The following is a 144,179-nucleotide window of genomic DNA, read 5'->3' as shown; positions in this document are numbered from 1 at the left end:
TGCGTGTGATCATTGCTTGTACAGCCCTCTCGCAGTGTCCGGAGCAAGTATGGTGGGTCTGACACACCGGTGTCAATGTGTTCTTTTTTCCATTTCCAGGAGTGTATAAGTTGAATAACAGGGAAACAATAGATTCCTACAGCACATAATTAGTTATGAACAACAACACAGCTCGCGAGTAATTCACTTCTAAACGCACACTACGTCTTCACTGTAGAAGTCACGGAAATCTCACAAGTTCACAAGTCGGCACTCCGAAGTCTTTCTATCTCTCGCGACCACGCGCAAACCGCTTCACTCTGCAAGTCAAACGGTTCAAATGGCTCTGAGCACTATGGGACTTAACATCTTAGGTCATCAGTCCCCTAGAACTTAGAACTACTTAAACCTAACTAACCTAAGGACATCACACACATCCATGCCCGAGGCACTCTGCAAGTCTTTCCGTGCGTCAGACGCGCCGTCGCGTCCAGCATTTCCCGTGTCCAGAGCCGTACCCTCCAGAACTGCCCTGTCCTCCCCGGAAACGATGCTCCTCCCCACTTCATTACAGTCTCTCCACTTAACGAATGCTGTGATTGGCTAGAGCGAGCCCACCCTGTCTTCAAGCCAACGTTCACTCAGAAACATATTGAAACACATACGAGATGCTGGATTTACATTTAAGTGACTTGAAAGTAAATAAATTTTCCTACGGCTGGATCATAAACACGCTCTAACACACATTATTAAAAACATAAACAAATTAATAAACATATATCAAAGGAATAGAACAAAAGGTAGGCCAGCAGCCTAGTGTCTCTGTGTTCTCTGAAACTCAGTAAATACTTAACCAATTTCTTCATGAATAGTATATATCGAATATAAACAAAGACACAGACGAATAAATATATTTATAAGCATGCTGCTACCGTTTCTTCGTGAAACTGTGGAGTACTTACGGCCTGACGTGATCGATAGTAATCGGCCTCTTTGACCTGCAATAACTCACGTACAATTCAAGTTACATGCGTGTAATTCATACCAATTTATGTTTACACTAATAGCTTTCTAAAGACACGGCGATCGACAAAATCAGATGAAGCGTTTATATTTTGGAAATTCGTTGCTGGGTGTTACTTGTACAATTTACCGTCGGATTCTAAACTTTGAACTAGTAAGGACATTGAAAACCTGATTACACCATCAGGATCGTTGTGCAAATAATATTAATGTACATGTTTCTTTTTTAGGTATCATCATTCATCTGGCTACTGTTAATTTCTATATGAACTGTGAAATGTCTGCCACTAAGGTTTCACAAAGTCGGCCATCTTTGGCACTCCCGGCATACAAATCTCCTTCATCGACACAAAGCACCGTCCTCGTCACAGTGTCAACATGGAATTCCCAGCCACGCGGCCGCTGGACCCATCTTGCTTCGGCCAGTGTCCGGCACCACGTGGCCGGCCCGCCATGCGGCCCGTGCGGCCACTGCTTCCTCCGAACTTCGAATATTTTCAGGGCGCGACGACTCGCCCGTTACCTCACATGTTGCCCATGTGGTTGTTACGGAACCCCGGTCTGGTACGAAGCAATCACTTGTTGGTGGATGGCAGGTCCTGCCCATATCTGTAGCTGTTTCACAGGAAAAAACTGTAAGTGGTAAACAGCAGAAAATCTACCCTCTTACCTCTAAGAAATAGATTTGAGACACTTCTTTCAGATTAACGTGATGCAGAGCCACATGTCTTTCCGACAAACAGTCTCTTCTATGTCTACACAGACAGAGAAAAGGAAGGAGCCGCTGAATGTTGATTGTAGGCCGTTTAATGGCGTCTCTTAAGGAAATAGCGCCACTAGAGGGGGACGGAACCAATATGCACTCGGTGTGGATCCTGGGAACAATCGTCTTCTGCATTAGAGTTTTCGTATCGGAAGCAATCGAAAGGATGCATTGCTGTCTCACGGCGGCACCACTTACGACAGATTCCGGAATATGGCACTATTTTTATTTCTTTGCGGAGACTTGCGGAACTGGCGAAGATGGGTAGCCTCATTTGTCTGATCTCAAGACAGGTGCCTAATTTTCAGCGAGTCCAGTTGACGATGCAACAAAGACACTGACTCAGCTGCAAATTTCTCGCTCTCTCGGCGCTACAGGATGGAAAGAAGAATGGGTTAGGATTTAACGCCCCATCGACTACGAGGACGTTAGCGACGAAGCACAAACTCGGACTCGGGAAGGATGGAGAAGAAAATTGGCCACGCCCTTTCAAAGGAACCCTGCTGGCATTTGCTTGAACGATTATGGCAAATCACACAAACCCTAAACCTGGATTGCCCGACGAGTATACGAATCGCCGTCCTCCCGAATACCGGTGCACTGTTTCGCCACTGCACCACCGCCCTCGGTCTGCAGGTGGAGACTCTTAAGGAGGTTATGCGTGATCTACCAGCTGAAGTGACCACATAGATTCCAGAGTAAGTGTGGCACACACATTGCTGTAATTTACGTTATACGTATCTCCGAGATCCAAGCATGAATAAACCACTGTCTGTGGTTTCAGACACTATGAGATTGTATGTCAGATATTGAAACTGAGAATGTTAAAATACTAGTTGTTAACTGAAAGGTAGAGTAGCAAACCTTCCACAAGACAGAAAGGTTCTCCATAAAAAGAAATAGCTGTCGGCATGCAAAAAAATACAAGCTTTGATATGTTTGGATCACAGATCTACATGGGTGAAAGATGGGCAATAAAGCAGACTGGAACTTAACGATTGGAATCCTCTGTCATGTGGTTTTACGGGAGACTGTTGATGACCAGCTGGATTGAATGAGTGCGGAATGAAGACACACTAAGACAAGTCAACGAGTAAAATGAGTATAAGAAACAGCAGAATGAATCGAAGAGACAGACTAGGGGGGGGGGGCATATATTACTGCAAGAGCCGTTGTAGGAGACTGTAGTTTAAGGATCGATTGAAGGGAAACAATTTCAGGGATTGGCCAAGATACTGTAGACACGAGATGCAACAGATAACGCCGAACTAGAGAAGTTAGCCGCCAAGCGAGAAGACTGAAGAACTGTATCACACGAACTATAACGTCTCGTGGTAAATGCTTCAATTTTTTTGTGCATTATTCTGTGGCCCTACCATGTCCAAAGCATCCGGTGACACTCTTCAGTAGCATATCTCCCGCAGTTAAATATTGTTATCGTTGAACAGTCTGTTATTGTGTTGGCTGTCAAAGGAATAATGGTCACCCTGTGCTTCGTGCATTTGTGAGCAGTCCACGTGTACTTCTCGTATGTGGCTGTTGAACCAAAATATGTCATCAGACTCATGCGATGAGCACTAATGACGAAAAGCTAAATTTTGCGTAATACAATGGTGACGATATAGACCTGCGCTGAAAGGAGTACTCAAATGTAAGAGACATTTACTATACAATATATTTTTGAACTGTAATAATTCTTTCGTAATTAAATAACTGAAACTGCATTACATTTGTGTCTGTTCGTAACTGAGTTGAACAATTATCTTGTTTCAGAGCAAATAACACCTTTACTTAATCTACGAAGTCCATATTTTCAAATGACAAGGTTTAAAACCAGCTGTCCAAAATCGAATGCTTTTTTACTTTTTCTAACGATTCTGTGTTTAAATTACGAAAGTTCACTGCACTCCTACTTAAAACACATTGTCACAGGTTATAAGATCTCAGAGTTTTTTTCTTTTATCAATCCGTGTTATTATGTCCAGTCTTGTCGACAAATATGAGGTGTCTAGAAACCCTGCATAAAACATTCAAACAAATCGTATTAATGAGTTTTATTACAAAATTAAAAGAGACAATACTTAACTTTGACAATTACACAGATGTGTCGCAAGCGAAGGGCGACATACGAAATAACGAATCTTCTTTAGTACAAACTATCACATGTTTGAGCTACATAGAATGTATAAGCAAAGTAACTAGAGTTGACGATTCTATACAATTGCCTAGTCTTGAAGCTACTACTGAACTGGGCCGCGATCAGTTGGACCGGCGCTTATGTCCTTTTCGCACAGGGGCCGCTGCTGTTGCGTTGTCGTGCTGGAGAGGGGTCGATCAGCGTATGATTGGCTGACTTCTCACAGCCATCTCTGCTCTATCGTTCCCGACTGGGATGCCGGCGCTTCGCTTTACGCCGTAGCACGTGTGATTCTGTGTTTTCAAAGAATCCACTCTTAGCACTTATCGCCGGCCGATGTGGCCGAGCGGTTCTAGGCGCTTCAGTCCGGGACCGCGCTGCTGCTACTGTCCTGCCTAGGGCATGGCTGTGTGTGATGTCCTTAGGTTAGTTAGGTTTAAGTAGTTCTAAGTCTAGGGGACTGATGACTTCCAATGTTAAGTCCCATAGAGCTTAAAGCAATTTGAACCATTTTTTTGAACTTAGCACTTATCGTTCGCAGATTGGAATATGAATGTAGCATTTATCGTCTCTGGATCAGGGATTGCGCTCTGTCGGCAAATATTGTAACTGTTCCTTGCGCTCTCTTTCGTCTCAGAGTACACTGAGCTCGCTTTACCTCACGTCGTTCATATCACAAACAAAACAAAAAAAATGGAATCTTATATCGTGCACGAATATACATTCGTATTCATTCCCTTCACTTTACTAATAACACGGTAGAGAGCAAAAGGAAAGAGAAAAAAATTAGGGCCTATCTTAGAGTCGTTGGCAAAAATTACATTTGTTAATTGTTTAAGTATGTGGATCACAATTACAGAAACAAGCTCTATCTAAGAAAGCAGTTACTCTTACTAAACAGAACCGAGAGGTGGTTGAAAACACAATCAGAAAGTAACGACATTTTAACAACAGATGGTACTATATCAGAGATATAGGTAAGATCCTCAGGTTTTGCAGTGTTTTCAATAAGAAGCAGAAAGATTAGTTGTAGCGAGAAGAAAAATAAACTCGACTGTGCAGCGCCCAGAATGCCGCCATTGAACGATATCATTACTAAAAACCTTGCAAAGGCTAGACAGATTGGCTTACGAATCTGCATTTGGTACGTTAGAGGTCTATATTGCCCAGGAGCTGCCGAAATTGTAACATCAGAGATGGATAAATAGGAAGTTGGTGTCACTGCATTACAAGAAACTAGACGCTGTAGAGAAGGGAGCTTGTGTGAGAATAAATCGGTGATCCTTTATGGAGGCTCCGAAGAGAGTGGAAGGCGTGACCGTGGAACAGGATTTGTGATGAGTGGCTGCTTGACAAGGCATATGAAGAACTTCAGTGCAAACAACAAGAAGGTATCACTATAAGGCGTAAGTATGGAAATTTAAGACACGAGGAGGATAAAAATGAGTTTTATGAAGAACTAGAAAGAACATTGGTAGTCATTGGTACCAGAAATACAGTATTTAGATCGTTTTGGGAAATATCAGTGCCGATGTGGAACAGGAAGACATGTATAGGCCAACATTCGGGAAGAAGAATAGACATGCGAAGACAAATGACAATGGACCGCGTTTCCGCGCTAAGCCAGAACTTGTGGTGAGCTCGACAGTCTTTATCCCAAATAGATACACAAAGGGACCTGGACTTCCCCAGTGGTAATGCAGTCAATCAGATTACTCATATGCTTACCGATGAGAGGTAAAGATATTAGATCATACGGAGTAGCTGATGCGGTCACGGGCTATTACCTAGTAATCGGCAAACCATTACTACAGTTATGTTGTAAAGGAAAGAGGGACATATTGCCAAGAGAAAATTTAATGTTGAGAAGCTTAAGGATCCAGAATTGTGTCACCAGAGGGCGCATTAAATTTTAAGTCTTGGCAATAAACCACAGTAATGAAAGAAGTTTCAATGACCAGTAGGAAGGTATAAAGACCATTGTAACTGGAGTAATAAAGAAAATGCTATGAGAAAGAAAGCCAGCAACCAAGAAGAATGGTTCAAGAAGACCAGGGAGATAGCAAGGATACACCCATTCCGGACAGAAATTATGCAGAAAAGTAGGAAGCAGCCGAGAACATCAAAAGAGCAACAAATGGGATTCTGAGGAGAGAGAAAAAGAAAATCCATGACCAACATGATTAATGAATTGGAGAGAGCAAATACAATATTTGACAGCAAAAAAATGTCTCGCATGATGAAACATGCGAGGAATGTTTAAATAAATGAGGAGTTAGTTACTAATGATAAGGATAGAAACATGCTAACGGGCAAGGAAAAGATAATGGACAGATGGTGAGAAAATTTTGAGGAGTCGCTGGATGATGAAGATCCTAACACTATCTTTGCTGAAGGAAGAATTGCTGAGGGTGTAGAGGAAGAAGAAATTAATGTAACTCAACAGGATGTAGACACACCAGTTAAGAAACTGAAGAACAGTAGGGCACCAGAAGAAGAAAGGATAGCGGCAGACTTGTTGAAGGCAGGATATGGAACACTTCAGAAGAAGATATGTAGCCTCATAAGTGAGATACGGAGGGAAGAGTATAGCCCAAAAGAGTGGAAGTCAACTACTACTTGTCCGCAGTACAAAAAGAACAGTAAAAGGAATTGTAGTAATTGTAGAGGTATTTCTCTGCTTAGTGTACCGTACAAAGTGTTAACATTAATAATTCTTGAAAAACTGATACCTTTTTCTGAAGACATTGTTAGAGAGTACCAGGCAAATATTCTGGCAGTAAGATCAATAGTGGGTCAAATTATGACCATGGAAACAAAACTGATAGTGTTGTGGATTGGCAAGACAGCCAACCCACTATGAGAGGAAGCCGAAAGGCACGCGTTTTAGCTCATGCAGGCTGGCGTGAGGTCTGGAACAGGTCAAGGAAATTAGACTAGCAAAAAACGTACGTAGCTGCTGGAATACTTAACTTTAATCCATAATTGGTGAACATCGCTCTTGACGGTACATGTTTTGCAGCATCAATAGTAACTGGTAATGGCGCCTTGCTAGGTCGTAGCAAATAACGTAGCTGAAGGCTATGCTAATTATCGTCTCGGCAAATGAGAGCGTAATTTGTCAGTGAACCATCGCTAGCAAAGTCGGCTGTACAACTGGGGCGAGTGCTAGGAAGTCTCTCTAGACCTGCCGTGTGGCGGCGCTCGGTCTGCAATCACTGATAGTGGAGACACGCGGGTCCGACGTATACTACGGACCGCGGCCGATTTAAAGGCTACCACCTAGCAAGTGTGGTGTCTGGCGCTGACACCACAGATAGAAGTGCTGGGAAATCAACCATCGATTCCTGGTGTCATTTGTAGATAACTCAAAGGCTTGTGACAGTATATAAGGATTTGTAGAATATCCTGAGGTAGCTCGGTAAAATGGTTCAAATGGCTCTGAGCACCATGGGACTTAACAGCTGGGGTCATCAGTCCCCTAGAACTACTTAAACCTAACTAACCTAAGGACATCACACACATCTATGCCTGAGGCAGGATTCGAACCTGCGACCGCAGCGGTCGCGCGGTTCCAAACTGAAGCGCCTAGAACCGCTCGGCCGGGCTCGATATACCAAGGAAGTTAATTAACTTCGTAAAGGTATGTAGAGCGGAGACAAAACCGAGGTATACCAGGAGAAAGTATCAATGGAATTTATAATTAGAACAGAAGTGAGACAAGAGTATGACATTTCACTATAGCTTTTTATTTTGGTGATGGAGAAAGCAATTCGAGGAATGAAAAGTGAAGGCAAAGGGGTGAAGCTAAGTGGAAGAACACAGTTGTTGGGATATACAGACGACATTGTAGCCATAGCAGAGTCAGAGGAAGAGATTCCCGGAACCGTATAGGACTTAGCGAAGAATTCAAGTAAGACAGGCCTGAGGATTAATGCGGAGAAGACTGACACGTTAGAAGTATCCAGGATATCCCCTAATAACGCCCCAATACATGGTGGAATATGGGACACAGCCAAAGTGGAAGATTTTAAATACCTTGGCACCCAGTCCAACTAACCTGAAACAAGAAATTAATCAGAGTAGTGTCAATGGATCTCAAACTTATTTCAGTCTGAAGCAGATAACGTCATTAAAATATATCAGTTAAGACCAAACTTACAACTTATAATGCAGTGATAGCTTCGGTGTTATTAAATGGGCCAAGAACCTTAAACACCACAGAAGAAATGAAGATGTTTGAACGGAAAATCATGAGAAGGGTCTTTGGATCAGTCAACGAGGAGATTATCTGGAGACGTAGAAAGGAGTAGGAGCTTTACGATCTGATGAAACATCCGAACATCATGCACAAAATGAAATCGCGGAGAATAAGCCTCTCAAAGAACATTGGCAGGAGGTCAGACACGTGCCGGGCCAAAGCTGCGCTTATGGGAAATCACGATGGAACTCGTCCAATTGGAGGGCCAAGGAAGCGATGGAAGGCTGAACTACAGAAGGACCTTCAGCAGCTGGGTGTCCACGAGAACTGGATCCTAAGTGAACAAGATCGCCAAATGTGGAGGGACGTAAGGTCGGTGCATGATCTTCAGGGTCCGTGATCGCCGTTATCGTATGCTGCTGCTGCTACTGATGATGATGATCTGTATTGGCATATTAATAGTCTCGATTTATGACGCTGGAACGTCAAATAGGACGTCTTTACACTTTGCCAGATTCATAACTGGGGTAGGCATGAATTTGTAGTTATCATCTCAAAAAAGTTAAACTGCGACCACAAAACTTGATGATAGTGTAGTAATTCTCCATATATTTACTATTCTCAACGATAGATGACTCGACGGAGATCTTGGTTGTAGAAGTTTGCTTTCTGGCTGATGCAGGAATGTCCCACCCCAAATCATACCGAGTCCAGTGGTTAGCACACTTGACTCGCATTCTGGATGTCGAAGGCACGAATCAGCGTCCGACCATTCAGATGTAGGTTTTCCGTTTGTTGGTTGATTGGCTTGGGGGAGGGACCAAACAGCGAGGTCATCGGTCCCGTCGGATTAGGGAAGAAAGTCGGCCGTGCCCTTTCAAAGGAACATCCCGGCATTTGCCTGAAGCGATTTAGGGAAATCACGGAAAACCTAAATCAAGATGGCCAGACGCGAGCTTGAACAGTCGTCCTCCCGAATGCGAGTCGAGCGTGCTAACCACTGTACCACCTCGCTCGGTAGGTTTTCCGTGATTTCTTTCAATCGCTCCAGCCAAATGCCGGGATGATTTCTTTGAAGGGGCACGAGAGATTTCCTTCCCCATCCTCTGCCCTCGATGTTGACGGGACGTTAAACCATAATCTTTCTTCCTTTCTTCAAAAATCACCGCGTTGTCGTTCTGGTAATGGCTGAAACACAATGGTTTCGTTATCTGAGGAAAGAGAAAGAAGTCGCTTGTTGCCACTACAGGAAGATACGGGTTCAAATGGCTCTGAGCACTATGGGACTTAACATCGGAGGTCCTCAGTCCCCTACATCTTACAACTACTTAGACGTAACTAACCTAAGGACATCACACACATCCACGCCCGAGGCAGGATTCGAACCTGCGACCGTCGCGGTCGCGCGGTTCCAGCCTGAAGCGCCTAGAACCGCTCGGCCACAGCGGCCGGCTGAAGATACGGGAGTAACTCAAAAATTGAAGGGCCAAAGAAACAGTGACTGTGCTTTGTGCATAATGAGTTGGGGCGACGTTGAGCAAATACAGCCTATAGGGCAGCTTTCCATGACGCTTTGTTTTGACAGCCTCCTATAACACCGTCAGGAGGTTTGGGTAGTATGCTCCTGGGACTGTTTGCTCTTTACGAGCGTAACATACTAGAGTGGCTGTCACGTAAGTAGAAACATCAAGATCACATCCACCTCCTGCTGTCCTTAGGGGCTAGAGTGCTGTGATTCACACGTCTCATAGCTTTGTTGGCACATACTCACTGTAAACACTATAGTAGGTCAGTGAGGCTGAATTTTCACTTTTTCCGTGCTATATCGTGTGTTCACATATGGTTTCAGTTTTCCGTCAAACGGTGCCTTGACGTTTGTTTAGTAGCGAACGAAATGCAGGAACAGGGGTCTATAAATAGGACAGTGTGCATAAATGGCGGAAAGACAGTCTAAAACAATCTAAAACTGTAGTACCGAATATACTGAAGTTTTTTACAGATTTGGGTAACAGAGAAAAAGCCACAAATAATATAAAATTCGCATAAGTTTATAAAATGAAAACAAAGTCTTGTGGTATTTCCGAACCGACATTGCAGTAACGTTGGTAGAGTCTCTAATGTGGACACATGTTCTGATTGTCCAAGAAATGGATATAAATGAAACCGTAAATCTGAAGAATTTGACGATTTAGTCAAAACGTTATTGCGTGGGACTGTGCTTGGATACTATGACACAGGAAAGAATCCGACGGTTAGAAAAATACGTGGTGCTTGCGCTGAAAAAATTAACTATTCTAGCTCAGAGACGCCCCTTCTCTGTCTTCTCCACTCACGTGGTTTTTGATTCAGGAAGTGTAACGATGAACGGAAATTTTTAATGGAAAGCAGAGACATTGCAACAGCAAGAACGAAATTTGTGTGCAATGCATTGATTGGGCACTGAGGACAAGAGTCTTGTAGTATACTTCGGTAAAACTTGGATTTCACAGAACCATACACACAAATACGTTTTGCTCGTCTTCACCGGAAATATTGGCCTGAAAGTATCAACAGGTACTTTTGTGTAGTATATATCGGCGATTTTTATAGTGAGTGCAGCTGCCAATAAAAAATTTACGGAGTTAGGGAATATTTTCGTTCGTATTTTGGGGACCCGTCAGAACTAAAATCCTGTTAGCGGCTTACAAGTACTCCGCACTGTCACGCATGGACTTCCTCGTAAATAAAATGCGTTCATATAGGACACGGTACAGTAATGCTGTATCAGATGTTACGAAAATTAATTTTGTAGTTTTCTTAACAACTTTTTTGCTGGAAGTTGCTAAAAAGCCCGACAGAACGCAAATTCATCACTGACGACATTTTTCGTTACAAAAGTGGAACAGTTTCACATCTCTTACGGTGTTTTATTTTTTGTATCCGTACACTTATATTTTATAACAATAAAATATGTATCATTTGCTTCTATATACATTGAGAATGTTCATAAATTTTTTCATTCCAAATATGTCAGTGGTTCTCTTTTTCCCACCGATAGCAGTAAAGAAATATTTTTCTTCAGAATTTCTTGTAGTGTTAGATTTTGTTTTGTTTCGTAGCAGCTAGCGAGAGGTTTCTTTTAGAAAGTAGTCCATCGTATTCTAGACTAAAAATAGAGATGTCTAATATTTTTTTCGCAATTTTTACGCACATTTATAATTTTCACCAACTGGCAATAGTGTATGGCGGTGAGATGACCTCGACGCGCCTATTTTCGTGATGGTTTCTATAGCACCACACCATGGCACACCCAAAAAACGCGCAGCGTCATCTTGTCCGATAACTGGTGGGTGCTTACCTTTTTTCAGTGATTCTGAATCCACCTGTTTCCACCGCATTTTTTTCACCTTAGTCCCAGGACCGTAATAATTCACGCAACATTTGTCGATGGTGATTAGGCAGCTAAAGAAGGCATCGGGATATCCCTAATTTTCAATGCTGAGATTCTGCGGGTCTTTTGCATCAGTGTGAGGTATCACGGAACCCAAATGGTGGAGACTTCTGTCATGTTGAAAACATCGCGCAAGAAATTGTAAACTGATCAGTGACTGTGGTTTTTTAATTTTTTTCAGTGTCGTCGAGATTGTGCTTATCGTAGAGCACCAGGGCCTCCACTTCTCTGGCGATTCCCGAAGGAGATATGCCACATTGTTTTTTTGTCATTCAGGCTTGTTAGGTGCATTGGTATTATCTGCACCTCTTAACCACTGTGTCATACACGTACAATGGCCCCTTGGTGCTGTACATTGCAACCAACTCTCAGTGGATCGTTGCGGCGTTGTTCTCCTTCAAATGCAGACAAAGAATTACTTTGTCGGCGGGTTCAGCATTTTGGTTTGACTCCTCAGCGGTGTGATACTATGCTACGACTGTGGGATTTCAGCCTGTGCCATGACTGCAGACTTGTGCTTACAAGAAAATATAAATTAGCTTCGTCACTTAATTTTTCTGAAGTGATATCCTACTTATAGCTACTCCTGTTACCCATCATTAGGTCATTAGCACTGAAAGACCAAAGTCGAAACAACGCCACGGAAATAGGCGATAGTCTATCAGACTACTGATTGCCTTAGAAGAGCCAGCCATGAAAAAACACTTCCATCTGGTTTGCGAGATGTATGAGATAGGCGAAGTACCCTTAGACTTCAAGAAGAATTTAATAGTTCCAATTCCAAAGAAAGAAGCAGGTGCTGACAGGTGTAAATACGACCGAACTATCAGTTTAAGTCATGATTGCAAAGTAACACGAGTCCTTTGCAGAAGTACGGAAAAACTGTTAGAAACTGACCTCGTGGGACATCAGTTTGGGTTCTGGGGAAATGTTAGAACTGGCGAGGCAATACTGAGCCTACGACTTTTCTTAGAAGATAGGTTAAGGAAAGGAAAACCTACGTTTGTAGCGTTTGTAGACTTAGTGGAAGCTTTTAACTCTCTTCGAAATTCCGAAGGTAGAATGGGTAAAATACAGGGACCGAAAGGCTATTTACAACTTGTGCAGGAACAAGACGGCAGTTATAAGAGTCGAGGGGCGTGAAAGGGAAGCAGTGGTTGGAAATGGAGTGTGAAAGCGTTGTAGCCTGCGCCCTATGTTATACAATCTGTGCATTGAGCGAACACTAAAGAAAATAAAAAAAAGATGTAGATTAAGAATTAAAGTTCAAGAAGAAGAAATAAAAACTTCGAGGTTTGCCTATGACATTGTAATTCTGTCAGAGACAGCAAAGGACTTGGAAGAGCAGTGTCTTGAAAGGAGAATGTACGACGAACATCAGCAAAAGAAGAACAAGGATAATGGAATGCAGCCGAATTAAATAAGATGAGTTTTGTTATCTGGTCAGCAGAATAACTGATGTTGACTGAAGTAGAGAACATATAAAATGTATGAGGTTCATTCAAATGAAACCTGGTCAGTGCGCATACCTTTGCTTTACACGTAAGGTGACACCACGTAACTGCGGGTATGGTGGCGCCGTCTATTGGTAGAGAGACTGACATGTGCACACCGTTTAATGCTGCATAGCGCCAGTGTGCTTTCACGCCGAAGAGAGGGTGGTCACACAACTTATCGTCCACTACCGAACATGCAGGCGAGTAAGCAGGAACAACGAGAAGTGATTCGATTTTTAGCGGCGGAGGGAGTTGGAGGCCGTGAAATGAATCGACGGATGAAGGCTGTGTACGGTGAGTACAGTGTGAGTCGTTCAAGTGTGATGGAATGGTGCAAAAGATTCACTGAGTGGCGCGAGCCACTGGAAGACGATGATAGTCCTGGACAGGCTCATCGTGTCATCACACCGGAAATGATTGCGGAAGTCAATGCTTTAGTCTTGGATAACCACAAAGCTATTCGCGCGGCTAGTGTCGCAATGGGATAAATGTGCAAACAGTTTTGGCGACTATTTTTCAGCATTTGTACTGTGTACAACTACATTTTTGAGTTAATAAAACCGTTACCGTTACTTTACACTAGTGACAGGGTTTCATTTGAATGCCCCTTATAGACTGGCAATGACAAGAAAAGCGTTTCTGAAGAAAAGAAATTTGTTAACATTGAATATAGATTTATGTGTTAGGAAGCCTTTTCTGAAGATATTTATCTTGAGTGTACGCTTGTTGTTGTTGTTGTGGTCTTCAGTCCTGAGACTGGTTTGATGCAGCTCTCCATGCTACTCTATCCTGTGCAAACTTCTTCATCTCCCAGTACCTACTGCAACCTATATCCTTTTAAATCTGTTTAGTGTATTCATTTCTTGGTCTCCCTCTACGATTTTTACCCTCCAAGCTGCCCTCCAGTACTAAATTTGTGATCCCTTGATGCCTCAGAATATGTCCTACGAACAGATCCCTTCTTCTAGTCAAGTTGTGCCACAAACTCCTCTTCTCCCCAATTCTGTTCAATACCTCCTCATTAGTTATGTGATCTACCCACCTAATCTTCAGCATTCTTCTGTAGCACCACATTTCGGAAGCTTCTATTCTCTTCTTGTTAAAACTATTTATCATCCACGTTTCACTCCCATACATGGCTACACTCCATACAAATACTTTCAGAAACGACTTCCTGACACTTAAATCTATACTCGATGTTAACAAATTTCTCTTCATCAGAAACGCTTTCCTTGCCATTGCCAGTCTATATTTTATATCCTCTCTACTTCGACCATCGTGAGTTATTTTGCTCCCCAAATAGCAAAACTCCTTTACTACATTAAGCGTCTCATTTCCTAATCTAATTCCCACAGCATCACCCAATTTAATTCGACTACATTCCATTATCCTCGTTTTGCTTTTGTTGATGCTTATCTTATATCCTCCTTTCAGGACACTGTCCATTCCATGTATGGAAATGGAATATGGACTAGGGCGTCTTGTCGCGGTTCGTGCGGCTCCCCCCGTCGGAGGTTCGAGTCCTCCCTCGGGAATAGCTGTGTGTGTTGTCCTTAAAATAAGTTAGTTTAAATTAGGTTAAGTAGTGTGTAAGCCTAGGGACCGATGACCTCAGCAGTTTGGGCCCATAAGACCTTACTACAAATTTCCAAAATATGGACTATAAACACTTTAGACAAAAGAGAATAGAAGCTTTCGAAAAGTGGTGCTGAAGAATGCGGAAGATGAAATGGGTAGATCAAGTAACTAACGAGGAGGTACTGCATAGAACTGGACAGAAAAGCAATTAGTGGGACAAAGTTACTAGAAGCAGGGATTGGTTGATATCAAACATTCTCAGATATGAAGGGATCACAAATTTATTAGTAGCTGGAAGGGGAGGGGGGTTGTAGAGGGGGACCAAGAGATGAATGCAGTAAGCAGATTCGGAAGGATATAACTTGCAGTATTTATTCGGAGATGAGGAGGCTTGCACAGGATAGAGTATCGTGGAGATGTGCACCGCCAGTCTTTGCACTGAGGACCACGACAACAGCAGTATCGACTTGGACAGCTACTCGTTCATTGCTGTCATTCCTCGCAGCTGAAGAGGAGCGTGCGGCCGCAACGCTCTGCAGACGGCGGTCGGCTCGGTCGGCGTGGGGCAGCCCAAGGCCCCTGGTTAATTGCAGTCGTAACCGCTGCGCCGGCGCCTCTCCCCTCTCCTACCACACCCCCCTCCCCCACCACCCACCGCTACGGCTGCAGCCACGCACTGCAAAAACCTAATTGACAATACTTAAAACCGCCGGCCGAATAATTACTTTTCCGAATGTAATTTCGGCAGACAGGTTCTCGGCGCCCGGTCTGCGAAATGAGCCTGCCCCTTCCTTCACGGCCGTGTCGTGCGCTGCGCTTTTTCGGACACCGACCGCTTGTTTTCCACGTATCCGTTCCTCGGGAGTGCCAGACGTCCGCTTGGTTACTGTCTGTCCCATTAATGAACGCTTTTACTTTTGAACACTAGTGACCACTTCAATGCCGCAGAAAAGTGTTCGCTTTCCACATGGTTGGTTTTATGAGACGACTTGTCAGCTATACTCCCCCATGTATCCGCCAGTGCGACCCGACGGTAAACTGCTTCCAATCCCGATAAAGCAAGAATTTTTCGTTACCTCTGTTTGTCTGACAAGAGAAGATATAGTGGCAGATCGTGAGAGCTAACCAAGCGTTGCGACAGAATCCTGGATGAAATTATAAGGGTTGTGGCTGCTCTCTTTCTTCAAAATGAGGCTTCAATTAATTTAAAAATATTTAAGATTGTCTCTAGTTCCAAGCACATCATTCAGTGATAATATAATTTTTTTCTTCTTCTCGGATGAATCACCACAATAAAGTGCCTGAAATAAAAATCTCCTGCAAAAAAGTTACCAGTTTAAGAGCCATAACTCGAAACCAATATATAGCATCTAACGACATTCAAAAATAAATGTTCTCTTAGCTACGCCCAATCCAGTGACTCTGAAGTTCATCGGTTTGGTAGCGACGAACATCGATGCTCCACTGAGAGGGTGCCCCATGATATTGCAAGATGAAACTCTCGGGATCAGAAGTCAGTTGTGGAAACAACCACAACAGCAACATATCGAGGTAAGAGGTACCCGTCTCAGTTTTCTCACAGAGCAGCCCACACAGCTTCGTCTGTTACAGTGCACAAATGGCATGAACCTTCTGCGAATCTCGTTGATGCTCCACAATTTCAAGAGGAAGTTCAGTCCTCCACACTCTCACAATGTGGCGATAAACCTATCCATAAATGGAAGGTAGCTGAATATCGGTTTGGGGGCGAAATGTTCATCCCAGGTGCTTCCTGCATTGAGATGCAAAATGTTGCGAGAGCTGCAGACGGTCCGATTTCAAATGTAATCACCGTCACAAGGGATTTCACAGAATTTTCTGTGGTATTCCAAATTTGTGGCTTTCACGGATCGCTGATTTTTCTCGACTGTACAGGAAACTTCCCTCACCCCCTTCACTACTGCGTCTCGCATACGTACTGTACCGGTACTTTTCTGCCAATGTCCCTAAATTTTTGATATCACTGCACAATGCTCCGTTTATTTGCCGTTTCTTTTCCATAATTCCTTCGGAATGCATGCTGCACAGTTTTAACAGACAGAGAGATCTTGCATATTGGAACAGTTAAAAGCTCTTTTCTTTGTTTTGTCGCCATTTGTCAAGCCGTTGCACTCGTAACACATACTGGTGGGCACAATACAGACTCGGTGAGTTTACGGCTCATGCATGAGACATATTTGTACATGTAACACATTGGTAAATATAGAACTCTGGAAACAAATGTTTTACATTTTATAGTTGCCCTCTGCATTCTCCCCGTAAATTATAGGCACCGTGACTCGTGCTAATCACTTCTTAACAGTATTTAAAAAAAATATTAATAATTATTGCAATAGCCGTGGCGTAGTTCCAAACCAGTCAGTCCAGACTGAATGTACAGGGCGTCCCTTTCGGACCTTCCACGTCTCACAAGCTCAGGAAAAGCTGCAGTAGATATGATACGGAAATTATACCGTGCGCTGGAGCATCTCAAGGAATTTATTTAATAACCATCAGTACACCTTTACATGTGAACCATTTGTAGCACGAAGAATATCGCGTCTGTATTCAATTTCTTGTCATGTCCTTCGTAAAATGTCTCTCAGTGCTTCATCGCATCAGCGACACGACGTCTTAACATAGGAATATCGTCCACTTTGGTCGCATGCACGCGGTCTTTCACAAATCTCCACAAGAAGAAATTCAGCGTGGCAATGTCGGGGGAACGCAATGGGTCCTCCGTGTCCCATCAAGCGATTGAGAAATTTCGTATCCAGGAACTCACCAACAAATGTTGAACAATGCAAGGGAGCTCCACCTTGTTGAAAGATGATGTTGGGGTGACAGTCTTTTATCTGAGGGTATACAAACTGCTCCAACATATCCAGATACATTGATCTGGTCACTGTGTTTTCTGCCAATAGGAAAGATCCAGCATCCTGCCATGCATTAGCCCTCATCACACATTCACTTTTGCGCTGTCACGAGTATGTTCAATGACAGCGTGCCCCAAATCCGAACATTATGCCGATTAACCGTTCCTGATACATGAAAGGAGTCCTGATCTTAAAATAAACATCTTTCCAGAAAGGTGGCATTCATGTCAGTATGCTGCAGCATATCCGTAACAAATTGTTGTCGGCATTATTTGTCGTTCGGCTTCAGAGGTTGAATAATTTGTATTGTAAGCATACAAACGAAGACGCTGGTATACTAGAGACGCAGTATTGCTCGAGGTACATTAACTTGTCCAGCTGCCTGCCGAATTGACTTCTAACAAAGGCTTATGTGATGTCCCCACTGTCTCTTCCGAAACATTACGATGTGCACCGCCAGAATATTCAGAACACTTCCAGTTACTAGATACCATTTCTTAATTGTTTTCACATCGGGTGAAGGATTTCGAGAGGGGTCCGATGATGACACTTTAGCCCAGTTGAATTGCATCCATACAACCTACGATAATTTCTTTGCTCAGTAATTGGCGATTTTGTTTCTGCAAACCACATTAATGCTTTGCGCGGCTTGCTGTGGAGTCTCCATTTTCACTTCATGCGATCGTGCTGCACTCTGGCGACGATAGTTGGCACCTCTGACGCGGGAATATAATTCTTTGCTATGCTCTAGCATATGGAGCAATTTCATTATCATATTTACTGTAGTTTTTTTCCTGGACCTTTGAAATGCATGAGATTTGAAAGGGACGCCCGATATTACAATGACTATTACAGTGTCTTACTCGTCTTAATTTTTAGAAATGCAGAAGGTGTTGGATCTTGTGCCTCTTAGGTTACTGCTGCACGCCTCCATTGCATTTACATATTTTTCTTGTACTGTGTTCCCCGAAACGTGCAGATGGATGGTAGCTGGTCGTTCTTTGTAGTGTTTATGTCACAATTTCTTTTAAACTGCCACTTGTCGCCCTTCTCCTAAGAGTTTCAGATTCATTATCCTAGTTTTTCATATCAAATTAATATTTTAACGATGAATAAAACATCATAAACAACTAGAACGTTAGAACGTTCCAGCAGTATCTGATGGAGTGACGGCATGTGGCGTATTGGTGGTGATACGTTCGTCGGAGAATGTTTATCCTGGCCTCATTATTGATGTTATTTAACAAGTGCAAGCTGTGTGTCAGCATTAGGTTTCACCCTCGCTCACCGCCATCAACAACACAAACCCTTGACTACTCTCTACATGCACACTTTTCAGCCACTTGACAAGAGATGCACTCAAACAAAGTACTGCACTCACGTTTCTCGAGCGAAAGTGACCATTATCACAAACGAAGGATCCCTTGTTGTAAGGGGAGTATTTAAACGTTATGTCAAAGCAGCTTGTAACAAGGGCTACCACAGATTTAAAAGTCATCATATTACAAGACTGTGATATCAGATGTGGATTTTTTCTTCCTCTGAACAGGAAACAAAATTTAAGATGTTACTTAATTGCAGTAAATCTCAAATTTCGAAAATACCTTCCGCGAGATTCCTAATCGCACGCCACCCTGTATGTTAACCGTTCGCGACAGTTGAGCAAGTGTGACAGCCACAGAGACACGAATTTTTGAAAAGGGAAATGCTAAACGACCAAAATGGCAGCTCTGTGTATTATTGAGTTACTTAGACATTGCAAAACGCTTAGATCTAGCAAAGTAGCTTCGCGTCATCTAATTGGGACGTGACCCTGCAGTCTGAACTGGATTAAGATTTGCTGGCACTGCGACGGCATGGGACGTTTCTTACTCTCTTTTATGTTCCACAAATGTTCGATACGATTCATGTCGGGTGATCTGGGTGCCAAATCATTCGCTTGAATTGTCCACAACGTTCTTCAAATCAATCAACTACAGTTGTGACATACCGCAGTAGCATCCGTAATAATGCCAACATTGTTTTGGCACATGAAGACCGTGAATAGCTGATAATGGTCTCCAAGTGGCCGAACGAAACCATTTCTAGTCAATGATGTTTCATCTGGACCAGAGGACCCAGTCCATCCCATGTAAACATAGACACACCACCAGCTTGCAGGCCGGCCGGAGTGGCCGTGCGGTTCTAGGCACTACAGTCTGGAGCCGAGCGACCGCTCCGGTCGCAGGTTCGAATCCTGCCTCGGGCATGGACGTGTGTGGTGTCCTTAGGTTAGTTGGGTTTAATTGGTTCTAAGATCTAGGCGACTGATGACATCAGAAGTTAAGTCGCATAGTGCTCAGATCGATTTGAACCATTTTGAACCAGCCTGCACAGTGCCTTGTTGACAACTGGTCCAAGAGCTTTGTGAGGTCTGCGCCACATTCGAACCCTACCATCAGCTCTTACCAACTGAAATATGGACTCAGATGAACAGGCCACGGTTTTCCAGTCGTCTAGAGTCCAACTGGCATGGTCACGAGGCCTGGAGAGAAGCTGCTGGCGATGTCGTGCCGTTAGCAAAGGCACTCGCGTCGGTCGTCTTCTACCATAGTCTATCAACACCAAACTTCGCCGCCACTGTACTAACGCATACGTTCGTCGTACGTCCCACATTGATTCCTGCGGTTATTTCACGCAGTGTTGCTTGTCTTTTAGCACTAACAACTCTACGCAAACGTCAGTTGTAAAGTGAAAGCCATCAGCTGCGTTGTCAGTGGTGAGAAGTAATGGCTCAAATTTGGTATTTTCGGCACACTCTTGACACTAGATTTCTGAATATTGAATTTCCTAATATGCGTCTGGCTCCAACTACCATTCCGCGTTCAAAGTCTGTTAATTCCCGTCATGTGGCCATAATGCTGTCGAAAACCATTTCACACGAATCACCTGAGTACAAATGACAGCTCCTCCATTGCACTGCCCTTTTATACCTTGAGTGCGAGATACTTCCGCCATGTATGTATGTGCATATCGCTTTTCCATGACTTTTGTCACTTCAGTGTAAGTACACTCTGTTCGCCACAGTACATTTTAGTAACTTCCGTAGTGTTCTTATGGATCGTCAGCTGAGTTGCTGTTTGTGGTTTACGCACAATAATTTAATGACGCACTCAGTCGGCTTCCTCAGGTGCTGCGAGTTATTCTGTTACGTATAGTCGCTGCCTGGATTTCAGCTCGACTGGATACCCGTAAGTACTCACTCACAACAAGAAAACCTGAGACATTACGACTTTTACTGACGTCAGTCGAAATATGTTAACATCTGTGGACTGCGACCACCTGTATAAGCTTCGGCGAGTCGATCAAATTGTGTGACAAAAGTCGGTTGAAAGTACCTACCTCTTACTCAGTTATTTTTTATGAATGATGGGGTTAACATTGCTGAGTCCCTCTGAGTTCTTCTCCCAGTCCCTCCGAAATTTGAATCAAAGACTGTCGTTTACTTTGTGTTAATATCTGTGGCACTCATTCACAGGCGTCCGTTGCCATACCTGTTAGCCAGCAACCTGAATGCGTCGCATCTGTCAGCAGTTTCCCTACCGTTCGGAACGTGCTTACGTGCATTTTCTGCCCAAATCAATATTGCACTCTCCTTACGACCCGCTCCGCACCAGTGCCTTATGATAGCCGTTTTCTCAATCACCATGTTCTATCGGTCACAACAGTCAAATCTGCTACTGAACAGTGTGTCAGACGTAACCTTGTGCCACATATACTGACGGAAAAAAATAATTAATGTAGAGTAATGAAGCTACGGGAATACATTTGTGTGGGTTCCATATTTAAGTGATTAACATTGCAGAAGGTTAATATAAGCGCGAGATACGCCACTGCAAATGTGAAATTCTGGTAAATACACTCCTGGAAATTGAAATAAGAACACCGTGAATTCATTGTCCCAGGAAGGGGAAACTTTATTGACACATTCCTGGGGTCAGATACATCACATGATCACACTGACAGAACCACAGGCACATAGACACAGGCAACAGAGCAAGCACAATTTCGGCACTAGTACAGTGTATATCCACCTTTCGCAGCAATGCAGGCTGCTATTCTCCCTTGGAGACGATCGTAGAGATGCTGGATGTAGTCCTGTGGAACGGCTTGCCATGCCATTTCCACCTGGCGCCTCAGCTGGACCAGCGTTCGTGCTGGACGTGCAGACCGCGTGAGACGACGCTTCATCCAGTCCCAAACATGCTCAATGGGGGACAGATCCGGAGATCTTGCTGGCCAGGGTAGTTGACTTACACCTTCTAGAGCACGTTGGGTGGCACGGGATACATGCCGACGTGCATTGTCCTGTTGGAACAGCAAATTCCCTTGCCGGTCTAGGAATGGTAGAACGATGGGTTCGATGACGGTTTGGATGTACCGTGCGCTATTCAGTGTCCCCTCGACGATCACCAGTGGTGTACGGCCAGTGTAGGAGATCGCTCCCCACACCATGATGCCGGGTGTTGGCCCTGTGTGCCTCGGTCGTATGCAGTCCTGATTGTGGCGCTCACCTGCACGGCGCCAAACACGCATAGGACCATCATTGGCACCAAGGCAGAAGCGACTCTCATCGCTGAAGACGACACGTCTCCATTCGTCCCTCCATTCACGCCTGTCGCGACACCACTGGAGGCAGGCTGCACGATGTTGGGGCGTGAGCGGAAGACGGCCTAACGGTGTGCGGGACCGTAGCCCAGCTTCATGGAGACGGTTGCGAATGGTCCTCGCCGATACCCCAGGAGCAACAGTGTCCCTAATTTGCTGGGAAGTGGCGGTGCGGTCCCCTACGGCACTGCGTAGGATCCTACGGTCTTGGCGTGCATCCGTGCGTCGCTGCGGTCCGGTCCCAGGTCGACGAGCACGTGCACCTTCCGCCGACCACTGGCGACAACATCGATGTACTGTGGAGACCTCACGCCCCACGTGTTGAGCAATTCGGCGGTACGTCCACCCGGCCTCCCGCATGCCCACTATACGCCCTCGCTCAAAGTCCGTCAACTGCACATACGGTTCACGTCCACGCTGTCGCGGCATGCTACCAGTGTTAAAGACTGCGATGGAGCTCCGTATGCCACGGCAAACTGGCTGACACTGACGGCGGCGGTGGACAAATGCTGCGCAGCTAGCGCCATTCGACGGCCAACACCGCGGTTCCTGGTGTGTCCGCTGTGCCGTGCGTGTGATCATTGCTTGTACAGCCCTCTCGCAGTGTCCGGAGCAAGTATGGTGGGTCTGACACACCGGTGTCAATGTGTTCTTTTTTCCTTTTCCAGGAGTGTACAGGGTGTAACCGTCGAAATATTGAAGGCACACATGCCGAAGTGCATGCAATGTGCTGTACAGGTGCAGGATGTCAGTTTGTGGCATGGACTTCCAAGCCTGTTGCACTTGGTCGGTCAGTACAGGGACAATGCTGTTTGTGGATGACTCTGGAGTTGTCGTCCGATGATGTCCCGTCCCACATGTTCTCGACTGGAGACAGATCTGGTGATCGAGCAGGCCAAGGCAACATGTCGACATTCTGTAGAGCATGGGTTACAATAGCGATATGTGTTCGAGCGTTATCCTGTTGGAAAACTACCCTGGAATGCGTTTCAGGAATAGCAGCACCACAGGCCCCTTGAATACTGTTGTCGAAAGGCAACACAACAGGTCGAATTATCAGACTGAAGTGCAAATTTGTAGTCAGGATGCATGAGAGAACCACGACAGTTCTCTTGCTGTCATACGAACTCGCAACCCAGACCATAACTCCAGCTACAGTGCCAGTGTGTCTAGCACGAAGACAGGTTGGTTGCAGGCCCCCATCTGGCCTCCTTCTAACCAGCACACGGCCATCACTAGCACCGGGGCAGAACCAGCTTTCAGAAGAAAATACAACTGACCTCCACCATGCCCTCCAGTCAGCTCTCGCTTGACACCATTGATGCCGCAAATGGCGGTGGTTTGGGGTCAGCGGAATGCACGCTACAGGACGTTGGCTCGGAGCTGTCCTTGAAGTAACAGATCTGTAACTGTTCGTTGCGTTACTGTGGTGCCAACTGCTGCTGCAGATACAGTACACTGCACCAGAGCCACACGCCGAACACGACGGACTTCCCTTTCGGTAGTGCCACGTGGGTATCCAGAGCCCGGTCTTCTTGCGATCATACATTCCCGTGACCATCGCTGCCAATAATCATGTACAGTGGCTACATTCCCTGTCAAGTCTTTCTGCAGTAGCTTTTAGCAGAAAAACGTCCTTCTTCTCACATCCGTGTTACACGACCTTATTGAAACTCAGTGAGATGTTGATAATAGCGTCTTTGTTACCTTAAAGGCATTCTTGACAAAGCATCAACTCACCAAGTCAAATTTCAAAGGTAACTAACCCTGACAACCGTTACAAAGTGAATTTAAAGCAAACCTGATCTGCATCCTTATAGTGGCGCTACTAGCATCATCCTTATGCGAATAGACTTATCATATGCAGAAACACGCCTACCAACTTTCGTTTATGTCGCACAACACCTTCTTGGTAGGAGTCACGGACAAGGCAGTAGCGTGTTTACGCACGTGGGAGGCTGCAGTCTCCACAGACCACTATCCATCTAAGGCGTACCAACATGATGAACACGGTCACGTTAACGGAACGAGGGAGCACGTCGGGTGTTGTATATTTTTCGAAAAACATAATTATAAGAACTAAAATAAGAGTAGTGGGAAAATTATTTTTGCCCGCAGCTCGTGGTCGTGCGGTAGCGTTCTCGCTTCACGCGCCCGGGTTCCCGGGTTCGATTCCCGGCGAGGTCAGGGATTTTCTCTGCCTCGTGATGGTTGGGTGTTGTGTGATGTCCTTAGGTTAGTTAGGTTTAAGTAGTTCTAAGTTCTAGGGGACTGATGACCATAGATGTTAAGTCCCATAGTGCTCAGAGCCATTTGAACCATTTGAAAATTATTTTTACTAATTAAGTTCCTTCTCAGGTCACTTTTCTGGCAGTATAAATTTCTATCTCTTCAGTTACAAAAGGATACCACCCCTTTTGGCTCTAAGCAAAATTTTGCGTGTTACTGTCGATACCAGTGACTGTATCGTTATGTGTTGATAAGTGTGTACTTAGTGCAGTTTTACTTTGTGTAAGAGTATGTTCAATGAAGATAGTTTTAAGTACTTGACCCGTCTGCCCAATACAATTTTTGTATAATGTTCGATAACGTAACAGGTAATAAACACAAAAAAATTAAAGAGCAACGGAGATGGTGAACTACAGTTCCCTTAAAGTATAAATATTTGTGACAGCACATGTATGCGAAATATTCGTAAAATTGTTTCTTTTCCGGTCGCCTTCTTCTCGGCTACGAAACACGAGTCCGCGCACATCGTTCCCTTTCACTGAAGCCGCAGCGATACGGGTGCTTGTCGAGACTAGGATCGCGTGTTTAGTACGCGCATAGTGATACCGGGAAAACACCTGCGGTGTCCTTCGTTAGACTATCCGGTACCTGGCAGTTGTCTTATAAGAAGGAAATTGTACCTATTACAGCCGTCCATCCAATTTGCTCGATCACAGTCGTTAACCGTCCGGCGTCGTATTACCACTTAATAATGCCGGAATTACTCCGGCCGCCATTTGTTCCGGGAGGGGAGATAAGGGGAAAAAAAGTAAAGTAGGAGGGAGAGGAGGGAAAACGACACCAGGCGACTCTGTCAAGGTAGCAACCATCATCCCCCCCCCCCCCCTCTTCTCCTTCATAACAGATGCCGGCACCTTTGAGCATTACTGCGCTCGTCAGAGTTAATGTTATGTACAGTCCTTGCCAAATCAATTCCTCGGCCGCAAGCAGATACGCCAATATCGTCTGTAGTAATGTAGCATCCGGGTATGCGGGAACACACTGGAGCATGGCTGATTACTTCTCGGCGCAGCTAAACCCATGCCGTTGACGGAAAGGTTTAACACAAGACCCTTTTAGAGCACGCCTGTGTTCGTATCAAGGTAGACGTTGCTTGTGCAGTCATTTAAGGCATCTCACACGCTAGCACACATACCTATGTTTTCACCTTGAAGAACAAGACTGCGAACAATGTTTAGAAAGCTACTATTACTTTCAGACAAAATTCTTGTTAGGTGTACTTGCATCAATGACGTCCCCTTCGCGTGGATCGAAAATTACCTTCATAATAGAAGGCAGAGGGTCTCACTAACAGGCTATATTTCAGGCACGAAGAATGCCTGAGAATAGAAGAACATGATGTGTCGAATGTCTTAAGAATCGGTATTGGGCTTGCTCGTGTTCATAAGCAACATACATGATCTTCCAGTCACTCTGGAGACCAATTTAAAAACTATGTCGTTTGCTGATGATATAAGCATACTAATCAAGGATCTGTAACGTATCTTCCCTTACAGGTAGACACAGAATTAATAAAAAAATATGCTATACATGAAAATAAGTTTGCTTGGAGAAAGACACATTACAAATGCGATGGCACGATTTGATTAGTAACTTAACGCACAGATTATGGAAGCACTAATGTTTCAGACCTTTTTATCCTCACCCGTTTTATTCTTTCGATGCATCAAGCCCTGGTGGTTATTCAGCGTCATCATTGTTTGAAGATTCGTAGAGCATAAAAATACTATTGTGACATCCACTGTAAAACTGGTAAAGAACATTCAGTTGGACTTCTTAAAAAACTGATCTGCATGTTCTGCTTGTGGAGAACAAAACAAAACACGTAAACGCCACGACGCAATGAGCATTCAGTTGCTTAGACTTCATACAATGAGAGCATAGTTTTCCAATTGATCTATCTGCAACAGATAAATTCATTAAAGAAGTTCAGTATGATGATATCAAAAGGTTCGCTACACTACTGGCAGACACCGATATTTGTGAATGGAAGTATTATTATTCCATATGACTACACAACACAGGATTTCAGCAACATTGCTGGGAAGGCTAAAGCAGAAATAAAACATAAGAGACGAAGTCTCCACTTCCTTCAAAAATCATTTGTGTCTTTCAGAAAAGTAAATGTAGTTTTCTTACAGAGATTTCCTTTTAAGTTTAATATACAAAGTCTCTGAATTTCCATTATGATTTGATAGTTAATGATGGATAATATCCACTATTCGTGGTATAATAACCATTAATAGATGGAAATTTCCCCTCGTAGTAAAAATCTTTTATAAGATAAATTTTAAGTAGAGGGTCTCACTAAGCGACTACATTTTAGGCAGGAGAAATACCTTAGAATGGGAGAACATAGTATGTTCAGTGCCACAGTGCTCGGTACGGTGCGCGGTCTTGTTCCTAAGCTACATAAATCATCTCCCAGAGACTTAGAGAGGAATTCAGAAACTATCATGTTTTTTAATGACACAAGTATACTAATCAAGGCTCCAAACTCAACCCTAGGAGACACTCAGATAAAGGTTGAACAGGAGTACAAGTAGTTAAGTCTTACTTTCACACAGATTCATATCAAACCATTTCAAACAAGCAATAAAGACCTTTTAGCACCAGAAGTGGACATCAATGGTCATAACTGTATAACACGTTAACATGGAGTCAACAGGTGGATAAACAAACCAAAAAGCTCAACTGACCTTAAAGACAAAAGTGTTGGCATATTATATATATTTTCACTCTCTCTTTACTTATGGAATTATTTTGGGGTAGTGCACCTGAAGGTAAATGTACTGAGGTGACAGAAGTCACGTGATACCTCCTAATACCATGTCGGAGCGCCTTTTACACGGCGTAGTGCAACAACTTGATGTGGAATGGACTCAACAAGTTGGAAGTTCCTTGCAGAAATATTGAGCCATGCTGTGTCTACAGCGGTCCATAACTGCGAAAGTGCTGCCGGTGCAGTCACGAACTAATCTCTCTATTATGTCCCATAAATGGAATTCATGTCGGGCGACCAGGGTGAGCAGATCATTCACTCGAACTGTCCAGAATATTCTACAAACCAATCAACAACTGCGGCCAGGTGACATGGCCCATTGTTATCCACAAAAATCCTGTCTTTTTTTAGGAACATGAAAATGGTCTCCAAGTAGTCGAACATAACCATCTCTAGGCAATGATGGGTTCAGATGGACCAGGAGACCCAGTCCATTCACGTAAACACAACCCATACCATTATGGAGCCACCACCAACTTGCACAGTGACTTGTTGACAACTTCGGTCCGTTGATTCGTAGGATTCTGCGACACACTCCAACCCTACCTTCAGCTCTTGCCAACTGAAACCGTGACTCGTCTGACTGGGCCAAGGTTTTCCAGTCATCTAGAGTCCAACCGATATGGTCACGAGCTCAAGAGAGAGGTTGCAGGCGACGTCATGCTGTTAGCAAAGGCACTCGCGTCGGCCATCTGCTGTCATAGCCCATTAACGACAATTTTCACCACTCTGTCCTAATGGATAAGTTCGTCGTGCGTCCCGGATTGATTTCTGCTGTTATTTCATCCAATGTTGCATGTCTGTTAGCACTGACAACTCTATGCAAACGCCGCTGCTCTCAGTCGTTAAGTGAAAGCCGTCGGCCAACGCGTTGTCCATGTTGAGAGGTAATGCCTGAAATTTGGTATTCTCGGCACACTTTTGACACTGTGGAGCTCGAAATATTGAATTCCCTAACGACTCCAGAAATACAACGTTCCACACGTCTAGCTTCCACTATCATCCCGCTTCAAAGTCTGTTAATTCTCGTCGTGCGAACATAATCACGTCGGAAACTTCTTCACATGACTCACCTAGAGTACATATGATTACAGCTCCGCCTGTACACTGCTCTTTTATACCTTGTGTACGCGATACTACCGCCATCCGTATACGTGCATACCGCTATCCCACGTCTTTTGTCCCCTCAATGTAAAGTGTTTATTCAGCACATCTTGCAGAACCCTCTTTTAAGGATCTTAGAATACTTATATTCATTTTCCAGTATATTTACTTCCTAATTATTTCTTTTTTCACCGATAATAAAAATCAATGGCAGCCGAACTGCGACGTACGCAGCCACAATACAAGACACAAAAATAATTTTCATGTAGATTTTGCCTCGTTGTCTAGTGTTCAGAACGGAGTTATGTAGTCTGGACTATACACGTACAGTGAGATGTTTATAGCAGAAGGTACATCATACTGTACCAGTTACTGGGCTTTTTCCCGATCAGTTCTCGTATGGAGTGCATAGAAAGTGATTGCTTAAAGGCGTCTGTGCCTGTTTTAATGAATCTTGCCCTGACGATCCCTACGGGAAAGATATGTAGAGGGATGTAGTACATTCCCAGAATCATCATTTACCGCCAGTTCTTGAAACTTAACAAGCAGGCTTTCTGGGGATAGTATACCTCCATCCTCAAGAGTTTGCTATTTCAGTTCCTTCAGAATCTCTGCGACACGGATCAAATAAACCTGTAACAATTCGTGCTGCCGTTTTCTGTACACCCAATATCCCTGTTAGTCATATTCCGTACGGGTCCCACACACGTCAGCAAAATTCTAGGATGGGCCCAACGAGTGATTTGTAAGTAATTTCCTTTATAGACTGATTGATTTTCCCCAGAATTCTACCAATGAACCCTATGAATGAACCGTAGTCTACCACCTACTTTTCCCACCACTGAGTCTTTGTGCTAATTCCATTTCATATCCCTACAGGGTGTCTCACCCAGGTTTTTGTGTGAGTTAAACGAGTCCAACTGTGTCTTATTGAAACTGCAGTCACAGGATACCATGTTCTTTCGTTTTGTGAAGTTCACTGTTTTAAATTTCTGAATGTTTATAGTAAGTTCCTAACCACTGCGGCGTTCCTGGTCATGACTCTATAACGGCTCAGTAACGTGTCCAGTCGTATTATAAGTTAGGAGATCATCTTTTCGAGGCCACCACCTACGTCTGTTCCTGTAGCCCACTCTCGGATGTGATTTCCTCATCCTTCTTTGTGGAATCCCTACATAATGTCCCTAAGTCTTCTGTCAGTGGAGTATTTTGTATGAAATGTTAGTGGCCTGGTCTCTCTTCCAAGCATTTCTTGCAAACGAGGATCTGTACTTATCTCATGGAAAGCCAATAAAGTTGCTACACCACGAAGATGACATGCTACAGACGCGAAATTTAACCGACAGGAAGAAGATGCTGTGATATGCAATTGATTAGCTTTCCAGAACATTCACACAAGTTTGGAGCCGGTGGCGATACCTACAACGTGCTGACATGAGGAAAGTTTCCAACCGACTTCTCATACACAAACAGCAGTTGACCGGCGTTGCCTTGTGAAACGTTGTTGTGATACCTCGTGTAAGGAGGAGAAATGCGGATCATCACGTTTCCGACCTTGACAAAGGTCGGATTGTAGCCTATCGCGATTGCGGTCTATCGTATCGCGACAATGCTGCTCGCGTTGGTCGACATCCAATGAATGTTAGCAGAATATAGAATCGGTGCTGGATCCCAACGGCCTCGTATCACTAGCAGTCGAGATTACAGGCATCTTATCCGCATGGCTGAAACGGACCGTGGAACCACGTCTCGATGCCTGAGTCAACAGATGGGGACGTTTGCAAGACAACAACCATTGGCACGAACTGTTCGACGACGTTTGCAGCAGCATGGTTGGTGTACTCAACGACGAACCTGGGTGCACGAATGGCGAAACGTCATTTTTTCGGATGAATCCAGGTTCTGTTTACAGCATCATGATGGTCGCATCCGTGTTCGGCGACATCGCGGTGAACGCACATTGAAAGCGTGTATTCGTCATCGCCATACTGCCGTATCACCTGGCGTGATGGTATGGTTCCACGTCTCGGTCACCTCTTGTTCGCATTGACGACACTTTGAACAGTGGACGTTACATTTTAGATGTGTTACGACCCGTGGCTCTACCCTTCATTCGATCCCCGCGAAACCCTAGATTTCAGCAGGACAATGCACGACCGCATGTTGCAGGTCCTGTACGGACCTTACTGGATACAGAAAATGTTTGACTGCTCCCCTGGCCAGCACATTCTCCAGATCTCTCACCAATTGAAAACGTCTGGTCAATGATGGCCGAAAATGGCTCTGAGCACTATGGGACTCAACATCTTAGACCTAAGTCCCCTAGAACTTAGAACTACTTAAACCTAACTAACCTAAGGACATCACACACATCCATGCCCGAGGCAGGATTCGAACCTGCGACCGTAGCAGTCCCGCGGTTCCGGACTGCAGCGCCAGAACCGCACGACCACCGCGGCCGGCAATGATGGCCGAGCAACTGGCTCGTCACAATACGCCAGTCAGTACTCTTGATGAACTGTGGTATCGTGTTGAATCTGCATAGGCAGCTGTACCTGTACACGCCATCCAAGCTCTGTTTGACTCAATGCCCAGGCGTATCAAGGCCGTTATTACAGTCAAAGGTGGTTGTTCTGGGTACTGATTTCTCAGGATCTATGCACCCAAATTGCGTGTAAATGTAATCACATGTCAGTTCTAGTATAATATATTTGTCCAATGAATACCCGTTTATAATCTGCATTTCTTCTTGGTGTACCAATTTCAATGGTCAGTAGTGTATAATACCAAAAAGGTGACGGAAATAATTAGAAGTGACCTTGTCGAAAAAACTGTCTGTACATTTGATAAAAGTAAACAAAGAGAAAGAAGGCGGCAGTGCTCACTAGGGACTACCGAGAGATAGTTTCAGTCGCTTAAACGGAAAGAGTTTCTTAGTCCCCGCAAAACGGCCCTTTTCTCACGGTGTTTGAGAGTTGTGTTTTAGGTATATCTATTGTGTGTATCTAACTGATGTATTCGTGTATAGTGTGGTGTCTTTTCGCAATGCATCAAGGAGGTGGCCAGGCGTAATGTTCCCATAAAACGTACGGGTCGTACACGTCACCACCAAAAGTGTCCCATGCCCTCAATTCATGAGACGCTGAAGACAAGTTTGTAATATAATGTAGGACATTGGTACGAAGCTTGACGGTTAGGAACGTTAAGCCAACACTTCTCCGCCCGTTGGCAGCCAAGCAGTGGCGGTGAAAATTTATTCCATCGCCAAGATTCGAACGGGCTACCTCATCATAATAGTCGTTGTTCTCTACAACTACCACCAAAGGAAGCAAGTGAACTTAGGTAAGAATCACAGTAAAACCACTGATGCAGACCGGAATATGAGGTTTCCAATTTTGCTCTTCTGTTGCTCCGTATAGGCTTAGGTAAACCACCTGCTGAAGAGACTAAAAGTCAAATTGATCTTCAGGCCTATCGAAAGTCCGGCAACTATTGAGACTAGTTAGAGACGCGGCAGGCCTTAGAACTGCCGGTGGTGGCAAAACACCCTGCCAGTCTTACGATGGAGAAACGGTGTACTCTCTAGAACAACGCACGATGGAGCATGAGAAGTTTTTACCGCCTGCGCTACCCCAGAAAGCCTGCTTTAGCTGAGCATGCTGTTGAATGTATAAAAGGTCATCAGACCCTTCTGTCGCAACAGCGGCTTCTGGGGCGTTGTGATTAAAGAAGTCATTAAAATTAAAATCAGTGACAACATTCTCGGTAGATACGGCGGCTTACAGCTTGGCGAGGCATGGGTTCCTTGCGTTGCGAGGGATCAACATATGCCCATATGTGGCGATTCCGTGGGCACCAGTCGCACCACACCAGGTTGTTAAGGCATATCATGACGTATTAGAAGCCTATCATCAGCAGTCAGTCCACGTGACGATAGCCAGGCACCATTTGGTCGAAAGCTCGTGGCATTTTAACCACTTGAGGCGACTGGAAGCCCGAAAACATTATGTTAAATGTTACTACCGCGAAGCTATGCATTGTTCACTATGTAAATGCCTATGGATGTGTCACAGTTTTTTTAGTGTTGATAACCAGTCAAATTCTGAAGGTGGCAGGGGTAAAATACAGGGAGCGAAAGACTATTTAGAATTTGTACAGAAACCAGACGGCAGTTATAAGAGTCAAGGGACATGAAAGGGAAGCAGTGGTTGGGAAGGGAGTGAGACAGGGTTGTAGCCTCTCCCCGATGTTGTTCAATCTGTATATTGAGCTAGCAGAGACAGCAAAGGACTTGGAAGAGCAGTTGAACGGAATGGACAGTGTCTTGAAAGGAGGATATTAGATGAACATCAACAAAAGCAAAACGAGGATAATGGAATGTAGTCGAATTAAGTCGGGGAATGCTGTGGGAATTAGATTAGGAAATGAGACACTTACAGTAGTAAACGAGTTTTGCTATTTGGGGAGCAAAATAGCTGATGATGGTCGAAGTAGAGAGGATATAAAATGTAGACTGGCAATGGGAAGGAAAGCGTTCCTGAAGAAGAGAAATTTGTTAACATCGAGTATAGATTTAAGTGTCAGGAAGTCGTTTCTGCAAGTATATGTATGGAGTGTAGCCATGTATGGAAGTGAAATATGGACGATAAATAGTTTGGGCAAGGAGAGAATAGAAGCTTTGGAATTGTGGTGCTACAGATGAATGCTGAAGATTAGATGGGTAGATCACATAACTAATGAGGAGGTAGTGAACAGGATTGGGGAGAAGAGAAGTTTGTGGCACAACTTCACTAGAAGAAGGGATCGGTTGATAGGACATGATCTGAGGCATCAAGGGATCACCAATATAGTATTGGAGGGCAGCGTGGAGGTTAAAACTCGTAGAGGGAGACCAAGAGATGAATACACTAAGCAGATTCAGAAGGATGTGGGCTGCAGTACGTACTGGGGGATGAAGAAGCTTGCACAGGATAGAGTAGCGTGGAGAGCTGCATCAAACCAGTCTCAGGACTGAAGACCACGACAACAACAACCAGATTCCATATTAAAAAACGTAATCACAAATTAACTGAGAATCATTGTCTAAACCTACTCTCTTCGGTGAACAAATATGGAAAATACATGTTACTACCTTCAAAAACGCCGTAAAGGCAGCAGAATAAATGTTCTACTTGAAATTACGACCATAATCCCAACACCGTCATCGAAAGAAAGCCATGAATGAAATATAACGGTGAAATAAATTAGATTTTGTGGTTAAAAATGTGCTAGAACTAATTACGATATTACAACTACGAAATTATTCTGCGTTGTTAGTTATTAGCTTGAACAACAGCCCGATGAACGCAAGGTAAGTATGTCTCAAAATAGCGTACTACTTAGAAATGGAGAGACTGTTCGTGGCACATAAAGTAGCAGAATTACAGTAAGTAGTAGAATTACAGTGAAACGCGGAAGGTGACAGATAATGGAGGCAATCGTCTATCTCACGCACACGTTCTCAAGCAAATCAGCAATTATACCAAATCATCCTCTCATGAGATTACTGCGAAGTATGAGGAAGAAGACTTTGTTTGCGTCAGCAAATGTCTGAGAGATGGATCTCACTCTCGTTTTAAGAGTGAATTGTGTAATTTCAGGAAGCAAGAGAACAGGAACTGGGGCCAGGTGCATCTGAACACTAAAGTACTGATTTTTTAGGGCGATATAGTACGAATGATACATTTTCAAGAATTTGCAGTAAGTACAATTTTGTTTTAAAACTTTCCTGTAAATATGTGTATAGTTTTGCCTAAGTGTGGAATTACAAATAATTATACGTCACATATAAGAGAATCCACACAATAATAACCTAGAGCATATGAATAAATTGATGGGGTAGTTTATTAACACAAAAAACATGCGTAATTTTCAGTAACTTAAATCACTTTTTTGAAAACATTAGCTCCTCAGTTCATGTTTCAGCTGCTTTACTAGTATCATTTGTAGCTCTTCAGCTGAAGAGGTAGTAAGCTGTCACGAGGGTAACATGTTTTTGTTGCAGGATATTTATATATCTTCTCTACAAAATCCAATTTTTATCCATATCCATAGACAGATCTTCTGGTGTGAGCCGTCTTGTTCGATCGCATTTTATCGAAGGCTCTCTGTGAGCAAACAAATTTAACGAGGATATTCACATTTTTGTAAGTAGTTTCTATTACCAGAGTAATCTCAGAACTCTCTCTAGCAGTACGGTGCCATAATATTCAATTTGCAATCTTCTACGTTGAGTGACTGTAGGAAGATACAAAATGACTTAGAAAAAATTTCTAGTTGGTGTGCTGAACGACAGCAAGCTCTAAATGTAGAAAAATGTAAGTTAATGCAGATGAGTAGGAAAACAAACACATTATATTCGAGTACAGCATTAATTGTGTGTTGCTTGACCGAATCATGTTGATTAAATACCTAGGGGTAATGTTGCAGAGTGATATGAAACGGAACGACCTGTAAGATTTGTAATAGGGAAGATTAATGCTCGACTTCAGTTTACTGGGAGAATTTTAGGTAAGTGTGGTTCATCTGTAAAGAAGACCACATATATTACGGTTGTCCGATCCATTCTTGATGACTGCTTGAGTATTTGGAATCCGCACTAGGTCGGATTAAAGGAAGACATTGAAGTAATTCAGAGGCTGGCTTCTCGATTTGGGGATGACTACATCAAGGATTTCGAATTAGTGATTGATCAGCTCCATCACTACTTAATGAAGATGGTACCAGCAAAATTTTTAATGAATTGTGAACCAGAGTAGTGGTTGAGTTTCCGAGGCATCAGCCGGTAAGGCATAGATAGGTGATTGCGGAAGCAGCTGCCAACTTCAAGAAAGTGGCGCTGTAATAGCAGAGGAGGAATGCTAAGAACATGAAGCAGCTTTTCTTCTACCCAGAAGAGAAGGTTCTGTTCAGCAACGACCACCTCTCCAGCAAAGCAAAGAATAATTAGCACACGTTATTCTGCCTGTACATTGGCCGAAGTGGGTAAAACGCTCGGTTTTCGCAAATGCGGCCGCTCTATAGACGTTGCGACTGAAGAAAATACTTGCAACAAACCACTTCTCAAACCTGAAAGCATTTGTACAGTAGGGTTGCTTGGTTTTACGTGTTTTAACTAATGTTAATCCTGTAATTTGCTTAGTAATGTGCTTCTTAGCCTAAGTTCTTATTTGTGTTTAGGAGTAACATTTTGTTTAGTATACCTTTGATACACCTAGTTGCAATAGTTTGTACATAAATGCCCCTTTCTGGGGGTAGATTACGTTGTTACTGGGACACTCCTGCAGCCAGCAGGCAGGCATAGTAGTAAGTGAAACAAACTCAGTAGCAGAATTATGTGTAGGGTGTTGAAACTACAAGCGCCACACCGGCCATTTTGTGGATATGAGTGTCTGTATGCCAACGTTTTCCTGTCTGACAATAGCATGCTGTTGTAATCCCGCATTGCATGAGCCTAATGCCTGTTTTACAAATGTTTTAGATGTTGAAGTGCAGCTACAATCAGCGAGAATCTTCGACGGATCTGATAAAACGTCCATTTTTCTCTTTCAGGAGCGTCAGGGGAGCAATGTATAAGATGACAAAGTGATATCTATCGTTCCAATAAAAACGTATTTTACCCACAGTACCTCACCTCATTTTCTTTTGATGTCTTGTCTATAGGTTGTGTAAAGCAAGTGATTTTATTGTAAGAAGATAAACTTCTTCTTGGGGAAACCGTTAGTTTCTGCCTCATGTGATAGCTTCTAATTGTATTTTGACGTGAGAGGTGACTTTATGTGCGTGGAATGAGAAGGATGTACGGACTTTATGTTTAGTATGGTCACAGAACGTCCTGCAGACTATTTTATGAGGTTTTTGCCTACTGTCAGTTGCAAATTATGTCCACGGTACTTCCCAAGATATTTAGAACGTTTGTTACACGCCAGCTTTTGCCAATAGCGCACTGAGCAATATTGGTCATATTTATGTCAGGAATTTTGTTTCCCTCTATGTCACTCTTGTGCATTCGCCAGTCTGTGTTGCTAGAACGTGTTGTCTAATTTGGAGTACACCACCGTTTTTCAGCTTACTATGAATAGTGAACAACTGACTTAAATCACTGCATGGACACACCTATGAAGGATCACCGGAAATCTGTTAAACATTAGATTTTTTCGGCATAACGGGATTTGTTTAAGATATGAGCGAAGAGATTCCCAGTGTCAGGGTTTGTACTTAACGTTTCCTGTGGAAACCATGTTTTGCTTTGCTTCGATTTGTGTCCAAGTAAATTAAAGAAAGACGTCAAGGTAAAGTCCTGTTTTATTAAATTTTTCACAGCGGCAAATTCACATTTATTATAATGTTCACTCGTGAGGAATATTTCATGTCAGGATTATCATGTACCTTTGTGATATTGTTTACAGGTGTAAAATTTGGTAATTAAATCTCATAACTCTAGCAGAACCAGATGGGTCGTGGAGCAGACGAGAGAAAAGGCTCAACCAGCAGCTGGAGTGACAGGTTCCCTCGCCTTTGGGATGGAGCAGGTTAGTGATCAACCTACGTGCTACGCCCCAAATGAGCCACTAGCACCCGCTTGATGTTATCGCCATACCAACCAGCACAGTACTTGTATTGACATGCACCGGCCATTGGTGAACTTACAGCCACACAAGAGGCCACCGTTTCAAATGAGTGTAGTTTTGTGCAAATGTATATTGTAACTGGGATAAGATCGAGAGGAAAAAAAATTACCACAAGAACTGTAAGTAATTTTCCAAACCCATTTAATTTGCTACTTAAAAGTGTGGCCGATTCCATCATTGAGTGATGCAAAATATAGTCTCATCTACTACTCACTAAATCTTAGTTACTAGATGAGAATTGAAAATGGCCGATTGAGGCGCCACTAGCTTTCATGCTGAGATTAATATTTTGTGCTATTTTGCAATCAGATTAATATGTTATGTACACTACTGGCCATTAAAATTGCTATACCACGAAGATGACGTGCTACAGACGCGAAATTTAACCAACAGGAAGACAATGCTGTGATATGCAAATGATTAGCTTTTCAGAGCATTCACACAAGGTTGGCGCTGGTGGCGACACCTACAACGTGCTGACATGCGGAAAGTTTCCAACCGATTTCTCATACACAAACAGCAGTTGACCGGCGTTGCCTGGTGAAACGTTGTTGTGATGCCTGCGTACCATCACGTTTCCGACTTTGATAAAGGTCGGATTGTAGCCTATCGCGATTCCTGTTTATCGTATCGCGACATTGCTGCTCGCGTTGGTCGAGATCCAATAACTGTTAGTAGAATATGGAATCGGTGGGTTCAGGAGGGTAATACGGAACGCCGTGCAGGATCCCAACGGCTTCGTATCAGTAGCAGTCGAGATGACAGGCATCTTATCGGCTTGGCTGTAACGGATCGTGCAGCCACGTCTTGATCCCTGAGTCAACAAATGGGGACGTTTGCAAGACAACAACCATCTGCACGAACAGTTAGACGACGTTTGCAGCAGCATGGACTATCAGCTCGGAGACCACGGCTGCAGTTACCCTTGACGCTGCATCACAGACAGCAGCGCCTCAACGACGAACCTGCCTGCACGAATGGCAAAAGGTCATTTTTTTCGGATGAATCCAGGTTCTGTTTACAGCATCATGATGGTCGCATCCGTGTTTGGCGACATCGCGGTGAACGCACATTGGAAGCATGTATTCGTCATCGCCATACTGGCGTATCATCCGGCGAGATGGTGTGGGGTGCCATCCAAGCTCTGTTTGACTCAATGCCCAGACGTATCAAGGCCGTTATTACGGCCAGAGGTGGTTGTTCTGGGTACTGATTTCTCAGGATCTATGCACCCAAATTGCGTGAAAATGTAATCACATGTCAGTTCTAGTACCTATAATATATCTGTCCAATGAATACCCGTTTATCATCTGTATTTCTTCTTGGTGAAGCAGTTTTAATGGCCAGTAGTGTAGCTTGCAAATAGAATGGACAAATTAAAAGAATTTTTATAGTGTAAGGGACATTACATACTACATCAGACTATGTTAACTGATACGTTCACATGAAGTTCACGTGCCCTTCTGAAGAAAACCGACAGGAGATAATTATTTCTTGTGACACGTTTATGAAAAGAGGAAACGCTATTACTCCAGTCATGACACCCTGATGTGAGAAAGTATTATTTTAGAACATCTCATGAGTTTTAAAAAAGGGAGTTTCACTTTCAGTTTCGCTCACGTAAAAAAAGAAATGAATGTAGTGATAATCACGTAGCATAAGTTTGACATTGCGTATTTCAAGGAGATTTTGTATAATGTAACACAAAAATTTGATTAATGAAGCTGATCAAGACTATCCTCCTAGTAGCAAGCCTGCAGTGTAAGACCAGTCGAAGAGATAACTTTAAGATTCTTCGATTTATATTATGTGGAACAGAGAATCCTGGTATTATGTTCTGAAATTGCTGACACATTTTGTCCATTATGTAAAAGCTTGAGGGACCATGTTTATCCTAACAGCATATCATTAAGCAGGTGATGTGAAACCTTGTCATTTTCTGTATGCGCATGGAAGACTTTTCTGATTCCATTGGTTGTTCGAGCTAGTTAATTTCTGGGGTGCCTAAACAGGGTGAGACATGAATATTGAAATTTGGTAGCTTACCATCCTTTTTTGAAAAAGGGTCCATGTGACAAGACTGTCACATATTGATATGAGTTATTGTTTCAGTTTTTGCCACTATTTCATGCTTTTTTATTGGAAGTACTGAGCATGTTTCATTGTGTGGGAAGATTTGCATGTTTCTCGCTGGAAAGGTATGCTGTTGGTGTGATCTCTACTTCCTCTTTGCCGGCAGAAGACCTTCAGTGAATATTATTAGGAGAATCAAACATCCACAGCCAGTCCAGCAGTTTCGCAGGAGTGGAGTGTGACCTGCACCTGTCCTCACCGAGGCCAGAGACCGCCATGTTGCCACTACTGTCTACAGAGAGTAATTGAACATGACTTTTCTGCCTTTTTTGTATGGACATCAGTGGACGTGACACACTGGCACCACCTGAGCAACATGAGAGAGTCGCTTGCTTTTCCTGCAAAGTTTTGGATTTTCCTGTCACCATGCTTGGCACGAAGAATTTGACCAATGGGTGGCATACTGCTCCAGGCCAGTTACCAGACTCTTGTTCGTTAATGTGTGTTTTGTACTCCAAGAGTGGGAAGTGTTTGCAGCATTCCCCTGTTTTTTGGTGACATACGCGATATTCTGCATTTCTTTTATTTATTGTTGTTATTGCACTGAGTGTTGCCCACCATGTGATGTGTTTTGAAAGTTGGGAGTTGAGGTCGGAGAAGGAAGCTTGTGGGTTGTTTGTCCACTAATCACTGCCTAGTACTGACTGGTGCACTGTTTTTTGGGGGAGTGTGTCACAGTTGAGGTTACGCAATCTATACTTACTTGTTCTGCGAGTCAACTGTGTTGCTTATTCGATTATAATTTTTGGGCTCTTTTTGCCCCGTTAATTTTGAATACACGATCAGCCCAGACGAAGAAATCATACTGCACTTTCTCCGTAAAGACTTCCTTATAATTCACTATCATTCCACATGGTTTCAAGATCCCTTAATTAAGGACCGTTTTTTCAAAACTCACTTTATGAATTTTTTTGAAAATAGATTCTTTTTCTTAACACATACTATTCAGCGTCTTCTACAAGCCTTTGCAGTTAGCTTTAGCAAAGCTTGCTTTACTCCGAATCTGTAAAGACAAGACAACCCGTTTTTGCTAAACTCGTCTCATGCGAATGTTAGGGTCTTTTTAAAACTCGCTGTATGCTACTTAGTTGGCCAAAGACATTAGATGCATTGCTGGGTTGTCTTATAATTTGTTTAATGTGCGACAGATGACGGAACAAGTATTTTTCTGACTGTTATTGCGCTCCTGGAATAATTGTTTTGCTCGACACTAGATGGCAGGGTGATTACTGTGCTGAAAGGCGGTGCAGTGGCTGATGGGAGATCCTACTAGCTGCCGCACTAGGTGTCAAATGGTTCGCGTATGTAGTATTTTTAACTACGTTTGTCGACGAGAGCTGTTGTGAGAGTTGGTTGCGTTTCTGTCGTATTATGGAAGTTAAGTGTCACGACTACACTTGTGTTAAATAGTGAATGTGGAAGGTGATGGTGAATATAATATTCCTGTGAGTGAAACATGTGGTAGAGCGTTCATATATCTCCAAAGCAAAATTGTCCCGATATTCAAAGCAAAATGCTGTGCCTGATACTGACTGCCGGCATTCTAGAAGCAGAGAGCAGCAAACAACAGTGGAGGGAAAGACAGCCAAGCAGGCAAACTCTCCTTATGCTGACTTATCATATTTCAATAATCTACTATATTCTTCAGGAGATAAGAGCAAGCAAGATGCAATCCTTCTGTTATGCATGGATATCTCAGCGTCAGATAGATATGTTGTAGATCCCACTGAAGCTACAGCTTGTAAATCATTGTCTATCAAATATAAGATGACACTTCGAGGTGGATCTCAAGTGCCAGTTTGCGCTGCTACATATCAAAAAATAGTAGGTGTATAGCGGGATAGCTTAGCCCAGATTGCTCAGCTCTATCAAGTACCTGGGGCTGCACTACAGGAACGAAAAGGTGACTCAACAGCATCTCAAGCAGACATAATTACCATCCAACAACTGAATAGCATATTTTGAAGTGTAATTGTAGACAGTGTTATTATTGCAGAGGAAAATGAGTAGGTAATATATGTCCCAACATTAGATGTAAATACACTGTGGGAAACTTTTTTGCAAAGAACGAAGACAAGCAGGCAATAAAACCTGTTTTTAAAAATTTAAGACAGTGTTTTATAACAATTTTAATACCGGCTTTGATAACCCTTACAATGACACTTGTTCCACATGCAAGGAGCTCACATTAAAAATAAAGGCCACATAAACCAAAGAATGGCGGGAAGTATGTAGAATTAGCCTGTGGTTGCGTTCCGTTCCACAACATCATGAACAAACACTCTGAAAACAGTTTAAAAGTTGTCTCTGACATACAAAAAAAAAAAAAAAAAAAAAAAAAAAAATGAACCTATGTGAAACCTCTACTGCGGAGTCTTTTCTGCACGACAGTTATGGTTCTATAACTCGACTGTGGTGATACATGAAGCAAAACAGGGTACTGGAAGCGTTTTAAAAAGTACATAGAATGGAACGGAAGCAGGAAGAGGTGTAAATTGAATCATATCTGCACTACAACATTTTCTCCTACATTATTTGGAAGAGATGACTAGAGTTATTGGTTTCACACTCAAGCACTAGACAGAATAAGAATTCCATACTGTTCTGTTTGCTGGCATGTTTTATGGAACGCATTACAGTAGTCTCTGAACTTCGTGGACATAGCTTCATGCCACCAGATCGTGCATGTATTAGCGCTGAGAAGGAATATCGGAAGGAAGAAGAGGTTATATCACGTTGCGATTACAGGAATATTCTAGCGAAAGTTGGAAAAGGGCTGGTGTGGGGTAAGGCTGGTTTTCCTTCGACTTCAAATGGATTTCTAAGCAAATATAGTAGTCTACATTGTCTTTCTAGATGATGAGTGTACGAGCATAACTTACAGAAAACCCAGTGGTAAGAGTCAATGTGCTGTTACAACGACACATTTCTCTGGATCAGAAGTATTTTGTGATGTTTTGCAGAAAGACCATCTTCGTTCAAAGCCATGAAAAGTGCTGCGATTATCCCCAAGACAAACCATATGAGTGCAGAAAAGAAGAAGGGTGTAATGAAGCTAACGTGTTTCCTCACCATTGCTGAGGAAGTGGCAAGTTTCTGCAATGACATACTCCCTGCAGGTGCTGAGGAATATGAAGATCATCACAGTTAACGGACAGTTTATAAGGATGAAGAATCCAGAGAAGTTATGTAGACGGAAAAAAAGAAATATTATTTTAAAACTTTAATATAAAAACCAGGCATTTAATATTCAGGCGTCTCTGAACTAGTTTGAGCATAAAGCGAGTTTCAAAAAAGGAAACAATTTTTCTATTCCCACTACTTGGTGAACTGTCTAAAGTATTATGTATATGCAAAGACTATCTTAACATTTTCAGAACTGTATGGAATATGTTAATTGTAAAAAAGGTTTCCTCTCAAATTGCTTGTTAATTAAAATCTTATTTTTTTCATAAAGTAAATTTTGCAAACACGGGCCTCAATTGTCCTAAAAATTTTCCATTGTTAGGCGATCCACAAGTAACAGATACAACAAGTTGTATACACAAGTTGTTGTCACTGTGACGGTGTTTTCGTTGTTGTTCAGTGGACAAACACAAGCAACTGCTGTTAGGAGGTAAAGAGATAGCAACAAGTTTCACTTTCGTATCTCAACGGACTATATGCTGCACAAAAGTATTACCCTCAGTAATGGCAACCGGAAGCATTAAAAAGCGCAGCTGCATCAGATCCTGCCAGCCGTTTATTTGATTACTAATAATTTCATAGATGACTGCCTCATTGTGGAAATACACTGCTAGCTCGGAATCTGGCTCATTTTCTTGTACAGTTGGCAAATTTTTTCTCGTCTATATTGCTGTTTATTTTAAGTTACTGCTGCTGACTTGGACGTTTGACAACACAACTTATTACTGTATTAATGAAGGAATAGGTATGGGCTCACAATTGTAAAACTACAATGGAATGGGACGAAGCAATGTTGTTTGTGTTTGGCGTACTTTATATATAGGCGCTCCCACTCGAGGTTTAAGGAAGAATAGTTTGTACGAGAGTTGTGCATATTAGGCGGTTAATGTTCAGAATACTTTCTATATTTAATCTGCCCGGTAGCCGTGCGTGTTAAAGCGCGCGGTTTCCGAGACAGGGATATTTGTCGGCTCGATCGAATCCAACCGCCAGATGAATACAAGGGCCGGTGTGCTGGCCAGCCTGGATGTGACTTTTGTGTGGATTCTCACACCAAACTAGATGAACACTGGACTGGTACCAAAGTCCCGCCTGTTATACAATTCTCATACATTAGGAAACTTTCGCCCAAATGAATAACACGCAGACAAGTCGCAATACACATATTCTGGCTCAGTGGGTAGCGGAATGGCGGCAGAAAGAGCACCCGGGGCCCCTTTAGGTTTACCATGCTCAGTCCTTTAATAAACATGCGCCGATACGGAACAAAGGCACTACAAAAAGAGAATACTTTCTATAGCCACATTTTAGTAGATTTTAACGCTGGCTGGGAATACGAGAAACAGCATCGCCAATTGACGGTATAATGTACCGGAGGCTTTCAGAACCAAGAGAAATATTGCATTTTCAGTTGCCAGCCGAATAGCGGCGAGTGGTAAACATTTGCAACTAGTGGTTCATGGTGCACTTATTTCTGTTCAGTATCTACTACACTCAAACTGAACTTCTGTGTATGGCGGGACAGTAAACGAATTTGGTTTGCGAAGAGCATATTTTTTTTAGGTTATGAGGCGGGAATGACGGGAAGCTGAGGACAGACAGCTGCCTCGCTGGATACGCCTTCGACATTTGACTAATATACATACGAGTCGCATGGTTAGTAACAGTCTCTAACAAAGCAGCAAGACAGTAATTGTGTGAAATCACCCTGTCGTACCACAATCGTGTATTACAAAGAGAGAAAAAAAAGTAAACGTTGTACCTAATTCGGTTAGTAGTGAATAAAGCTTGACACTGGGATTACGAGGGCTTAAACGAGAGCCCCAAGAATTGTTTGGAAAACTGGAGGGTCGAGCGGTTATTTGCCTGTAATTCTTGTCAGCGGAGAGACAGCGATAGGTGGTTTTGTAAGCTGCAGATCACTACTGGAGACAGCCACTTACAACGCAGTCACAGCGGGAAGGCGACCAATGCGAATTACCTCCACGCGTCTCCTGCACAGCAGCCAGAGGCGGCGCATGCGCGCAGTCGTCCACTGACGCGATCGCAGGGAGCAGGAGGGGAATCCCCTATTTCCCAGGCCGAGGGCATTGTGGAGTACAAGCCAGCCGCGATATTGTTGCCTTTGTAAGGCCGCCGCGAGCGCGGCCGCCTGCCTACCGGGGTGGTGAATGGCTGCGCCAGGCCGCGGATGTTAATAGCGCATAATGGCTCCATCTGTATGACTTATGGTCGCTGAATAATGCCCGCGCCCCGGGAGGGACGCCTTGGGCAAACATCGCCCTTTTCTCCCCCGTCCCGGCTTCTGCCCATTCCTGCTATCGGAGCAAAAGCAGCCAAATAAAATGGGCAGTTGTGTATTTAAGGCCGCAGCACACACAATAAACGCCGTGTCGCGACACGCAAAATAGTGATGGGAATAGCAGTGTGTCGGAAGCGTGAAGGCTCTCTGAAGAGCACCCAGCCCCTAAGCAGGCTGTGGTGTAAGTAGTGCTAGATGTTATTTCCTCTACAAACAAGGCGAACGGTTCCGCCTGTATCTACTGGCTTGTTGAGAGCTGAAGTGCTGAACAAACAGCTCGCGCGGCGTGTGTAAACAGAGGTACGGGAAGCGAGGAAGATGCCCAATAACAGTGCTCGTACGACCACTTCTGGACTCGAATGTGTAAACAGTTGCGACAGTCGTCGCAGCTATATGAAGGTCCTTGCAGAAGCAGTCGTAAACATTTCAGAAGACTTTTGTTGTTTGGGCAATTTTGAGATACGCAGTTCATATAACCACTCGTCAGGTTTTCAGTGGGCTAGGGGATGAAGATGACTTAGGTTTACACGTCGCGTTACTGAAACACATTACTAAACTAACGCTTGCAGAGTGAAACGAGGATGCAGTTTGTAGTGCTGCTATGAGTTTAGGCCGGCCGGAGTGACCGAGCGGCTCTAGGCGCTACAGTCTGGAACCGCGCGACCGCTACGGTCGCTGGATCGAATCCTGCCTCGGGCATGGATGTGTGTGATGTCCTTAGGTTAGTTAGGTTTAAGTAGTTCTAAGTTCTAGGGAACTGATGACCTCAGATGTTAAGTCCCATAGTGCTCAGAGCCATTTGAATATGCGTTTAGGTCTGCGGAATGTAGTGGGAGTAGACTGCAAACCCTCGTAACGTTTTCACTACGTTAGTTCAGAGATATTCTTTCTGTAACCGTCCAGCATAATTATTCAGGGTGTAAGGGGTATAAGTCCAGATATTTCTATTGGTGACTGAGGACGATATACTGAACAACTTAAATCAGTATTTACTACATTTGCAGACTAATAATTATAGTTACTAAGAGTTGTATGTTTTTAGGTTGGTTAGTACCTCCACGTGAATGATTGAGGCAAGAGCAAGCCATTACTGTTATTTTCTCTGGGTAGCGCATCAGATGTTGGAAATGTGGACACGTGGACGCAGAATGGTTAGTCTACACTGACACGCGTGGTTCACGTAGTAATGCGGTTACGGCCTTGCAGAAAACATCTGTTGCAGAGTTTGCGACGTGACTGTGGGAACACTTTTCGGCGCAGAGCAAAATCATTCAACACACTGAGGGAGATGCGTATTAAGGTACCATATATAAGAATATTTCCGCTTCTACTCGTTACATCCTCTATTTGTCACCTACTCGCTGCACCTTTCATTAGGCTCACACAGAACTGAGTGGGAAGAAAAAACTTTCTGTCGTTGAAAAAAAACAATGTTTTTGTAGTATTCCGTTTATTGCAGCTGTCCTATGACCTTTCTGCTCCAAATATATTCCATAGATTTTGTACTGCAGTCCAAGTGATGTTAATGATTTTTTGTATATAAAACTTTTATTACCGACTATGTTCTTTCTTAGCGCCTTCATAAAACTGAAGATTTACTTACTCACTTACTCCTTGGCGCTACGGCCTCTGTAGGGCCTTGGTCTCCTGGGTCTCCTGGACAGTCTCCTCCAACTATTCTCTGCTGGCTGGCTTGGCTCTCCATCTTCTAACTCCTCCTCCACACTGTCTAGCCATTTGGCCTTTGGTCTGCCCCTTATATGGCGTCCACCTGGTTTTCCTTTGGTAACTTTCTTGGTTGTGCTGCTTTCCAGCATTCTTTATACACGTCCCAACCAACGATGTCTATTGCTCTTTATTTCTGTCACGATATGTGGTTTGTTGTACAACTCTCTGATATTATTTCTGATTCGCCACAACCCCTATCATTCACTGACCCGAAGTATCTTCCTTTCCCATCTCTGCAAGAACTGCTCAACGTTTTGCGTCTTTTCAAGTTTCCGAACCATACATCACCACACGTCTCACTACTATACCATACACTGTCAGCTTCAGATTTGTACTAAGTGACCCGAGATATATAAAGCTCTCACAGAGTTCATATTCTTTCCCATTCAAAGTCATGCTTTTTTCTCCTTCACTATACTTTTTCCTAGATGTTAATATATACTTGATCTTTGACTGATTAATTGTCAGTCCCATCTCCGCTCCATATCTTTCTAATTTTTCAAGCTTTTCTTCCAGGTCCTGTTTCCTCCTGAATAACACATCAGTATCATCTGTATATGGAAGATCCTGCGTCACTCTATTAAACAACGTTTCCCCAGGGTTGTCGCTTTGAGTTCTTCGCATTACTCTCTCTAAGGCGACATTAAACGGAACAGCAGAGAGCACATCACGCTGTCGCAATCCTTGGTTAACATCAAAAGCCTTTGATAAATTGCCCTCAACCTTTACTTTACGTACTGTTCTTCTCAAAGTCATTTGAACCATTCTTATTAGTTTGTTGGCTACACCCTCCTCTTGCATTGCCTTCCAGGTTGATCCCTTTTGATACTATCAGAAGTTTGTTTGAAGGCAACGAACAGCTGGGGGACATCAATGTTATAACATTTTTCAGTGATCTGTCTGATAGTAAAATCCTGATCTGTAGTGGATGTATCAGTGATGGTAGTCTCCTAGATACTCTTCCACATATGTTCTGAGTCGCCCCGCCATGATTTTTTTTAATACTTTATATACTCTACAGAGCAGTGCAATTCCCTTATTAGTTTTTCTCCGCATATTTTATCATTTCTGTTGTAATATTGTCGTCTCCCGGAGCTTTAGTGTTTTAAGAGTCTTGATACTAGCTTTAACGTCTTCCAATGGAGGTTATATGACAGATTCCTGGTACTCTTCTTCTGTGTTTACTTCCTGCTCCACCTCTTTTACAATAACAGCATCTGCTTCACCTTTCTTTTCCCAATTCTGTATTCAAAAGTTCACTAAACTACTCCATCCACCTGTCTAACATCTGATTTTTCCCTCCAAACAGGTATCTTTACAGAAAACTGCTCTGGGTTGGAATCCTTTCTTTATATCTTTCACCCTCATATCGAAATTCCTTGTTTCCTGAGCAGTCTTTCTCTCTTCTAATTCATCAATCCACCGATTTTTAAATTCCCTCTTTTTCCTCCGACATTTCTTATATGCTTCCTTTCTCTTCTCCTTGTATTATCGTTCTCTTCTGCAGCATTCGTTTTCTCACCTCATTCCTTTCTTCTGTCTTCCTCTTACAGTCTTCATCAAACCAGACCTGGGTTCTCATCTGCTTTTTTCTTCCCAGTATAGTTTCAGCTGTCTCCTCTATTATAGCTTCGACCGTTTCCCATCTTTCTTTATTACCCTCTCCTGCCCGATCTTCAGCTTCGTTAAGTCTATTTGTCAAAATAGATTTATACTGCTGTACAGTATTTTCATCATTTCTTAACTTGGCATAATCAAACCTTGGCACAATAGTTTTCTTGGTCTGTCTGCAGTTGGCTATCCTCTGTCTGTATTTGATTCTTACTAAACAGTGACCACTATCTCTATCTGCACGACGACAACTATCCGCTACTAGTGTATCTGAAGCATATCGTCTATGAGTAGGTGATCAATCTGATTTTTTGTGATCTCATCTGGGGAGCACCATGCAACTTTTCTTATATACTTCCTTTTCATCCACGTGCCTTTAATAATCATGTTATTGCCCATAGCAAAGTCAATTGGTCTGACACATCAGAAGCTTCGTGCAGACTCTCCTTATCAGCTGCTTTCCCATATGCAATTCTATTCCTACTTGCGCACTGAAGTCCCCCATAACCACCTTAACTTCATGCGTAGCCACCCTATCTACTCTCTGTTTCAGTTGCTTGTAGAATATATCTTTCCCACCGCCTCTCCATACGTACATATAAAGGATTTACTGAAGAAGAGGTCTTTCATTCGTAATACGCTGATTCTTTCACCAACTGGCATAAATTTCAATACTACAGACAGACCAAGAAAACTGTTATGCCAAGGTTTGATGATGCCAAGTTAAGAAATGATGAAAATACTGTACAACAGTATAAAGCTATTTTGACAAATAGACTTAACAAAGCTGAAGATCGGGCCCGAGAGGGTACTGAAGAAAGATGGGAAACGGTCAAAGCTATAATACAGGAGACAGCCCATGTAAAATCACTTCTTCAGAGATATTCATTTATAGTTCTAAGTAAACTTTTCTAATAAAATCGTACATAGTAAAAAATAAATCTTGAGTTTCAACTTTGTTGTAGTCTTCACAGAAAATCACACAAAACAAATGACACAACTTGCTGTCCTAAACAAAGCTGTTCAAAATTGGTAATAACGCGCTAGATGGACGTAGACTGACACACGACATACTATGACACAGTTGAAATAAAATATTTCATTCTTTTTATCAACATTGTACAATAATTAAATATCGGCGACAAAGATGAGGCCAAAAGTAACTTCTCTTGTGGGCTCGCCGTCGGGTCGTAGGTTGACCACGACATTATGTATTTACATATACATGACTACATTGTGATTCACAATTAAGAGCCTAACAGTCATCTTCAGACTATCTTTCTACCGTTCCAATCTCGAACAACCTGCAGGAATAACGAACACTTAAATTTTTTTCGTGCGAGCTCTGATTTCTCTTGTTTTATTACAATGATCATTTCTCCCTGTCTTGGTGGGGGCAAAAAGAAAAAAAAAAATTTCGAGTTGGGGGGAGAAAGTTTGTAACCGAAATTCCGTGAAAAGACCCTGCCCCAACGTCTCATGTTCGTGACCCTCTCTCCCCTGTATACAAAACGAGCTGCCCTTCATTGAACTTTCTCGATGTTCTCCCTCAGTTTTATCTGATGCAGTTCCCGCACTGCGATGCAATACACGAAAAGAGGACGGACAAGTGTAATGTAAGCAGTCTCTTTAGTAGACCTGTTGCATCTTCTAAGTGTTATACCAACAAAACCCATTATTTGGTTAGTTTTCCCCACAACATTATCTATGTGATAGTTTCGATTTAAGTTATTCCTTATAGTAATCCCTATTGTCTGATGTATCCTTAACGACCGGCGCTAATCAGACTCGTCACAGAGTAAGTGTATGACGCTGGTCTCCTCTGCACTCGCTCGGTGACATGAACGCAATTACGCAGTTTCATTTACTCTCTTGAAGTGAATATATTAAAGAAACCGCTTGGAAAAAATAACACTCATAACGTCATTGAGCTCCCCCAGATCATAGTACGTGAAACATCCACATGGAAAAATTAAACATGACTGTGCTTAAACTGACACACAATATTTTTAGCGCAACGCAATCTGACTTTCAAAAATCGCTACAAAAGAATGGCCCTGACTAACATTAACCTATACCTTTCACAAATCACTTACCTCACAAAAATCTTGGTTATTTGAACTACTGCAATAAAGCGAGCGCCACTACTGCCAGCTAAATAAAAGATTCAAACTACGGAAGGCACTAACTACTGATAGGCATAGTTAGCAAATGAAAGATTTTAATAGAGAACAAACAATGTATTTACCTTAATAGTGTTGAAAAATCATAATATACATAGCAGTTCACGACATCCAGTCTTACAAATTTCAAAACTCCGCCATTTCTCACCTCCTCATAAACAAAAGTGAAATGCTTTCCGTATAGATATCTTAGTTATTACGCTTATTGCCGTGATGAAGAAAATACTGTGCTGTAATGTATTGTTGTGCTACGAAAAAGGCTGTCTCATTGTAGCTATACCACAAAAGACACTACTACAACATGTTTTACTTGCCAGAAGAAATCAGAAAAACTGTGCAGATATAAAGCAGATACAGCACAAAAGCAACAATGTAAATTGTGTCAAACATTAGTAGCGTCGTGATAAAATCGTGTAACTGTCAAAGAAACCAAACACTAAGTCATCTTTAATCTCACAGAAAGTACTTCAAATAAAGAATGTCTTTTCAAGTAAACCAAAATGTTGCATTAATATCTCATTAGCAGTACTGGTATATTCTAAGTATGTGAGCCTTATGGTCATTACGTAATCGTAAACTAACAAGCAAGAATGTACAAATATCAACACTGTGTCGTCGGTTCACTATAACAATGCATTCGTAATTTATTTTTAAATAAGTTCTCTTGGTTCTTGACTGGATATTTAACTTCAAACATTGTTGTATGTTAACAGTTTCTTAAGTCTGACAAAGCGTACTAGTAACGTAAAGTGAAAAGTTATATGGCACAGACAAAGTTAAAAAGCAGATCATCTTTCAATAAAAGGTTTTACATGTGAAATGTGGTGTAAACCTTTACTCTTCCTAGTACGCAGAATTTCAACTTCAACGCAATTATCATGTTGTATACGTCGGTAAGGAATGCTAAAATTTTTCTCAAGGTTAGCGTCTATGTTACTTTTCGCTGAGCCAGCCGGCGCATGTGGCTGCCTGCGGTGCGAGTCATTATCTGTCTCTTTGTTGGCGCGCGTCGTTATTGGGATTAGGAGACCTAACTTCTACAAATTCACCTTGACGAGAAGGCCCTGCCCTGTTTGAAGCTCGCCAGTTCTGATGAAATTCGGGTCTGTCGTTTTGTCGGTAGTTTACATAGTTTCTTGTTTGTGGGTCATGTGGTGGAGAATTTCTCCCGGAATCGTAACTGCGTGGTGGACCGTTGTGTCTAAAGTTATTCTGTCTCCCTTGATAATAATTATTTTGGTTCCCGTATAGTCTGTTTCTCTGTTGTCTCTGTGATAGTCATTACCGCGGAAATGCGATCTTTCTCTGTAATTATTACTACTCTGCCAACGGTTGTCATACGGGTGGTGTCTGTTTTGGTCACGATTTGTGTTGTGAGAATAGCCTTGTCGTGTCCAGTTATTATTTCTTTCATCGCGGAATTGCGACGGATGTGACCTGTAATTGCTGTGTTCCTGTTTTCGCGTTCCGCGATTGTCAGTGTCAATTTCTAAATCTTGTAAGAGTCCCTGAAAAGCTTCAATGTCGTCTTTGCAACGTCCTGCCAAATAAATATGTCGTAAATGTTCAGGTAATTTGATTAAGCAAATGCGGATGAGTTCTGAGGGGCTGTATGGGTTTGACAGGTACTGATTCTTGTGCAACATGTCTTCAAAATATTTCGTAAGACTGGAAAATTCAGATTGTTCGAAACGTTTCATCATTATGATGCTATGTTTTACTCGGTCTTGTGCAGCTTGAGACCAATACGCCGAGAGGAAGGCATGATAAAATTCTCCCTCACTGTGACAATTGTGAATGACCGATCGCATTCTTTCAGCTGGTTCATTCTCTAAGTAGCCACACATAAATTCTAATCTGTGCTCCAACGACCAGTTGGGAGGAAAACAATGAGAGAATTGATGGAGCCATGCTTGTGGATGAATGTCGTTGCCAGAATTCTTAAATGTTTTGAATTTACTGGCATCAATGAACAGCTAATAGCCAAAATCATCGTGTCGGTGAGTCGCATGTCGGTCATTGGTCGGTCATTGTTGCGTCGTTTCGGCGGTTCCATTTCAAAATTCGGTGCACCTTGTCAATTTCTTTCATAATCTCCGAAATGCGCTGTGTTATTATTTTGCTGCTTTTCCGTATTTCTAAGTCCCTCTTCCCGTATTGGGGCGCGAGTGTCCTCTGAAATACGTTATTCTTGTATTACCTGTGTCAGCTGATCTTGTACTTCCCGGATTTCTCTTTGGTGTTGCGTATTAATTTGATTCTGATTTTGTTTGAATTTCCTAATTTGTTCGCACTCTTCTGTGTCATTAAAGACAACCGGTTTTGTTTCATTCAGATTATCATCTACCTTCGTAGATAAATTATTTAGCTGATCCGAAAGTTCAACTACTTTCTCTGATAATGAACTAATTTCCTCCATGTGTCTTTCTGAACCAATTTTCAGAGTATCTACTGTGTCCTTTAAGTTTTCCTGAGTTTTTGCAAGTTGCGTAACCGAATCGGTAGATGCAACTGAGTCAATTTTAGCTTGCAAGGTCTCATGATTTTCATGAACAATAGTTTGCAGTTCTTTTATGGCTGCTTCGTGATTCTGTAATGCATTTTCATGACGCGAAAAAATAGGTTGGAAATGCTCACAAATTTGTGTTTTTACGTCATTACAGACTTTTTGACATTTCGATTCGATTTTATGTAACTCAGTAGTTAAATCTTCACGTGTTTGTTCAAGCGTGGTGTGAAGATTTTGTTCCATTGCGTCTAACTGTTGCTGTGTTTGTCTCTGGTGTTGTTCCATTGTGCCTAACCTTTGAAGATTTTGTCCCATTTGTTTCTGATTTTGTTCAAGTGTTGTGTCTAACTTTTGTAGCCTTTGTCCCATTTGTTGCATTAACTGTGATAACAATGCACTGGTGTCTGAAACATGTTCCTCAGTGCTTTTCAGCAGTGAAGTTGCACCGGCAACATTCACATTTTGACAAGCAGAAAATGTGTCTTGACTTGTTTGAGAAAACGGTGAGGACCCAAAACCTGAATCTACAGTATTTGCAAGATAGTGTACTGTCATTTCGGATTCCTGAGGCGGACTGTTGCTGACCGATCGATCGATAATGCTTCCCTGTTCACTAATTGTTTCACTACACCATTATTTGCCGCCCGCTCCATTTCCCTATGCACAATTACCAAATTACTACTTTGAATATTAGTTAATTCATTACTCGGTGGCGCTAACACACTGCTTTCGTCTTCACTGTCATTTCTCAGTTTACTGTGGAGCCTAGTATTACGTTTTTCACACGCCATTATTGTCACAATAACACAGAAAACCACAATTTGAAGAGCAAAATAAGAAAACACATTAACATAGCACTGAAAATAATATCTAGTTAATTGCAAGCGCAGCTGCGAAATACTTGGTGCAAATCTACATGCATGCCACAACAACAATGAAAGACTGCAACTACAAAGGAGATTCTCTCTACAATTACGTGCTAGCAATAAACAATAGTTACACTAATTACACAAACTACAAGAAAAAATCAGAAGATTCCAGTGAGGCATCTTGGCAGGTTCGCCATATGAAACGTCCCCATGCAAAAATTAAACATGACTGTGCTTAAACTGACACACAATATTTTTAGCGCAACGCAATCTGACTTTCAAAAATCGCTACAAAAGAATGACCCTGACTAACATTAAACTATACCTTTCACAAATCACTTACCTCACAAAAATCTTGGTTACTCGAACTACTGCAATAAAGCGAGCGCCACTACTGCCAGCTAAATAAAAGATTCAAACTACGGAAGGCACTATCTACTGATAGGCATAGTTAGCAAATGAAAGATTTTAATAGAGAACAAACAATGTATTTACCTTAATAGTGTTGAAAAATCATAATGTACATAGCAGTTCACGACATCCAGTCTTACAAATTTCAAAACTCCGCCATTTCCCTCCCCACATCCACCACTGCTGGCGGCTCACCTCCAACTGCGCCACGCTACGCGTTGTTAACATCCAGCTGCCCAACACTACAATGGCAGACAACAACGCAAACTAGCCACAGACTGCACACAGCACAGCCAGTGATTTTCATACAGAGCGCTACCTGGCGTTACCAATAAGAAAACAGAAACAGCCTACTTACATACGTCGAAACGTTTCGGCACACTACCAGTTTTTCAATCAGACTGCCTACCTTCGTAGGAGTATTAAAACTATGCTTCGCAGTTTAAGAGGATATATAAATACGAAAGTAGTTTAAAGGTTTTGCAGTATAGACCTCTTCTTATTTGTGAAGAACATTATAGATGATTTTCTAATCGCGTAATAATGAATTCAAGAGCAATTATTTTTGTTTTCAGCGCATGTGAGAAAAATAAAGTTCCAAGTACATAAACTTATTTTAAACACGCGCCTGAACGTAATATGAGTCAACAGAAAACATGTTTAAGTAGACAGAACATAGACCTCCAACAGTTAGCGAAGAATATCGTCATTTCAGGTGAAATACGTTCTTCCTTTTCGGATAACTATTTCTGCCATCACTTTGCTTGGCAACTGCAACAGTAGACAAAGACCCATCGTTCCCCTAATACACGAGGGGTGTTCAATAAGGAATACAACACTTTTTTCTCTGAAAGCAGTTTGCATTTATTCAGGACTCCAATATACCATATTTTTACCCATCCTTTTGGCTAAAAAACGCGATGATCTTACGCCACTTCACTGGGAGGACCTGTATGCCAGCAAGGCACCACTCTACTGGTCGACATCGGAGCCAACGTCTTACTGCATCAGTAACCTCCCCATCATGCTCGTGATACTTCCGTGGAGTGCATCCTTCATTGGGCCTAACACGTGGAAGTGGAAAGGTGCGAGATCGGGGCTCTAGGGTGGACGAAGAATGAAGTTTTGTGGGCTTTTTTCGGGGTACGCACACTTTTGTGAGGCTTTGCGTTGTCATAGAGAAGTTCGTTCGCATCCGTCGATCACCTCGAATGACAGTGTCCGCACGTTCCAAAATTGCAGAAACCAGAGCTGGGTGCGGCCGGACGCAAACGGGAGATCGGGCAGGGTTACGCGGCTTTGCTGCGTGACGACAGACACCTCGCCCAAGGGACTCAATGTGCTTTTGTTCACTGGCAGGACTCCGTAGAAATTCTGCAGGCGCGTATGAAGATCTGCGATGCTCACGTTTCCCGCCAAAAGAAACCAAGTGACTGTTCTCTGCTTGACACGCACCTCCGTTACAGATGCCACTTTGAAGGAACTTCACGAAATATAAATCAAAATTTCTCACTTTGAGAAGACTGAAGGGCGATCTGTTTCAATGATAAAAAGCCGTTCAACAACCAAGTTCGCATAAAATATTTCTTTATTCGACGCGACCAGTGTCAATAGACTATGATATCATCTTCAGGTCTTAAAATCCTTCGTTGTAAAACACGTTCACGCACAAGATGCCAAATGGATAAAGATCATGTGCTGACTTTGCTGGTTTCTATCCACTTCACATCTCGTGCGTGAGGTCCAGCGTAAAATGAACATGTTTTAGACAAAAAGATTTTAAGACCTGAAGATGACACTACAGTATATTGAAACTGGTAGTCTTGAATAAAGAAATATTTTATGCGATTGTGGCTATTGAATGTTCTTTTATGAATTATGGATGCTGAAGCGGAAACATTCCACGATGTCCCACAACAATTTTTCAATAGAAATTAGCCGAGAAAAAAAAAAAAGGTGTTGCGTTACTTCTTGAACGGGACTCGTACATACTCCGTCGGCGCACATTCCGTATGTCAGGAGTTACGCCGTGTAACCCTCACATCGAAGGGGGATCGTAGGTACGTGACTCGACGCCGTGCGTCGAGAGGAAGAGCGGCCCCGTCAGTGGGCCGCGGCGCCAGCATTGTCTCCGCGTCCCGCTTCTGTCGCCTGCCGATGCCGGGTCGGCTCATTCAGACAGCGGCGGCCGCCTCCGCCGGCGCGTCGCGGCGTTCCTTTTCTGCCTCGCGACCACCGGAGCGCTGCCGGTTTATTGCTCGGGTCGCGCTCAGCGCCAGCAGGCGGGGGTAAAAAAGGTCGTTAGCCGCAGTTACCAGGGTCGCACAACGCGCCAGCGACGGCAGCTCCTGGCGCCTCGCCGCCAGCAAATTGGTTCGGCGAGAGAAAATTGGGAGAGGCTAGGGACGGAAAAAATTACGAAATTTGAGGCGGTTAATAGCCTTTCTCCGACCGTTTTTAATTTACAGCAGGTAGTACTTTGGCCAGCGTCCTACGTAATGAGGTGGAAGGATTTCGCAAGTTGTTCCTCTTTATCGGTCCTGCCACCCGTTCAATTTGCAGACCTGAGACAAAACTCAAACTCACACCTTGAAACGCTGAGACGCTTATCGACAAATGAGACACATTTCGAAAAGCCGCCTAATATAAGGAGCCATCAAAAAGTTTCCGTTCGAAGACCGTACAGTCCACAATCGGTATGCCAATCGGACAATATTGCTTTGGGCATTCACGCAATCATCCTACCGGATACCCATCTGGTAAAACACCGTCTCCTGCAGCCTGAAGGAGTCCATAACTGGCTGCTACACGTCCATGGCTGACAGGAATCGTCCACCCTTCAAAACCATTAAGGGACCGAAAGTGTGGTAACAGCATAGGGAGAGGTCTGGACTATAGGGCAGATGCTCGAGTGTCTCCCACATTATTGAATCTGGCCTCCCAGATCGACCGGCGCCTTGTGTCGAATCGCAACGAGCACGGAACTTGGCGCACAATTCCACAGGCTTGCTGCATCATACACGTTCTCCATTGTCCGATGGATGTCTATTGTCAGGTGCCAAGAAGTGAATGACAGCACGTTGGTATTGTCTGGACGCATTTGCTGATAACGTCGCCATAGTTCACGTTTCTGTGCACGTCGGAAAAACATGAGTGTCACAGTAACCCCTTGTCTACATGTCAGTGCGGTACGTTGCATAAGGGCTGTTTGAAAGCCACTTCAAGTAAGACGGTAATAAGTCGATCTGTTCGTGAAACAAGTAGGTGGACTTGGGTCACTTACGCGGATATTCTGAAGTCAATAGTGGAAGCACATCATTTGTGATTTTTGTTTGATGGACATTCGGTCGTGGTACAATGTGTATTTCTTCTCCTAATACCGATGACATCGTCAGAGCTTATAAAGACTCAGGTAGGAGTTTTACGCTTAAGCAAACTCAGCAGTCTAAACTGCTCTACAGGGGTGCAGAAAAAATACGGAAACAAAGCGAGAAATGCATGCTTTAACGTAAATGCAAGTACTAGCCAAGCCTGCAGGTTATACTGTTGTATTTAAACACGACGGCACTTGTGCGATGTCCTCATTACGTTGCAAGTGTCAGTCGTGATCAGGACAGTGCCCTGTATAGTTGTAAGTGCATTCTGTCGGAGGTACGGGAATTCGAACTTGGAAAATTACTGATGCAGGTAGTCGACGTACCTGCAGAGGCACCGATCGAATTTTCATACCGCTTACAGGGGTAGCGGAAAGTATCATCCGCTATGTCACAACGCGGACGAAGTTGTTTCTTGAGTAATCGTGACGCACAGTCATTAAAGAGGTTTCTGACGAAAAATAAGATGGCCACAGCTGCACGATTCGCTATAGAACTGAGTGTTGCAGTCAAGAGCGATGGCAGCACCAAAACAACACGAAGAGAGCTACACTGTGTGATCAAAAGTATCCGGAGACCTGGCTGAATATGACTTACAAGTTCGTGGCGCCCTCCATCGGTAATGCTGGAATTCAATGTGGTGTTGGCCCACCCTTAGCCTTGATGGCAGCTTCCACTTCCGCAGGCGTACGATCAATCAGGTGCTGGAAGGTTTCTTGGGAAATGGAAACCCATTTTTCATGGAGTGCTGCACTGAGGGGGGTTCAAATGGCTCTGATCACTATGGGACTTAACTTCTGAGGTCATGAGTCCCCTAGAACTTAGAACTACTTAAACCTAACTAACCTAAGGACATCACACACATCCATGCCCGAGGCAGGATTCGAACCTGCGACCGTAGCGGTCGCGCGGGTCCAGACTGTAGCGCCCAGAACCCCTCGGACACACCGGCTGGCGCACTGAGGAGGGGTATCGATGTCCGTCGGTGAGACCTGCCACGAAGTCGGCGTTCTAAAACATCCCAAAGGTGTTTTATACGATTCAGGTCAGGACGCTATCCAGATCAGTCAATTACAGAGATGTTATTGTCGTGTAACGAGTCCGCCATAGGCCATGCATTATGAACAGGTGCTCGATCGTGTTGAAAGAGGCAATCGCCATCCCGGAATTGCTTTTCAACAATGGGAAGCAAGAAGGTGCTGTGATAAGCAAAACAACACGATTACACAATAACACCACCGCCTCCGAATTTTACTGTTGGCACTACACACGCTGGCAGATGACGTTCACTGGGCATTCACCATACCCACACCCTGCCATCGGATCGCCACATTGTGTACTGTGATTCGTCACTCCACACATCTTTTTTCCACGGTTCAATCATCCAGTGTTTTCGCTCCTTGCACCTAGCGAGGCATCGTTTGGCATTTATCGGCGAGATGTGTGGCTTATGAGCAGCCGCTCGGCCACGAAATCCAAGTCTTCTCACCTCCCGCCTAACTGTCATAGTACTTGCAGTGGATCCTGATGCAGTTTGAAATTCCTGTGTGATGATCTGGATAAATGTCTGTCTACTACACATTACGACCCTCTTCAACTGTCGGCGGTCTCTGTCAGTCTACAGACGAGGTCGGCCTGAACGCTTTTATGTTGTACGTGTCCCTTCACGTTTCCACTTCACTATCACATCGGAAACAGTGCAGCTAGGGATGTTTAGGAGAGCGGAAATCTCGCGTACAAACGTATGACACAAGTACACCCAATCACCTGACCACGTTCGAAGTCCGTGAGTTCTGCGGAGCGCCCCAGTCTGCTCTCTCACGATGTTTAATGACTACTGAGTCGCTGATATGGAGTACCTGGCAGTAGGTGGAAGCTCAATGCATCTAATATGAAAAACGTATGTTTTTGTGGTTGTCCGGATATGTTTTATCACATAGTGTACATCAGTAGGGAATTGCAAGGCGAGATACATTTCAAAAACCACTCATCCCTGAACCATATATCTGTAACCCCAAAGCGTAGAGCCGAAGCCACAAAATCTACTCTATGGAGCAATCAAAAACCGCCATTTCGTCGGATGGTCCTTCTGTTTCAGTTTCCAGCTGCTGCTCGAGTTTAAGACCGAAGAGTGTAACATGCCAGGGGTTCGGTGATGATTTGCGCAGCCATATCTGATATTTCATAGGCCCCATAGTTACTCTATAAGATCACATTATTGCCAAGGATTGTATGACCATTTTGGCTGATATTGTCCACCTCATGGTACTGTGTTTGTTCCCCGATGGTGATACTACGTTGCAGGACGACAGGGTCCCTGTTCACAAAGCTCGCATCGTAAAGCACTGGTATTTTGAGCACCATGATGAATTGGCGCATCTCGCCTGGTCACCAGGGTCACCATATCTCAATATTATTGAGCCTTTCTGGTCTACTTTGGAGAAAAGGGTGCGTAATCGCTATATTCCTCCAATATTGTTACATGCACTTGCCACTATTTTGCAGGAATAATGGTATAAGGTTCCCTTGTAAACCCTACAGAACCTGTATTATCCATCCTGAAACCACTGGAAGATGCCCTCCTGTAATTACCCACTCAAAAATGGGGTCGTTGTGTCATCAGATGGCTACCTGAGATCGCGGAGGCTAGAGGATGTGTATTATGGAGTCTAAGTGGGGAAAGTTGGGTCGTTTGCTTTACTCTGCACTAAGAGCTAAAAATCATCTAATTTCAATCTTTCTTCTTCTCTATTAATGTTGTTTTTGTGCTTTTGAATTTCTATGACTTGTCTGCAAATCCTAGCATTGTAATGATTGGATTCTGAAAACAGCCATGATGATGGTCATGCTCTGGGACTGGCAAATTAGTTTCTCCGATACTACGGTTTCATCAATGTCTCGTTGTTATTGTGCTAGAATATTTCAGTAAGGTAATGCGGGATCTCATGTTGTCCGCTTTGTTGCCCGCTCAGAACGATCTCAAGATCCCTCACCCGCTGAAACCATCTGATCATTGGTTCCTGGGAGACTGGCTTGTCGGCAGTCACCACCCAATATGACTGATGAACTACAGCATAGAGCTGAAGCAGCTGGATTTGTCAGCCAATATCACTTCTATTCGATGTGCAGCCATGTTAGAGCCGTTATTACTACCACAGATGGCACGTTTGTGCACTAATTTTCGAGTCATGTATATCCCAAAATCATCTACAAAATTAAAAATGCGTTGTTCCTACTATAATCTAAAGGAACATGAGGTGAAATTTAATTATCTTCTATTCGTCCCGTTTTGCGACTTTAATGCTTAGTAATGTAGACGCAGGTGACAGCACATATAGAGGTGTATCACCAGTCATTCTCTCCACACTCCACAGCTCATGAACAGTTTTGGGAGTATTGATGTAGAACTGCAGATTACACACGCAGACCACCGGCCTACCTCAGCAAAGGATCTAGTCGAGAACCAAAGGAAATTCTGGACCCACATATAAATAGCTAAGCGTGTCGAAGGCTTCTTTCCAGTCACTGCAGATCAGATAAACTAGGGTTCGGACGAATAGTCATTTTTCCCTGGCTCTATTTGCGAATGGAACAGGAAGGGAATGACCAGCAGTGGTAGGACGTACCCTCCACAACGCACTGTCCTGTGGTTTGCGGAGTACGTGTGAAGATTATTTTGAACAATAATGGACAAATGGACAAATAATGAGTGTTGTGACGAATGCAGGGATTAGCGACCACAAGGCAGTTGCTGCTAGGCTGAATACCGTAACAACTACAGCCATCAAAAATAAACGCAAAGTATATCTATTTAAAAAAAGCTGATAAAAATGCTCTTAACGCCTTTTTAAGAGACAGTTTTTACTGCTTCCGATCTGATCATGTAAGTGTAGAAAAGTTGTGGAATGTTTTCAGAGAGATAGCATCAACAGCAATTGAGAGATATGTACCACATAAACTAATAAGTGATGGTACTGATCCCCCATGCTACACAAAACGGGTCAGGTCGTTGCTGCAGAAGCAACGAAAAAAGCATGCCAAATTTAAAAGAACCCAAAATCCCCAAGATTGGCAAAGTTTTACAGAAGTTCGAAACATGACGCGTGCTTCAATGCGAGATGCTTTAAATAATTTCCACAACGAAATTCTGTCTCGAAATCTGTCAGAAAACCCAACGAGATTCTGCTCATACATAAAGCACACCAGTGGCAAGACACAATCAATACCTGCAGTGCGCGATAACAACGGTGAAGTCACTGATGACAGTGCCACTAAAGCAGAGTTATTAAACACGGTTTTCCGAAACTCCTTCACCAAAGAAGACGATGTAAATATTCCTGAACTCCAATCAAGAACAACTGCCAAGATGAGAAACATAGAAGTAGATATCCTCGGTGTAACAAAGCAGCTTAAATCACTTAATAAAGGCAGGGCCTCCGGTCAATATTGTGTATCAGTCAAGTTCCTCTCAGAGTATGGTGATAAAATAGCTCCATATTTAGCAATTATATACAACCACTCGCTCACAGAAAGATACGTACCTAAAGACTGGAAAATTGCTCAAGTCACACCAATACCCAAGAACGGAAGTAGGAGTAATCCGCTGAATTACAGGCCTATATCACTAACGTCGATTTGCAGTAGGGTTTTAGAACATAGACTGTATTCGAACATTATGAAGTACCTCGAGGAAAGCGATTTATTGACATATAGTCAGCACGGATTCAGAAAATATCGTTCTTGTGGAACACAACTAGCTCTTCATACTCATGAAGTAGAAAGTGCTATCGACAGGGGATGTCAAATTGATTCCATATTTTTAGATATCCAGAAAGCTTTCGACACCGTTCCTCACAAGCGTCTTCTAGTTAAACTGCGTGGCTACGGAGTATCGCCTCATTTGTGCGACTGGATTCATGATTTCCTGTCAGAAAGGTCACAGTTCGTAGTAATAGACAGAAAGTCATCGAGTAAAACAGAAGTAATATCCGGCATTCCCCAAGGAAGTGTTATAGGCCCTCTATTGTTCCTGAACTATATTAACGACATAGGAGACAATTTGAGTAGCCCTCTTAGATTATTTGCAGTTGATGCTGTCATTTACCATCTTGTGAAGTCATGAGATGACCAAAACGAATTGCAAAATGATTTAGATAAGATATCTGTGTGGTGCGAAAACAGGCAATTGACACCGAATAAAGAAAATTGTGGAGTTATTCACGTGAGTAATAAAAGAAATCAGCTAAATTTCGATTACGCGATAAGTCACAGAAATCTGAGGGCTGTAAATTCAACTAAATACTTAGGGATTACAATTACAAATAACCTAAATTGGAACGATCACATAGATAATATTGTGGGTAGAGCAAACCAAAGACTGCGATTCATTGGCAGAACACTTAGGTGCAACAAGTCTACCAAAGAGACTGCTTACACTACGCTTGTCCGCCCTATTCTGGAGTACCGCCGTGCGGTGTGGGAACCGCATCAGGTGGGACTGACGGATGACATCGAAAAAGTACAAAGAAGGGCAGCTCGTTTTGTATTATCGCGAAATAGGGGAGATAGTGTCACAGACATGATACATGAATAGGAGTGGCAATCATTAAAACAAAGAAGTTTTTCGTTGAGACGGGACCTTCTCATGAAATTTCAATCACCAGTTTTCTCCTCCGATTGCGAAAACATTCTGTTGGCACCCACCTACATAGGGAGAAATGATCATCACGATAAAATGAGAGAAATCAGGGCTCGCACGGAAAAATTTACATACTCGTTTTTCCCGCGTGCCGTTCGAGAGTGGAACGATAGAGAGAGAGCACGAAGGTGGTTAATTGAACCCTCTGCCAGGCACTTTATTGTGAATAACAGAGTAATGACGTAGATGTAGATATGTAGATGAAGATGTAGATTCAAATGCAGATGTATAGGTGTGCGACATTTTCAGTCCTGTTATTCCTGGTCTTATTCGAGTGAACTCTTTGCCTGCAGAGACGGCGCCGAGTCCGGGATCTCGGCTCTGACTTGTAGCTGAGAGGGCTGGCAGAGAGGTGTGGGTGTCGAGCAAGCGTTGTCCGACTGCAAGAGGCCCCCCTCACAAGCAAGAGCACGGGCACAGGGCGGCGGCCGGCATTTTCGCCGCCCACAAAGGCAGACACGTCGCCGGGTCCTCCGCGACAAAGTGGGCGGCCGCGGGGCAGCGAGGAGCGAGCCCTTTGTGCCGCCAGGTGGCGACTCGCCATTGACTGCGTCGCCGCCGCGCGATCGATCCGGACAGCCCGCATTGACAGGGGGCAGGCAGCGAGTCAGCGGGCGGCGACGCGACGAATCGCGACAAGGAGCGCCCCGAGAGGCGAAGGGACGGCGGCGCGTGGCCGTCCAACTACCTGCTACGTGCCGAGCTCTGCCCTGCCCCACCGCCTGGTCGGAACAGCCATGTGATTGACTGTGGACAGTGGAGAACTGATGGACACCAACATCCACAGATAAATCAAAGACAACATACAGATAACTGGGCACTTCCCTATCGCCGCTGTTTAGCCGCTAGTAACAAGAGTCCGCTTGTGTTAAAATACTTCTTTTTTTCATTTGAACACCAGTGGTTCGATAGATATCTCGTGACACAAAACTCTGTATTAATCTTTCTTTCTCTCTCTCTCATTTTCTGATGATGGGCAATGCTCGAAATGCGTCAGTAAAATAATTAAAAAATAAGAAAGCTTTAACAAGAAGTTGTATCTTTCCTTTCGGACATGTTCGAAGGAACAGATACAATTTGGATCCAGCAGTCACTGCGCGTTAAGACGCAAAGGAGTTACAGATACTGGTTGCGAGCGGGCACTGATTGAAATGAATGGGGAAGGTCGAAAATTTGTACCAGATTAGGATTCGAAGCCGGGTCTTTCTCTTACTAGCGAGATGAGCTGACCACTGCACCATCCGGACACAGTGGCCACTGTAACTGCACGGACTATCCTAGCTTGCTTCCAGTGAGACCCTAATTCTCAACTTATCAGTCGGCCGATGCGGCCGAGCGGTTCTAGGCGCTTCAGTCCGGAACCGCGCTGCTGCTACGGTCACAGGTTCGAATCCTGCCTCGGGCATGGATGTGTGTAATGTCCTTAGGTTAGTTAGGTTTAAGTAGTTCTAAGGTCTAGGGGACTGATGACCTCAGATGTTAAGTCCCATAGTGCTCAGAGCCATCTCAACTTATCCACACATTACACATCATCGTTAGTCACGGCGTTTCGTCGATTAAAGTAAGAGTTCGAATCTGGTGTGCGTCTGCTTTGCAGCTGCAATGACCACTGTGTCCTGATGGCGCAGTGGTCAGCGCATCTGCCTAGCAAACAACCTCCCCATTGCTTTCAATCAGTGCTCGCTCACGGCCAATATCTGTAATTCTTTTGTGTCTTAATTAGAATTTTGTTATTGCTGTTCAAAAAGCGGAGATTACGACGTGCTCGGTTACTGATATACACCATCTGATCAAAACAACACGGACATCTATTAGTGGACATTAATACGAGGTATGTCCACCCTTCGCCTGACCGCTGATTGGGACACTTTCAGTGAGGTCCCCTAATGTCTGTGGAGAAATGGCAGCCCATTCATCCTCAGGATCCGAAACCATAGTCGGTACCGATGTTGGACGCTGGGATCTGGAGCAAGATCAACGATCAAACTCAACTCATAGGCGTTCCGTCAGGCTGAGGTCGGGACCCAGGACAGGTCAGTTCATTTCACGAATGATATTGTCCATAAACTGTTGCCTCGCAGATGCTGCTTTATGAGAGGGTGCATTGTTATACCGATGCAGTCATCATCTCCGAAGTGTTCCTCTACTTTCGTGGTAAACAATGCTGTAAAATGTGTTCATATCCTTCCGCATTTAGTGTTTCCGTAAGCGCGATAAGGTGGCCACATCCCAACCATGAAAAATATCACCATACAGTAACACCACCTGCTCCGTACTTCACTTTCGGTTCTACACGTGATGACAAGCAACCTTCTCCAGACAGTCGCCAATTCAAACCCTTCAATTGATTTACCACAATGAACAGCCTGATTCATCACTTCAAACCGCACTCTCCTCCAGTCATGCACTGTTCACTCACATCTCTCTTTACACCACTTCAAAAGGCGTTTAATACTGACTGCAGAAATATGTGGCTTACGAGGAATTGTTCGACCATAGTATCGCATTCTTTTTAATTTCCTGCTCACAGTCATTGTGCAGCTACACTACTGGTAGCAAAATGGAACTCACGTGTGCCCCCTCCTGCTGATTTTATGCTATCTTTTACAAATACTATCCGCAATTCTCGATGGTCACTTCTGTCATTACACGAGGTCTGTCTGGTCTTGATTTAGCTATCGTTGTTCCTTCGCGTTTCCGCTGCAAAGCCACACAGTGACTTGGGCTGTTTCAGAAGGGTTGAATTACCCTGATGAACTGTTTACTCAGGTGACATGAAATGACTAGTCCCCTGACCGACATTCTGCTGTCACTGATTCTCTACTGACAAAACAATATGCCCCGCCTGCTTTTATACTGGCGGGTCTACATCTCGTGACACCTAGTGGTCAACTCCGTATTACATGGAGGTGTCGGGAAACTTTTGATCGCGTAGTGTAGTGGTCACTCGCCAGGATACAAACAACATTGACTTTCTGCTGTAAGGGTTAGTCATAGAGTTTTAACTATCGTCACAACAAAATAAAGTTGCGAAATTATTTTTTATTTCTTTAGAGGTTCAAGTCGGCAGTCCTACATACAGAAATCCCCGCAGAGCAGTACCGTAGCACGGGGAGGAACCAAAGAAAATTATGCAACCCATATCCAATTTATCGCCGAAAAATAGAAAAAAACGGATGCCTCGTCTTTCTTCGATGTCACAGTTCGTCACAAAACCGACAGCATTGTATCATTCTAAGACATGGCGTCTTCCGCAGACACATGCAGATCAGTATCTGCGAGAGGACATCTGACAACATACTGCACAGACTAAAGGTGTCCTCAACACCCTTGCAAATAGGGCACATATTATTCACGGTAAGGACTGTCTATAGCAAGAAATTAAACCTCTGAAGAAAGTTTTTGTAGCTAATGGCTATCCATCATGAAAGATCCGTAAGGCTTTGCAGTTAAAAACAAAGGTGAGTGCCCAACCTCAAGAAGCTAAAGAGGATGCATTCAAGTCCACGGCCTTCCTACCGTTCGTAGGGATTCTTCTAAAATACCTCGCATCCTTTCTGAATATAAAGTCGAGAATATTTTTCTGTCAGCGCCAAAAATAACAAGGCTCGTTGCCTTTGTAAGGGATGACCCGACTCTTCGGAAAGCCGATCGTGTACGAGGTTCCCTGTCAGTGTAGTTTGTCGTCTATTTGCCGTACATCACGTATTTGTCAAGAAAGTTGCAAGTAATATCGACGCTATACTCATTTGCTACAGCCTGATAATTATGCTGTGGAAGATCACTGTATACTGGAAAGGCACGCTATATACAACGAGAATGTCCGCATTTTATAATTTGTTTCATCTTTCTAGAATTTATTTTTCAGGGAAGCTTCTGAAACACGTTTGAGGAAGGATTTAAATTAATGGTGACCATGATTTTAACCTTGACCAAATGCGGAACTCGCCACTGTCAGTTGTGAACTCTCATAGACAACGTAAAAGTGCCACTGTCGACCAATACCCTTCACGAAGCTGTCACGGCAGCATGTATCTCTTCCGCCTGTGTGACATTTCTTTCACCATGATAAGTCGTCTACCTGTATGCAATTGGTTTGCCCCACCAATATACACTGAATCGCCAAAGAAACTGGTATAGGCATGTGTGTTCAAATACAAAGATATGAAAACAGGCAGAATATGGCACTGCATTCGGCAGCGCCAATATAAGACAATGAAACGTCTCTGTGGAGTCGTTTCATAACACGCTTGTCTCACTGGGTTCTGTGCATCGTATTCTGTCCACCGCCTGATTGCGATTTAATTTATTAACTCTCCCAGAAAGACGGAGCAATCAAATTAAAGCTCATTAAATGATATTATGTTTGATATTTTTATGCTACATAGGAAATCATGACCTATATTTATTACGTTTTCCCTTCACCCTACCTCATGTGTGCATGAATGTGACTGAATGAGTGTTTATACGTGTGGTTTCGGGTTTCTTTTGTGGGGGACGCTGAGTTGGTAGGAGAAGGTGATGTTTGCTTCTCGTTTGGAGGGTAGCACAAGATGACCAACTTAGGTTCCCAGTACCTGGACAGAGGGGTTTACCCTTTTAGTCTGCGGGTGATTTGTCTGTTAGGTTAGTGGTGGAAGCCTACCCCTCTGGTAGCTCCCGTTGCACCGGTAGTTAGGGGAAGCCCGATGGAGAAAGGACACTCTGCAACAAGCGATTGGTGAGTACAGTTCGTAGCTCCTAGACAAGGTTTCTGCTGATAGGAAGTAGGTCGAATTAGAACTTCCCTATGTTAAACTCATGGAATATTTAAGTACTTCAGCTTAAATGAAGTGTGTATAGTTATGTATTTTCAGAATGTGGCATAATTATCTTGTTAAAAAAATCTGTGTGATGGTGGTTGAAATTAAAAGTGCGGAAGTTGCTTTGTTCCTTTCGGATATCATGGTGTGGAATTTCTAGCAGTGAATATGTTTAGGAAAAGCTAGTCAGTATAACTTCGGGTGAACGTGAGAATAATAGTGTTTTCGAATGAGTGTGATTTTTTGTTCTTATTCTTTGTGTTTTCGTGGAAGATGCTATTGTCTCTTTGTGCTCGTCTCGTACCTCGCGTTTGGGAACCGATGATCTTTCTGGTCTACTACTGCACTGGAATAGGTTTTCATATTACCAGTTCAATTGTTTCGTGTGTTATAATTTCAGTAAAATATCAGTTTTTCGTGCGCATAGAAGAAATGTTTGTAACGATTTGTTTCTGAACGCACCATGTGTAAGTTGAAACGGTTGGGGGGGTTTCTGCCTTGCCGAGTTAATTTTATTTCGTGGTGGCAAAATCATTCTAGTATTGCACCATTAAAATTTCCTACGTTTGTGCTTGGTTTAATGTCTAATTTCTGAACAGTTAACTCGTAATCAAGTTTACCACGTGCTGATGTTCGGCCGTTCGTAAACGGCAGGAGCGGTTTCCATGTCGTATATCTACTTTACTAAACCTTACGAATCGGATAAACCACTTTCCAAGCTAGTGCATGAGCATAATGGTGATAGGTATCTCTCTGAACTATTTCTGTTGTGGGTATGTAGATGGAATGATTGAATTATTGTGTTCCACTTCCCTCTTGTGTGTGTCATTCCTTTTCCATTGCGCTATCCTTCAATTTTGCGAATTATTTAATATTCTTTTATTCATGCACCACTCATATTTATTCATAGGATGTGAATCAGATTCAGTCATGAAATAAATGTGCTACATAAAAGATAAATTCAGCGTCCTTTATCTTTCCCATTGATGCCATTTTCAAAGTAATATTCTATTCCCCAATTTTCTTTAAGTTAATCTGCTTGCTTGTGATTAACAAAAATGGGAGGAAAAATCAAAGTGAACGGTGTACCGTCTCAAAATTAAGGAATTAACATGTAATTAAACAAGCTCATTGATGTAAGACATACAATGCTGTTCATCATTGTATTATTGCGCCATTAAAATTTCTTACATTTGTAATCAAGTTTACCACGTGCTGAAGTTCGGCCGTTCGTAAACGGCAGGAGCGGTTTGCATGTCATTTTTCTTTGAAAAAATTGCATTCTTATAATTAAATTCTTAATTTCATTAAACTGATAATTTCCAGTTCGGTCTTTTCTTAATTGTCAGGAAGGGCTTGGGCTGGTGGCGACCCTGTAATTTTTAAATTTATAGTTGTGCTTGTGAGGTAGCTTAACCAGAAATTGCGCACAAGGGCTACTTTTCCATTATTCTTGTTACGTATCGTATGTCGGGCCTTTCCGTTTACGGACCTACATACATGCTGTACAACAAGTGTCTGGCGCAGTTTTTAGATCGGTTACTGCTGCTACAATGGCTGGTTATCAAGATTTAAGTGAGTTTGAACGTGGCGTTAAAGTCGGCGCACGAGCGATGGAACACAGCATCGCCGAGGTAGCAACGAATTGGGGGTTTTCTCGTACGACCATTTTATGAGTGTACCGTGAATATTAGGAATCCGGTAAAACAGCAAATCTCCGACATCGCTGCGGCCACAAAAAGGTTCTGCTAGAACGGGACCAACGACGACTGAAGAGAATCGTCCAACGTGACAGAAGTGCAATGCTTTCACAAATTGTTGCAGTTTTCAGTGCTGGGCCATCAACAAGTGTCAGCGTGCGAACCATTCAACGAAACATAAGCGATATGGGCTTTCGGAGCCGAAGGCCCACTCGTGTGCCCTTGATGACTGGACGACACAAAGCTTTACACGTCGCCTCGACCCGTCAAGACCGACATTGGACTCTTGATGATTGGTAACATGTTGCCTGGTCCGACGAATCTCATTTCAAGTTGTATCGAGCCAATGGAGTGTGCGAGTATGGAGACAACCTTGTGAGTCTATGGACCCTGTATGTCAGCAGGGGACTGTTCAAGCAAGTGGAGGTTCTGTAGTGGAGTGCAGCATGTGCAGTAGTAGGAGTGATATGGGACACCTGATTTTTCTAGATACGACTCTAAGAGGTGACACGTACGCAAGCAACCTATCTGACAACCTGCATCCATTCATATCCATTGAGTATTTCGACGGACTTGCGCAATTCTAGCAAGACTACAGAGTGGCTCCCGGAACACACATCCGACTTTAAACACTTCCGCCGGCCACAAAATTCCCCAGACATGAACATTATTGAGTATATCTGGAATGTCTTGCAACGTGCTGTTCAAAAGTGATCTCACCCCCTCGTCCTCTTACGGCTTCATGGACAGCCCTGCAGCACTACTTGAGACGTTAGTCGAGTCCATGCCACGTCGTGTTGCGGCACTTCTGCTTGCTCGCGGGGGCCCTACACGATATTTGTCAGGTGTGCCAGTTTCTTTCCCACTTCAGCGTATAATATGTACGAGAGTGAATTATCGTCATCATTCGTTTTACAACCTTAATCCTCCAAACTATCTACTCTTTTGTAAGACCCCACATCCGACAGCAAACAACCCTCAACCCTCACCACCTGCACCTTCTTCCATCTCAGTACATAAATTTTATTTTTTGAGTTAATAGTCTTCTGATGGGTTGATACGGCCCGCCAAAAATTCCTGTCCTGTGCCAACCTCTTCACCGCAGAGTAGCATTTGCAACCTACATCATCAAATTTTGGCTGGATGCATTCCAATCTCTGTCTTCGGATGGGTCGATACGGCCTGCCACGAATCAATGTCCTGTGCCAAGCTCTTCACCTCAGAGTAGCATTTGCAACCTACGTCCTCAGATATTTGTTGGATGTACTCCAATCGCCGTCTTCTGATGGGTTGATACGGCCTGCCACGAATTCCTGCCCTGTGCCAAGTTCTTCACCGCAGTGTAACATTTTCAACGCACGTCCTCAAATATTTTCTGGATATATTCTAATCTCTGTCTTCTGATGAGTTGATACTGCCTGCTGTGAATTACTGCCGTGTGCCGAGCTCTTCACCGCAGAGTAGCATTTGCACCCTACATCCTCAAATATTTGCTGAATGTATTCCAATCTCTGTCTTGTGATGGGTTGATACGCCCTGAAACGAATTCTTGTCCTGTGACAAGCTCTTCACCTCAGAGTGTCGTTTGCAACCTACGTCCTCAGATATTTGTTGGATGTATTCCAATGTCCGTCTTCTGATGGGCTGATACGGCCTGCCACGAATTCCTGTCCTGTACCAAGCTGATCACCGTAGAGTAGCATTTGCAACCTACGTCCTCAAATATTTGCTGGATGTATTCCAATCTCGGTCTTCTGATGAGTTGATACGGCCTGCCACGCATTCCTGTCCTGTGCCAAGCTCTACGCCGCAGAGTAGCATTTGAAACCTACGTCCTCAAATATTTGCTGGATGTATTCCAATCTCCGTCTTCTGATGGGTTGATACGGCCTGCCACGAACTCCCGTCCTGTGCTGAGCTCTACGCCGCGGAGTAGTATTTGCAACCGACGTCCTCAAATATTTCCTGGATGTATACCAATCTCCGTCTTCTGATGGGTTGATGTGGCCTGCCACGAATTCCTGTCCTGTGCCAAGCTCTTCACCTCAGAGTAGTATTTGCAACCTACGTCCTCAAATATTCGCTGGATGCATTCCAGTCTCTGTCTTCCTCTACATTTTTTGCTCTCTTTGGCTCCCTCTAGTGCCATAGAAGTCATTCGTTCACGTCTCAACAGATCCATCCTTCTGTCGCTTCTTGTTGGCAATATTTTCCACATACTCCGTTACTCTCCAGTTCTGCACAGTACCTCCTCATTCTTCATCTTATCAGTCAATCAAACTTTCCATATTCGTCTGTAGCACCACATCTCAAATGCTGCTATTCTCCTCTTTTCCCATTTTCTCACAGTCCATGTTTCGCTGCTATACCATTCTGTGCTCCAATCTATTCTCAGAAATTTCATATTCCAATTAAGGCCTATGTTTGATTCTAGTAGACTTCTCTTGGCCAGGATTGCCCTTTTTGCTAGTGCTAGTTTGCTTTTGATGTTCTTTGCTCCGTCCATCATTGGTTATTTTGCTGCCTAGGTATCAGAATTCCTTAACTTCATCTCCTTCGTGACCATCTATGCTGTTATTAAGTTTCTCGCTGTTCTCATTTCTTTCGTGTTTCTTCGATTTACTCTCAGTATTCTGTGCTCATTAGACTGTTAACTCCATTCAGCGAATTGTGTAAATCTTTTTCACTTTCAAGCGGCCGCCTCCCCTCTACGTGGTTCCATATACACTCCTGGAAATGGAAAAAAGAACACATTGACACCGGTGTGTCAGACCCACCATACTTGCTCCGGACACTGCGAGAGGGCTGTACAAGCAATTATCACACGCACGGCACAGCGGACACACCAGGAACCGCGGTGTTGGCCGTCGAATGGCGCTAGCTGCGCAGCATTTGTGCACCGCCGCCGTCAGTGTCAGCCAGTTTGCCGTGGCATACGGAGCTCCATCGCAGTCTTTAACACTGGTAGCATGCCGCGACAGCGTGGACGTGAACCGTATGTGCAGTTGACGGACTTTGAGCGAGGGCGTATAGTGGGCATGCGGGAGGCCGGGTGGACGTACCGCCGAATTGTTCAACACGTGGGGCGCGAGGTCTCCACAGTACATCGATGTTGTCGCCAGTGGTCGGCGGAAGGTGCACGTGCCCGTCGACCTGGGACCGGACCGCAGCGACGCACGGATGCACGCCAAGACCGTAGGATCCTACGCAGTGCCGTAGGGGACCGCACCGCCACTTCCCAGCAAATTAGGGACACTGTTGCTCCTGGGGTATCGGCGAGGACCATTCGCAACCGTCTCCATCAAGCTGGGCTACGGTCCCGCACACCGTTAGGCCGTCTTCCGCTCACGCCCCAACATCGTGCAGCCCGCCTCCAGTGGTGTCGCGACAGGCGTGAATGGAGGGACGAATGGAGACGTGTCGTCTTCAGCGATGAGAGTCGCTTCTGCCTTGGTGCCAATGATGGTCGTATGCGTGTTTGGCGCCGTGCAGGTGAGCGCCACAATCAGGACTGCATACGACCGAGGCACACAGGGCCAACACCCGGCATCATGGTGTGGGGAGCGATCTCCTACACTGGCCGTACACCACTGGTGATCGTCGAGGGGACACTGAATAGTGCACGGTACATCCAAACCGTCATCGAACCCATCGTTCTACCATTCCTAGATCGGCAAGGGAACTTGCTGTTCTAACAGGACAATGCACGTCCGCATGTATCCCGTGCCACCCAACGTGCTCTAGAAGGTGTAAGTCAACTACCCGGGCCAGCAAGATCTCCGTATCTGTCCCCCATTGAGCATGTTTGGGACTGGATGAAGCGTCGTCTCACGCGGTCTGCACGTCCAGCACGAACGCTGGTCCAACTGAGGCGCCAGGTGGAAATGGCATGGCAAGCCGTTCCACAGGACTACATCCAGCATCTCTACGATCGTCTCCATGGGAGAATAGCAGCCTGCATTGCTGCGAAAGGTGGATATACACTGTACTAGTGCCGACATTGTGCATGCTCTGTTGCCTGTGTCTATGTGCCTGTGGTTCTGTCAGTGTGATCATATGATGTATCTGACCCCAGGAATGTGTCAACAAAGTTTCCCCTTCCTGGGACAATGACTTCACGGTGTTCTTATTTCAACTTCCAGGAGTGTAGATTGGAGAAGCGATCACAATGATACGATTTGTTTTGGACCCATCCACTATACTGGAATTTGGCAGTTTTTAATTCATGACGTACAGTCTTTTAGCGGTGTTTTGTATTTGACAGGCAACGAATGTTGAGAAAAAAGATTTCGAGCTTTCCCGCTGTAATGTTTTAATCATATGTTACCTGAAGATGTTGCTTTAACGCCACGAAACCGGTAGTGGTACAGTAATAGGGGATCAAAGTGCAGCTGAAGCGATTATTCATACCGAAGATATTTTTCAATGATTGCAATCGCTTTGTCATTATTATTTCCTTACCAAACACCTCTAATGTGGCTTGCATTATTTTTCAACTCTGACTTGCCGAGTCTTCCAAAGCTATCGCATAGTTTATCGTTTCCCCAGTCAGCTTGTGTAACAACTGAGTATTATTCAGTACATGTCTCTGTAAAATCAAGGCCTCAGTCGTGTACCACTCACTCGCTGGTTTGTTCCCTTTACTCCACTGTCTCATAACCTCTACCGTACCGTTCACCCTTCTGATATCTTCTTCATTAGCTGTTCTGAGAACGGTTTTCAGAATTCGACCTCCTGCATCGATTTAACCTCTTTTCTCTCCTCGTATGCGGTATAACCCCCGAAACCCATTTCACCTCATCCTGCACTTTTCCTCCATACATTTCACCTCCTTTCACATTTCCCATGTGTTGAATGCTAACTGTATCGTTCAGCAGTGGCTGCTGAGTATTACGTGTTCTTGTTTTGCGAACAGCACTCCCCCTTCCAGTTGCTGGTTCCGCAACGCTCATTCTCCAAAGATGACCAGTAGTAAAGCCATGTTCCGCACTTCTCCATCTTGCCTCCTGATGCACTCAAGCTGAGTAAAGGGATTCTTGTTACCCTTTCCTCACCTACGAAACCCCCTCTGCCCTGTAGCAGTTCGTCTCGCCTACACTACAAGATATTACACTTATACCCAGCAAACAAAATACTAAAATAACATAAATCTACTCTTATCTTCTAGGTTTTAACACATATGGACGATCTTGCCTCGGCTCATCCACGCCTTCCTGCTCGTTCCTCCGCATTTTCCATTTCCCTTTCTACTTCCCTTCTAGTTTCTCAGTTCCTGGAATAACTTCTGGACTCTCTAGAAAAGGTTTCAGAGGTCACACATGTGCAATCGTCGTCATTGTAGGTAACTGGAACTTGACCATTAATGGTGACGTAGTTTCTACAACCTGATATGATCCCAGATACTTTGTAACGACCTTTTTCGTTTTCCCATTCGGAGTACTGGGGTCGAAATCATGACTATTGTGGTGTCACAGCCAGATACCACATTTGCTAGGTGGTAGCTTAAATCGGCCGCGGTCCATTTAGTACATGTCGGACCCGCGTGTCGCCTCTGTGTGATCGCAGACCGAGCGCCACCACAAGGCAGGTCTCGAGAGACGATATAGCACTCGCCCCAGTTGTACGACGACTTTGCTAGCGACTACACTGACGAAGCCTTTCTCTCATTTGCCGAGAGACTGTTAGAGTAGCCTTCAGCTAAGTCCATGGCTGCGACCTAGCAAGGCGCCATTAGCCTTACATAGTTTGATAGCTATCGTATGAAATGACTCATCAAGAATGCTGTATTCACATCCAAGAATAAAAGATAAGTATTCGAGGAGCTGCATACTTTTCTTGTTAGAATTCACTACTTATCCTGTTCCAGAATTCACGCCCGTCTGCTTAGATAGCGTGCATTTAGGCCTCCTCTATCTACAAGGTGTTGGCACATTTACCAACACATCAACTATGGCATTCTTGCTGTGTGGTTCACTATTACATTTTGCTTCTCTAGTGCCTTCGTGTTAGCTCTGCACACCCTCTCCGTACTTCTCCGATCACTGTTTTGAATTCTTTAACAGGTCCCCCGTCTTGCAATTCTTAGATTTTATTAGGTCGAATGGTGATGGCATCTTATACCCACACATTACCTCATAAAGGGACAACCCAGTAGTTGTGTGCTGTTTTCAGTTATTTGCTGTGACGACATATTTGAAACAGATGTCGCAATTGCTATGTGTATGGTACACAGCCACTGCGTGGGGTTGTCTAGGAGGGGGCGACTAGGCCGAAGTAAGGGATGAACATCATTCGAGACCAAAATACTTATTGACAACGTTTGCTTGAAAGAATTCAGCAGAATTTACCTGCAAGCTTTCAACAATTAATTAAAAAACGCGTTAAAAACACCAACAACAAATCTCAGAAGTGATTAAATTTCTCAAATGTGCACACCCCCGAATATGTGCTACAGTGTTTACTTTGCATTCAAGTAAGATGACACTGACCCACATTATACTGTTAAAACATAAGAAAACCAAAACTTTCTGTGTGATAACGAAAATATCTATGTTCAAAGACAACAAATGAGCTTTGCACCTAGCTATCATAGTTATGAAAGCAAGTACTTTCAACAACCTACATCACAGGGGCAAAGAAATTTGTTGCAGTTCCTTGAGAATAACTTTCTTATCACTAAGTTTCAATCCCTATAATGAGATACCACGTAGTTATAGGACACATACAAAAATTTAGTACAAGCTTATGTGTCAGAAACGATGTAAAAATTTAATATAGTGCCTATGCTTCAAAATGATAGCTACAACAAGAAGAATTTATATCACAAACAATTTAGCAATTCATCTTATCGTATTTTCTGACAGCCTGTTTACTGATTTACAATTGCTTGACATCGCAGAATGTTCCACAACACTACTGACCAAAGGAATGAAAACTTACTAAAACAATGGCCTTAAAATTTACATTCAGTTGCCCGAAAACAAACACACACAAATTTTAAAAAAGAAACATAATTTTAAAAAACCAGGACAGGTACAATGTTGCGTCAAACAATTTTTTTGGCCCGCGCGAGAACTGTTGATCAAGGGGCAGCGGAACCTGTGGCCTCAGAATCCAATCAGCTGTATCCAGGTAGTCACTCAGTGTAAATCAGACACCTCCCGGATAATCGAGACAATTCTGCGGAAGGCACTAGTAACTACTAGTATTACCTGCCTAAAAAAGGATCTCTAAGTTCAATAAATAATCAAATCATAAACGAATTTTATCTCATCAACCATGGAACTGAACACACTATGGTTATGAGCATAGTTACACACCCAGATACCGAAAAAGGGGCAGTTACCAATCCCTCCCCTATTAACAGCAAAACAAAACAAGAAATCGCGAGCTTATTACTGATCGCACACCAAAAGCTGAACAAGGAGTTGAGAAGATTCGACCGCCAGGCGCAATTCAGTTTCAAAACAACGCCCTTTGGCGTAACAGTAGTGAAGGGCCGCAATACTGGTTGGAAAATAAATAAGATTTGAATTGATCCACACGGCTGGCTAACGAACATCGATTACATTAGCAAACAGTACCTTAAGTACCATGCAGTTGGCTCGAATCATTTTTATTAGATGTAACAGGTTAACTATCAAGCATCACAGCCACTCATAGCAATGAATGAGGTACCTGAAAACCAAAGTCCACAAAGCTATCATACATAAAACCATAAAAGGATAGTATGGTTTACTTACAGAATATCACACATTTACACTGGTATAATAAGCAGTTCCCTCCATGAACCATAGACCTTTCCGTTGGTGGGGAGGCTTGCGTACCTCAGCGACACAGATAGCCGTACTGTAGGTGCAACCACAACGGAGGGGTATCTGTTGAGAGGCCAGACAAACGTATGGTTCCTGAAGAGGGGCAGCAGCCTTTTCAGTAGTTGCAGGGGCAACAGTCTGGATGATTGACTGATCTGGCCTTCTAACATTAACCAAAACGGCCTTGCTGTGCTGGTACTGCGAACGGCTGAAAGCAAGGAGAAACTACGGCCGTAATTTTTCCCGAGGGCATGCAGCTTTACTGTATGGATAAATGATGATGGCGTCCTCTTGGGTAAAATATTCCGGAGGTAAAATAGTCCCCCATTCGGATCTCCGGGCGGGGATTACTCAGGAGGACGTCGTTGTCAGGAGAAAGAAAACTGGCGTTCTACGGATCGGAGCGTGGAATGTCAGATCCCCTAATCGGGCAGGTAGATTAGAAAATTTAAAAAGGGAAGTGGATAGGTTAAAGTTAGATATAGTGGGAATTAGCGAAGTTCGGTGGCAGGAGGAACAAGGCTTTTGGTCAAGTGAATACAGGGTTATAAATACAAAATCAAATAGGGGTTATGCAGTAGTAGGTTTAATAATGAATAAAAAAATAGGGGTTCGGGTAAGCTACTACAAACAGCATAGTGAACGCATTATTGTGGCCAATATAGACACGAAGCCCACGCCTACAACAGTAGTACAAGTTTATATGCCAACTATCTCTGCAGATGACGAAGAAATTGAAGAAATGTATGATGAGATATGAGAAATTATTCAGATAGTGAAGGGAGACGAAAATTTAATAGTCATTGGTGACTCGAATCCGATAGTAGGAAAAGGGAGAGAAGGAAATGTAGTAGGTGAATATGGATTGGGGCTAAGAAATGAAAGAGGAAGCCGCCTGGTAGAATTTTGCACAAAGCACAACTTAATCGTAGCTAACACTTGGTTCAAGAATCTTGAAAGAAGGTTGTATACATGGAAGAAGCCTGGGGATACTGACAGGCTTCAGATAGGTTCTATAATGGTCAGACAGAGACTTAGGAACCAGGTTTTAAATTGTAAGACATTTCCAGTGGCAGATGTGGACTCTGACCACAATCTATTGGTTATGAACTGTGAAGAAACTGCAAAAAGGTGGGAAATTGAGGAGATGGGACCTGGATAAACTGAAAGAACCAGAGGTTGTAGAGAGTTTCAGGAATGGCATAAAGCAACAATTGACAAGAATGGGGGAAAGAAATACAGTAGAAGAAGGATGGGTAGCTTTGAGGGATGAAGTGGTGAAGGCAGCAGAGGATCAAGTAGGTAAAATGACGAGGGCTAGTAGAAATCCTTAAGTGACAGAATAAATAGTGAATTTAATTGATGAAAGGAGAAAATATAAAAATGCAGTAAATGAAGCAGGCAAAAAGGAATACAAAAGTCTCAAAAATGAGATCGACAGGAAATGGAAAATGGCTAATCAGGGATGGCTAGAGGACAAATGTAAGGATTTAGAGACATATATCACTAGGGGTAAGATAGATACTGCCTACAGGAAAATTAAAGAGACCTTTGGAGAAAAGAGAACCACTTGTATGAATGTCAAGGGCTCAGATGGAAACCCAGTCCTAAGCAATGAAGGGAAAGCAGAAAGGTTGAAGGAGTATATAGAGGGACTATAAAAGGGTGATGTACTTGAGGACAGTATTATGGAAATGGAAGAGGATGTAGATGAAGATGAAATGGGAAATATCATACTGCGTGAAGAATTTGATAGAGCACTGAAAGACCTAAGTCGAAACGAGGCCCCGGGAGTAGACAACATTCCATTAGAACTACTGACGGCCTTGGGAGACCCAGTCCTGACAAAACTCTACCATCTGGTGAGCAAAATGTATAAGACAGGCGAAATACCCTCAGACTTCAAGAAGAATATAATAATTCCAATCCCAAAGATAGCAGGTGTTGACAGATGTGAAAATTACCGAACTATCAGTTTAATAAGTCATGGCTGCAAAATACTAACGCGAATTCTGTACAGACGAATAGAAAAACTGGTAGAAGCCGACCTCGGGGAAGATCAGTTTGGATTCCGTAGAAATATGGGAACACGTGAAACAATACTGACCCTACGACTTATCTTAGAAGCTAGATTAAGAAAAGGCAAACCTACGTTTCTAGCATTTGTAGACTTGGAGAAAGCTTTTGACAATGTTGACTGGAACAATCTCTTTAAAATTCTAAAGGTGGCAGGGGTAAAATACAGGGAGCGGGGGCTATTTACAATTTGTACAGAAACCAGATGGCAGTTATAAGAGTCGAGGGACATGAAAGGGGAGCAGTGGTTGGGAAGGGAGTGAGACAGGGTTGTACCCTCTCCCCGATGTTATTCAATCTGTATATTGAGCAAGCAGTAAAGGAAACAAAAGAAAAATTCGGAGTAGGTTTTCAAATCCATTGAGAAGAAATAAAAACTTTGAGGTTCGCAGATGACATTGTAATTCTATTAGAGACAGCAAAGGACTTGGAAGAGCAGTTGAACGGAATGGACAGTGTCTTGAAAGGAGGATATAAGATGAACATCAACAAAAGCAAAACAAGGATAATGGAATGTAGTCGAATTAAGTCGGGCTATGCTGAGGGATTTAGATTAGGAAATGAGACACTTAAAGTAGTAAAGGAGTTTTGCTATTTGGGGCGCAAAGTAACTGATGATGGTCGAAGTAGAGTGGACATAAAATGTAGACTGGCAATGGCAAGGAAAGCGTTTCTGAAGAAGAGAAATTTGTTAACGTCGAGTATAGATTTAAATGTCAGGAAGTCGTTTCTGAAAGTATTCGTATGGAGTGTAGCCATGTATGGAAGTGAAACATGGACGATAAATGGTTTGGACAAGAAGAGAATAGAAGGTTTAGAAATGTGGTGCTACAGAAGAATGCTGAAGATTAGATGGGTAGATCACGTAACTAATGAGGAACTATTGAATAGGATTGGGGAGAAGATGAGTTTGTGGCGCAACTTGACAGGAGGAAGGGATCGGTTGGTAGGACATATTCTGAGGCATCAAGGGATCACGAATTTAGTATTGGAGGGCAGCGTGGAGGGTAAAAATCGTAGAGGGAGACCAAGAGATGAATACACTAAACATATTCAGAAGGATGTAGGCTGCAGTACGTATTGGGAGATGAAGAAGCTTGCACAGGATAGAGTAGCATGAAGAGCTGCACCAAACCAGTCTCATGACTGAAGACAAAAAAAAAAAAAAAAAAAAAAAAAAAAGCATAAGCAGTTGGTACAAACATTTGCAGCCTCTTAAGACTCGTACCTATGACTGGGTTCAAAAATGGCTCTGAGCATTATGGGACTTAACATCTGAGGTGATCAGCCCCTAGAACGTAGAACTACATAAGCCTAACTGAACTAAGGACATCACACACAGCCATGCCCGAGGCAGGATTCGAACGCGCGACCGTAGCGGTCACGCGGTTCCAGACTGAAGCGCCTAGAACCGCTCGGTCACAGCGGCCGGCCCCATAACTGGGACTTAAGCACAAAAGTAAGGTACACTTTGTGGTCAAAAGTATCCGGACACCCTCAAAAACGTTTTTCATGTTAGTGGATTGTGCTGCCACCTGCTGCCAGATACACCATATCAGCGGCCTCAGTAGTCATTAGACATCGTTAGAGAACAGAATGGGGCGCTCCGCGGAACTCACGGCCTTGCAATGGGAGCAGGTGATTGGGTGTCACTTCTGACATACTTCTGTACGTTAGATTTCCACACTCCTAAACATTCCTAGGTCCACTGTTTCCGATATGATAGTGAAGTGGAAACATGAAGGGACACGTACAGCACAAAAGCGTACAGGCCGACCTCGTGAGTTGACTGATAGAGACCATCCTTATCGTTCTAATGATCCTCTTCGTTCTTGCATTAGCTTGCGGATGATGGAACTTGTTCTTTATTTCTTTACACACAGCAGTTGACACAATTATTTCAACAAATCTGACGAAGTTGTTTCCCTGATTAGTCACTATCATCTTAGGCACTGTAGACTTCGGTATTCAGTTGTTAACTAGCACTTTCACCACCGTTACTGCGTCTTGCTTTGGCGTAGTGACCATTTTTCTATGTACCTCGAAAAATGGTCTATAACTGTGAATACGTAGTTGTTTCATGCAGGTTTTTCATGAAAAGACTTTAAATGGTTCTAATACTTCAGGTAATCTCTATAATAGCACTCTCTTTCAACACAGATCCGTACCCTACACACAATGTGTACAATTCCATACATATTGATCCATGTCTGCCTTTCTATTCCTCCAGCAACACCTCTCTGCTACTTCTCTACACAACAATCCGTCATGTACAAAAAGCTGTGATTACTTACAAAACTGTTTACATTCATCATTTGTCCTCTGTGCTTCTTGCCACTCCTTAAGTTCATTACCTCATATTTTGCACACCATAACTTTTCTACTTTACCCATCCACATTTCCATGATTTTTTCCAGGTCTGTGTATCATCTCATAATCGAAGTTACGCAATCATATCACCCATAATGTCAATGTACAACGGGTTCTTCAACGCCCAACAAGCATTTCAAAGCTGCACAATCTGTTATGACTTGAGACTTTGTCCCATTAAGATAACGCTTAAAGTAGTTCCATAAATAAGACTCAAAAGAAATTCTTTTCTGCTCTATTCATCTGCCTTGATGCGAGGCTACTGGATATTCCACGCTCTCAAGTTCTTGATTTAATGCAAAACCAAGTGCATTGTTGGACACATCCCATATACTATTTGTTGAAATTAGGAAATACTAAAACTGGACTTGCTGTCAAAACTTCCTTCAGTTTCTCAAATGCACGCTGACAATATCCCATCCACACAAACTTCGAACCTTGCTTCATAACTGCGTTAATAGTCTGGCAATATCTGCAAATCCTTTCACAAACCTTGTATACTAACTTGTGACTTCAAGAAATGAGTGCAGTTCCTTCAACAATCAAGTACAGGAAATTCACACATGGCCTTCACTAACGTTGGGTCCATCTTAACTCCATCTTTACTAATTATATGGCCCAGATAAACCACCTCCTCTAGGTCAAAATTACATTTCTCTGTGCTTAACGTCAACCTCAAGAATATCTTCTTTAAGCACTGTCTGTGATGCTCCATGTCACTCGAAAAACGATTCTATCATCCATATATATCGTACAGTGCCATTGTTTTAAACTTTTTAGAACCCCATCCAGCAATCTCTAAAGCTTGCAGGAACGTTTTTAAGTCCAAAAGGAAGATTCCTGGCGGTGAGGAAAATGCTGTTTTCAGCTGGTCTTCTGGAACTACTTCTAACTGATAGTAATTTATCATTAAGTCATATAAGTCTTTTGGACTTGCACTTATTGAATTCTGCCATTTTGGAAGTTAAAATTACTGGACACGAGGTCCCATCTGTTATGAGAAACAATGTTTCTTATTTCATATGACACAAACATGTTTCAGCACCTCTCTGCCATCGTCAGTGAGTTAACTTTATTCAAAAATATTGAAACGTGTACATATTTTAAGTGGCAACTAATCTAAGAAAATTAAGCCTAAATGCTATTTTCGTTTTCACCTAAGTTTTATTTTATGTGGTTTTGCAGGACCATTTGCACATTGTCTTGAAGTGATAGCTTGTCATCTGCAAGCAAACGATTGTAAGATGTCGTGGTCTCCTGACCTTCATTGCTTACATATTCCGCCCTCACAGTCATATTCCTCACATCAAGACGCTTCATTCGAACGCAAACTCGATAAGATAAAGTCAATGTTGTATGAATTCATGTAAACGAATGCAAATAACTAATAAATCGCAAGTGCGCACCATGGTTGAAATACTCGAGGCTGACGTACACACATACATTCCAGACACGACGGTCACAGGAGCTTTTAGTTCGAGAGAGGCAACCGCACGCCAGGAAGCCGGTCCCAACCCATCTACGTCAGCCGGTGACCGCCCGTAGAGCAGACAGCGTTTGCCCGAGTGAAAGGATGACCCCGTGTTCAGCTTAAAAGCAAATTCCGCTACATCGTGTGGGAGCGGCCAGCCTACCCATTCTTTACACATAGCACGCAGTTTCAGAGATTTTCACAGGGAGACAGCAAACGCCAAACGCCGATACTACAGATTTCCGGATTGGTTCCTTCAACGAAACGTCATTCTCCCGCTTTAGAAGAGCAATGCTGATTGGCAGACGATATTTCTGACGCCTGGAGCTGAAGGTGTAATGGAAGAGACCGAAAGATATACCCCTTCACGTCTGGTGTGGAGAGGGGCCGTTCCGTTGTCGCTCATGTAACGAGAACACGTAACGAGAGCGTGCGCGCTCACACGTGTACTCAAAGAGCAAGGAACAATTCTTTCCTCAGTACTTCACTGGGAGAGCACCTCTGTCAAGAGTGAATCGAAATGCGACTCTATATTGAGTCCTTAAGATTAAGCATTGTTCACTGTGTTGGCTGCCACACTTATTGTGCGGTGTGAACGGACAGAGTTACAGTTAAACGCCTGCGAGCGAGTTTTGAGTGGGATTGCGGTGGTCTGGTTATCTGACTGGTGTACCACGCCAATAGTTAGACTAGGGGCGAATAGGAGTCCTTGACTTCATCAAGGCGTAGGGAGAGTTTGATTGGCGAAGGTCAATCCAGACAGAACGAGAGTTATCTTATTTGTCAGCAGTGAGCGGCGTAGACAGCAATCATCGCAGCTTACGGTATTGTGCGCTACAGCTCTTGCGAGCCCCATATTTCCTCCACAACAGTACACTTCACTGCATTTCACACGCGACAGCCTCGACTGTACCTAGCAACATTCTAACGGATAATTATTCAAGTTGAGTAGGCGTGGCTCTCAGCCATTCTGCCAAGTCAATAACAATCTTAAACTTTGTATAGAAATTTCATTAGCGAATCCTATCCTTAAGAGGTAACTTCACATTCCAGAAAGAACCCGGAAATAATGTGTTAAGTTTATAACTAAAAGTGCCCTTGTGACTTCTCAGAATTTTTGCAAAAATAAATAATAACTTTCGTGAGTTTCATGTTTTTCTTACACTAACTAGCACTACTCCAGTACCCATGTATCCCACTAGTTACGTAAGAAATTTTGTGAATTTTTGTGTCATTTCCTTACAGTTAACGACTCCAGAAGATATTTATTGCTGAAAGTTTTTCAGGTATTTCTTTTTAGAACGTTAGGAGCGTCTGTCTGACTTCTGTAGTAGTGTGCAGGAGCCACAGGGTAAAGGATACATCTCAGGTCAATCCATTGAGCAGAATAACAGAATAGCAACCCACACACTCACACGATGTTATGTGAATTTTATTGGCAAGATAACACATCCCTTTATGTTTAAACGTGATTTTGTTGTGGCAAGATATTTCGTGCATATATTTGCTATTACTTACGATATGCTGTGGCAGAACCTTATTCTTTTATGTTCTGAAGAATTCTTGAGCACAACACACACACTATACATATTTTGCAGAATTTTGATTGTAATGAAAACTTCTCACTTCTCCAAACCAAAATGTACGAGTTGTTATTGGTCCCCTAAACTAGTTGGCGTTCATTTGTTCTCAAGAGAATCTGGCGCCGAATTCTGAATAAACAAAACCTACTGATGATGGCAAAGAGGTCCTGAGACGTGTCTGGGTCACATGAAAAGAAAGTGTTTTGCATAACAGGTGAATCTTTCATCCAATAACTTTTCAAGGCTAATGTCGAAAAATATTGGCACTGTCCTGCACAGGCTGTAATTTCTGTAATTTTTGGTGAAAGGTAGGCGTCTGTTTCGTTCTTGTGAAAGGTCTCTGTTAGATTCCTTTCATGCTATTTTGCTCGATTTATTGTTGTTTACGTCATACATTTGCACCTCTAAATTTACTGTGGTATTTCTAAACTTATATGGGAGGAGACTCAGCAATGGAATATGTTATATTCATGTATAAACAAGAACAACTCGTCATACAAGACTTTCAAACACATTTTTATATGTAAATCATATCATACAGTTTTTCCTATTAAACCTACATCCGCCTCCTTTACGTAGTGTATATGATATCTTAAGATATTTTCATCTCCTTCCCTTCAGGTATAAAGCATGAATGTGAGTATTTGTAGTTGCATGCTCGGTAGTTGCAGAGAAATTCTGCTTGCTAGAGAACAGTAGGACCAACGTCTGCGTAGGTAGATACGATTTCTAAGGCAAAGAGGTTTGTCACCTTGGTGTGATTCTGTACATCCCTTGTCAAGTTGGTAAAGGAAGCTACCTCTCTGGTCACTTCCTAGTTCCTATTGTATCTGTGGGATACCCTCGGACAGTGCCCTCGCTGGCAGTCTGCGGGCAGTTTCTCAGGTGAAAACGGGTGTTTGGTGAGTCCGAAGGCCAATGAAATTCTTAAGTTTTCACCCTAATTGAAATATTAATTACTTACAGATTTATATCGAAAATGTTTTTTATATTATTTGAAATCGGGATGCAGTGCGGTTTCAGTGTTGGCCTCAGAGTTTGTTGCTTTGTTTCCAGTCCAATAAAGGAAAATGGAAGCACGTTAAGTCATAAGGCATAATTCTTATTAAAATCATCGCTCTTTGGTGTGAATGTGCGAGTAAGTGTTTTTTCTCGTTGAAATTCTTCAAATTAAAAATTTCTCGTTGTATTCAACCCACGTGGTGTGTGCTTTCTAGTAGCAGTACCACGTGCTCGTAAAAATTGTTTAACGAGCCATCAGGTCAATACAGTGCCGTTATTAACGCAATTCGGAAGTTTCTTTAGTAACTATTATGTTTGGATTTGATTTATTCATTAAAATCGTTGTGAAATTACATAGTTTCTGTAAATGTACTTGTACACGTGGAACTTGTGGAGTAGTAACAAAACTGGCCCTCAGCTACTTTTTTGCATAACATATCGCGTATTCAAACGTAATTAATCGCTATCGCGAGCAGCTTCCGTATTTACGATTTCTAGAAACATTAATAGAGCATTTTGGGAAGATTGTGGTTCGTTTGAACCACTTGATCTTTGTCTTAACTTCCAATACCAGTCTGTGTTTATCCATTGGGTACACGACTACACTAGGAGCGGAAGTTCTTTGCCTAAATAGAATGGTTTAGTGATGGTTCAGTTCCTTTTTTCTGTACCCTTGAACTATCTTCGTGTGCTTGTTTGAATGCGGTATCCCATCCTGTTGGCAATTCTTTGTTTCCTACTCTTAGAAAATCACATTTTAAGTTAATTGAACCCCCTCTGAGTTACACTTTTCTTAATTAATTCACAATAGTGAATAAGGCACCAGATTTGAGACAGACTTAGCATGCGTTATCGGTTTTATTGAACACTGATGAATTTTAAAATAAATATGAAAGTTTAAACTTACTTTACTTTCCTTGAATCTAATTTTCCCCATCATCTGTTTACTCAACATGACAATAAAATGGTAAAAAATGAGCTGATAGTGTGGGTGACTATTGCATAGATTGAAAAAATTATAACAGTAATAAAAATTAATATATCAGTCACCCACACATACTTTCCACCCTATTATCGGAAGGTGTTTTAAAAACACTAGGCTCTTATACTTGGTATTCAGATGTCGCTAATCGCAACAAAACCAATGTTTTTGTGACCCATTCGCTGATTTTTTGGGCACAAAATTACAATCCCTGTAATCCGTGGTCTATTACTTTACTCAATAATTAACTCCTCCAGAACTGGCTGTAAGTACCTTGGTGCTCTATACGGTTTATGGTCACTGGTGATTCACTTTCCATCAGTATCTGGTGCTGCGCAGTATGCATCACTCTGCAATGCCACTTTGTGGGCATGGATACGATCCCACTTCTGACAATACTTGCGGAGAGTGCTGATTACTGGCACCCCGTGCGTGCCAGTAGCTGGGTGTGGCTGGACTGACGCCTGAAGGCGCCAGAAAAAGGTCTAGAAACACTCAGTGCTCTTTATTATTTCATCTTGGGCCAGCCCAGTGCAAGGTGGTGGCGACTTACCTGAGGAATTCCATAGCTTGTGCACTGTTGACGGCCAGGATTGCTGACAGAGCGCAGCATAAGCCAGCTGTGGCCACTTTGTCACAACCTCCTCCACCAGCAGCGCTTCTTCATGTTCAGCTGCCCCTGCAAGCCCCAAGTGCTGCGGTGGTGCACTGCTTGCTCTGCCTCACGTGTTGTCGGAATGCAGTGGTCCGGTGGCATAACAGGCAGTGATCCACCGTCCATGCGCTATTGATCGGCGAGATACTACCCTGGAACATCGGAGGCCCATTCTAGCGGCAGCTCCAGGACCTAATGGCTTCAGGGCGGGCTGCCCTGGCATAGATGCGAACTGCAGTCCTCGATCAACATTGCAGATGGTGGCCATACGATGGTCTTAGAGCTGTGGTGCTGACAGAATTGTTTTTAGTACAAATGGTTTGGTTATATATACTCTTCTGAGCTGTGCACGTACATCCTGTGCTATGTCTTTTGTCACGTACATTAAACATTTCGTGAGCCTCTGGTGTGGAATGACTTGTGATACCTTGTTGCCTGATTACTGCTGCGTTAACTCTTTACACACAGTACTCGGTTGGCCCACCTCACAGCAGTGGGACAGTTATGTAACTGTTCTCAAAGCATAACACCTTTTACTCGCATACAGCTGGCACTGCTGCAATTCTCCTTTTAACTTCACACATTTATTACCAAATGTAGTTTGTGCACTACAAAATCTAACCATAAAATACTCCCCTGTTTGACAAAACGGCGCAGTTGATATACCTGTAATTTCTAAACTGTGTTAATAAAAAATAAAGAAAAGGTACACTGGTGGTTTTAATGGTTTAAGTGTTCTACATAATTTCCCTCACTTAAGTATCACACACAGAACACAACTGTCAGAAAAGTCCTTCCTGGGGTCCTGTTCAACTCACGTGTCACATTGGCTTGAATGTCAGTTAAGTCAGAAATATCTGATCCTTCATGTGAATTTCTGCACTGTGTCATTATGTGGTAGGTTCTATCTCGTTAAACAGGATGATTTTTTCCAGAAATTAACTGTCCAAGTGTTTAAAAAATGGTTCAAATGGCTCTGAGCTCTATGGGACTTAACTTCTGAGGTCATCAGTCTCCTAGAACTTAGAACTAATTAAACCTAACCAACCTAAGGACATTACACACATCCATGCCCGAGGCAGGATTCGAATCTGCGACCGTAGCAGTCGCGCGGTTCCAGACTGTAGCGCCTAGAACCGCACGGCCACCACGGCCGGCCCAAGTGTTTCAATTCGGTGTCTTGGTGAGGGGGATTCATTTGAAGCCCAGTGTGCATGTAAGTACGACCAACTACTTCTGCCACTGGACAGGTAGCCGCATGTCCATTGGCAAGAACTGTTGTCTATGTGCACACGTCTCTTGTCCACCATTAGACACAACTGTTTCCTCTACGATCGATAGACGCCAGTGCCATTGCTGTTAACACATCTCATGGTTGTATCACGTTTCTAGCACCATATCACCCACCGAAAGGCGTACTGGAGCCATCTGACATGAAATTCATTCTTCTGCTCCCTGGGAAAATCTTCATCGGGAATGATTTCAGCGCAAAGCGCGTTACTTGGAATACTTTTCTCACTAATGACTGCGAAAGATTACTGTTACAAACGATCAAAAATGTAGACGCTTGTTATCGCGCGCCCCCACAATCCCACGACATATACAACAACTCGCTTCCAACCAGACATCCTTGGTTTGGCCCTTATAAAAGGGCTGCCTCATATTGTCTCGGCGAGCACAGATGATGCCTTAGATTAGGCCAAGTGCCCATCATTTTCAGTCTCGACATTGATGGCAGAGCACTACCACACCCTGGTCTAAACATCTGTCACTCAAAGTGGGCTTCAGTATTTGCACCTACAGTGGTGGGCACACAGTTTGTCATCTCACAGAGCAGGCACTGGAGGCTGACATGACTCAACACCACCACAACGACAGGAATCGTCAGACAGTTCCTGGCTATTGCCTTCATATAAATTTTCGGCAATAATTGAGAAAAATAAAATTTTCTGGGAGTGGCGACAAATGCAACAATGGTTAACTAATTTGCTGCTAAATTGAATACGACGTGAGACTGAGGTCACTGTCAATCTGCACCATTGTCACGACTGGTTGAACCACCTGACGATGGTGATGTCATCCACTGTTTGTCATCGGGAGCCATGAAGGCATTTCTGCACTGATAACACAGGTTACCATCACTTCAAGTCAGCCACGAAGTTGTCTGCAGGCCGACAGCAAAAGCCAACGCGCTTACAGATATCTTTGAAGCAAGTATCACTCTCTGGAAGGATCCTTAGGATCTGGAGCGAGTTGTTCATATCAAGCAAAGACGTCAAGTTTTCTTTAGGCAATGCAGATGTGGGACAGTATCTGGAACAAATCGATGCAGATGTGGCACTACAACTAAAATGTCTCAACATTGACAAAGCAGGAGGCATTGACAAGATCACCAACCAACGTATGCCCCGGACTCTTCACACAGCCATAGAACATCTATCTCTGATTATCAACAGTACCCACCATACAGCCATACAGAGAGATACCCAGCAATTAGTAAGGGAGCGGAAGTCATGGCCATCCTTAAGCCTGGGAAGAGCCGACAACTCGCCAACAGCTACCAGTCCATCAGTTTGCTGCTAGCCACCAGCAAGCTGTTAGAATGAACATACATGCACCATTCCCTCCATGCATCACAGAGGAGGAATTAATACCCGACGAGCAGTTTGGTTCTCATCAGGGACATTAAATGACCCACCAGTTACTGTGCCCGCCGACCAGCTGCTACACCAGGTAGGGGAGGTATAAGGTGCTCTGCAAAGGAAGTAGTACTTGGAGCTTTCGATTCAGTATGGCACAAGGGCTCCTCCTTGAACTCATCAACATAGGGCGCCCCTGCCATTTGTTCAAATCATCAAATCATACCTAGAAGGGCGCGTTTATATGCTCGCATTGAAAGCACATCGACACAACACCGCATTCTCGCTAGCGCCTCACAAGTATCAGTTATTGACCCTGTCTTGTACACTTCGTACACAGCTAATGTTTTAACGAAGCCTCAAGTCCAGCTGGTTGTCTATGCCGACGACACAACGACCTACTCCAGGAGTCATCTTCAACGCTGCCTCAAACGTCCAGCGATATCGTCATGTGGTGATCAACGCAGTGACGGCTGAAATTCAACGGGTCAGCGACTCAGGCCCTTGTCATCGCCAGAAGACTAGTTCCTGTGGACCTTACGCCAGTAAATGTCTGGGACACATCAGTGCCTTGGGGAGGCACTGCTAGAAACCTGGGTGTTACCACTGACCGTCCCCTCACCTAGGTTCAATAAGTGGATGATCCCACAAAATGCCGTCAGATCAGCTGCGGTTACCCTAGGGCTTTCTCAGTCCGTCATCTTCACTCCCGTCAGAGGTTGGAGGCATATGTACGTGACCCTAATCTGTCCCTTCCTCGAGCGTGTGACTGTATAGAACAACACCGCAAAGGTGCATATACACCAGCTCCAAGAAATCCATACTGGACGATCCGTCTCGCTCTGTATTTGGATCGAGAGTTCCCATCCGTCGACCTCCACAGGATCACTCAGATTCCTTCCACCCGGGGAGAATCCCAAGGCATTCTAGCGGAGGAGAGCACAGTCACTGAAACGCCAAACACGCACGCTTGGGACACGCATCCAACACCTGAACACCAAGAGATGGCCTCATCCGGACGAAAACGAAAGTTTCGGTATCACCGATAACAAGAAAACGTAAACAGTATGGCAATACGAGGTGCATTCAAGTTCTGAGGCCTCCGATTTTTTTTCTCTGGACTGGAAAGATATAGAAACATGCGCATTGTTTTAAAATGAGGCCGCGTTCATTGTCAACACGTCCCAGAGGTGGCAGTAAGGTACGGCAGATGGAATTTTACCGCCAGCGGTGAGAATGAGAACTGTTTTAAATACTTAAAATGGCGACGTTTTCCTTACTTGAACAGCATGCAATCATTCGTTTTCTGAATTTGCGTGGTGTGAAACCAATTGAAATTCATCGACAGTTGAAGGAGACATGTGGTGATGGAGTTATGGATGTGTCGAAAGTGCGTTCATGGGTGCGACAGTCTAATGAAGGCAGAACATCGTGTGACAACAAACCGAAACAACCTCGGGCTCGCACAAGCCGGTCTGACGACATGATCGAGAAAGTGGAGAGAATTGTTTTGGGGGATCGCCGAATGACTGTTGAACAGATCGCCTCCAGAGTTGGCATTTCTGTGGGTTCTGTGCACACAATCCTGCATGACGACCTGAAAATGCGAAAAGTGTCATCCAGGTGGGTGCCACGAATGCTGACGGACGACCACATGGCTGCCCGTGTGGCATGTTGCCAAGCAATGTTGACGCGCAACGACATCATGAATGGGACTTTCTTTTCGTCGGTTGTGACAATGGATGAGACGTGGATGCCACTTTTCAATCCAGAAACAAAGCGCCATTCTGCTCAATGGAAGCACACAGATTCACTGCCACCAAAAAAATTTCGGGTAACCGCCAGTGCTGAAAAAATGGTGGTGTCCATGTTCTGGGACAGTGAGGGCGTAATCCTTCCCCATTGTGTTCCAAAGGGCACTACGGTAACAGGTGCATCCTACGAAAATGTTTTGAAGAACAACTGCACTGCAACAAAAACGTCCGGGAAGGGCTGCGCGTGTGCTGTTTCACCAAGACAACGCACCCGCACGTCGAGCTAACGTTACGCAACAGTTTCTTCGTGATAACAACTTTGAAGTGATTCCTCATGCTCCCTACTCACCTGACCTGGCTCCTAGTGACTTTTGGCTTTTTCCAACAATGAAAGACACTCTCCGTGGCCGCACATTCACCAGCCGTGCTGCTATTGCTTCAGCGATTTTCCAGTGGTCAAAACGGACTCCTAAAGAAGCCTTCGCCGCTGCCATGGAATCATGGCGTCAGCGTTGTGAAAAATGTGTACGTCTGCAGGGCGATTACGACGAGAAGTAACTCCAGTTTCATCGATTTCGGGTGAGTAGTTAATTAGAAAAAAAATCGGAGGCCTTAGAACTTGAATGCACCTCGTAGAAGACAGGTTAAACAACAGATTAGAAAACGTGACAATAAAGCCAACTCAGTTTGGAGGCACAACCGTCAAGGCTTGATCTCCGCAGCAGACCCGTAAATATGGAAAAACTCGTCATTACTGCAGCCATCTTGCAGACTGTTAGTCTGTCCAAATTTTTCCGAAGACGGCTGGACGGTTTACAGCCGAATTATTAGCTGCAGATAAAATACGGTTGCGATTGAATTTCCGTAATTTAATGATACTACGCATATTTCCATACCAGCGTTATATGTCTGTTAAAACTTAATCCTAATGTGAGCTTATTTGCAGTACAAGTAAAAGCAATTCCAACATACGAAGAATGGTCTGAGTAATTGGTGGCAGAAGCATCTAACGTTACTGACAAATTTCAGGTGAACAGTGAAACACAACAGGGTCAGACAATGTGCACATGCAGTTTATCACCACCTTTTGGACTATGAATATGCTCGGATCGTTGGCATGAGGGACATGGGAGCATCGTACCCACAGATCGCACTGGCTGCGGAACAAGGGGTGCTTCAGACAAAGCGCACATTAAAAACTCCATAATAACATTTACTTCATAGCTCTACAAAGATTAATTGTCAAAGGCATATGACAGCTTATGATTATACACCTATACAAAAATACAAGCATAATTTAATTCCCCGAGAATCTCTGAACAAATAAAGCTTTTATTACTTTATACTCAAAGATTAAAACTATGGGAACGTACACTGAAGAGTTTAAGAAACTGATACACCTGACTAATATCGTGCATGGCCCCCGCGGGCACGCAGAAGTACCGCAACACGACGTGGCATGGACTCGACTAATGTCTGAAGTAGTGCTAGAAGGAACTGACACCATGAATCCTCCAATACTGTCCATAAAACCGTAAGAGTACGAATGGTGGAGATCTCTTCTGAACAGCACGTTGTAAGCCATCTTGTAAATGTAAAATCTTTACGAATGTTTCTCGCTGACAAACCCAACAAAAAGATGAAAGGAAAAACGTTTATTGCTTACTACATCTGCATAGTTCGTGCAGTGAAACTGCTGCATGAAGCCTAGAGTTTCAATATATTACTTCTTTACCACTAACTACTTTTGCGATACATTTTTCAGAAATTATTGACATATGCCACTGAACATACCAGGAAAATTAGATCTTTTTGTGTCTCATACTTCGGGAGATATGACGTCGTAAACACTGAGATGCGAGAAAAAGTGGCGCATCATACACGACGTTTAAATTTATTTCTTCGTTGCTACTAACTCTATTCGCAACCATTTTCGCAGACAGTACCCACATCTGTTACGGAATGTACCTACAAAAATATGTCATTGAATGACACATAGTTCAGGAGACGTGATGTGAAATACAGAGGCGCATGAAAAATTGTCGCATCATGCTTGAAGTTTTAATTTATTACCTCTATACTTCAAATTCTATTCACAATACATTTCGCAGACAGTAGCCACATATACCACAGAATGCACATGTATTGTGCAGCTCGCAGTTCACTAAATATGAGGTCATAAAGTTTGAGCTCTTTGAAAATGAAACTGCAAGGCGAACTTCGCTAGAGATACACGCGAAATATGTGTACAAATATGTGTTAAATATGTTCAGTTACTTTGATATATATTTGAAATATGCATATGTAGTCAGCGGCACGGGTGTAAAGCTCGCCGGCCGCGGTGGTCTCGCGGTTCTAGGCGCGCAGTCCGGAACCGTGTGACTGCTACGGTCGCAGGTTCGAATCCTGCCTCGGGCATGGATGTGTGTGATGTCCTTAGGTTAGTTAGGTTTAAGTAGTTCTAAGTTCTAGGGGACTGATGACCACAGCTGTTAAGTCCCATAGTGCTCAGAGCCATTTGAACCATTTTTTTGTAAAGTTCATCCTAAACGCCTGGAACATTTCAACCAGCCGGCCGGGGTGGCCGAGCAGTTCTAGGCGTTACAGTCTGGAACCGCGCGACCGCTACGGTAAAGTCAAGCGCCGGCACGCCAGTCGGGAACGACGGAGAAGAGAAGGCTGTGAGAAGAAGTCAGGCAATCGCACGCTGATTGGGCCTCCCTCCATGCGGACAACGCGACAGCGTCGGCCCCTATGTACAGAGGACATAAGCGCCGCGACCGACCGGTGACAGCCCCAGTTCAATAGCAGCTTCAATATTACCCAGTTCTATAATAGCGTCAACTCTAGTTACTTCGCTTGTACTCTCTATGTATCACAGACTCGGGAAATGTCAATACTGAAGAAGACTGCTTATTTCGTAAGTCGCCTTTTCCTTGCGACACATCAGTGTAACTGCAAAAGTTAAGTATTGGAATGATCTGTTTGTAATAAAACTCATTAATACGATTTGTTTGTATGTTTGTCTAGGGAATCGAGAACGCAGGCCTTCTATACATCACACAGGTCGATGGTCGTGTCACTGTATGCCGCCATCCAAGCAGACGGCTGCTCAAAACACGCACTGCACCAAGGACGTAGGCCGGTGGGGACAGTATTACCTTATGAAGGAGATCCACTGTGTGTCTATGCGACCTATGGTAGTAATTAAACGATACGTGACGTCTGTGAACTAGGTGAGCATTGTTGCGGATCACTTTCACTCCTCCATCCTTGATTTTTTCTTGTTGACGATGACTTTTCCAGTAGCGTAAATGAACATGGCACAGGGCCATTTTGTGCTGCAATGGTTTGAAGGTTGTAGTGAACTCACGTTGATGTCTCTGATACCAAATTCATCTGATATTAACCCAATGAAACACATCTCACATGCTATTGGGCCGTAGCTCCGCGCCAACAAACCAACAGTCGGTAATTTACGGGAATGACGTGACCTGCGCTAAGGTATCCGGAAATGTACCAAGAACTTGTCGAATCCACCACGCGCAGAACTGCAGCTGTATTGCGTCCTAAGGTTGGACCAACGTCTTTTCGCTGCTACAGGTGTGCTCTCCGTATTCCGTTCTGTAGGTGGCTTTTGTTATGGCTGTACTGCTAGCCAACTGCTGGCTCCTGCGCTGAGGGAAGGAATTCTAGTCGATATGAAACACTCATTATCCAATGTTTGGAAAATTATTGGCTGAAAAAATATAGATTTTTACACGATTTACAGTCAGATATCTTCGATCGACAAAGGACTGACTTTTTTCTATTATATTTCATGGGTACTGCACTGCATCAAATTAAGTAAAACATTTGCAAAGTTTTAAAGATTTTGAAGAGGTAAAAACACTTTGCGTAAACTTTGTGTATGTTTGATTTTAGCTTATATATTACCATGAAGGAAATGTAAATATGACATCGAAATTTTATTTAAAATTGACAACAGAACCGCCGGCCGCGGTGGCCCTAGCGGTTCTCGGCGCTTCAGTCCGGAACCGCGCGACTGCTACGGTCGCAGGTTCGAATCCTGACTCAGGCATGGATGTGAGTGATGTCCTTAGGTTAGTTAGGTTTAAGTAGTTCTAAGTTCTAGGGCACTGATGACCTCAGATGTTAAGTCCCATAGTGCTCAGAGCCATTTGAACCATTTTTGAGAACAGAATGATATCTAATTCCGTTCTAGAATTATTGAGTTTTACATCTGATGGACAGTCACCAACAATGCTCCAATTAACGTCCTTCTGCATCCTGAATCTTGTGGTCATAACAATCGTCACATATTGTAAGATGGCAAGAACTATGTGCCTTACATGAAGTCATTAAAGATCACCAAACTCACATTGAGCGAACAGTAGGGCTGAACAAAAATGACTGACAAGGCACAATGCATCTTGTAGAGGGTATAGTATGGTCATATTGGAATAATTTATGTTGGGTGATGGTTTTAAAGTAATTCACGCGATGTCAAAACTTGGAAACGGATCGATTTACTGGAGGCTAGTTTATCCCAGGGAAGTATTCAGAGTTGACCATGGCCGGGTGGCAGTGCGCAGCTGGGGAGCGGCGAAGGGAAGTGACAATAGGCAGCTTAGGGCTGCTCAAACTCTGAGAAAGCGGTAACGGGGCGCGGCCTCCAACTGCCTTAAGATGAGTGAGAATGAGGGTGTGGTTGACCCCATGCTGGTTTACCAGGTAGCTGACGGAGAACTTGTACACCTGTTGATAAATGTCCGTCATCCCGTTTTCCGTTAAACATGCGTGAAAGCCCCACAAAGCTGTGGTGGAGTGGTCAACAGAGGCCGAAATATGCATGTTTGTGACTATAGCAACTTCACACTGAATTCATGGTCTGCAGAGTCTGAAGCAAATCAGGTGAAGAGTGACAGAATGAAATACGCCGGCCTCCAACGGGAATGTAGGACCAAGGAATTTGAAGTACTCTCCTGGGAGCCAGAATTTCGGAAAAATTGTTGTTTTATGCAGATGCTAACCTTGATGGGTTGCCTGGGAGGAGCTAAATAGCAAAAGTTGAGAGGAAGGGAAATTTTGTGGGAATTTGTTCACTTCCCAGAGCAGGCACTGGTCAGCACTGGGAAGCGACGCATAATTAACGCGACTTGTGCTGCAATTGGCGTAAGTGATTTTGCTGGAGGGGAAACCGAGGTGAAGAGTGGACTGGCAGAAGTCTCCAGAGAGGTTTTTTTCTGTTCCCAGCTTGCCTAGAGTGTGGATGTGGCGTTCTTTACTCAGCTTGGCTGAGAGAGAGTGAGCATCTCTGCAGTTTATGACTTAGCAAATGGAACGATTGAGCTTGGAGTTTTCGTTCAGCTATGGAGCTAGGAGTGAATAGACGAGCACAGCCTTGCAGCACCACGAGGTCGGCCAACGTCCGCGCAACGACGACGCCCTGCAATGCTGAATTCGGTGATATTGCGCCTGCTCTGGCTTGAGCTAGGCCACTGATTAATTTCTTGGATCACGTCGGCAAAGTTTCCATGAGGGTTTCATGGACCGTGTATTGTAGAATTCTTCTTGCACTTCGCATTACTCCTGGGTCAGTTGACAGAAATTAATTTTGATTTATTGCGCTTTATTCCACATAAACGCAATTTATTCCCACTGCCTGTCAGGAGAGTCATGTAATGTGATGATTGAAGGTCGTGAGTTAAAATAAATTTGTGGTAATCGACTGCATCTATTTTCAATCAAGTAGTTGAAATCCCAAGTCACTTTCTTAATTAATTTTATGTTCAGCATTTGCATCTGGTGTTCAATAGCTGAATACAACATCAATGTGCACCTCTTTTTAATTAAAAGAGATCAATTCTGAATCAATTAATGTCAACACTGCCACCGCACATCAATCAGGAGTCACGGGGCCTTATTACTTTCTTTGCATTATCCGATATTGCGGCAGTTTTGCACTCTCTGTTGATCTGTTAATCAATTAGCTGGGGTGAACACACGCCAAAACCAGATAAGTGACGGGTGGGGTGTTACAATATCATAAACGATTCAACATATCGAAAAGAGATTTTGGCAAATGACAGCACGCGATGAGGCACATACGTTGTATAAACTTTTTTATTCGCTGGGAGCTTCAGTCTGGAACCGCGTGACCGCTACGGTCGCAGGTTCGAATCCTGCCTCGGGCATGGATGTGTGTGATGTCCTTAGGTTAGTTAGGTTTAATTAGTTCTAAGCTCTAGGCGACTGATGACCCCAGAAGTTAAGTCGCATAGTGCTCAGAGCCATTTATTCGCTGGGATATATGAGTAATTCGCCTGCAGCAGTGAGAGGCCAGCGGCTCGTGACACATACACACTTCTATCTCGCTGTAGGAAAACCCAAGCGGCGCGCGTATACACGTCCACAGCACCATGGGAACAGGCTAACATAATGTGTATACACATCAACAGCAGCGAGAGTGTTTTATGTTTCTAAAATGTTTCGGCTCATCAGTGTACGAAAGCTTTTAGTTAAATGTTCTTAGAAGGTGGTGAGCTCATGACCCCCGTGACACTCCGCCTCCCCCCACAGACTCCCTTCTCTGGTCGGATCAGCTCCTGTGTCTTCACGGCTGGACCTTTGGAAGGAAGTCTGGGTCGGCGACTGGAGGTGTAAGGGGAGAGAGGTACAGAGTAGTTGGTGAAGTGCCCTCGGCGCGCGTCCGTAAGCCCGGCAGCTGCCGCGGCCGCGTAAATCAGCGGGAGGAACGCGACAAACGGCCCAAATTCAATTAGCGGCGAGACAAAGGCGCCAGGTGGCGCGCGCCACAGCTGAGGTGTCGCGCCCGTCGCCGCGATTACTTCACGCGCTTCTTCCTCGCGGCCGCCGAGCCGATTGTTTTAATTGAAAACGCGCGCGTCCGCTCCTGCGCCCGCGCCGATTGTAATTTAACGCTTCGCCACCTCGCATCAGGCGGCACTGGCGACGCCCCCGTATTGTGCCGTAATTAGGACACGCCCTGGCCGCGGGCGCGTGACTCGCGCCGATATTTATTTATTATTCCCGCTCGTTGGTCACCCTCCGGCCGCGATCTCTCTTATTCGGCGGCGAGCTCCGCGCGCCTAGGAGGGAGCGACGATTTTTGTTTATTAAAGGCTCGCGTCCTATTCCGCACGCCTATTTAACACGTACGGCGCGGCGCGGGGCATAATGCAAGATAAATGGATTTTTTCCGGCACTCTGTGCTCCGTCCACGGTACAATGGCGACCCTCCGCGCCGCCTGTTGTGTTCTGCTGCAGTGTTCTCCGCGAGCGCGAGGAGCCGGCGATTTCTGGGCGTTCCGCGTGCGAAAACCGGCGCGCCAAGCCGGCGTTCGGTGGGCGGGGCCGCAAGGTCAACTCGCTGCCGTGTTAACGGATCCCAGCCTGCTGTTCGGCCGCATGCTGCTGTTTAGAAAAGGCCAGCCTAATATTGTTCGAGCTAACCGCGGATTCTCGTCACCACAGCCAAGACACCTTTAGGATGTTTCTATGGTGGCGCCCGATTAGGACTTATCTCGTTCGACGAAAATATACCACTTGTTTTACAGGTCAAAGCTAGGAAAGGTCCTCTAAGCACACTCCGGAAAGAAACACCTGTTGAGATATGGGCCACTTTTCTTTTGTATTTATTTATTTATTGTTCCGTGGGACCAAAGTAAGGAGAAGTATCCATGGTCATGGAACGAGTCAATACATGAAATTATAACACGATAGTAGAAACAGATAAAATGAAATACAAGAAACATATTCAGGCGACAAGTCGTAAGTTTAAATAAAGAAAATCAACAATGTAACACTGGAATTTGCTTAATTTTTCAGCTCTTCCAGGAGCTCCTCGACAGAATAGAAGGAGTGAACCACGAGGAAACTCTTCAGTTTAGACTTAAAAGTGTTTGGGCTAATACTAAGATTTTTGAGTTCTTGTGGTAGCTTATTGAATATGGATGCAGCAGAATACTGCACTACTTTCTGCACAAGAGTCAAGGAAGTGCATTCCACATGCAGATTTGATTTCTGCCTAGTATTAACTGAGTGAAAGCTGCTAACTCTTGGGAATAAGCTAATATTACTAACAACAACAGACATTAAACAAATATATACTGTGAGGGCAATGTCAGCGTTCCCAGACTATTGAACAGGGGTCGACAAGAGGTTCTCGAATTTATACCACATGTAGTTCGAACAGCCCGTTTTTGAGCCAAAAATACTCTTTTTGAATCAGAAGAATTACTCCAAACAATAATACCATACGACATAAGCGTATGAAAATATGCGAAGTAGACTACTTTTCGTGTTGAACTGTCACTTATTTCAGATACTGCAGCATTTAGTTTCTGAACAAGATCCTGAACATGGGCTTTCTAGAATCGTCAGTAGTCAGTGGCGTAAGACGTTTTCCTAATGTCGGCAATTCCTCATCTATTACTGATTCTGCTTTTCTCTGTACTTAGACCTTTAAATTTGGTGCTGCTGTTAGCTATACGACTTACAACTGTCTCCTCTCAAAAACAACGGCTGTATTCACGACGAGCAGTGCTGGGTAGCCGCGCGGTCTGAGCCCTCTTGTCTCGGTCTGCGCGGCTTCCCCCGTCGGAGGTTCCAGTCCACCCTCGGGCATGGATGTGTGTGTCGTCTTTAGCGTAAGTTAGTTTAAGTTAGATTAAGTAGTGTGTAAGCTTAAGGACCGATGACCTCAGCAGTTTGGTCCCGTAAGACCTTACCACAAATTTCAAATTTGTATTCACGAAGCTGACTGCAGATTTTCTAGATTAATTCACGCTGAAGCTAAGAAAAAGATTCCCTGTTTATAGCTTAGTAAGCTCAAGGAGAGCGTGATAAAAAATCACAGCATAAAAAACTCGTAACTTATTCTGTATAGCCGGCCGCAGTGGACGAGCGGTTCTGGGCGCTACAGTCTGGAACTGCGCGACCGCTACGGTCGCAGGTTCGAACCCTGCCTCGGGCATGGATGTGTGTGATGTCCTTAGGTTAGTTAGGTTTAAGTAGTTCTAAGTTCTAGGGGACTGATGACCTCAGCAGTCAAGTCCCATAGTGTCAGAGCCATTTTATTCTGTATAAAAAAGTTAGTTACCATAAGGCTCAGTATTCCCTCCTCTTATATTTAAACTTCATATTTATAACATGGTGCTAACGTCTTCATTCTACGGTGACGACATGGGAGGAACAGTAAAACACCTACAGGAAGAAGAACGCATTCTGACGACGGATTTGGGACATTTGAACGACTGTTATAACAAGTGGTGACTATGCCCAAATCCTACCAAAACAGAAAGTTGCGAGCTTCACCTTAGTAACTACAGTAATAAAAAAAAAGGAAGTAACCAAATGCAGAATACATTGAGCCAGTAATGTGCAGGAATAGACACATCAACAAAATAGGTCAACGCACATTATACACTGAAGAACTAAATAAACTGATACACCTGCCTAATACGGTGTAGGGCCTCCGCGAAAACGCAGAGGCGCCGCAATACGACGTGGCATGGACTCGGCTAAGTGCTGGAGGGAATTGACACCATGAATCCTACAGGGCTGTCCATAAATCCATAAGACTAAAGAGGGATGGGGATCTCATCTGAACAGCAGATTTCAAGGCATCCCAGATATGCACAATAATGTTCATGTCTGGGGAATCTGGTGGCCAGCGGAAGTGTTTAAACTCATAAAAGTGTTCCTGGAGCCACTTCGTAGCAATTCTGGACGTGTGGGGTGTCGCATTGTCCTGCTGGAATTCCCCAAGTCCGTCGGAATACACAATGGACATTAATAGACGCAGTGATCAGACAGGATGGTTACGTACGTGTCACCTGTTTGAGTCGTTTCTAGACGTATCAGGGTTCCCATATCACTCCAGCTGCACATGCCCCACACCTCTACCAGCTTGAACAGTCTTCTGCTGATATGCAGGGTCCATGGATTCATGAGGTTCTCTCCATACCCGTACACGTCCACCCGCTCGATACAATTTGAAACGAGACTCGCCCGACCAGGCGACATGTTTCAAGTCATCAAGAGTCCAATATCAATGTTGACGGACCCAGGTGAGGCGCAAAGCTTTGTGTCGTACAGTCATCAAGGGTACGCGTGTGGGCCTTTGGTTCCGAAAGCCCATATCGACGATGTTTCGTTGAATGGTTCGCACACCGATAATTATTAATGGCCCGGCATTGAAATCTGCAGCAGTTTGAGGAAGGGCTGCACTTCTGTCACACTGCACTATTCTCTTCACTTGTCTTTGGTCCCGTTCTTGCGGGATCTCTTTCCGGTCGCAGCGATGTCGGAGATTTGACGTTTTACCAGATTCCTGGTATTCACAGTACGCTCGTGAAATGGTCCTACGGGAAAATGCTCACTTCATGGCTGTCCTATCGCTCGTGCTCCGACTATAACACCACGTTCAAACTTGCTTAAATCTTGATAACCTGCCATTGTAGCAGAAGTAACCAATCTAACAACTGCGCCAGACACTTGTGTTATAAGGCGTTGGCGACCTCAACGCCGTATTCTGTCTATTTACGTATCTCTGAGTTTGAATACGCATGCCTATACCAGTTTCTTTGCGGCTTCAATGTAGATAGAACGTTCGAACCCACAGCGACAACTTTCCTCCATGCACTTGCATTTTGCTCTGCGAAAATTTAATCTTATCTACAATGAAGATTCCAGAAATAAAAACTAATGTATCCTTAATAGAAACTCGAATTAATATGCTGCAGGGAGGGTACATCAGTGGCTTCAGTGACCATATTTACAAGTGTAAGAAATTGCTGGTGCCAGCTGAAGTCATTTTTCCTTCATTTCACTTCAATAACGATGCACACAATAAACTGATTCCAGCCTCCGTGACAATTTTCATGCCATCAGTACTTGCAGATATCTCAGAAATATATGGTTAATGTTCAGATAACGAAATTTTTGCTCTGCTAACATAGTTCTGAGTGACTGAATAACAATATGAAATGTACCGGAAACTAGCGCGATTAAAGCTCATTTATCTTATAATTTCGCGTATTTCTGTGTGCTAATTTTTATATTTATACTTTTGTGTCTTTAAAGCAAATGATTTGCAACACTAATTATTTCCGCAGCATACCGTCGTCGTCCGTTCATTTTCTCCATATGCCTTCGAGGAAGCTAGTCAGAAGTTCCATAGTATTTAATGGACATTGTATAGTCGTGTTCTCGAAGGCTACTAACGGAAAGGTTGGACTTCAACCATAACAATTTACACGAGTAAATTTTACAGCTATTCACATTGATTTTGCTCTCGCCAATGGTTCTGAGAAGTTATTATTGTTGTTGTTGACACGGTCTTCAGTGCGAAAACTGGGTTGATGCAGCTCTACACGCGTCTGTACCCTGTGTCTCTCTGCATAACTACTGCAACCTACATCCACTTGAACTTGGTTACTGTAGTGAAGTCGTACTCTCCCTCTACAATTTTTACCTCTCATACTTCCCTCCATTACCAGATTTAAGATTCCTTGATGTCTCAGGAAGTGCCGTTTTAGTCTAATATTCACTGATATATCAGATCGAAGTGGGGGCATGGACGGTAGGGTTGACGGAAAACTTTGCTTGCGTGAGCTTCGAATGTATGTATGTGAAGTGAAAGTTTGTAAAGAAAGGACAGGTATGGTATTGTGCTAATGGAAACATGATAACTGAAACTAGTTAAGGGAAAAGAAAACAAAGTGTCTATGAATGTGTGGCACATGAAGAATGAGCTCTTAGCTCCTTTTTTTTTTTTTTTTTTTTTTTTTTTTTTTTTTTTTTTTTTTTTTTTTAGTGGCAAACCAAGGATTGGTTTGCGGTTTGCAAAAGCTACAATGGCAGTTTGTCTTCATTCTGTGCGTCTTTCAGCTATTCTCTTCATTTTTTTTTTGTAGGTGTTACATCCCACATCTTTCACGATTTGATCCATGTACCTCAACCGTGGTCTTCCTCTTGGTCTTTTTCCCTCGACATATCCCTCTATGATTGTGTTCAGGAGTCCTTTATGACTTAATAGATGGCCTGTAAATTGCACTCTTCTTTTAACAATGAAACTCCAGAAGCTTCTCTTTTCACGCGCTCTTTCCAGAACCACTTCGTTTGCGACATTGTCGATACATTTTATTTTGAGCGTGAGTCTATAGCATCACATTTCAAAAGAATTTAGCTTCTTGTCTTCCTCTGTCCCGAGAGTCAATGTTTCACACCCATAGCATTCCACACTCCACACATATCTCTTCAGAAATCTTTTCCTGATTTCAAGGCTGATGCTCTTAGATGAGATGTTTTTCTTCTTGTTAAAAGCAACCTTTGCTTGAGCAATTCTACTTCTCACTTCTGCCTTGCTCCTTCCATCCCTGGTAATATTACTGCCCAGATAAGTAAATTTATCAACTTGTTCAAGCAGTTCATTGCCTACATGAACTTGGACTTTCATTTGATCTTTTTTGTCGCATGCCATTACTTTTGATTTTGCTTTATTAATTCTCATATTATATTCTTCCCCCATAACTGTATCCATTCTATTCAGTAGGACTACAAGATCTTCTTCACTTTCAGCTAGGACAGCTATATCATCGGCATATCTCATCATATTTATTCGTTGGCCATGAATTACTACACCTATCTGTGAATTTTCCCTTACTTTTTTCAACGCCTCTTCAATGTATAGGTTAAAGATAACAGGCGATAGTGCGCAACCTTGTCGGACACCTTTCCGTATCTGCACCTCTTCTTGTTTTTTCCGTTTACGGATAACTGCTGTCTCGTTTTTGTACAGGTTCCATATCATTTTTCTATCTTTATAGTCTGACTGTGGAGTGGTTGTTAGCGAAGCTCCTGAGGGTTTTGTTCTGCCCAGTAGAGGAAATTTTGTTTATTTACGGTATCTGACGAGTGGAAATGCGCCTCATCAGAAGAAATCAAAACAACGCTAGCGAGACCGTCCTGAAGAATTTTCTCACACACAGCTCTATGGCTTTCAGAGTCTCTCTGTCAATTCTTGGGTAACAATCACTTTGTATGGGTTCACGAGAAGATCTCTGAGCGAGATTCTGATTACACTCCTTTCAGACAATCCCACGCAGCTGCATATTAAATGCTGAACGCTTTGGAGATTACTGCACGGACGCCGTCAGACACAGACCACATTTTCCGGCGTTGCTAAAGTGCGAGATTGGCCAGTAGATTTTCTTCTCAGTGCAGAAGCTATTGCTGTAAGATTTGATACCCCAGCTTGAATGGTTTTTCTTTCAGGAACAGAATCATGTCGGTCGTGTTCTAATCGAAAGCGAGATGATCAATAAAATGGCTCTCAGCACTATGCGACTTAACTTCTGAGATCATGAGTAGCCTAGAACTTAGAACTAATTAAACCTTACTAACCTAAGGACATGACACACATCCATGCTCGAAGCAGGATTCGAACCTGCGACCGTAGCGGTCGCTCGGTTCCAGACTGTAGCGCCTAGAACCGCACGGCCACTCCGGCCGGCAGATGCTCAATAAAATGGTTCAAATGGCTCTGAGCACTAAGGGATTTAACATCTGAGGTCATCAGTCCCCTATAACTTAGAACTACTTAAACCTAACTAACCTAAGGACGTCACACACATCCATGCCCGAGCCAGGATTCGAACCTGCGACCGTAGCGGTCACGCGGTTCTAGACTAAAGCACCTAGAACCGCTCGGCCACACCGGCCGGCGCGAGATGCTCGTTGAATAGTAATTACAGAATCACCATTACGAATACACGCTTCCACAACAAAATCACGATGCTCATCTACCCACGCCATTGCGCCTGCTGAAGATGGCACGTACACCGACCGCTATCCATCGATACCCCCCCTCTACATTAGTGAATCCACCACAACTCACGTAGTGACCTCTCCAAGTACGGGAGATCTTTTTGCCGGTCCCTGTTGATCGCGGAGGAAGGATGTCCAACGTTCAGGTTCCAATAGACAACAAGTCTGCATCGAGGACAAGTTATCGCCGAAAGTCCACAAGGGAACTAGAAACCTGCAAGTTTCTGGTGAATGTTAGGCACGTTGGAGACGTTGTCCGTTAAGGCATTCCGTTGTGTGGCTAAATTTATCACGTTTCGAGCCTCCGGTGTTTGTCAATGGCGGCAGCTCGGCGCTTTATTGCGGTTTCTCCTCCGGCCTACCTCTACACAGACAGGTAACGGCGCGATCCGCGAGTTAACAAATCATCGCGACTGTTCAATCGTCGCCCGCCCCCTGCTGGTACACAGAGAGCGACGGCTGCGCACGGTACGGCAGAGGCGCTACTTCTGTTGCGGGGCTGAAGAAAAGGCGGTATCGCAACCTTCCACGCACAAAGGAGCAGATCGTATTCACTTGGCCCCGCGTATATTTCTTACGGCCAATTGGCTCCCTGTCGGGGTCCTAATGGTTGCCAGCTACCTACACCGTCGTCGCCGCAGGGAGCCGCAGGCAGAGGAAGACAGTCGGCAGATGAAATACGTGGCGCTCGCGGTCGCCAGATAATGGCCGATGTCGCGAGCCTGCGGGCGCGTTGTGGGCGCCACCTGGCAGACACCGCACCGTGGGAAGCGCGAGCCACAGGTGCTGCCCGCTCTTTGTGGGGCTTGACCGCTCACCGCAGAGACAGCCCTGGGCGCATGCCGTCATCTGCACTCGCTCTCCTGTCTTCGTCAACCGACACAGTCATGCAAATACACTTCGCGGGTTTGCACGGGATCGTATTGTGCAGAGTCCACATTTTTTTTTTAACATACGTACTCAACAATCCACCATACGGTGCGTGGCGAAGAGTACCTCGTACCACAACTAGCATCTTCTCTCCCTGTTCCACTCCCAAACAGATCGAGGGAAAAATGACTGCCTATATGCCTCTGTACGAGCCCTAATCTCTCTTAATTTATCTTTGTGGTCTTTCCGCGAAATATAAGTTGGCGGCGGTAAAACTGTACTGCAGTCAGCCTCAAATGCTGGTTCTCTAAATTTCCTCAGTAGCGATTCACGAAAAGAACGCCTTCTTTCCTCCAGAGACTCCCACCCGAGTTCCTGAAGTAGTTCCGTAACACTCGCGTGATGATCAAACCTACCAGTAACAAATCTAGCAGCCCGCCTCTGAATTGCTTCTATGTCCTCCCTCAATCCGACCTGATAGGGATGCCAAGCGCTCGAACAGTACTCAAGAATAGGTCGTATTAGTGTTTTATAAGCGGTCTCCTTTACAGATGAACCACATCTTCCCAAAGTTCTACCAATGAACCGAAGACGACTATCCGCATTCCCCACAGCTGCCATTACATGCGTGTCCGACTTCATATCGCTCTGCAATGTTACGCCCAAATATTTAATCGACGTGACTGTGTCAAGCGCTACACTACTAATGGAGTGTTCAAACATTATGGGATTTTTTTTCCTATTCATCTGCATTAATTTACATTTATCTATATTTTGAGTTAGCTGCCATTCTTTACACCAATCACAAATCCTGTCCAAGTCATCTTGTATCCTCCTACAGTCACTCAACGACGACACCTTCCCGTACACCACAGCATCATCTGCAAACAGCCGCACATTGCTATCCACCCTATCCAAAAGATCATTTATGTAGATAGAAAACAACAGCGGACCTTCCACACTTCCCTGGGGCACTCCAGATGATACCCTCACCTCCGATGAACACTCACCATCGAGGACAACGTACTGGGTTCTATTACTCAAGAAGTCTTCGAGCCACTCACATATTTGGGAACCAATCCCATATGCTCGTACCTTAGTTAGGAGTCTGCAGTGGGGCACCGAGTTAAACACTCTCCGGAAGTCAAGGTATATGGCATCCGTCTGATACCCTTCATCCATGGTTCGCAAGAAATCATGTGGAAAAAGGGCGAGTTGCGCTTCGCAGGATTGATGTTTCCTAAAGCCGTGCTGATGCATGGACAGCAACTTCTCTGTCTCAAGGAAATTCGTTATATTAGAACTGAGAATATGTTCGAGAATCCTGCAACAAACCGATGTTAAGGATATTGGTCTGTAATTTTGAGGATCCGTCCTTCTACCCTTCTTATATACAGGCGTCACCTGCGCTTTTTTCCAGTCGCTCGGGACTTTACGTTGGGCAAGAGATTCGCGATAAGTGCGAGCTAAGTAAGGAGCCAACGCAGTAGAGTACTCTCTGTAAAACCGAATTGGAATCCCATCAGAACCTGGCGATTTATTTATTTTCAACCCATTCAGCTGCTTCACAACCCCAGGGATGTCTATCTCTATGTCCTCCATACGGGAATCTGTACGACTCAAACGGCGTTATGTTTGTACGATCCTCCTGCGTGAAAGATTTCTCAAATGCTAAATTTAAAATTTCAGCTTTCGTTTTGCTGTCTTCTGTTTCCAGGCCAGACTGATCAGTGAGTGACTGGATGGAAGCCTTCGACCCGGTTACAGATTTTACATAAGACCAGAATTTCCTTGGGTTTTCAGCAAGATCTTTTGCTAAGGTATGACGGTGGTAGTGGTTGTATGCTTCGCGCATCGCTCTTTTTACAGCAGCACGAATCTCTACAAACTTTCGCCTGTCCTCATTCTCCCGATCTTTCTTGTACCGCGAGTGCAACTGTCTTTGCTTCCTGAGCATTCTCCGAATCGATACAACTGTTTGACATCTTCAGGGTGATGGTAGTTCCTGCTGGCACTGCTGGAAGATGTGAATTTTTGACAATCGCACCATGGCGTCGAATTTATCAGGCCAGGAACAGGAAATACGCGTACGGGAGAAGGTGCTCACAGCTGCATGAAAGCGGCGCTGATTGTGCTCCCTGCCGGAAGTCGCAGAACAACCTTCCACGCATGCGCTGTGTGCAATAAGTCAGCTGCCGGACGCTCCTGTGTTTAGAAGCTAAATAATCTGCAGAGCACTGCGTCGGGTCATAAATCGGAAGTTCTTTTTTCTTCTGTTTTAACTTAATGGCAGTCAGTATTGGATTCCAGGCGGGTCTTAATTGAAAACCTGCGTCCCTATTAAGACTGTCCACTGTACGGATATGTATGACTTCTTAAAAACACAGTCCACGAATGATGTCGCTGAGGATAAATCTTGAGTCATCTTGTAAAACATCCGATGCCACGTATTCAGGGAGTGCTCCGGTACCGTTCATTTATTAGAGCGGCCCAGGCGTGTATATTGGTAGTGTTCAAGAGAACGTTCTTGCCCGGTTCCACATGTCTCCCCAATTTAAGATTTTCCACATTGGCATGGGATCTTATATACTTCACGTCTTTGACCAAACACAACCAATTCCTCAATATTGATGGTGGACAAAAAACACGCTTGATGTAGTGTGTCTCGAGGATTATTTCTGTTCTTAAAGGTATGCCACCAAATACAACAAGAACGCCGTTGCTGTGGGTGCCACCCTATCTTCAATATTGTGGGATTTGCACTATATGATTCGGCGGCTAACTCTGCACGTATATTTACAACCGATCCATCGGGAAACTCTGAGAATCACAACACACTCTTGTTTATTCTCAACTGATGAAATATTATGTTTCTATCTGGGCGAGGGTTGGTCAAGAAACTTTAGACACCACCGCCAATGTCGGACTGGTGCTCTAGTGGTAAAGTGCGTACGTAGAAACCGAAAGGTTGTGGGATCGAGTCCCAGTCGGACCACGGGATTTCCAGCATATCTGTAGCCTAGCCGTTACCTCTCACAAGGGGATCGATCCTCCATACTGTAAATCACGGATTTTGATGCGCTTCAAATATGTCGTAGAGGCACTGTCTCTGAGTATCTGGCTACCCGGTTTTTTGGCGACGGGCCTTAGTTTTAGATAAAATCGATTATGAAATTCGTTGCGTGATTTGTATATCCGTAACATTACACATATTCCGAGGGCGTCATTGTAGCGCAGCAGTAAGGGTTCGCGGCTACCGCACTGGAGGTGTTGGAATCCTGCTCGTGTATTTTCGTTTTTTTTCTTTTTTTTTTTAATTGACCGAATTTTTCAATTTTACTTCAAAGAATATCAACAAACAGAGTAGGGTGTGCGAAATTATAAAGATATATTCAGTTATTAATTTCTTCTGTCATACAATATTACAAAATCTTATTTTTCATCGTCCGCATTGCTTAATGTGCCAGAACAATATTTTGGGTGATACTTATCATAGAAACAACCGAAGCACAAGTTTTCGCGGCAACACCCGCATTTTATGAAAGCAACCGTCTTGGAGGCGCACGGTTTCTTCGTGAGCGATACCGGGAGACACAATTATTTTGCATTCAAAAAGATTTGTCTTTCATCCACTAATTTCGATGCGAACCACGCGTATCTAATCATGGTTTCAAAATTAGGTACCCTGAATTGATGTAGGATTAGCGAATGTAATTTTATCGAATCTTCCCTAGAAGTGATCTCTTTATTGTCTTTCATCAAGTAGGGAGCATTCTGAATAATTTTCGTGAAGATTTTCTCCCGTCGGTAAAAATAAACAACGCAGGGCTTGCAACAAGGAGTACACTTTGGTAGGACCACTTTTAGGGTGCAGGTGCTCGCTTTCCTTTCATCAGTGAATAGATAATCGTATAAAGTTTAAGCGGTTTGCCCTTCCCACGAATCGATAATGTAGAAAAAAAATTTCTGTCCCACGTACGGAAGAATTACAGAACGCAAAAATTCTTCGTTCACCATTTCGTGAATTTCTCGGATTTCGTGCAGGACACGATTACGTTTCAGTATTTCCCAGTTAATTCGTCTACTCGTTTTTGACAGTTAGGGCCAAATCTTCCTTACGGTTCTTGCATACATAAAAAAACATAGGGGGGCAGGATTCGAACACGGTACCTCCAGCGCGGTAGCCGAGAACGTTTATCGCTGCGCCACGCTGATTTGTTCGGAAGGTACGTAATGTTACAGATATACAAAGCACGCAGTGAACGTCAAAATCGATTTTCTCAAAAACCAAGGCCCGTCGCTAAAAAACTGGATAGCCAGGTACTCAGGGTAAGTTCCTCTACAACATATTTGAAGCGCCTCAAAATCCGTGATTTACAGTATGTCAGTGATGTGCAGATTCGCCGGAAACGATACGAGGCTCGGATCCCACGATGGGTTGTAGGTCCGCTTTGTCCAGAAGGATTAATGGGATAGGTTAGGGTTCGCGCAAGTAGCTGAAGTGGCGTCCAATTAAAATACTGGAGCCACAACGTTGAGACTCTTGGAATCATCGTTATTATCACCTCAAAAAAAGTTACGTAATTCTGCACAGGAACATGTCAGCAGTCCTTGTAGACATTGATATAACCACCGTGCCACATTACCATAACACGCCTCTCGAGGACAAAACGATATGGCACGGTCCATCTACACTTTACACTGATGAGGAAAAGCATTATCACCAGTGCCCACAGAGAGAGTGAATTCCATCTGGTGGTGTTTGCGGACACGGTAAAGAAAGTGAGAGGGAGCTTTCAATAAGTAATGCAACACTTTTTTCTGAAAGCAGACCGGTTTTATTCAGGATTCCTATATACCATATTATCCACCAATCCATCACTCTTTTGACTGCAAGACCCATTTTTCAACATCATCTCAGTTCAATGGGACGGCTTTCCGCCACCTTACTGGGACTGGCTGTATGCCCGCACGGCATCACTCTATTGGTCGACGTCGCAGCCAAATTCTTGCTGCATCAATAACCTTCCCGTCATCCGAGTACTGCCTCTCGCGGGGGGGGGGGGGGGGTATCCTTCATCGGGCCAAACAGGTGGAATCTGGAAGGTGTGAGATCTGGGCTGTAGGGTGGATGAGGAGCTCAGCGGGCAGACACCTTTGAGTACGTCAACTGGTGGACGAGTGTGCCAGGACTACCAAATGAAAAAAAAAGTTCAAATGTGCGTGAAATCTCATGGGACTTAACTGCTAAGGTCATCAGTCACTAAGGTTACACACTACGTAACCTAAATTATCCTAAGGACAAACACACACAACCATGCCCGAGGGAGGACTCGAACCTCCGCCGGGACCAGCCGCACAGTCCATGACTGCAGCGCCTGAGACCGCTGGGCTAATCCCGCGCGACACCAGCACTACCAACAGAGACGTCCAGCTGAGCAGCGAACCATTTGATTCTGACCATTCGATTACCTCGAACGAGAGTGTCTGCACGTTCCAATATTTTAAGCGTGACAGCTATGTGCGACCAGCGGAACGCGGGATATAGGACAGGTTAGCGCGACCTTGTTGCGACGATGACAGACACATTGCCCAACGACTCACTGTGCTTTTGTTCACTTTCAGATCTCTGTTGGTATTCTAGAAGAGCCTATGAATAGCTGTGATGTTTTGGTTTTCCGCCAAAAGAAACTCAATGACAGCTCTCTGCCTGGAACGCACCTCCATTACGGGCCATATTTTGAACGGTACGTTTAGCGCCGCCACCTATTGGAACTTCATGAAACTATAGAGGCTGAAGCAGGAATAATCTTAAATATCAAGGAACAAATCAGGAATTTTTTGAATCAAAATGGCCGAAAAAAAATGTGTTGCATTACTTACTGAACGCCCTTCGCATGTTCACTGAGCAGAGGCGAACTTCGAACCATTCTCACAATGATACAAGCTGCAAACGGAAATCCACTACCATAAGTGACTTTAATAAAGGGCAGACTGTTACAGCAGGGCGCCTGGGCACGAAAACCCCGTAAACGGTGAAGGTGTTTTGCAGTTCAAGTTCTACTGCCGTGACCACCTTCGGAAAGTGGCTGATGGGCGGTGAAATCTCGAATAGGTGACATGTTTTCCTCGCCTCGGCACTGAACGTTGAGGTTGGTGGATTTCTGACTCTCTAAAGTAGGACAGACAGTGATCTTCGATAGATCTGGCAACACAGCACAATGCTGGTGCACTCACAAATGTTTCGAAACAAATCGTTCAGGGTAGTAGAAATACCCCCCGAAATCCTTGACATCGAATTGCTGTAGAATCTTAGCACAAAGTCTGAGCTCAAACATAATGAGACATTCTGTACAGAATGACCAACTCCATGCCAAGCAGCGTGGATTCCGGAAACACCGATCATCTGATACCCAACTCGCACTTTCCTCACACATACTGAAAGTATTGGACCAAGGCAGTCAAGCAGATGCAGTATTTCACGGTTTCCGAAAAGCATTTGACTCACTAACACATCTACGCTTGTAATGAAAAGTGAGATCGCATGGGGTAATAAGCGCAATTTGTGACTGTATGGAGGACTTTTTGGTAGGGAGGACGCTATAAATCATCTTGGTTGGAGAGTTATCGAATGATGTAGAAGTAACGTCGAGTGTTCCAAGGACTAGTGCTGGGAACGTTGCTGACTTATGTTGTTTATTAATGGCCTTGCGGACAATGTTAACAGCAAACTCAGACTTATTGTAGATGATGCAGTCGTCTACAACGAAGAAACGAAGTTTCAAGAACCAGATTTAACCGATGAAGCAAGGAATATTCTACAAGCCCGTAAGTATCGCTCACATGCGACTCATGGGGACAAGATTAGATTAATTATAGCACGCACAGATGCATTTAAACATTCTTCCCGCGCTCCATACGTGAATGGAACCGCAAGAAACCCTAATAACTGGTACAATGGGACGTGCCCTCCACCATGCACCTCACAGTGCTTTTGCAGAGTATAGACGTAGATGTAGATGTAGATTCACGTTATTGACCAAGTAGCTCCGTGTCAGAAACCATTACTTGTTCCAATATTGACCCTACGATATCATATTATGATGGAAGCGGGCACTGGAATCGTCGAGATTGGACAGTGGAACAGTGGGAATGTGCCGGTTAGTCGGATGAACTAGGTTTCTTGTTATACCAGGCCGATGGTAATGTCTGGATACGCCGACGTCCAGGCGAACGGTCGCTCGAAACCTGCACCGCGACGCGGACGTAAGCCAGAAGGAGCATTCACCTGTGCTTCCATAAGACCTGTGCTAGAGACCTAAAGTATCACGACATCTGTGGATTAAGTGATCACTATTGCGGACCACTTGCAGCCATTCAATCTTGATGTCTTTCCCGACGGAGAAGGCATCTTCCAGATGGGTACTGTTCGTGTTTCAAGGACAAAATATTTTTAGTGGTTGGAGCAGTATGATAACGAACTCAGATTGGCATCTTGGCCACCAGTTTCACAAGATACGAACGCTACGGCAGAAACCTGGGGAACTGCGTGACCTGAATGTAGATGTCTGGCCCCACATATTTCCTGAATCTTATCAGGGACTTGTGCTGTATTGTGTTCCCAAGGCGAACTAGCACGCTGTTTAACAGGTGATCATAACGGGCATTAATGAGCCCCGCCAATTTGATTCTTTCTTGGTCTCCCATTCTTAAAGTTCCCTCTTGGTTTCTCTTACGCCTATTTTCTGATAATTTCAAACCTCCTGCATCTCTTTACGTTTTCTAATGTTTCCCCTGCGTCGACAAATCCCATGGAAGTCTACTGAGCTGCCTGAAGTCTTCTAGTATTAAACGTGTGAGAACCGCACCGCTATGACCGTAGCCTTTTCAAAAGTCACACTGATCGTCATCTAACAGATCAGCGATTTTATTTCTCTTTCTTCTGTATGTAATTCTGGTCAATAACTTGGGTTCATGAGCTGTTACTCTCATTGCGCGGAGTTCTAGCGTTTCTCCGCTATTGTTGTCTTTGCGATTGTATGGATAATATTTTCCCGAAAGTCCTCGGCCTCATACATTCTACACAGTAACGTGAATAGTCGGTTAATTGTAACTCCCCCCCCCCCCCCCCCCCCCAATAATTTTTATTAATTCCAATGAAGTTTTATCTATCCCTTCGCCGAACTTTCGTGGGACTCGGTCAAATGCATTTCGCAAAACAAGAATTACTGCATCTACCCGAGTGCCTTGATCCTCGGCTTTCAGGATGCCCTGTGAGATTAGTGCGAGTTGGTTTCTCATGGTTTTCGGAATACATGCTGGTTGATATAGAGTTGACCATCCTGTTCGAGTTACCTCATTAAATTTGAACTCATGATATAATGTAAGATTACACAACATATTAGGTATGTAAGCCCAACACTGCGTTGGTATAAGTTTCAGTAATTTATAAAATAGTGTGATAATGTCTAAGACCTTTATCAATACAGCATCTATCTCTTTACTTGTAACATTATGATAAGTAAGAGAAAGAGCATATGAACACATAATAAACAGCTAAAGGCGCCTGTCATTTTTTATGTATAAACAACTAAAGACGCCTTTTGGTTTTTGAATGTATCAAGACAGTTGTAATACAGCGAAGCAACATTATTTATATTGACATGGAATAAAAACAAATGTATTATAAACAGTGAAAAGTTACAAACGTAGATATGTCATAGTATTGCACTGCTATGATCTGTGGACACAAAATGTTCGAAAAAGTTGTATTTCATCTTTTGTACATTCTAATACAGATAATGCTCAGAGAATGAACGAAAATGTTCGAAATTATTCATTAATAAAAATATTATTTGCGACGGAAAACTTAATTAATAAATTACAAATATATTATAAATGTTAATGATAATGGACGGTAGTTAATAAAGGACGTGAGAGACGGAAACAGACTTTCTCCCGTACCGTTCAATCTGTACAACGAGAAAGCAATTACGGAAATGAAAGAAATATTCAAGGGTGGGATTAAAATTCAGGGTGAAAGGCTATCAATGTAAGATTCGCTGATGAAATTACTATTTTCAGTAAAAGCGAGCAATAAGGCTTGTTAAATACAATGAACAGTCTAATAAGCACAGAATATGGATTGAGAGTAAACATGGAGAAGACGAAAGAAATTATAAGCAGCAGAAATTAGATTATCTTAGCAAGAAACCATATGTAATCACTGGGGACCACGAAGTGAAGCAATTCTCGTGCCTTGGAGGCAAAATAACGCATCACGGAAGAAACAAAGAAGATATAAAAAAAGAAGACTGACACAAGCAAGGAAGGCATTCCTGGCCAAGAGAAGCCTAATAAAGTCCGACAAATATTTTGAGTTTAGGATAAGATGTGTAAGATTGTTCATATTGAGCGTTGTATTGTACCGAAATGAATCGCAGACAGTGGAAAAAACGGAAAAGAAGAGAATCGACTCGTCTGAAATGTGTCACTGTAAAAAATTGACCTATAAGATAATAACTAAGGTGCTTACCTGTAGAATCAGTAAGAATGGGAGTGTTTGGAAAACATTCAAGGGAAGAAGGTACACGATAACAGGAGATGTGTTTCGGTATTAAGGAATAACTTCCATGGTACAACTGTAAGGGAAGACAGAGGTAGGAATATGTTCAATGAATAATTGAGAGCGAGGGCTACATCAGGACAGCCAAAATGAAGTTTGAACCCTGTTCGTCTCAGATATCATATATGATTAGTAACCTGTCTACTCCATTTAATAATCTTAACAAAGTCTTCTTTAAGGTTTACTACGAATCTCATCCGTAAATCTATGTGCTGAATTTTTCTCCTTCACTTTTATGCTTGTCGTAAACATTTCTTTTCATATCAGTTTGCACTTTCTCGACATATAATTTAAAATGCAGAGCTGATAAGCAGTGATGCGACATCATCCTTGTCAACTTCCTACTTTCAGTATTTCGAGCTGGTTCGTGTATAGATATAGTGTTGAAATGAGACCACCTTTCCGTCATCTTGCTGTTGGTGAAACTTCAGTACTGTAGAATTTCCACACAGTGGAGGAGGCCTTTATTTTTCAGTGGGTCTGGTGTCTGATGGTATGGATTACGACGATGATGATGAAGTAGGGGAAGGAAACGACGTTCAGATTGTTCAACTCTGTGGCAGTACTAATAAATAATTGTGCTGTTAAAAGATAGATCCTTAACTGCAAACTGAAAGATAGAATAGACCCGTCTAGAATGCAGTTTCTTTGATCTATTAATGTTGTAAATGAGGTGGGATGAATAAAAACGATGTTACTCTCCAATCGCTTAACATTTACAAATTGAATAATAAAATCGTGGAACGGAGACCTCAGAGTAGTTGAACGGCACCCTACCATTCGCTGGACGCGGAACCTGTTGTTTTTGTTGTGGAGCCCTACCCACCTGGGCTGTTGCAATGTCGTCATTCTCTTCTGCACATAAACAAAGCTATATCAGTTGCGCTTTGAATACTAAATACTCGTTGTATTGACACCAAATGAAATAGTTACCGGTATACACAACACTGTTAGTGACGCGTAACACAAATTACCCTTTTACTACAGTCTTTCCTCCTCACATTTCTGATCATTTTATTTCAGATAGCATCATCGTATCTTGGAGCGCTATTAAAAACTGCGTATTTAGTCTACCTTGAAAACTTTAACTTTTTTCTTTCTTTTGACATGTGACAGTAACGCGAGTGCTAACTCAGCTAACACATATAGAGATGTGTCTCAAGGGGAACGGTCAGTATTCAGGGATATGAGTGGAACAATCATTCGAAGCAATAGGATACTGTAAACTTGGGCTCTAAAACGCATACCTTAAGAGCTACGAACACTTCTTCATCTTCGATATTGTGAAACAAGTCTCTTCTACTGCAAGCTTTCTTCTTTCCGTATTTTGGGAGGAGATAGTATGGACAAAACCAAGAAAAAAGCAAAGAACGTACAGTAGAAGAAATTTGTTTCACAGTATCGAAGATGAAGAAGTGTTCCTATTTCTTAAGCGATGTATTTTAGAGCCCATGTTTACTAGACTTCGAATGGTCGTTCCTGTCATACCCCTGAATGCTGACCACTCCCCATGAGACACCCTGTATAAAAGTATTTAGAAATTTGTGACTTCTTTACGAACAAACGTGGTGTATCTTCCTAAACAGTGATAGAAAAATTTACGATAGAGTCATATAATATACTCGGTTCACATGAGATGTTTCCGAAGTTCACCTTCAGTAGGTAATAGTAATCTGATCAAAATTCCAGAAATGATTACGAATTAGATAATAAAATAAGTCAGTTATTCTCTGGGTTATAATCTAGGAGTTATATTAATAACCTAGCACTAGTTTTTGTAGAACTCTAATGCGTCAGTTTAACATGAATTTAGTACATATCATGCAGGCCATCATATCGCAATCGTACTAAAACCTTTTCGACGTTGGCGAAAAATTTCAAGCAATAACACGGTCATATTCGTTTTAATTGAGTCTTCTTATGGATCTCTCTGCATAGAAAAGAGATCGGATCTGCAGCCACATGACACTGCCGGCGAGTGTTTAGAGAGACAAAGAGAGAGTAGTCTAGGGTGCAGAAACCATGAGCTCTACTGCGACTTGAATGTTTCATGTTAGAAGACGGGATCAGTTTAATTAAATTATGGGACATAGATTTTCCATTATGATATGCGTATAGTAATAACTGAAAAAGAATCTTAATTTATTTTAGCAACGGATAAATCTGTCCAACTGAATTAATTGATTCAAAAATGTTGTTCAAGAGAAGAAGCATGGAATGAATTGAATTTTCGATACTTCTTGTGATTATCTGTATTTGTGACAGTAACACCACATGAGGGATTGCTGGTCCCCCATCGAGCGCCTCCCCAGGTGGCGGATAGGGGAATGTTCACCAGATATAATGGGTACCGGGAAAATAAAATACCTGTAGTGGATCAAAACCAGTGAAGAAGAAGTCAACGGCTCGGATGCCGGAAGAGAATTTTTTTTTTATAGCATTCCAACGGCAGAAGAGGCGGAAGGCATCTCTACGGGGCAGGCAGAGCTCAGAGCCTAGGAAAGGCAATCTGCCTAGGAAATGGTAATCCAAAATATTACTCAGCGAGCCTGGAAGCTGTGAGGTGGCAGCCCCATCACCAAACTTAACCTGCGCAGCGCTCGTACGCGGCAAGGGGATTCTATACCTAATGGCTCACGATTTGCCTCGTATAATGAATGCAAAGGAAACGGACATGGGCTATCGAACAGGAATTCGCGAGATGGAAACAAAAAACACTGCTTCACATTTGGGACGTGGAACGTTCGTAGTCCTAATAAACCAGCTGCGGCAGCGACTTTCATATCTGAATTAAAAACCTACAAGACAGGCATTGTAGCTCTACAGGAAGTTAGATGGATTGGAGAAGGGATACACACGGAGGACAATTGTGACCTTTTTTATGGGGAAGATGAAGAACATCATGAATTTGGCACTGGTTTTGCTGTCAAGAACAGGTCTGTTAATCGGGTTAAGGAATTCCATCCCATTGACAAAAGGATGTCTTACATAACAATCAAACACCAGTGGTATGATATAACATCCATAAATGTCCATGCACTGACTGAAGATTCTGGCCGGCCGGGGTGGCCGAGTGGTTCTAGGCGCTACAGTCTGGAACCGCACGACCGCAAGGGTCGCAGGTTCGAATCCGGCCTCGGGCATGGATGTGTGTGAAGTCCTTAGGTTAGTTAGGTTTAAGTAGTTCCAAGTTCTAGGAGACTGATCACCTCAGAAGTTAAGTCCCATAGTGCTCAGAACCATTTTTTTGAAGATTCTGCTGAGGATGAGAAAGATGAGTACTATGAAGAATTAGAGAGAGTAGTCGAAAGTATTCCAACAAGAAATATGATAATTATCATAGGGTCCCGACTTTAATGGAAAAATAGGTAAAGAGGATATGTTGATCCCCACAATAGGAAAACATAGCAAGCACTCGACCACAAACGAAAATGGATTAAAAATGATCAACTTTGCACTGTCAAAGAATACGAGTTTGCTCGACGATGTTCCCTCGCAAAGAAGTACACAAAGGTACAAGGTGCTTTCCAGATGACAAAACAGTAAATCGGATTGACCATGTTATGACATGATCAACGTTGCACTTCATTTATAAGAGATATCAGAACGTACAGAGAAGCTGAAACTGGCTCAAATCGTTTCCTAGTGGTAGGAATGACGAAAATCAAGATGATTTGGAATCAACAAGCAAAAGTCACACCAAAACCTAATTTAGACATCGAACGACTGAAGGAACTGTCTGTTAAAGAAACCTATGCGACTGAAAAAAATAGCCGATTTACAGCGTCGAGAAGACTTCGGAAAGAATAAAGACTTCGTAACAGATGCAGCAGAAAAAAAACTGGGGAGGAAAAAGAAAACGAAGAAACAGAAATGTTTCAACGAAAAGGTCAGAGAGCAGTGGAAAAGAGGAAAGAAGCCAGGACGCTGTGGCTGCATAATAAGGAGAGTGAGGACAGGAGAGAGACCTTCAAGGTGGTTAGAAGAGAAACAGCAAGAATTCTACGAACAGAGAAAAGGAAATATCTAACGGAAGTCCTAGATCTATAGAAGTGGAAAGTAGGAATGGAAACTCAAAGGGGTTGATTTAGTATACAAAGAAAAGTAAGAGAGGTTATCAAAGTGAAAACCTATTCATAAAAGATAAAAATCAAAATATTCTAACACAGCTGGAAGATATTCTAGAAAGATGGAAAGAATATTTCTCGAAAATGTTAAATTGCACTGATCCGAACATAACCTTCAATTACACAATGTCTGAGAAGGACAGTATTAATAATGGCGAATGTAGAATCACAGAATAGAAAGTGATCTACACCATTCAAAAACTGGAAAACAACAAGGCAGCACGCGAGGGCCAGATATCAGCAGAGATGTTAAAAGAGGGCGGAAGCAAACTACACAAAGGAGTTTATAACCTTATCACAATGATATGAAAACTGAAACACTGCCTGAAGATTGGGAAACTGCAATAATTTGTCCCATACAAAAGAAAGGAAACAGAATGGAATGTAGAAATTACAGAGGAATCAGTTTGCTGAACATAACATACAAAATCCTACCAATGATCAATCTGGAAAAACTTAAACCTTACGCAGAAAACATTATTCAAGATTACTAGGTTGGATTTAGAACAAACCGTTCCACAACTGGTAATGTGTTTACTATAGATAGATCTTTGAGAAATACTGGGAATTTAAGAAAAACATTCACTGTCTCTCTATTGACTTCCAGTGAGCCTATGACAGTATCCACAGAAGTTGCCGCTCCAACACATTACGAGAATTTAGTATACCCAGTAAAAATCATTAGCATGATACAACTCTGCTTGGATGGCTCCCAGGCAGCAGTGAAGTTCAGAGGATCCATAGCCCCCACCTTTCCAATTAAAACAGGCTTACGACAAGGAGACGCTCTATCATGGGTCCTCTTCAACCTTGCATTAGAGAAAGTGGTTCGGGAGAGTAGTTTACATCTATACAATGGTCTCCGATTCGAACACCGTGAAGTGAAACTCCTGGCTCATGCAGATGATATAGTGTTGCTGAGTGAAACTGAAGAAGAACTGAAAGACATGTACAGATCTCTCAGGCACAGTGCCAGCAAAATGGGGCTTTTGATTAACCAAGAGAAAACAGAATATATGGACATAGGTCGAGTCATAAACCAAAATCTTTATTTTAAATTGACTAACATTCTAAATTCAGAAAAGTTCTTCAGTTTAAATACCTTGGATCACGTTTCAACAGTAAAAATATCATAATAATGGGTATAAACGAAAGAATAGCCTCAGGGTCAAGATTTCTGTACTCACTGGCAACCCACTCAAAAATAAAGCCTTGTCAATCACCACAAAGATGAAGATATACAACACTATCATCTGCCTGATAGTAATGTATGGATCAGAAAGCTGGACACTTACAAACAATGAAAGAGAAGAACTGAATGTTTTCGAAATAAAAGTAACGAGAAAAATCTGGGTTGGGGAATGGCGTATGGAGAATTCGAAAGAACAATGAAATATATCAGTTAATGAAGCAACCCACCATCACCCAGAAATGAAAAAGTAGGAGACTGCACTGTGATGGACGTGTGGCGAGAATGGAAAACAACAGAATCACCAAGAAAGCATTTGAAGGAACTCTCCAGGCAACAAGACTATCGGGCCGACCTCGTACAAGGTGGTAAGATGACATAGAGAAGGACATCGCAGCATTAGGAATTTCTGCAGGGAGGGGAGAGACTGCGAGAGACAGAAGGCGATGGAAGCAGATCGTTGATGCAGCGCGTGGTCTGCAGGGCCTGTGTTCGCTGAGAAGAAGAAGAAGAAGAAGAAGAAAAGTCTGTGACATCTAAACTGAGAAAACATGAATGATGTACAATGTATGAGTATGTGAGATGTACTGGGGAACCTCTCTCAAGAGACGTCAGGAGCAACGGATCCTTGCAATTTGCGAATCTGCATATTACACAGAATAACAATGGAAAATCTAGTTTTTATACGTATTACAAACCTAATAATCTTGAAGACTGCTGAGGTAGACCTTCAATCACAACATGTCCTTCGCTCATAGTTTTCCTGCTTTTTTTTCATTCCTTTTTTTTTTTTTTTTTTAGGAAGATTGTGCAAGACGTTTTATTTTGTAACACTTAACTAATAAGTTTGTACTTATATGTAGAGTACTTTTGAAATGTTTACATCTCTTCGTCTTACTTGTTATACTATGTTCGAGTACACTGGCGAAAGGAGTCGTTTGTGGAAGCTGCCTCCACACTCGAGAACTAAACACACATACAACCAAACAGGCGATTCAGTGCTGAGATAGAATCCAGCACAACCGTGCAAATGTTAAATCGGTAATTATTCACGCTCAAAAGCGCTAATGCAGCTGAAGTTTCATTATCCACAAAATAAAATTTAATTCCACACATATAATTTAAAAAGTTCTAGTTGACCTTCTAGATTAAAAGAAAAGATTAGGATTATCATAATGGCACCTGTGTTACATTGGAAACACCATGACAGAGTGCAGTTCAGTCTAATCTATTCCACGTAAGCTTAAAATCAAGTAACTCAGTACTAAATATTTTAATTAGTCTTAAGCAAACTATCGGTAACTATGAATAACTCAGTCACGCAGTCAAGCAAATTTAGTTACCTAATACTCACCAAAATATAAAACTACTTCACACGATTGAAATCCTACCTCAGTACTTAACATAAAATTATGTTTTACACTCGTGAGACTTTCAGCAACAGCCCCCTCCAGCCCATTGTATCGACCGTTGCGGTGTCTCGACCGCAGCTTGAGTGTGCTCCGGTCTCATTGATCAGCTCATTCAAACCGTAGGTCTGTCCGCTTAAGAAGTTCACCACTGCTTAGGACTGACAGTAACCTGGACTGATTTACACAGTACCTCTAACAACAGTTTGACTGACTGATAAACTAATAATCAATTAACTCCATCAACTATCTACCAATTAATAGACAAAGTTCACTTCTCAGAATGTGATCTCATCTGAACACATCACACTGAGTCATCAAATTTTGTGTTTGATGACGCACCACATCCTGGACATACAGGGTCGACAATTTATTTTACACTGTACCACCATATAAGCAAGCACCACATAACCTTGAATGCCACTATCTGGTAGACACTTCATGTGTCTGTTAGCGTTATCCTGTAGTGGAATTGATTCCTTTTGCGATCGTGTCTAAGTATAGATTTTTCAGTACAAAATCATTAGTTTACTCAGAAATAATTTTAGTTTCAACGTATCTGACTTATTACACACTTATAGAGATTCCTTAGTTCTTGAGTGGTGGCTTACATATGCTACTGAGTCCTTTGAAAGTAATGACAGTATTCGGCAAAAACAAAAGCTAATTCTTTCTTACGTAGATACGTTCTAGGGAAATTATCTGTCTATAAATTCTTCACAGGTCTATCTATGAAAAGTTACTATGAAAAGTTACTTAAAGGCTTTTGAACATAGACTAAAGAGCAAACTATGTATCTCAGACTTGTAATAATGTACTATCGAAAAATCTATTCCTACTACTACTGTTCAAAATTAAGAAAAAGTGAATATTAACAGTAACACCTTTCTCTCAATGATTTTAAATCAGTAGCAGCAGAGAAAACTACTTACATACACTGTTATCCATAATATTTCTGTCAAACAAAATTTACTTTCTTTTGTTCGGTAAAATTTGTCACTGCCTCACAGAGGTTAAGCTATGAGGCAAGTCAGCGATATATTTTACTACGCCAACTGGGTTTCTTTTATGAAATAATCTGATTTCTTTTTTATTCTTATCTCGTGCAAAATTCAGTTAACTTTGTAGTATTTATAACCTCACTAGAATACATCTTTGAATTCTAGGTAATTCCCTTTTAAATATCTTTTTCTTCCTCGTTTAAACTAGATACTCGTAATGTAACGAAGAAATGTTTGCGTTATATTTAATGCATTTAAATATAAGCAGAATATAGAATGTTGAATCCTAACTCTGTTGACCACGAAATTAGAATCTTATTCTTTCAAAAATTTATTTTATGAGGGCGTGCGAAGCGGTAAATATCGTCGGTAGTCTCTTCCTATTGTGACTTCGCGCAGTCAGTGTCTCGCTGCGGCAACGATCTTTACAAAGACTATCTCCTTTTAAGATTCGAATCGAATACTGGCTTGGCTGAAATGATACTCCTTACCTGAACCATGTTAAAACATTAATTTAGACAAACGTACAGCTCCACTATTCTTTTTAATAAGCTAAGGCGAGGCGGAGGCTCTGTGCTATGTCAAATCGTAACCACAACGATTTTTTTTTCTTTTTGTCGTGTTCACTTATTGATTCAGCATCTGGAAATGTTTCATAGCGAAGGAACTGTGAAAAAATTCTTGTAAAAGTTTTGTGATATTTGTATCGTACTTGTATTTTAGATGCCACATCACCGCGCATCCCAGAGCAGTTAGAGCCTACCGTCAGAGTTGGCCGCCGAGAATTCAGACGACGGTCGTTATCAACGATGTTAAAATTGCTAAAAGAAATAGTGGCGACGTACGTTTATCCAAGTAAGTGGTTCCATTCAGTTTTAATATCGCCCACATAGGGCCAGTTGAACAATCTCCGGTTAGCAACCTGTTAAGCTCTATTCTCGGAATAGCGTGAGAAACGCGTTATACGTACCCGGAATAACACCTAACCGGAGAATAAACTCAAGATAACTTAACCGATGATTTCTGGCCGGTTAGCGAGCATAATTGGGGAATAACTTTTCAAAATGGCACGGATAGTGACAGATACAGCCAGCAAAGACTAGATTTTGGCTGAACTGTTCATGAGAATGAGGAAGGAAAAGAAACAGTGACAATGCCAATTCAGAATTTATATCCAGATTTTGCGTATCAGGGGAAGCCGTACTTCGTCTTCTCAGTCTTACACGTGAGAAACTGGAGCATATGACGGACAGGTGAGTCTATTTCTCTGTTTCCTTAAATGTTACTGTTTATTTGTAGTAATATGCAATCGATTTCAGTACCTCGTAAATTCCGTCGTGTTATTTATGTAAATTAGGCACATTAAAATGACAATTTGTAGAAAAATAGTCTTGTTTATCTGGTGTGTGTTACAATTACCGAAATAGCGAAAAGGACTACTTCGTTTAATTTAGAAGACAGTGCCATAATAGACTTAACCAAATCGAAAAACCACACCGATTCTATGTACAATTTGCATTAACAGCTTTTTCTGTTATTGACGAAACATCGATTTTTCGTGTGGCATAAACATTTTGACAAAACAGTATTGTGCCAATCTCATCAATGGTAGACAATATTGTTCCACTCGCTTTTCTATAAGGAATGCCCCCTTTTTGTAAACACCGCAGCAGTGTCAAAACAACTTTCCACCTTTTATTGAAAATATTAGTATTACAGGCCCATTAATGCTTCAGAGCAAGAAGATTGTCTCCCACCTACCATTATTCACTGCAACCAGTGAACTATTTGTTTTTACTTAGGCTAAGTTCAGCACGGAAAGATTAAGAGGAAAGTAAATTTTTTTCCTTTAAAAATAGTGATGTTTCTCCAGCTATAGACGGTAGCTGTTGTTTCTTTGTTATTAGTATTATCCACATAAGCCCACCGATATCTACCATAAAATAACAGCTGTATTTGTATACTGTAAGAACAGAACAGGGATCTAGCTATCTGCATAGTTGTAGCATGTGGAAGGAGTTATGTTTTTAAATTTCCTCGAATATCAAGTTATTTTCAGTGTTCTCCTTTATGTCAAGCTCTAGCTAGTCGAACATAACTTAAATTGAAATATCTTATATTGTACTTGTGTGAAACATCATTTTTCTAAAATTGATGGCTTATTGTGATTGTTTAGTGTAACAAAAAGCTTGATAGCACTCTAATGTCCCTGGTTCACTCAGCCAAGTCTATAGCAGAAAATATTGTTCATTCTTATATTCATTTGGGGCAATAACTTTCCATCTTTTAGTGAATGCTTCAGAGCAACAAAATAGTCCACCACTTAGCACGTAAATTATTTGTGTTTATTCAGACTAAATTTAACACAGTAAAATTAACAGGAAAATACCTTCTTCTTAAAAAAAAAGAAAGCTATAGCAGATACCTGTTGTATTGTAATTTCTTAGCCTTTCACGGCCATTTGATGACATCTCGTGGAAATCGGGTTTTCTGCCGGATATCAGCGTCTTCCAAACACGATATTTCGACGTCATTACTTGACGTCTTCATCAGGTGTTCCCTGAGTCTCAGGGAACACCTGATGAAGACGTCGAGTAATGACGTCGAAATAACGTGTTTGGAAGACGCTGATATCCGGCAGAAAACCCGATTTCCACGAGGTGTCACCTGTTGTATTTCTCAGTTACTGGTATTATCCACATAATCACATACGTATTTGTCGTAAAATAATTATCTCTGTGTGACAAGAACAGACGCTTTTCATTCAGTTAACACGAATCATTAGTTATTGAATCTACACAATCACAATAGTGGAAGGAGTGGCTGTAAATTATGTTTTTAAATTTCTCTTGAATTGTCTCACGTCATTCTTTTCTTTCTTTCAGTAGTGTCTCTGTTCTACCAATGAACCAGCCTTAATTGCTATTGGCAAAGGGTCAGCCAGCATTATTACTAAGCGGATGTGTATGACACTGGACAACATGCATGAGAGATAATTTTTTAATTATTTCAGTTCTCTGATGTAATTAAAAGAAAAGAAAATAAACAAATGTATCTGGATTAACATATTTTTATTCTGAAATCATTCATATAAGTTTTTATTTTCCTATCCTAATTTTAAGCTTCATGGTGTTTTTTTAACCAATACAGTTCTTTCTCACATCTCTGGTTCTTGTCAAGGTACTATCGAAGCAGCACCATCTGCAACTCTGCTAATTCTTTCACATTTGAGAACAGGTATCGTTATTCTGAAAACAAAACTGACAGTTCTAAGTTGAGATGACAAGAAAAGAAGGACGAACACAGTGAAGGTGCCAGGCCTCTGGTCACTTCCCCTTCCCCTCCTAGATTACATACAGGTAATAGAGATGATTGCATAATCCAAAATTATGTATCAAACAGTTTCTCAACCATTTATGGTGAGATACAATAACAGCAGGCCCCAGTTTTGATATGTGACATAGGTAGACTCTCACCCCAAGATTATAGAGAAGATAATGGATGCTTATTGTAAATGTTAACATATTATTCCTTATACATACCCTCAATATAATTAATAATCAGCACATCACAGGAACATGATTTATATATGCCCATGAATTGCAAACGTGGATGCACAAATAGTGTTCAGTAATTTAGCAAGGATATTTTCTGTATAACACCCATTGCTGTTGTAAAGAATGAATCATACTAAGACGCAAATACAACAGCAAGCTAGTCAGTAACACCTTTTATCATTTTCAGTCAAATCAATCTCCATGATGTCCATGTTGTCACAGTTTTCTGGAGACGCTATAATGACCAATTATTTCACAAGGCAGACCACATTTCACAGTTGCTTCCATTTAAGTGTCTACTTACAATTCAATTCACCATCTACCCTACAGCTACATTTGAAGGAATACTATCGTATAGAAATGTTGCATCTGAATCGAACTGACTTTGGCGTCGTCCTGCGACCACTTTATCAAATAGCGTATTTTTGAAATTTACATTACACATATGGATGCCGCCAACCTACAGCCTCTGCTTCGTTTTCTCGTTTAATATTTACGTGTTTCTTTCTCTTAATAATAATAATAATAACATATACCGTACAGTTAAAAGGAAGTCACGCTTGGTCAAGGACCGCGTCACTTTCCATTTTAGACCAGACATAACGTCTGAGAAAAGAAATAATAATAATAATAATAGTTGTACGCCAATTGTAGCTGCTCCGCCGAGCTATGTGAAGTTGTTTGTGGATGGAAACTGTTGCACATTTATTTCGTATATTTTTTTCCGAAATCTAAAAAGATCTCTTACTGGTCAAATAACAAATACCTGATCTTTTAACTAAATTCAAAGATAGGAAGTTATACATATATCTACCCTACTGTTTTGGTTAAATGTTTTGCACTATTTTTTCAGTGAATGAGACTGCAACAGTTTTCGTGTTTTTTACTGTACTTTTGATTGAACTCATTCACAGTATCTACTAGCCTCAAGATACCCCAAGCGAAAAGTTTTGCGATCAGGAACGCTTATCACTCGTGTTTGACACGCTGTTTCTTCAGACAACGACTACGTAAATTTGAAATGACGTACGCGAAAATACCCAGAGTATTCTTCACTTGTTGCCAACTTCACTCGACATGAACGCTGTTCCGGAAATAATTAACCGAGGAATAAAATGACGACATACAAAGCGCACTCCATGTTAACCAGTGTTTAGCCTATTCGTCGGTTAGCTGGCCCTGGATTTATCCCGAGATTGTACAACTGGCCTATAGACAGTACCATTGAACCACTTGACAGTGCATCAATCTTACGCAATAAAAATCATCTGGAAACAAGATACTCTTCCACAAAACTAAACGAAAATACTACTTATGTATATATGAAGATGGTATCTGTTCTTTCGGGCATGTCCAAAGGAACAGATACCATTGGTGACCATACAGCTCGTTAGAATGAAATGAATACTCCTAGCTGCTCACAGGCGTTGATGTAAATCAACGGGGTCAGTTGAATATGTGTGCCCCGACCGGGACTGCCATGTAAGCAGGAGATCCTGGGTTCGAGTCCCAGTCGGGTCACACATTTTCAACTGTCCCCGGTGACTTATATCAACGCCTGTATGCAGCTAGGGGTATTCATTTCATTGAAAATACTACTGTCGCTGATGGGGAATGTGTATGCACTATCTGACGAAAGACTGATGTGCGGATACCTGTTTGTGGACATTAATATGCGGTGTATCCACCCTCTGCGTTTATGGTGGCTTGAACTTTGTCGGGGATACATTCAATAAGGTATCTGAATATCTGTGGAGGAATGACAGCACGTCGGGGTGTGGAGCGAAGTATACATTGTAACTCATCTCAAAGGTTTACCACTGAGTTCACCTCGGGATTTTAGTCGAAATTAAATGTTGAAATGTGTGTGAATTTCTAAGAGACCAAACTGCTGAGGTCATCGGTCCCTAGACTTACACACTACTTAAACTAACTTACGCTAAGGCCAAAACACACACCCATGCCTGAGGGAGGATTGAACCTCCGGTGGGAGGGGCCGCACGATTCGTCACATGGCGCCTCTAACCACGCTGCCACTCCGCGCGCCGGAAGTTTAGTCAGACGAGTCCATTTTGGGAACTGCCTCACAGATGCTGCTTTATGACAGATAGACGCAACCATCGTCTCCGAAATGTGTCTCTACTGCACACAGTACACAATGTCGTAAATTGAGTTCATATCCTTCCATGATTACACACTTCTTAAGCGCGATAAGCGCCCCACATCCTGACCACGAGTTACACCCACATATCGTAACAATACCTCCTTCACACTTCACAGTTTGCACTACACAAGATCGCAGGTTACGTTGTACACGCATTAGCCGAGCCCAAGCCCTTTCATCGGACTGCCACAGGGTTTAGCGTGACATCATTTTTTTAACTCCCTGTGCACAGTCATTGAACTAACTAGATTTCCCTTAGTACTTTGAAACTCACAATTGATTCCTTCCACTGCTTTCATGCGAGTTTTAGGAAATACGCTCTGAAAAGACCGACGGTCCCTGTCGGTCAGTATGTGAGGTCTACCTGGTCGTTATTTGGGTGTGGTTGTTCCTTCGCGCTTCCGTAAAGTCAAGCAAAATATTTAAATTTTCGTTAATCATTTGCTATGTAGACTCCAGACCCGCCTCTTTCGCTGTGATTAAGTACTAACATGAATAATCTCGGAGGAAACAATTTTATTAACGCTAGTCAGCCCGAATTCAGAAAATATCGCTCTTGTCAAACACAGTTAGTTCTTTATTCACACGAAGTAATTACTGCTATCGACGGGGAATCTCAAATTGATTCCATATTCCTAGATTTTCCGGAGGCTTTTGGCACCGTCCCTCACAAGCGACTTCTAATCAAATTGTGTGTCTATGGAGCAACGTCTGAGGTATGCGACTGGATTCGCGATTTCTTGTCAGAAGTCACAGCTCGTAGAAATCAACGGAAAGTGATAGACAAAAATGGAACTGACATATGTTGTCCCACAAGAAACGATTTAGGAGGCAATGTGTGCATCCGTGTTAGATTATTTGCTGTCATTTGCCATCTAGGTCGGTCGCTGCTAGCGAGCGGTTCAAGGCGCTTCAGTCCGGAACCGCGCTGCTGTTACGGTCACAGGTTCGAATCCTGCCTCGGGCATGGATGTGTGTGATGTCCTTAGGTTAGTTAGGTTTAAGTAGTTCTAAGTCTAGGGGACTGATGACCTCAGATGTTTAGTCCCATAGTGCTTAGAGCCATTTGAACCATTTTTTACCGTCTAGTAAACTCATCAGAAGATTAAAACCAACAGCAAAAAGTATTTATTTATTTATATCCCGTGTCGTTTTAAGAACAATATTAAATATAAAACAAACATTAAGACACGTAGATTAGAAACAGACATTTAAATTTCTAATATGATCAGATGCGTCGTTCGTTGCCATCAGGAAATCTTCGAAATTTCCACGATAGGCACTGTTGGGACATTCTGTAACAAAGTGACGAACGTTGTCCGTGTTCCGCGTGATTGCTCAAGGGCAGGAGGAGGTTTCTTTCTTATGTAGGGCAGGTTCTGGCAATGTAGAGGAAAGCCTCCGTTCCCAAGAGTCAGTTGAGTTGAAGTGAGACGTGTAGAATTCCATGGCTGCTTTCATGTATGGTTTTCTTGATCGAAGCCATTTTCTTTCTAGGATTACTGCGACAGTTGGGGTTCCTTGTATGCGTTTAAATTCATGGAGTAGAGCTGCTTTTCGTGGAAGTCCAGGGAGCAGAATGTGGCTCAGTATAGACACCCATTGGACGGGGTTGATTACCAATGGTAATTCTCATTGTGTTGTTCAGCTGTGCGTCGAGAGTTCGTGTGTGCGCTAGTGAGCAGTACTGGAGCACCGTATTCCACAGTAGAATAGGCAAGTCCTAGCGCTGACGTAGACGGAGTTTCAACAGTGGAGACCCTGACTCGCATCTTCGGTGCAGCGTTTGCCAATTGCTTCTTGTGGGATAGTGTACGGTCCAATGTAATCTCTAGATATTTTGGATGCTGATTGTGGTGAAGTAGTCTGTCATCAAAATGGACCTGGTTGAGTAATCGAAAGCAAGCCGTCTTTCTCTTGGTGGGATTTGATTTCAGTCTCCATCTCCGAAACCAGAAACGCATTATCGCCAGATCAGATATTAAAATTGCTTCTCTTTCTTCACAATTTCGGTGTCCCACTGTCAGCACCCAGTCGTCGACGTATCCAAACATACGAGATGTAGTTTCAGGCATACCGGAAATGTACAGACTAAACAGGAGAGGGGTAGGAGGGGGGGGGGAGATACCTCTCAGGTTATCCATCATTTAGCTTCGTTGTGAAGTGTGAAGTCACGGCGCAGAGGACTGAAAGGGATCAATTAAATTTCGGTTACAAGATACGTCACACAAGTCAGAAGGTTGTCAATTCTACTAAATACCAAAGTATCCCAAATGCGAACAATTTAACTTGAAAAAATCACATTGGAAATGCTGTGGGGAAGGCGAAGCAGAGACTGCTTTTTATTAGCTGAACACTTAGGAGATCCTCCCCCCAAGAACCATGGACCTTGCCGTTGGTGGGGAGGCTTGCATGCCTCAGCGATACAGATAGCCGTACCGTAGGTGCAACCACAACGGGGGGGTATCTGTTGAGAGGCCAGACAAACGTGTGGTTCCTGAAGAGGGGCAGCAGCCTTTTCAGTAGTTGCAGGGGCAACAGTCTGGATAATTGACTGATCTGGCCTTGTAACACTAACCAAAACAGCCTTGCTGTGCTGGTACTGCGAACGGCTGAAAGCAAGGGGAAACTACAGCCGTAATTTTTCCCGAGGGCATGCAGCTTTACTGTATGATTAAATGGTGATGGCGTCCTCTTGGGTAAAATATTCCGGAGGTAAAATAGTCCCCCATTCGGATCTCCGGGAGGGGACTACTCAAGAGGACGTCGTTATCAGGAGAAAGAAAACTGGCGTTCTACGGATCGGAGCGTGGAATGTCAGATCCCTTAATCGGGCAGGTAGGTTAGAAAATTTAAAAAGGGAAATGGATAGGTTAAAGTTAGATATAGTGGGAATTAGTGAAGTTCGGTGGCAGCAGGAACAAGACTTCTGGTCAGGTGAATACAGGGTTATAAATACAAAATCAAAGAGGGTAATGCAGGGGTCGATTTAATAATGAATAAAAAAATAGGAGTGCGGGTAAGCTACTACAAACAGCATAGTGAACGCATTATTGTGGCCAAGATAGACACGTAGCCCACGCCTACTACAGTAGTACAAGTTTATATGCCAACTATCTCTGCACATGACGAAGTAATTGAAGAAATGTATGATTAAACAAAAGAAATTATTCAGATAGTGAAGGGAGACGAAAATTTATTAGTCATGGGTGACTGGAATTCGGTAGTAGGAAAAGGGAGAGAAGGAAACGTAGTAGGTGAATATGGACTGGGGCTAAGAAATGAAAGAGGAAGCCGCCTGATAGAATTTTGCACAGAGCGCAACTTAATCATAGCTAACTCTTGGTTCAAGAATCATAAAAGAAGGTTGTGTACATGGAAGAAGCCTGGAGATACTGACAGGTTTCAGATAGATTACATAATGGTAAGACAGAGATTTAGGAACCAGGTTTTAAATTGTAAGACATTTCCAGGGGCAGATGTGGGCTCTGATCACAATCTATTGGTTATGAACCGTAGATTAAAACTGAAGAAACTACAAAAAGGTGGGAATTTAAGGAGATGTAACCTGGATAAAATGAAAGAACCAGAGGTTGTACAGAGTTTCAGGGAGAGCATAAGGGAACAATTTACAGGAATGGGGGAAAAAATACTGTAGAAGAGGAATGGGTTGCTCTGAGGAGTGAAGCAGTGAAGGCAGCAGAGGACCTAGTAGGTAAAAAGACGAGGGCTAGTAGAAATCCTTGGGTAACGGAAGAAATACTGAATTTAATGGATGAAAGGAGAAAATATAAAAATGCAGTAAATGAAGCAGGCAAAAAGGAATACAAACGTCTCAAAAACGAGATCGACAGGAAGTGCAAAATGGCTAAGCAGGGATGGCTAGAGGACAAATATAAGGATGTGGAGGCTTATCTCACTAGGGGTAAGATAGATACTGCCTACAGGGAAATTAAAGAGACCTTTGGAGAACAGAGAACCACTTGTATGAATATCAAGAGCTCAGATGGAAACCCAGTTCTAAGCAAAGAAGGGAAAGCAGAAAGGTGGAATGAGTATATAGAGGGTCTATAGTAGGGCGATGCACTTGAGGACAATATTATGGAAATGGAAGAGGATGTACATGAAGATGAATTGGGAGATACGATACTGCGTGAAGAGTTTGACAGAGCACTGAAAGACCTGAGTCGAAACAAGGCCCCGGGAGTAGACAACATCCCATTAGAACTACTGATGGCCTTGGGAGACCCAGTCCTGACAAAACTCTACCATCTAGTGACCAAGATGTATGAGACAGGCGAAATACCCTCAGACTTCAAGAAGAATATAATAATTCCGATCCCAAAGAAAGCAGGTGCTGACATGTGAAAATCACCGAACAATCAGTTTAACTAGTCACGGATGCAAAATACTAACGCGTATTCTCTACAGGGGAATGGAAAAACTGGTAGAAGCTGACCTCGGGGAAGATAAGTTTGGATTCCGTAGAAATGTTGGAACACGTGAGGCAATACTGACCCTACGACTTATCTTATAAGCTAGATTAAGAAAAGGCAAACCTACGTTTCTAGCATTTGTAGACTTAGAGAAAGCTTTTGACAATGTTGACTGGAATACTCTCTTTCAAATTCTGAAGGTGGCAGGGGAAATATACAGGGAGCGAAAGGCTATTTACAATTTGTACAGAATGCAGATGGCAGTTATAAGAGTCGAGGGGCACGAAAGGGAAGCAGTGGTTGGGAAGGGAGTGAGACAGGGTTGTAGCCTCTCCCCGATGGTATTAAATCTGTATATTGAGCAAGCAGTGAAGGAAACAAAAGAAAAATTCGGAGTAGGTATTAAAATTCATGGAGAAGAAATAAAAACTTTGAGGTTCGCCGATGACATTGTAATTCTGTCAGAGACAGCAAAGGACTTGGAAGAGCAGTTGAACGGAATGGACAGTGTCATGAAAGGAGGGTATAAGATGAACATCAACAAAAGCAAAACGATGATAATGGAATATAGTCGAATTAAGTCGGGTGATGCTGAGAGAATTAGATTAGGAAATGAGACACTTAAAGTAGTAAAGGAGTTTTGCTATTTGGGGAGCAAAATAACTGATGATGATCGAAGTAGAGAGGACATAAGATGTTGACTGGCAATGGCAAGGAAAGCATTTCTGAAGAAGAGAAATTTGTTAACATCGAGAATTGATTTAAGTGTCAGGAGGTCGTTTCTGGAAGTATTTGTATGGAGCGTAGCCATGTATGGAAGTGAAACATGGACGATAAGTGGTTTGGACAAGAAGAGAATAGAAGCTTTCGAAAGGTGGTGCTACAGAAGAATGATGAAGACTAGATGGGTAGATCATATAACTAATGAGGTGGTATTGAATAGGATTGTGGAGAAGAGGAGTTTGTGGCACAACTTAACTAGAAGAAGGGATGGGTTGGTAGGATATGTTCTGAGGCATCAAGGGATCACCAATTTAGTACTGGACGGCAGCGTGGAGGGTAAAAATCGTAGAGGGAGACCAAGAGATGAATACATTAAACAGATTCAGAAGGATGTAGGTTGCAGTAGGTACTGGGAGATGAAGAAGCTTGCACAGGATAGAGCAGCATGGAGAGCTGCATCAAACCAGTCTCAGGACTGAAGACCACAACAACAACACTTAGGAGATGCAACAGGTCTAGTAAAGCGACTGTCTACACTGCGCTCCTTGTCCCTCTTCTGGAATACTGCTGCGCGGAATGGTATCCGTACCAGATACGACTGACGGAGGACATCGAAAAAGTTCAAATAAGGGCAGCTGGTTTTGTATTATGGCGAAAGAAAGGAGAAAGTATCACGGACATGATACGCAAGTTGGGGTGGCAACCATAAAATCAAGGGCGTTTTCCGTTATGGCGAGGATTCTTCACGAAATTTCAATTACCAATTTTCTCCTGCAAAAATATTCTGTTGACGTCAGCCTACATAGGGAGAAATGATCATCGTAAAAAAATAAGAAAAATTATAGCTCGAACGGAAAGACTTCAGTGATCGTTTTTCCTGAGCTCTATTCGAGATAGGGATTGTAGAGATATAGTCGTACTGATTCGATAAACCACCTGCCAGGCACATAAGTCTTAACTACAGACCTGTAGCTGCAGATGTAGATATAGATTTAGATATAACATTTCTTACTGCAGGCAGTTTAGTTTTGAAGAACTGTGAGGACAGACTGAAACTGTGTGCCGGACAGAGACTCGAACGCGGGACTTTGACTCTGGCGGGCAACGTTCTCACTATACTATCCACGAAAGGCAACGTTAAGTACCGGGAGATCAAAAAGTCAGTATAAATTTGAAAACTTAATAAACCACTGAATAATGTAGATAGAGGGGCAAAAATTGACATACATGCTTGGAATGACATGGGGTTTTATTAGAACAAAAAAAAAAAAAAAACAAATTTCACAAAATGGCCGACAGATGGTGTTGGACACCAAAACGTCAGTGACTGCGCATGACAATCGTGTATAGAAGGAGCTGTAATGAGAGAGAGAATCACATGCGCCAGTAGTCGCACCATGTTGACGTTACCTAAAAGGCCCATTTAGTGAAGCTGTATTATCAGAATGGGGAATGTGCTAGTTCAGCGTTACGATCCTATCGCCATAGGATGGGGATTCGAACAGGTAAAGGTCCGTTGACAAATGCAGCTGTGGCGAGAATAATTTCGAAGTTCGAAGCCACGGGTTGTGTAGACGATAGACCCCGTAGTGGCTGACCGAGCACAAGGCGTAATGCTGCTGAGACAGTTCAGGAAGAAATGGAGACTGTAGCGGGTTCGTCTATGCACGGGGAAGTCAGCGCTCGTGCAGTCGCACGTCGCACCGGCATTCCATACACTACTGTTTGGTTGGCACTTAGGAGTACCCTCCGATGCTATCCGTACAAAATCCATCGGCATCATGAACTTTTACCTGGCGATTTAGTGAAGCGGAGGGCATTTGCGGTGTGGGCGTTTCAAACGATGGCGGAAGATGACGATTGGTTGAGTAACGTGTTGTGGACCGACGAAGCTCATTTCACTCTCCGAGGGTCTGTCAACGGCCAAAACTGCAGAATTTGGGCTACCGAAAATCCTAGAACTGTCGTGGAAACTCCATTGCACGACGAGAAAGTCACGGTATGGGTTGGATTTCCCACATCTACCGTTATCGGTCCATTTTTCTTCGAGGAAATGAGTGATTCTGGTTTTGTAACTGCTACCGTGACGGGTGAGACGTACGCCGATATGTTACAGATTCGCATCATCCCCATCCTGACTGATAAACAGCTGCTGGAACGTAAGATGTTTATGCAGGATGGCGCTCCACCCGATATTGCTAGACGCGTGAAAGATCTCTTGCGCGCGTCGTTTGGTGATGATTGTGTGCTCAGCCGCCACTTTCGTCATGCTTGGCCTCCCAGGTTCCCAGAGCTCAGTCCGTGCGATTATTGACTTTGGGGTTACCCGAAGTCACAAGTGTATCGTGATCGACCGACATCTCTATGGATGCTGAAAGACAACATACGACGCCAGTGCCTCACCATAACTCCGGGCAAGCTTTACAGTGCTGTTCACAACATTATTCCTCGACTGCAGCTATTGTTGAGGAATGATGGTGGACATATTGAGCATTTCCTGTAAAGAACATCTTTGCTTTGTCTTACTTTGTTATGCTAACTATTGCTATTCTGATCAGATAAAGCGTGATCTGTCGGACATTTTTTTAACTTTTGTGTTTTTTTTGTTCTACTAAAACCCCATGAGATTCCAAGCCTGCGTGTCAATTTGTACCTCTCTATCTACACTCCTGGAAATTGAAATACGAACACCTTGAATTCATTGTCCCAGGAAGGGGAAACTTTATTGACACATTCCTGGGGTCAGATACATCACATGATCACACTGACAGAACCACAGGCACATAGACACAGGCAACAGAGCATGCACAATGTCGGCACTAGTACAGTGTATATCCACCTTTCGCAGCAATGCAGGCTGCTATTCTCCCATGGAGACGATCGTAGAGATGCTGGATGTAGTCCTGTGGAACGGCTTGCCATGCCATTTCCACCTGGCGCCTCAGTTGGACCAGCGTTCGTGCTGGACGTGCAGACCGCGTGAGACGACGCTTCATCCAGTCCCAAACATGCTCAATGGGGGACAGATCCAGAGATCTTGCTGGCCAGGGTAGTTGACTTACACCTTCTAGAGCACGTTGGATGGCACGGGATACATGCGGACGTGCATTGTCCTGTTGGAACAGCAAGTTCCCGTGCCGGTCTAGGAATGGTAGAACGATGGGTTCGATGACGGTTTGGATGTACCGTGCACTATTCAGTGTCCCCTCGACGATCACCAGTGGTGTACGGCCAGTGTAGGAGATCGCTACCCACACCATGATGCCGGGTGTTGGCCCTGTGTGCCTCGGTCGTATGCAGTCCTGATTGTGGCGCTCACCTGCACGGCGCCAAACACGCATACGACCATCATTGGCACCAAGGCAGAAGCGACTCTCATCGCTGAAGACGACACGTCTCCATTCGTCCCTCCATTCACGCCTGTCGCGACACCACTGGAGGCGGGCTGCACGATGTTGGGGCGTGAGCGGAAGACGGCCTAACGGTGTGCGGGACCGCAGCCCAGCTTCATGGAGACGGTTGCGAATGGTCCTCGCCGATACCCCAGGAGCAACAGTGTCCCTAATTTGCTGGGAAGTGGCGGTGCGGTCCCCTACGGCACTGCGTAGGATCCTACGGTCTTGGCGTGCATCCGTGCGTCGCTGCGGTCCGGTCCCAGGTCGACGGGCACGTGCACCTTCCGCCGACCACTGGCGACAACATCGATGTACTGTGGAGACCTCACGCCCCACGTGTTGAGCAATTCGGCGGTACGTCCACCCGGCCTCCCGCATGCCCACTATACGCCCTCGCTCAAAGTCCGTCAACTGCACATACGGTTCACGTCCACGCTGTCGCGGCATGCTACCAGTGTTAAAGACTGCGATGGAGCTCCGTATGCCACGGCAAACTGGCTGACACTGACGGTGGCGGTGCACAAATGCTGCGCAGCTAGCGCCATTCGACGGCCAACACCGCGATTCCTGGTGTGTCCGCTGTGCCGTGCGTGTGATCATTGCTTGTACAGCCCTCTCGCAGTGTCCGGAGCAAGTATGGTGGGTCTGACACACCGGTGTCAATGTGTTCTTTTTTCCATTTCCAGGAGTGTATATTATTCCGTGATTTATTCAGTTTTCAAATTTACACTGACCTTTTGATCACCCGGCATTTAACACACGCTGCTGTGCATTGTTTCAATCTCTTCTATAGAGTAAGAGTACTACTCGGAAACCAGTGGTGTGCCTCACGAATTATGGGCGGCAGTCACTGTGGTCTCCAAGTGTGACGTGGCAGTTGCGCCTCACAGATCGCGCGGAATTCCGAGTGTTGTGAGATAGGAGGGGAAAAAATGGAGGTGGGCTATTGCTAGAGCGAGAGGGAGGGCCAGCACGGCAGTGGGACGTCAGTAGTCACCAGACACCGACCACGTGTGCCGACGGAGCTACCTGCGGCCGCCAGGAACGCCGCAGACGGAGCGGCGCCTCGCTCCAGCTGCGCGCGCTCTCTGCCTCTCTCATAACACTACTTTCGTACGGATTATCGTATCAACAAGAAGTTTTCCACGAGGACAGTGATATTTTCAGAAGACTGGAAAAACATAGGCTCAACATTTTTGTATCTATTGTACAGGATACTAAAGAGAACTGTAGAAAATTTCGAGAAAAAAGTAAGGCCACCAAACGTGGGTGTCGGAAACGCCCTTCTGAGATCTGAAGACTTGATCACTGGAGCGGCCCAACGTAACGTCCATCCATGGCACAAGTTCGTTGAGGGATGATCAAAAATACCGATTGTTTCAAAATACACTACTGGCCATCAAAATTGCTACACCACGAAGACGACGTGCTAGAGACGCGAAATTTAACTGACAGGAAGAAGATGCTGTGATATGCAAATGATTAGCTTTTCAGAGCATTCACACAAGGTCGGCGCCGGTGGCGACACCTACAACGTGCTGTCATGAGGAAAAGTTTCCAACCCATTTCTTTGATAAAGGTCGGATTGTAGCATATTGCGATTGCGGTTTATCGTATCGCGACGTTGCCGATCGCGTTGGTCGAGATCCAATGACTGTCAGCAGAATATGGAATGGGTGGGTTCAGGAGGGTAATACGGAACGCCGTGCTGGATCCCAACGGCCTCGTATCACTAGCAGTCGAGATTACAGGCATCTTATCCGCATGGCTGTAACGCATCGTGCAGCCATGTCTCCATCCTTGAATCAACAGATGGGGACGTTTGCAAGACAACAACCATCTGCACGGACAATTCGACGAAGTTTGCAGCGGCCGGCCGCGGTGGTCTAGCGGTTCTAGGCGCGCAGTCCGGAACCGCGCGACTGCTACGGTCGCAGGTTCGAATCCTGCCTCGGGCATGGATGTGTGTGATGTCCTTAGGTTAGTTAGATTTAAGTAGTTCTATGTTCTAGGGGACTGATGACCACAGATGTTAAGTCCCATAGTGCTCAGAGCCACTTGAACCACTTGAAGTTTGCAGCAGCATGGACTATCAGCTCGGAGACCATGGCTGCGGTTACCCGTGACGGTGCATCACAGACAGGAGCGCCTGCGTTGGTGTCCTCAACGACGAACCTGGGTGCACGAATGGCAAAACGTCATTTTTTCGGATGAATGGAGGTTCTGTTTACAGCATCATGATGGTCGTATCGGTGTTTGGCGACATCGCCGTGAACGCACATTGGAAGCGTGTACTCGTCATCGTCGTACTGGGGTATCACCCGGCGTGATGGTACGGGGTGCCATTGGTTACACGTCTCGGTCACCTCTTGTTCGCATTGACGGTACTTTGAACAGTGGACGTTACTTTGCAGACGTGTTACTACCCGTGGCTCTACCCTTTATTCGATCCCTGCGAAGCCCTACATTTCAGCAGGATAATGTACGATCGCATGTTGCAGGTCCTGTACGGGCCTTTCTGGATACAGAAAATGTTCAACTGCTGCACTGGCCAGCACATTCTCCAGATCTCTGACCAATTGAAAACGTCTGGTCAATGGTGACCGAGTAACTGGCTCGTCACATTACGCCAGTCACTACTCTTGATGAACTGTGGTATCGTGTTGAATCTGCATGGGCAGCTGTACCTGTACACGCCATCCAAGCTCTGTTTGACTCCATGCCCAGGCGTATCAAGGCCGTTATTACGGCCAGAGGTGGTTGTTCTGGGTTCTGATTTCTCAGGATCTGTGCACCCAAATTGCGTGAAAATGTAACCACGTGTCAGTTCTAGTATAATATATGTGTCCAATTATCATCTGCATTTCTTCTTGGTGTAGCAATTTTAATGGCCAGTAGTGTAAATGCCGGGCTTTTAAAGCTTTGCAACATTTATTACATTCAATTTACAATTATAAAAATACATCAGATTAAAGGGCGACTCAGTTTCCTTTACGACATTCGTCACACGGCACGAGTCGATAGTTGAGTTTTTACCAGACCCTAATGAGAGTACAAACACACAAATTTAAATTCGTCTGGGCGACATTTTCTAGAAACTCATATAGTTATGTTCCTGTACCCGTGCACATGCACGGTATCTTCGGCTAGAAAGCGCTAGCAGCAAAGATGGCGACCAGTGAACAGAAAGCTTTTTACTTTGCAGTTTGCAAGGACTGTATCCGTTGTAATACTGTAACGTGCGCTCCGTATTAAGCACCATTGTAACCTTCCAAGTGATAGTAACTTCGGTAATAGGTATCATCAGTCCGAGGACAGCCGGTCGAGGTGCCCGAGCGGTTCTAGACGCTACAGTCTGGAACCGCGCGACCTCTACGAATGTGTATGATGTCCTTAGGTTAGTTAGGTTTGAGTAGTTCTAAGTTCTAGGGGACTGATGATCTTAGATGTTAAGTCCCATAGTGCTCAGAGCCATGTGAACCATTTTTTAGTCCGAGGACAATGGTTGTCTTTGCAAAGGGGGAGCACGGAACGACCAAGAGTGGCTGAAGAATGTGTTGGACGAGTACGAGAGTCTTCCATGCTTAGCCGCAAGAAATCAGTTCGGAAGGCTAGTCGTGAATCAGCTGTTCCAGGGCTGTCTGTGTAGAGACTTCTGAGGCGATGCTTTCAACTACACCTTACCGTTTGCAACTGTTACAAGCTCTAAAGCCCACAGACTACTGTTGATATGCCATCTTTACAAATGAAATGTTGCTGCATGTTGATTTTCTGGCTGGTGTCGTCCTTAGTGAAGAATCGACATTTCACCTAAGTGGAAATGTGAACACACATAATACGCGAATCTGGTGATTAGCAAATCCCCGGGAGATGGAACAGTTGCAACGAGAGTCCCCTTAATTGAATGTTTTTTATGCCATATTTCGCCAGAAAGTTTATGAGCCTTTCTTTTCTTTTGAAGCAACTGTAACTGGCGTTTATTATCTTGAGACTCTAGAACTACAGCTCTTTCCTCAACTGGAAAATGATGAACCACACAACTTTATTTGGCAACAAGACGGCACGGCACCTCTCTGGCAAAACTCAGGATGCCACTGGTATAACGACACTGGACCCGACAGCTCCATTGTCCGCAAGCGGCCGAATGATAGAGCTTGTTTCACATCGTCTCCACCTGACGGGATCTGACGCCATGACATTTTTATCTTTAAGAGTTCATAAAGGATCATATTCATGTGCCTCCGCTACCAGCTGATCTACCCAACTTAAAAAACACCGTTGCAGCAGTTGTTGCAACACTTACTCCAGACACAAGGATTAAGACAGCAGACATATAAATGCTAAGGTCATCAGCCCCTAATCTTACACACTACTTAACCTAAATTATCCTAAGGACGAACACACACACCCACGCCCGAGGGAGGACTCGAACCTCCGCCGGGATCAGCCGCACAGTCCATGACATCAGATGAGACAAAAATAAAACATAGGATATAGAGTTCTTTCCACATGTTACAAAGAATCCAAGGGATGCACGTTATACAGTAAGTCACAAAATGAGAAGTGCTGACAGTAAATAGGTTACAAATACAGTAATGTACCTGAGTAATACATTCCTAGTAGTTTAAAATACCAATACAATGTATATCGTCTAATACGCTGAAGTGCCAAAGAAACTGGTATAGGCATGCGTACTCAATTACAGAGATATTTAGACAGGCAGAACATGACACTGCGGTCGGAATGCCTATATAAGAGAGTAAGTATCTGGCACAATTGTTAGATCAGTTACTGCTGCTACAATGGCAGGTTATCAAGATTTAAGTATAACTTCCTGGCAGATTAAAACTGTGTGCCAGACCAAGACCGAGTCTCGGTCCGGAACACAGTTTTAATCTACCAGGAAGTTTCATATCAGTGCACATTCTGCTGCAGAGTGAAAATCTCATTCTGGAAGAGTTAAGTGAGTTTGTAAGTGCTGTTATAGTCGGCACACGATCGATGGGACACAGCCTCTCCAAGGTAGTGATGAAGTGGGAATTTTCCTGTATGACTATTTTACGAGTGTACTGTGAATATCAAGAATCCAGCAAAACATCAAATTTCGACCGGAAAAAGATCCTGCAAGAACGGGACCAATGACGACTGAAGAGAATCGTCCAACGTGACAGAAGTGCAACCCTTTCGCAAATCGCTGCAGATTTCAATACTGGGCCATCAACAAGTGTCAGCATGCGAACCATTCCGGAAGCGAAGGCCCACTCGTGTCCATTGATGACTGAACAACACAAAGCTTTACGCCTTGCCTGTCAACACCAACAATGGATTGTTGATGACTGGAAACATTTGCCTGGTCGGATGAGTCTCGTTTCAAATTGTATCGAGCGGATGGACGTGTATAGGTATGGAGACATCCTCATGAATCCATGGACCCTGCATGTCAGCAGGGGACTATTCAAGCTGATGGAGGCACTATTATGGTGTGGGGCACGTGTAGATGGATTGATATGGGACCCCTTATACGTCTAGACACGACTCTGATAGGTGACACGTATGTAAGCATCCCCTGTCCGATCACTTGCTTCCATTTATGTCCACTGTGCATTCCGATGGACTTGGGCAATTCCAACAGGACAATGCCACACCCCACACGCCCAGAATTGCTACACAATGGCTACAGGAACACTCTTATGAGTTTAAACGCTTCTGCTGGTCACCAAACTCCCCCGACATGAACATTACTGAGCATATGTGGAGTGCATTGCAGCGTGCTGCTCAAAAGAGATCTCCACCCCGTCGTACTCTTACGGATTTATGGACAACCCTGCGGGATTCATGGTGTCAGCTCCCTGCAGCACTACTTCAGACATTAGTCGAGTCCATGCCACGTCGTTCTGTGGCAGTTCTGCGTGCTCGCGGGGGCCCTACACGATATTAGGCAGGTGTACCAGTTTCATTGGCTCTTCACTGCAGCACATGTTTGTA

This window comes from Schistocerca americana, chromosome 1 (genome assembly GCF_021461395.2).
Source record: "Schistocerca americana isolate TAMUIC-IGC-003095 chromosome 1, iqSchAmer2.1, whole genome shotgun sequence".
Classification (NCBI taxonomy): domain Eukaryota; kingdom Metazoa; phylum Arthropoda; class Insecta; order Orthoptera; family Acrididae; genus Schistocerca; species Schistocerca americana.
The sequence above is the reverse complement of the archived record's forward strand: the minus strand, read 5'-3'. Positions refer to the sequence as shown.